Source organism: Pogona vitticeps, chromosome 5 (assembly GCF_051106095.1).
Source record: "Pogona vitticeps strain Pit_001003342236 chromosome 5, PviZW2.1, whole genome shotgun sequence".
NCBI classification, from domain to species: Eukaryota; Metazoa; Chordata; class Lepidosauria; order Squamata; family Agamidae; genus Pogona; species Pogona vitticeps.
This window is the reverse complement of record NC_135787.1, coordinates 70,422,667-70,566,845: the sequence shown is the minus strand read 5'-3', so window position 1 is coordinate 70,566,845 and position 144,179 is coordinate 70,422,667. Positions and strand designations below refer to the sequence as shown.

Sequence of the window (144,179 nt, the reverse complement as noted above, 5' to 3'; positions counted from 1 at the left end):
CAGAAAAAACATCTACCTGTACTTCTGCTTCATTGACTATGCAAAGGCCTTTGACTGTGTGGACCACAGCAAACTATGGCAAGTTCTTAAAGAAATGGGAGTGCTTGACCACCTTATCTATCTCCTGAGAAATCTGTACATGGGACAGGAAGCAACAGTTAGAACTGGATATGGAACAACTTCAAAACTGGGAAAGGAGTACGACAAGGCTGTATATTGTCCCCCGGCTTTTTTAACTTATATGCAGAATACATCATGCGAAAGGCTGGACTGGAGGAATCCCAAACTGAAATTAAGATTGCCGGAAGAAATATCAACAACCTCCGATATGCAGATGATACCACTCTGATGGCAGAAAGTGAAAACCTCTTAATGAAGGTGAAAGAGGAGAGCACCAAAAATGGTCTGAAGCTCAACATCAAAAAAAACTAAGATCATGGCCACTGGTCCCATCACCTCCTGGAAAATAGAAGGGGAAGAACTGGTTGTCTATCATTAATTTGGAGGCAGTGACAGATTTGACTTTCTTGGGCTGCATGATCAGTGCAGATGGTGACAGCAGCCACAAAATTAAAAGACACCTGCTTCTGGGGAGGAAAGCGATGACAAACCTAGACAGCATCTTAAAAAGCAGAGACATCATCTTGCCAACAAAAGTCCGAATAGTCAAAGCTATGGTTTTTCCTGTAGTGATGTATGGAAGTGAGAGCTGGACCACAAAGAAGGCTGCCCGCCGAAGAATTGATGCTTTTGAATTGTTGTGCTGGAGGAGACTCTTGAGAGTCCCCTGGACTGCAAGGAGAACAAACCTATCAATTCTAAAGGAATCAACCCTGAGTGCTCACTGGAAGGACAGATCCTGAACCTGAAGCTTCACTACTTTGGCCATCTCATGAGAAGAGAAGACTCCTTGGAAAAGACCTTGATGTTAGGAAAGTATGAAGGCAAGAGGAGAAGGGGACGACAGAGGATGAGATGGTTGGACAGTGTCATTGAAGCAACCAACATGAATTTGACCCAACTCCAGGAGTCAGTGGAAGACAGGAGGGCCTGGCGTGCTCTGGTCCATGGGGTTATGAAGAGCCGGACACGACTTAATGACTAAACAACAAGAGAGGAAAAACCAGGAAAACTAGGACCCAGAGCACCAAAGTGATAAAATACCACACAGCTTACAGACTAAAAGTTGTTCCACGAGGACACATACATTAACACAAAAACCAAGTAACATTAAAAATCTGAACCAGCTTCTGATTTAATTCAATATCATAGTTGTGCTTTTAGTCAGGAATGAGAGAGTGCAGAGAAAGAAAGCTGTTGCCAGGGGTCTGGATCATCAATGAACTAAATAATACCCCACCACATCCTGATCCCTGTTGGAATGTTGGCAATCTGTGAAGTTTCTCAAGGTTTTTCAAATATGGTTGTCTCAGGAAAAGAACCTACCTCCCATATGATAAGAATCCATATTGCTGAAACCAGACATTTCTTTGTAGCTATAAAGATAGTGTACTTAGAAATTGTAGAAAATACCTGAGATCCATGTGATGTAAAGATAAAAAATAAAAATAAAAACCAAAAAATAAAGAGCAAACTAAAATTGAAAAAAAATTCCACACAAATTTCTCCTCCACTTTTTGTCTCAAATACGAATTCATCCTCACATCCTAAGCTGCTAAAATTCAATTCTACAAATATAAGAATGTTTTTAGTTTTACCAAAGAAGAAGTAAACATTCATTTACATGTGTTTTATACAAAAATACAAAGGTATGTTTGGTTTGGACATTTTAAATTATGTTATTTATTTTTATTTTTTGAAAAAGGTTGCTAAAATGGGTTTTTGTTACATCAAAAACTGGTTTAATTAGAAAAATTAAGGTTTTAAAGAAAGAAGTACACATACACCCTTTGTGCCCCTTACTAGCCAATTTAAACACACACACGAACACACACACACACACACACACACACACACACACACACACACACACACACACACACACACACACACTTATTGAGGTGAGGGATTTCCTGGGAGAGGAAGGTTGCCAGATATGCTGCTTTGAGATAAGAGGAGCAAGGTTGGATATAAATATAAATAATATCATAATACTAGTAAATAAAAGGCATTTTAAAAGCCAAATTTCCGTTAATAAACAAACGTGTTAAGTAACAAAGGTGCATATTTTGAATTCTTGGTTTAATACAGGATAGATTTATGAAAGCAAACATGGAAAGTACGCATTCCTAGGCCAGGGTGGCGGAGACTTGGAAGGTCCAGGTTCAATTCTTCACGGAACTGCCTGCATGACCATGGACCCTGTTCCTCAGCCTGACTTTCCTCTCAGGAAAACAAACAAGAAAAGAAAAGAAAAGAAAGATAGGCTTAAATAGGATTTTAAATGCAACTTTTCTTTTTTGGAAAAAAAATTCTGGCTGGGATTTCCAGAGCTTGGGTGGTTAGTTAAAAATCATCCTGGCTAGACATTTCAGTTCCAGGATCTGATCCATTTATCTCCAGCTTTTCTGTATGTTTCTGCTTCTGGCCAACACTGAGGGCAAAAGATAAACAAGAATTTTCATTGCTTTGTCAGTAAATGGTAGTCTTCTGTGTGTAGAGATGGAAAGAGTAAAATAACAGTACAATAATATGGCTTTTAGTGTAGTAATACATTTAAATGGCAATGTAAAATTAATGTAAACATTTAAAAGTCCTATTTCAAAGTAAACATAAATTCATTTATTTGCATGGTTTTTGTTTGTTTGTTTGTTAACAATTAATGTTTGTTTATTTTTCATTGATATGGCCATCTCCCCAAACCTGTTGTCTTGGGGTGGGTGTCTCATCTTGTCTAATGATAGGGCCATCACCAGATGAACGAGGGATATTGATCAGAGTCTGCGGTTTGCCACCATATTCCTGTCATGTAGACGACAGAGTGCTGAGTCTGTAGGAGGAGATGGTTCACAGGTGTCAATATACATATTTTAATGGCGTCAGCATGAGTGTACTGTAATATATGACTGCTGTTTTTCCAGTTGTATATGCACATGATGATTACTTGCTGGCTGTTGCTTTATTTTTGACATTTATGCAAAACTTCACGGGTCTCTAGACCAGAAAATATGTCCTTATGGGAGTCACATGATTCAGCATCCCTTGGCAGTCAGTGTCTCTTCACTTCATGAAGAATTTAGTATATAAGATCACTTTTTGTTCACTGATGTCCATTCATGATTCATAGACAAGTGCTGGAGGGGAGGAGGGGAATTTGAGATGTGTGTCTTTATAGAAGCAAGGCTCTTAATTTATTGCAAAACTATTTGTGTTGCGCTAGTGGGACTTCATGGTGAATTCTTTTTGCCTTTGAAGTCTTTGAAGTGCTCAAAGCAGCCACTCTCAGAGATGAGAAACTGGTAAGTTGAAGCAATTTCTTTTAGCTCCAGGATCAGCCAGGCAGATGATTGTTTTGCGCCTGTGTTCTGGAGACAAGCCTTAGCCTTCCCATGTTCGGAAGAAGGACAGTAACAGGTGAAATAAAATGGAGGTGGAGCTGGTGAACGAAGCTTGACTGCGTACGTTGGTGGACCATAGCTAGCAGCTAGTACCAATAGGCACTTCTACCTTGGCTGCCCCTATCTGGATCATCTGCGCCATTTGCCCCATATGCTGTTGGATTCAGACTACCTTCAGTCCTAGCCTGCATGGACAAGGATGATAGGAATTGGTATCAGATAATACTGGAAAGGCCGTAGTTTCTCCACCTCTAATCTAAAGGTTGACAGGTATATGCATATGATAAATCCTCTCTCTCTCTGTGTGTGTGTGTGTGTGTGTGTGTGTGTGTGTGTGTGTGTGTGTGTGTGTATCGCACACACACATATATATCATGTGTATATCATTAACCAATCATTAACCAATACCATGGGATCAAGGATAATTTTTTAAACACGGGTCCTACAACTGCCCTTTTAGGCATGCTGGGACCCTGACGTGCTGCAAGGAGGCATTCACCACTCCCTTAACCCATTCAGCCAGTCCCTCTTTGGATTCTTTTATAATGCCAGGAAGGGCAAGGGTCCAACACACTTGTGGTGGCTTTCACCTCTCCAAAGGGCCTGTCTGTACCCTCAGGCAGACTGATTACTGTTGGAGTTTTATTTATCCATTTGATACAAATGAAATTTAAAGAAGACAAATATATATATATATATACTCCACCTTTCTCCTTAAAAAGAACCCAGGGTGGCTTACATCATTAAAAACTGTATTTAACGCTAACAGTGGTGAATATAGATATATGAAAGGAACAAACAAATACTGTATGGAAAAAATATTAGTACACCAAAACACATTCAAAACAGTAAGTTACAACAATTCATTTAAAAACATAAGCAATACCAAAAGCTCATTTGAAGCAGCAAGGTGCAACAATCCACTGAAAACCCGACCGTTTATTTCAATTCCCTTCCTAAGGAGAAAAAAAAAACAAGTCAGAGGCAAATAAATAGGCACTTTGGAATTCATTATGTGAACATAAAACTCAGCACAGCGTTTAAGATAGGTCAAATCCCAGGTTTTTTGGCTGTGTGACCAGGCTTTCAGACAGCCAGTCATTCAGGGAAAGCTTGCCTGAAGAGATGGTCTTTTCCTGCTTGTGGAAGGACAGCAAAATGGGGCCAGCCTACTATCCTGTGGGAGGAAGTTCCAAAGTCTGAAAACAGCAGCAACAGAGAAGGCCCTCTCTCGTGTCCTCGTCAAATACACCTGTGAAAGTGGCAGGGTTGAAATAAAGGCCTCTCCTAGTCTGTGACTCTATCCACTATATCACACTGGGTGGTGTGGACAACAAATAACCATGTATTTATTTATTTATTTATTGGACTTATATACCGCCCCATAGCGCTACAAGCACTCTCCGGGTGGTTTACAATTTTTAATTATACAGGCTACACATTGCCCCCCCCCCCCCAGCAAGCTGGGTACTCATTTTACCGACCTCGGAAGGATGGAAGGCTGAGTCAACCTTGAGCTGGCTACCTGGGATTTGAACCCCAGGTCGTGAGCACAGTTTTAGCTGCAGTACAGCGTTTTAACCACTGCGCCACGAGGCTCTATGTAGCTAAAGCTTGCATTATTAACAGCACATGATGGCTCTAACAACACAAACATGATGATGAAATAGTAACCTTTCATTGACCCAGCCACTAAGTGAAAATCAGTTGAAGAGCTCTCATCAGAGACATAGATGGAAAGATTGTGGAAAATAACTTTAATGGGAGAAAAACAAGCCACATTACAGGCACAGTGGTGGCAACTAAACACTGACCCCTTTTATGATATGTGGTACAAAAGTGTTAATTGTGCAAACAGAACTGAATTGAACATATGTCCTCTCCAAGATACAGAACTTCATACAAAGATTTTTTAGAACAACTTGTTAGCGAAATTGGCAAAAATATAACTTCTAAATATGCATGATTGAAATGTACCTAATTGCATATTCAGTGGTGCCCCTTTTAACATGGCACCACTGCCATGTTAATTCGTTCCATAGAAATCGTTGTTTAGCAAAAACATTGTCAAGCGTTCCCCATTGGAATGCATTGAAACCCATTTAATGCGTTCCAATGAGGAAAAGACCTCGTCATCCTGCGAAGATTGCCCATAGGGAAGCCGCTTTGCGAACTGCCAGTCAGCTGTTCTAAATTGCTGTCTTGCAAAAAACGGGCCTCAAAACACCCGTTTTGCGAAGATTTCCCCTAGGGAAGCCATTTTGCGAACCACCGATCAGCTGTTCTAAATTGTCATCTTGCAAAAAAAGGTCCGCGAAGCACGGACCAAATAGCCGTCCAGCAAAATTCCCCCATAGGTATAACTGATTTGCGAAGCAAAATGGTGGTTGCAGAATGTTGTTGTCATGCGGATTCGACATTCTGAGGGGTAATCATTTTGCTAGGTACCACTGTACCTGTTACATCCTTATTGAGTATGTGTCTACACACAGAGAGAGAGGGAGAGAGGGAGACAGAGATGCACACACATATGTATGATAAGGGGCCATGTTAAAAGTTTGTATTACCCTCTCAACAATGTGTGAGCTTCTGTCTTGTCTGAGATAATGCCTCTACATATTCACTCTAGCATTTCTTCAATCAGTGTCGTGAGAAATTTATAATTTCTTTAGTTTCACAACCACATATTTGTGGTAGTATTCTAAGAGAGGTAAAGTAGGTCCTAGTTGGCTGGATAGCTGCGTGGATTAGCTATGTGACTGCAGAGCCAGAAGCTGAGAGTTTGATTCCCCACCATGCTTCCTAAAAAAAAAAAAAAAGCCAGGATGTTCTAAAAAGAAGGGAATGATAAACCACTTCTGAGTGCTGTCTACCTAGAACATCCTAGGAATGGTTGCCATCAATCAGAACTGACTTGACAGCATATTATTATTATTAAAGGAGGTCCTCTGCCTTTGAGAGGGATTAATAACCACAGCAGAATGAAATGAAATGAAACAAAATGAACTGGCAGACCTCTACCCAAAAGTACCTGCAAACACAAATGAAATAGATATGGGAATAAGCATGGAACACAAGAGTGATGTGATATACTCAAAGAGAAATAATAAGCTGGAGAGCTACTTTTGTTTCTTCAAAGAGATCTTAATGTGTGAATGTTTGTTAGCATGTTATGTGATATGTTTAATGCTTTTCCAAACAAACTGACATGCAGCATGATAGTGCCTAGTGTGTATGTAGTTTAAGAAACAAAATGTCAAGACACTTCATTCAATGAATGGATCCCTTTATACCAAGCAACATGACATTTCATCTAGAAGACTTTTAATCTAAGTAATTTAAGAAGACTTTTGGTCTATATGTATTATGAATATCTATTCCATCAAAGACAGCATTCATATGCAAGATGCTTCAGGCACTGTTATCATGGGCTTATACAAATCTTTGAGGGAAAGGATACAGAGCAGTAGAGTGCCACAGAATTAGACATCCCATACTTTTGTCTGACTACCAGTTTGTCAAGAGACTGGAAAAATGGGAGATCATAGTTTCAGTTGCTCTTCTGGAAAACAAGTTTTGTAGTTCATGCCTAGGGAGAAGGAGGAGAAAATGGCCATTGTTAATTGGAAGGCAGTAACTGTTACTAAGGGACGTGGTGGCGCTGAAGGGACAATGGTCGTGCTGCAGGTTAAACTGCAGAAGCCTCTGTGCCACAAGGTCAGAAGACGAGCAGTTATAAGATCGAATCCCCGCCACGGAGTGAGCTCCCATCGCTCGTCCCAGCTCCTGCCAACCTAGCAGTTTGAAAGCATGTAAATGCAAGTAGATAAATAGGTACGACCTCAGTGGGAAGGTAACGGCGTTCCATGTCTAGTCACGCTGGCCACGTGACCACGGAAACTGTCTACGGATAAACGAAGCTATCCAGCCAACTAGGACCTACTTTACCTCTTTTATATTTTTGTTTCACTAAAACCTATACTAAAATGAGGTTTTGAAAACAAGTATAATGTTTTTTGTGTCTAGCTTGTACAATTTCTTGTATTTTCCCCCAGATTGAAGTACTGGGATTTTTCACTTCTTCCACCACAATAACAATATTTTTAGTTACAATATTTTAATCTTAAAATATGAAAATATCATGCTTGGAAACGGGGATGAGCACCGTGCCCTAGAGTTGGACACGACTGGACTAAATGTCATGGAGAACCTTTACCTTTACCTAACTATTCACACCTTACCTTTGTGAGAAAGGAAACTTCAAGGCCAGACTGACTCACTTCTTGGTATAGAGTTAATTAGGTGGAGTGGTTTGAACTGAGTAAAGGGAGGGGAGAAGAAGGTTCGAGGCAACTTGATAACTGATTGGCAAATATCCAGGAAGGATCTGAAAAACTGGAATTTTGGGTATAAAAATGGTAAGAAAAGTCACTTAGTTTAGCCTAGTTATTTCTTAGGAGAACAAATGCTCATCTGCTGCCTGTTCTAAGACTTGCACTTTGAAATGTACCTATACACTTTGTGTATACTCTGAGGCTATACTGAAACTACACCACGATGTAAGTATTCGTAGAGGTTAACTAGCTTTTTTATTTTATTGTGGGTTTTGTTCTGAAATTATTCTTGACTCACCATTCGGATTTTGTGTATTTGCTTCACAATTTTTTGACTTTCTATAACTGTTGGGACTTTGCTGAAGTTTCTGCTCTTTTGATTTTTTTCACAACATTTACTAAAATATATTTTTTCCAGCTGTTTCATTCTTTTGAAGTGTGCAAAGCTCTCCCCCAGCACCACATTTCAAATGAATTAGTTTTCTTCCTGTCACTCTGCTTTACTGACCAGCTTTCACATCCATACATAATGATTGGGAATACAAAAGTGTGGATGAACTTGGCCTTGCTCTCCAATGACATATCCTTACACTTGATATTTTCTAACTGCTTCCTTGCTGCCCTTCCAAGTCTCAGTCTTCTTCTGTTTTCTTGGCTGCAGTCTCCATTTGGATTGATGATTGCACCAAGATTTCTCCATTGTCATTGTTAAAGCTGTGCCATTCTTCTGTAGTCATGATGTTTGCCTTATTAATGTTCTACTGCAATCCTGCTTTGGCACTTTCTTCGTTCACTTCCATCAAAAGTCATTTCAAGTCATTGCTGCTTTCTGTCAATAAGGTGTTGTTGTCTACATATCTTAAATTATTGGTGTTTATTCCACCAATTTTAACTTCTTCATCTGACTCTAGTCTGGCTGTCTGTATGCATATAGACTGAATAAAACGCACCCTTGTCTGACATGTGGGCCTATAGGAATCTATTCTGTCACTCCATATTCTGTCCTAACAGTAGTTTCATGTCCACAATACAGGTTATACATCAGAACAATGAAGTGCTGAGGCAAACCCATTTCTTTCAGAGAGAATACAGCTTCTCCATCTCCTGATTCCAATTATGTAGTCAATTTGATATCTGTATTGGTCATCTGGTGATCTCCACACATATAATTATCTGTTTGGTTGTTTGAAGTATATATTTTCAGTAGATTTAATTGTTGTAAATTGTGGTAAAATTGTTTTATATGTCAATTGTTTTTACTTTTATTGTTGTGAGCCGCCCAGAGTAGACCAAGTCTAGATGGGAGGCATATAAGTCTAATAAATAGATTGTTGGCTTCACAGAATTCTATTAGTCATTCTCCTGATTTGTTTCTGAACTCTTGACCAAGTTTTCCAAAGACACTTGTTTCTGCTTAATTTCCTCCTTTTGCATTCATGTCTTGTTTTAGAGTGTGATCTATTTCCTTCTGGATACTTGCTTAAAGGCTTTCAAATTCATCTTCAGTATCTGTAGCTGGAGCATAGACTTGAATGATCGTTATGTTGATTAGTTTTCCCAGGAGCCTGTTTGATATTATTTGACCAGACCCTGGATTATAGCTCCTGTGTGCCTGTGCTACATCTTGCCTCAATATTAGAGCCACTCCATTTCTTCTGAATTTGTAGTTCCCAAAGAAAATCATTTCACAGCTGTTTAACTGAAAATGTCCCATTCCAGTCCACTTTGGTTCACTGACATCAAGCATTCAAGTATTTGCATGTTCCATTTCTCGCTTTACCATTTCCAATTTATCTTTATTCATACTTGTTATGTTCTGTGTTCCAGTTCTATGTGTTGTGCAACACTGGACTTTCTCTTCTACTGTGTCCCTGCTAGGAATACAGGCTTGCAGCTGGCCCCCTGACAGCATTGCTCTCAGTTTCTTGAACACTGTCACAACATTAAGGTGAGCATCCAAGAAGAGAGTATCATGTATGCCAGAAATGATGCTTTTACAGAAACATGCCTCCCTCCCCCTAGGATACATATTAATAATGTATAAGTATAATTTGAAGATAATGCAATAATTGCTTGCTTGATTATGTAGCCAAAAGAATCCTTTCTGAGATATTTGATTTCTACACGGTGACTGCATTTTGTATAATTTGGTGTGTGTGAAGGGCTGGTGGGGGAGGGGAAGGAGAGGAGCAGATTCTCATCTATTTGTAATGGTCCAGAAAGCAACACTAAATTGAACTGGAATTACTTTAAACCTTTCCAAGCACCTTATTTTACTTTAAAAAATAATCACAGTGTAAATGGTTTTGCTTTGCTTTGTGAAAAAACTATGTAAGATTCATGGATGAAGAGAACAATTCCCTCTACTTAATAATCAAGGACTTTTGCTGGGAGGGGGAAAGGAGGAAGCATCTCATTTCTTTTATTTCCTAATTTTTCCCTCTTTCAATGTTGCTACTATTTTTATGTTTGCAATTACAATGGTGCAGCCCTCCGGTCCAACAAAAAGTACTTAAGATCTATGCATATTTAATTAGAAGGAAACCTCATAATTAAACTCATTGGAATTTGTTCCTGAGCAAACGTGCAAAGGCTTGGGCTGCAAGGCTTACTGATTTCAACAGAGGAGAGCGCATAAATGCCAATTTGGACATTCATTCATCATCGTGGAATTGCAGAGCTGAGAGACCCAATGTATCATTTAGATTATTTAGAATTGTGCTCCCAACCTCTGGCTCTGCAGCCAGATACCTAAACCAATGAGCTATTAAAAATAGTTTTTGTATTCCAGTCTTCTGTGACATGGTGGCACTGTGGGCTAAACCGCAGAATCCTGTGCTGCAGGGTCAGAAGACTAGCAGTCGTAAAATCGAATCCACGCGACAGAGTGAGCTCCCGTCACTTTGTCCCAGCTTCTCACCAACCTAGCAGTTTGAAAGCATGCAAATGCGAGTAGATAAATAGGTGGGAAGGTAAAATGGCGTTCCCTAGTTACACTGGCCACGTGGCAACGGAAACTGTCTTCGGACAAGTGCTGGCTCTATGGCTCTATGGCTTGAAAAACGGGATGAGCACCGCCCCCTAGAGTCGGACACGACTGGACTGAAAATGTCAAGGGAAACCTTTACCTTTACCTTCACCTTCTGTGTGTTTATTCTGAAGTATGACACAGTCAGGACAATGCAAGTTACTCTTGAAAAGAATGTGCATAAGCCTGAAGTCATATTCTTTTATCTGGTGAGGGAGTTATGGATAAAAGTTACAAAATGAATGAATGACAATCATACCTTTCTACCTTGTTTTCCATTTTCTCCCTTCCCTAGGGAGAATGGCAAAAGTGGAAAGCACAATTTCATACTATCTTTTAGATTCTTCTCTGGATTAGACATCTGGTTGCCTCTCTTCACCATTATGGATTTTGCAAGTGATTATCCATAGAGCACTCTTGTTTAGATGTTTAATATTTGCTATGAAGTATGGAGGCCTAGTTGTTGATGGTGTATTGAAAAGACTCCCCTCGTTTCCTGATTAAGATGGCTTATATAAACAAAGAATATTTCTCAAAATTTTATACTGTATTTGACCTGCATCATATGGAGGTGGCCAAGTTGCAAGATGACCAGTCTCACTTTTGAATATGGACTCCCCCTGCCCCCAGGTTTGAATGCCCCTATCTCTTGAATTCTCTTTGGGTTACTTATTTCTAACTTCCTGCAAAGAGAAAGCTAGCAAAGATCAGAACTAGAGCCTTTCTTCTTGACTTAAATTAGCAGTTCTTAATTAGCGGTTCTTAATGTGGTAACAATTGCTTTTTCTAACTTCTTGATTTATAATATAAAATTTAAAGTTGATTCTACATAAATTTGACTTGACTGTGTTGAGCCCGGGCTAGCCCCTAGACTTTCCAAGTCAAAATTAATTGCCAATAAATCTTGACTCGAGATAGAGTTCAAATGTTTTTTTTTTTTAATTTAGCTAGATAAAAAGTGTGACTGAAGTCATGCCTCCAAGTGTAGGCAGGAACAACCGTGTGTTGTACAGGAAGACTAGAACTTTTATAACATTGGTTACACAAGGGAATGGGAAGAGGAATGGGTGGTTCATGGTGCAAAGAAGTGGGAGGAGAAATAGAGAAATAGGTGGTTCGTGACCTATTGGCAGAAGGTACGGGGTTACAAAGGAATCCAAAACTTTATCTGAGCGGGAATCACAGGAAGGATGGAATTTTACAATAGGGTTGGTCAACAACCTATAGACAGCAATTATGGAAATACAATGCAATACAACAATGGTTACATTGTTGTATTGCATTGACAGGAAAATACTTCATTATCTTGCAAAGAGGTTACAAAGTTGGAGACTTCCAAGGTGATAGGAAATAATGCTTGTACAGGAAAAGGTGCAATAACTGTCCAGGTGCCTGGAGTTCAATTAACATGAGATCCTGGTATTTGCCTGAGGGAGGAGTGACAAACCCTGCTGTGTCTGTTGATGGAAGGAATGACCCCTGCTGTGTCTGTTTTGTTCCTCCAATCTAGATTGGAAGGTGAGATAACCTGCCCTGGCCAAGGAAAACCTGGCCAGTCCTATTCTTTTACAGAAACTCTTTGAGGGAACAAAAAACATGTACATATATGTATACATCTGGCTGTGTTTTATATTTCCAAACTGTATTCTGTGTGATCTGATTAGAGGTGTGTTCTTCTTGCATGTTTCATGTAGTGCCATGGTCCCTACACTGTACTATGTGCTCACAGCAGATGTGAGTACATAGGTACTGTGACAAATGCTATGACCAAATGCTTTACTACTCACTCTACCTTTGTCACTGCACATGCACTTGCCAGTTACTATGAGAAATCGCTTGAAATGTGCACTTCGTTGTGCACAGATGTTAATGAAGCAGGCCAATGCACAAATGCTAATTTTCTTGGTTTTCAGTAAGAATTATAGTTAAATTTTGTTTTCATGTTATTTTATAATTAACTTTAAATGTGTAGTTAAAATAATGTGTGACTGTTACTTCATTATTTGTAGTAACCCTTGCCATGTTGAAAAGACACCAGTGGAAAGATGATTTTGTTGCTTATGAATTCAATTGTACAACGAAAAAAAGAAGGTACCCAACGACCACAATGTTAGAACATTTCAACAATCAGCATGGTGGTGAAGCTGGAAGATATATACTTAATATCTTGTTGTCTAAGAAAGACTTTGTGACAGTTTTGAAGCCTTTATTAGAAGCTTCTTATCAGCTGGCATATTTGTGTGCTTGGAAAAATAAGTCATACAATAGCTGAGGAATTGGTAAAACCCTATGCATTGGAAATTGTGAAAATTGTATTAGATTCCGATGCACATAAGAAAATTCAGCAGATCCCACGATCAAATTATGTGATCTGATCGCTCGTTGAAGATATCAGTCAGTATATTTTACTGCAAGTAGTACAGATATTAAAGAGCCAGTCCTCTGAAAGTTGAGTGTTCAATTGGACAAGTCAACTGATGTTGATAATTGCAATCAGCTATTAATATTTGTGTGATATATAAAGGAAAGGGAGATTTTGGAAGAATTGTTATTTTGTGAGCATTTGGGGTTGATGGCAAAAAGAAGTGATGTTTTCAATCTCATTAAAGGTTTGTGTGTGTTTTTTTGAAACATCAAACACCAATAGATGTAATAGGCTCAATTTACACTGATGGTGTCCCTGCGATGTTAGACAAAAACTCTGGATTTTTTGCATATATGAAGAAACAAGTACCACAAGTTACAATAAAACATTGCATGCTGCACCGCCATGCACCTGCATCAAAAACTTTGCCGGAGAAGTTAAAACAACACATAGCTACTGCAGTTAATGTGGTACAAATTATATCCAAGGATGGGTGCTTATTATTATTGAAATGTGCGAGGAAAAAAAGTTTTTTACTAATCAAAATTGTAATTTAGTTAAAGACTTTGAAAGAAGAGATGCAATACTTTGACTGGCTTACTTAGCAGATATATTCATTCACCTGAATAAACTAAATATATCAATGCAAGGATATGGTAAGAACACAATAACAGCTACTGAAAAATTATCTGCTTTTATTGAAAAACTAAAGAATATGTTGAGTTGAAAACTGCAGTTTCACAAACTTTCCCTTACTTGATGAAATCGTTCTGGAAAATGAGAAAATCACAATTTTTCCTGAACTTATAATACATTTGCAACAATTGAGTGCATCTTTTCAGGGATATTTTTCCATGGAAGATATTGGCAAGGAGCAGAGATAGATACAGTACTGGATCCATTTCTTTTTGACCTTAATTTTATAGATGACAGAAATTTAATAAAGACTATCTTATTGAAACATGAGACAATTTGAAAAATTGGACTTAGAACAATTCTGGTGTGCTCATTTAGAACCATTCCCATAAGTGCTGAAGTCAGCATTGCAGACACTTCTATCATTTGGTATCACCTATCTGTGTGAAATGGGATTTTAATCACTTTTGCATATAAAAACAAAAAACAGGAATCACATAAATGCAAATGATGACATATGTGTTGTTCTTTCAAAAACCCCACTTTCAAAATAAACGACAACAAATTAGCCACTAAAAACTGAGACATTATTTTAATTTTATGTCAATACATTTGTGTATTTGTTTTTCAGTAAATAAATTATTTTGCAATTAATGTAATTTTCTAAAAAAAATAAATTGGAACACATTTTCAAGGGGGTGTGAGAATGTATTTTGAGATTCAATAGGGTGCCAACCACTAAAACGGTTAAGAACCTCTGAGTTAGATGGTCATTATTTCCTTGTTGGCAAAGTTGGTGCCTGGGTGTGTCATGGAGCAACATTTAAAAGTGGTATCCTCACATGAAGTTTTCAGTAGCACAGCCTACTTTACCTTCACAGGTTTCTACCTTTTCTTTCTATGCTTTCTATCCTTTCCTTTAAAGGTAACTGGCCTCTATCAGTAGGCCAGTTACCTTAAAGCACTTGTTTGCTGATAATTTACAGTCTGGTTGAAAATCAGAAAAACTTGTTATTTCATAGTTGGGCTTTTTAAGCATTCAGAACTGGTACTCATGAAGCAGTCAATAAATGAAAGAGAGGCGAAATACCTGATCCCATCCACATGACCTAAGCGCTTCCAGGCCTTTGACAAGGAAGGCTACATCACCCAAATAGGCGGACAAAAGAAGCCACTTGTTTGCAAATGTGCAATTAGAGATGATTTTATTATTTAAACAGGACTACAGTACAAAGGATTTCCTCTAAATAGGAAAGACTGTGAATAAGTGACACGTGCGTGCGTGACCTTGCTGAATCTGCTGCCCAAGTTCTAACTGTGATTAAAGGTCCCCTCCCCTTTTTACTTTTAAATCAATTTTGGTCTGGGCAGCCCTTCGAAAGGAGGATAGCTTTAAAATGGAGGGCTGTCTTCTAAAAGAAGAGTCTCTACAACTGCCCCATCTGTGCCTTCCAGCTTCTGGATTTTGACACACACCTCACCATCTCAGTGCCAGCAGAGCATCTGTTTCTCCTGAGCTTTGGGATGGAAGATAAGCAGATTGTATACGGTCTTCTAAGGCCTTTTGTGGAGCCACAGAAGGCCCTCATCATGAAGCCCAAAAAAAGCATTTCTGGCAAACAATAACAATTCACTTCCTGAAATTTCTAAGAATGCAGTTCTGTTAAATACTATTTTGGGTTTTTCTTCATCTTGTTTCACCTGAAATAGGGTGTTTTAAAGTAAACTACAAATGATCACGCAACCACTTCCATTTTTGTCTGAAGGGATGGGTACCGGGGCCCCATTTATGAGTGGAAAATGGGGAGGGTGCAGCCCACAGATTCCCCAGTTGCCTGCCCCATCTTAGGTAGATGGTATTGTGTAGCAGTTTCACTTAGTGGTAGGCATGACCCAAGATGTTTTGTTGTCTAGAGAGGAACAGCAAATATCCCTGCTAGTCAAGGTACATTTTACCCAATCTGGCATCAAAAGCAGAAGATCTGGAAGCACATTTCCTCCACTGTGGCAATAAGTACACAAGCATAATAAATAAAGGTTGTAGCTGTGCACAAATTTACATTGGAGTACAACCCATTGAATTAAGTGTGTCTTAGTTCTCAAGAGACCTGCATGGATGACACTATAAATAATTAACAATCTCTTGCCCTTCAATAAACGCAAAATTAATTCAATCAGTGTCAAAAAGAACAAGGAAGGTGTTGTTGATACTGATTTCTGTACACAGAGGTAGTGACATGCAAAAACCTCCCTCATTGTTCAAGTGTATAAATGCTGCTGGGGAGGAAGGTTTAAAAAGGTTAGGATTAGAGGAATAGTTAAGAATACATAAAGGATCTGTAGCAATTAAAGTCAGAAATGAGTTTTTGTGGTATAAAGGGAAAATATGCAAGATGCAGGAAGTGGCTAATTTGGTTTCATGAAAGATAGTTCCAAGTTTGTTGCTAAAAATGAACTTGCACTGGAAAGGAGAAGGTGGGTAGAAAAACAAGCAATAAATTATAGTCAGAGCTTGCAGGCTAAAGATAACAACCTTGAAAATGAACAAATGCCTCAGAATCAAAAGGAAACCAAGAAGCACTTCTAGAAGAAGCAGGTGGAAAAGGGAGGCTGCCTGTAGTGTTTCTGAGCTCGCCCAGTTCTTACAATTTTGTTTTTACTTAAATTTTCAAAAGAAGATGGGATATAAACTCATAGAAACAATATCCATCTGTACAAAAGTAATAGTGGACTTCAAGTTCTCTTTTCTCCCTACTAAGTGAGCAACTAGGCGGGTGTTTATCCCACTGTTTGTGCTGTGTTTTTCACTGGGTATTTATTCTGTTAACTCAGACCTGGTCAAAGTGCAAAAGCAATCACAAAACCCTCATCGTCAAGCAGATTTGTCATTTAACGAGGTAATCGTTAAGCGAGGCACCACTGTAAAGTTGGTTTGGACCCCAAACACAGTTCAGATTTTTCATGTGCCCCCCCTATAGAAATTAATTGCCCACCCCTGTTAACTGCATGATGTTAGTACTAATTTCAAATAGTTCTGATCTTTTGGGGCATGCAGTATATTTTGTTCAGCTGGTGGGGCTTGTGTTTTTTGTGGTGTTTCCAGTTGCATTATTTTTTTTTTCACTTGTGGCTTAGGTGATTACTTAAATCAGTCTTTTAGGGCCATTGTTAGGCATGGCCAGATGACATCACTGGTGATGTACAGAATAGCTCCTAGTGCAGAAGTGAATTCCACTCTTTTTGCCTTATTTCTGCTTGCACTAATAAAGACTGCAACTGCAATGCAATTAGAAAACTATAAAAAAAATTCTTGTAGTTTAGCACTAAATGAATACAGTGCAAGTTCAAATGCTTACCATGTCTTGTCAGTTCAGCGCTGCTTCACTTGCTAAACATTTTTTTAAAATGAAAAGATTTGAATGCTGGCCAAACAGGGGAGGTAAGGGGGAGGTAATAATGGCAGAGAAGAGTGCGGGAGAAGAAGGACTGAGTAATATGTGTATACTTGAAACACACTTTTCTGGACATAACTAAACATTTCATTCTGAACAGGAACAGAGATTCAATTCCCAGATATAGAGAAATCTGCATCAACCTGGGACAGACTTCTCTGTGGTCACAACTTTATCGTTGTTTTGTCATGTCCTAAGAACTGGTGTAATGTCATCAATAAAGCATGAGTTTCTGTTACAAATATTGCATTGTCCAATAAATCATTAGCAGCACAGTCCTACACCTGTTTACCGAGAAACAGGTCCCATTGACTCTAGCAGGACTTAATAGAAGTGTATTGTTGTTTGTCCTTTACAGCTAGTCTAATCACCGCTTTGTCATTCTGCTGACCCATTTAAGTGACAGCTCACATGAATGGAAAATTTGTTTAAGTACTGAAAACTTTGAAATGAAGGCTCAGAAGATCATATAGGCTTTTGTGTGATCAGCAAAATCAGGTGAATATTTTAAAACCACATAGCAGCTGTGATCTTCCATTAATCTCTCATCAGAGATGAATACAAAAAACACAAGAGGAAAATCTCTTTTAAACAGGCATCTTTCTCAGTGCTTAAACACATCACTACCTTTCTATCTTGTCCTTTTCACCTACAGTAGTAAGACTCACCTTATAGGCATGCTGTGAAACCTGCTAAGCTTGTAATATTTGTGATTTTGAAAACTGTTACATGCTATATAATGTCTGTATAAGGCCAATTTCATTGCCTTTTTAATTTTATTTCTTGCTCTATCTAATGATGGATCATTTGATACACCTTTTTGATACATGAGGTTACTCCCACAAAAGAGCACCATCCCTAAAGTGAGTAGGCAAAGATTATCATGCAATGGGCTGCATGCAGAGCTTAGAGATGTAGCTTTTTCAGGGATGGGAGGGGGGACTGCAACAGCTACTAGAACCTATGGTGCAGGATTTTGGGAATTGTAGTCTAAGGTGCATCTTTCCCAAATATCTTTCAACATAATGCCATATTGGAGGAGAACAGATACAAATAAAATATCACCAAGTACTGCATGTAGCCCATCTCTGCAGCAATGTTGGATTTGGTTAATCTAGCCACCAAAACTTCCTGATACATCAAACTCTGTTTTAGGTGGCAGAAGCATACGAAAAGTAGTTGTTGCTTTTTACTAGATGTGAGTATATGTGACATTTCATCCTTTCATTATTAGAGAATTAGTTTGTGTATTCTTGCTAGGCTATTTTTCATGTCTTCCTAGAATTTGTAATCTGAATCTGAATCTTTGTTACCTATCAGAGACCAAGTTATCTGTTTCTAGGAAATAAGATAATCATGAATCACCCAGTGCTAATTACTTCAGGGACATTGTAACATGAAAAGGTATGAAGGGTGTAGGGAGAAGGAGTCTAGTTCAGTGGGGGAACATGTATCAAAAGAAGACATGGGGAAGAATATAAAAATGAATCAGAATATTCGTTAAATATCCCAGATTCATCAGATATTCATTGCTTCATATTCTTGAGGTCTAGAGACCCCAACGAATATGAAGCAATGAATATAACCCTTTTATATTTGTCCCTCCATTCCCTATCTGCTTATGCCCCTGTGGATCAGCTGTTCCTCGGGGCAGAAGCAGAGAGGGGTTTTCCTTTTCGGTGGCTTGCTAAAACCTGCCTGAAGGGAATCCCACTCCCCAGGGCTGGGGGATGGCTTGGTTCCCCTTTCCTCCTCTTCCTATGCCCACACAGCATAAGAAGAGGAGGGAAGGGATCAGAGGGATCCCCCAGCTGCTGCAGGATCACTTTGATCCCTGATTTCCCTCATCTTGCTATGCCCCACAGGGCTTAGCGAGAGGGGAAAAGGGATCAAAGGGATCCACCAGCCGTGGCTGCACAATTGCTTTGATCCTTGCTTTCCCTCCTCTTGCTGTGCTGCGCAAAGCATAGCAAGAGGAGGGGAAGGGAAAAAAAGCATGACCTGATGAATGACGAATTGATTAGTGGGTCGTCAAGTTTGAGGACCCACAAAACAAGACAAAGCCGTGCTTTGTCCCTATCTCTAATCACAAGGCATGGTGTAGGTCTCAGACTCAGTTCCTAGCATCTCTGCTTAAAGAGTTGAGAAGGACCTCTACCCCAGAGCTGAGAAAATGGCTGCAATGGACAATACTGAGTCTGAGCTAGCTGAAATGAAAATCTGGCTACATACTGTATGAGGGATTTTCTTCTGCTAAAACAAAACAGCTTTTACAGTGCGCTGTTTGTAAACAAGCAATATGTTATTATGAAATTGTCAAAAATGTACTCAAATCAATTATGAGGTTTGAGCTGGAAACATCTGCAGAAGCACGGCCACTTAAGCACATATTGCAAACTTGACAACAGGAATAGGTCATCAGGTCCAAATCCATTGTAAAGGCTGACAACAACAATTAGGTTTACATGACTATTCCTATACAATTCACTACCAATTCCTCTCCTTTCTGTTCACTCCAAACTGAGTAATTCAGATTCTTTCCCTGATGCAGCCATGCATGATGGATCTGCTAATGGTGGTTGCTTCACTAATGGGACCTCTTGGATCCAGTTTCATAGGATCTTAAGAATTTGTTCAGCTGGATCACACCAGAAGTCTCTCTTAGTCCAGTACTTACTTTTCAACACTGGCTAGAAACACCAAGGCTTATGGCTTTAATGCAACACCACAACCCACAAAGCTGCCAAGATGCAGCACTTCTTATATTCTTTTCTAAGTAACTATTTGCTGGTGCAATGGCTCATAGAATTGGGCCGCCAGCTAATGGAGTTAATTGATTGAACAAGAATGGTGAGCAGTGCGCGAGAACTACATTATTACAAAGAAAAGCAATTAGAATGGCAGTTTTAGAAGAGACACAAAAAAAATAATCACCCAGATAATTATTTTCCATTCACCTGTTAAAATTGGCTTCAGTGCCTAATAAAATCACAGAACAAATATTAAAGGAAGAGAAAAAAGAAATATCAATAAGCACACAAAGGAGAACAAAATATTGACTCGAAGAGAAGTGTTGGACAGAAAATAAATGTGATGGGTCCAATGAAACGTGAACTTCGTGGAGATTTTATACAATTTGTCACCAAAGAATTATTAATGATTAACATAAACTGGACTTGTTGGATGATAAGGACCCTCTATCTATGGATAAATGTCACTGTTGTTACTGCCAGGTAGTGGTTAGTCATCTAAGGAAATCATGTGGGGCATATTATGGGTAAAAAATATTCAGAAACGTCATGTCACGAAGCTGGTGGATCTACTAATTGGAGACTCTTCTGTAGTAGGGGAGTAGCATTTGTATTGTGACACAAGAGCAGATGGTTTGGCGGTTTTTGCTTCTCAACATTATTATAGTCTGAAGAATATCAAAGAGATGCAAGTTTACAGACTTTAATAGTGATCTTAGAACTGCAGAGATGGAAGAGACCCTATGGATCATCAAGTGTAACCTCTATCAAGGAAGCACAGTGCAGAATTGATCTCCCAACCTCTGACTCCATAGCCAGATACCTAAACCACTGAATTAGGTGTGGGCAACCTTGGTGACTTTGTGACAGAGGACCTTTTCCCATTGGCATTGCTCAAATCAATTTCCACAGGGCACCATTTTGTCCATTGTCTCCAGCAATGAAAGGTCTTTGGCTAAGTCTGTTGTGCCCCAGAGGAACAGAATAGCTATTACAGAACATTCCCTTAGAAACTTCTGTAGGATGCAGGTGTTCTGTGGCTAGGTCTGCTCAGCAGGAAATGCAGTCTGAGGGAAAGTTCCATGAAGATGAGAAGTCAGAAACCTAGTGGCATGATAAGCAAAGCATGGAAAGTAATGCTAAAGTGATTCCCGATACTCCATCCCAAGGGGGTAGCAATGAAGACAAGCAAGGAAAAAGTCCTGTTAGGACCTGAGTGTTCATTGGTATGCAACAGCACGAGGTGGAGGAAGGGAGCTATGAGTATCTGCAATATGTGACCATGTGGTATGGCTGTAGAAACCTGGAGAGAACAGGGTCAAGTTAGGGTTTGAACAGCCCTTCCTTATTCGTAGTAAGAAAACAATAATGAATAAACATGCTGGTAGACTCAGTTTTAAGCTGATAAACAAAACTAGATTGTCCAGGAAATGTTCTTGATGGAAGGAGAGCTGAACAACAATGGCCGACCCAAATTCTCTAAGGAACCAAAATCACCCCCTTTCTGATATAAAGACACAGTTATTGGTTTTGAACAAGATGGCAGGAAATTACTCATGACAAGACAACACCTGAGTAAAATAAAGGCAGCAGTAATTGTTTTGTGAAATGAAGTTTCTTACTTAACCTGATTTGATCTCTTTGGTTCAGTAATACATATGTGTACACCTCCATACTCTAAACTGGCATATATTAATTGAAGAAAAAGAAGAAAGAAAAGGAGGAGAATGGGAAAGACAAGCTTCTGGCAGGACTTCGGAACATGTTCTAGAAAATGGTTCCCAACCTTGGATATCCCAGGTGTTCTTGGACTCCAACTCCCAGAAACCTAGGTCAGCACAGCTGGTGGTGAAGACTTTGGGGAATTGCAGTCCAAGAACACCTTGGGGGCCACTGCTCTAGAAGACTGATTTTGCTGATTCTCCTTCTGGTTGCCCTCCCAGCCAAGATTTTTGTTGGAGCATTACTCTTTCCCTCTTATAGTATCTGGCATAGAGATCTGAATGGCATGCCCCAGGGCTCTGCAGGTGGACTGCACAACAAGAAAAAGGGCAGTTTGTTGCCATGATAGTTTTACAACATGTGGCAGAAGACTATCCCAGTTGTATGATTTGCTCCTTTCAATGTCCCCTTTCCCCCCTCCTTCCAGATCTCAATTGCCCCCCCCCCGCCACACTTTGTAGTGTTGTGCTGAATGTCTTCAGGAGTGACCTTATCATGAGGTATAGTGAGACAACAGATATCAGAGAGTAGGAAAGCCCACTGGCTGTTCCCCTGGAGTGTCACAGCCACACACACTCCTCTCTTTGGGATGTGTTGTGTCATGTCCTGCCACTTCTCCCAAATAGCCTGTTGCCTAAGCAGATGTTATCTCACCACCAGTGATGAAGTAAAATTCAGCTGCCAATCTGTTCGGCTTCCCTATGAAGACCAGGGAGGGAAAGCTGTCTTGTCTTTTGCCTCAGACAGCAAAAAGTCTTGTGCCGGCCTTGCATACAGTAGTGTAACCGTACATTTGGAGGTACAGTACAGGTGTTCATTGTGACAGTTTTCAAAGCAGCGTCCCTACTCCCCACCTGGGAGAGTACAAAAATGGAGACAGCTGAAGCTCTTTCTGAGGTACTGATCTTTGGTAAAGCTGTCAACTGTTAATTTTCTTATTAAGGCCAAACCATTCTTAGACTGTGCATTAAAACGGGGATAAGGTATAGTAACATAATATGCTGTTCCAGGGAAAATCTATTTCTCTCCCAGCTACGGTGAAGACTGCGGTCAAGCTCATAACAGAGAAATTTGAGATATTTGGCAGGTGGTGTCATAATCCCTGTTATGCAGAGAGCTCCGGGCTTTGACCCTGCCAGCACTGGTTCCACTACAATGCTGCCTTCATAACCCGTCAGTAAAACAAACATGGTGGTTCCATGACAGCAAAATTATGTTCTGTTAAATCGGAAATGGGAGAAGAAAAAATTCTGTGCTAAGACAGTCAGAGTCCGTTTACTACTTAAGGCATTCCTGCTGCTGAGGATGTACTATTTGGATTGTTTAGTGTCTTCAGATTGCATTGGGAGTCTTTTTCATGGTGATGGAGAGATTTCTGAGATTAAGGAAAATAAACTGGATTAGTATCCTGGAGCCAAAATGAAGGAGCAGAATAAAGAACAAGTAGTGAGGGAGGGTCTACAGATGACAAATGGGGAAAAACACAGAGATAAGGATTCTGTGGTCAGAACGCATACATTACACATCGAAGGAGCAGGATATTATCAGGAAAACCTCTATAACATTTTGCTGAGCTGCATTTGGAACAATTATTTCTTTTACATCACTTTCTGAGCAACTACGACAAGAATAGAGCCTTCGGACGCATATGACAGTCATGTGTGTCGATAAGAACTGTAGCACTTTTATCTCCCGAAACAGTAGTTGCTGTACCTCCTGAAGACATTCCCTGTCATTTGCTGGCGTCAATGACTTTCCCTCCAAGCAAGAGATGCAAGGACCTGGTTGGATGAGGGTGGTTTGGTCCTCTTTCTGACAAGACTCTCAAAGCAGCCACTGTTTGCACAGCTTGAAAGAATTGTATGGGAAGAGGTAGAATGGGAAACCAGGCTATTAAAATGATTTATAGGAAAATATTACACCCCAGTTCTGTTCTCCAGTTACATACACTACCTTTTCTTGTATGTTTTAGAAGAGGTAGCCATGTTAGTCTGTGCTAGCATGTCAGGCAAAAACAAACCAACAAATAATAATAATAAAAGACGACAAAAACATTGTGCCACCTTAAAGGCTAAAACTGCTATATTTTAATGTGAACTTCCATGGCCAGTCTGAAGAAGTGGACTCTTCCATGAAAGCTCTCATTAACATATAGCAGCTAGTCTTTAAGGTGCCACAATGTTTTCGTCTTCTTTATTTTTTTAAGTTTTGTTTTGTTTTTGCCTATCTTTGGCTGGTTCTTGTCATAAGGACACATCACACTGTTTGGATCAGTACACATACAGAAACACCTTTGCACCAAGCCAGTAACCCCGGCATCTACAAGGAATAGATGGAGATGGGTAGCCAAGTTTTAAAGCCATCTCAGTCAAGAGGTTCAAGGTAATTTTGCCTCCAGTCCTGTTTGCCAGAGATATTTCTTCCCATGTGGAGAACTAAAGCAATTCCCTGAGATTTCAGCTTGTATCCTGAGACTTGGCAACAGTACGCCCACTCAGTGGTGATTGACATCCTGCTGCTGCTGCTTACTACTGCTGCTAACTAAGTCCACCAGGTACCAGCATTGGAGGAAGGAGCCTACTAGAGCCAGTTGCCCAAAGTTCATTTCCAACCAGATCCTGGCCCTATTTCTGCCTATTTAGTGATTTCTATTTCCCAAGCTATTCATGGAAGACCTACTGATACTATGTGCACAGATTTCTCTAACAATGAGTTCTTCGTGTGTGTGAAGTCAAACTATACAATATAAAATGCAAAACCGTGTATTGCAACTATACATTACAAACAGTGCATCATTAGAAGAGGGAATTCCTCAAACACTGAAAGCCTCTGCTTGCTGCAGCAGGCATCTCCCGTAGTTTGTACAGGAGCTGAGTGCCTTCTTCATCTGCAAATATGATTCTTCAGTAAGATGATCTGCAGAAATCACTTAAAGAGTTCCACTTGACACGATGCTATCTGCAATTTATAGTTTGAACCTAGGATTATATGACCCTAGGATTTTGCTGAGGCTGATTTGTTTCTCAGGTTGTAGGCAGCGTTAACTGCTGCCGTGCTAACCATGCTCCCATTATACCAAACAGATGCATAGACTTTAATACTCGAACTAGGGAGGTTCTGAGCAAAGTGGTCTGACCATTCCTGATTGAAATGACAATTGCTTGTATCCAAGTTGAAGGCAGTTCATGTATACAAATCAGGATGCAAGGCCCACAGCCAAGCATTATCATCATAGGGAGGTTCCATAATACCACAGAATTTTTTATTCCTGGAGTTGAATGTTTTAATGAAGATGTCCCTTGTTGGAAGGGAAAAACAACAGCAATGCTCTTGATTTAGCAATGGTTGACATTTTTGTAGAATCCACACAGAAAATTGAAGACATTATGATCAATATCTTTACCTGCGGTTATCATCAAATGGGAACATCTTCTGGGTCTGGAAGAAGTCAAAATCATAAGCCAGATATCCTACTGATATTTTCTGCACACAGAGGGCTATTTTCAAAAGCACTTATTGCATGACCTGGGTTGCCCACAGCAACCATTTACACAACTGGGGTAATTGCATGATGGACCAGACACCTGAGTGAAGCAGCTACCATCACTTGTACGACACTGACTAATCTTTTGCAGTTGAATAGGGAGAAAAGGATTTTGGCTATATTTGCCTTCAACATAAACAGAATACTGGGGCCAACTAAACTTGGAGGTGACCATCTGCTTGTTCACTGGACCTCTAAATCCTGTAATACCCCAAGTTTAGATTAAGTAAAAAATCTGTGTTCAGTAATAGGGGAGGGGGGAGATGAGAAGAAATCGAAGTAAAGTGATTAAGATGTGGGAATAATCACATGTATTGTATGGTATGGTTCTCTTCCCCATCTCATTGTTTTGCCTTAACTACTAATACTCTGATTTAATGCCTTCTGTCTCTTCCACCAACACTGTATGTTTAAAACCTGGATGTCTTAGTGTTTCCTCCTTTTGCCCGAAAGATGACAAATAGCTGACATATTCTGTAAGTGGCTTAACCTAGTTCTAGCAGATTACTGTTCAATAAATGCTAAATAATTGATTGCTTTAATAGTCAGATATAACATTAAGATAATCAGCATCTGAATTAGAAGAATTGTAGATTTTTGTCCCTGGCTTTACAATATGTCTGTATGCAAGAAGTTTTTAAAAGTTAGGGTGAGATCCCAGTAAAGCCCCATCATAACCACTAGTAATCTGTAATCCAGTATTTTGTTTCATTAAAGCAGATATGAAATCATTCTCCTTTTAGTGCTGTACAAGTACTGTGGGAGTTGCTTTAGTTGTTTAATGAGAATTGCACTTAGTTTTCTTCTAAAGTGGAACAGAATAGTATGCAAACTGAAATGTCAAATATGATGGCAACCAGGAAACGGGCAACAACCCACAACACAACTCCTATTTTTCAGATTTTCAGGGACTCAACAATTGAGGGTAAGGTGCTCAAGAGGATGATAGTGATTCAGTTTTAGTCATTTGTGGGGGATGTTGCTCATATTCCAGACTGGTTATGGTCCAGTTAAAGGATGGAATTGGCCTTAGTCACCATGGATGATGAGATGTGGGAGAAGAACAGAGTAGTGCTGTGAAAATGCTTGTCTGTTCACTTGTTCTCAATGAGGCAAACTGTCTCATTATGTTGAAACAATCTGTCAGGACTTTATTAACCCCCACGTGTTTATCTCTCACCTCCAGCTTTGAGACAATAAGTGGATGGGGGGGGGTTCCCAGTTTCTGCCAATTTGTTTGCACAGATGGAGTGTTTTTTCCCTTCCCAGCAAGCAAAGAAGGACTGGCTGACTGATCAGAAATATACCAAGAGATCAGCCAGTGCTTTGCATTTTAAAAGCCCATGCAACAAGGCAGCATTTATCTTACTTTAGCTACACACTTATGAAACTGGCTGGATCAGACTGAGGTGCACAAACACACACAATTAGAGCAACAGCTTTGTCCCTGTTCTACTCCACGGCAGAATATGGTAGTGCCGTATAGTATAAATCCACACATGCTGAACAAGTGGAGGTAACTCTTAATCAAGCAGGATTGTGACTGGCTGCCTGAAACCTACCCCCCCCCTTTGAAAAAGTCCATTTCTTTGGCTTTCATTGGCCCCCAGAAGTATATATGTTGTTGAATGTATGAATGCTGAAGAGTATCTCTCACCAGGAAAAGACTCTAGCTGGACCATCTGGAAGTAGGAAGATCAAAGGATAATCAAGTATTTGGATACATGACAAATTTTCTGTGACTGTGGAGAAATTCAATCAGTGCAGCACTTATATGCATGCACTTTGTGCACTACCATGCCTACAAAAGAACATCTAACAGGTGGCCAAGATAACACTATTGAAGTAGCCTGCTTCCAGTAAAAAAATAGTCTGATTATCATAGCATTTTAATTTGTTTTTAATTTTACCTATATTTGTAAATATATCCATAATTTTAAATTGTGCAACATTCTGATATGAATAAAGGAAGAAAGCTACACATTTTGTGCTGAATGTGGTAACTTTTTTTTCAGACAAGGAATAAAACTTGGTCACTTGACAAGCAAGAATTCTACATCCTTAGAATGGAGTGTGCATTGCTTTTACTCAAATCCGAGAGTCGCTTTTAGATGCCATTGCCTAAGAACTAGTTTTAGATGTCTGTAATACTGCTATATGACGTTCTGTACAGAACAGAACCAGGATACTTCCTGGAATGTCTCCTGAATACCAAACTACCATGCTATTATGATCTTTAGGGGGCTCCTGTTGTCCAGACTAGAGATGGGGATGACTCACCATGTTGGTGAGTCATCCCACTTCGTGAGTCGTCAAAAGTTGACGACTCATGAAGCATGAAGTTGCCCCAATGAAGCGAAAAATAATGAAATTATTTGTTTATTCATGGAGGTTTATTTTTTAAAAACCCACCCCTGCCCATGTCCCCTGCTGCCACCTCCACCCCCTTGCTGCCACCGCTGCCTCTCCACACCTCCATCCCTGTCGAGACCCCCTTACCGTAATCACCACCACCAAGGTCTCCATCTGGCCTCCACAGCCACGACATGTAAAAAGGGAAACTGACTGCCCTTTGCAAAGATGGCGGCCAGATGGAGATCTCGGCGGCGATTACAGTAAGGGGATATTGGTGGGGGTGGGGTGGGGGCTAAGGTAAGGAGAGGAAGGGGGTGGGGTAGACTATGGGGGTGGGTGGCTGTCTATTGGCCTGCCGATCAGCTGATCGGCAGCAGGTAGGCAGAATGGTTTTGTTTTTGTTTTTTAATTACAAAGGATGAATAAAAACGGGAAAATATTCATCGATCCATATTCGTTGGGACTTAAAATTTGACAAATACAGATTGACGAATATTTAACAAATCAGCTATTTTCGTCGAAGAAAACTATCCATTTCTATATTCATCCCCATCTCTAGTCCAGACTAAATCTGATGACTTCATGTTTGGCAGCAGCATAGAGATAAGGTTTCTATGTTGTGGTGTTGATCCTGTGGGATCACTTTCCTTCTGTAGTATGTTGGGCTTCAAGAGTGATGTGTTTTAGAGGCTTAATGAAACATTTTTAAAAGGGGGATTTCTTGCAGTTCCAAGCTATAATAGGTTCTATGTTGCATTGTTTTATTGTTTCATGGTGGTGTATAAATCACTACAGGATTTACACAAATGAGAAGATATATAAATCAATCAATCTTAAAGGAAGAAAGCAGACCTTTTAGTCTGGGCATTGCTGACATAGTGTAGCATCTGAGGTGAAAGAGAAAATCCCCACCCCACTAAATCAAGATACCTTAGTGCCCAAAGTTAGACAACGTAGCCTGACAAAAACTCTGGAAAGTACTTCTCTTTTCTCTAGTCAGCAGAAACCCAATGATAATAAATTAAACATGCCTTCTCATGACACTCCAAATCAGCTGCCTAAGGGGGGCACCTCACTCTCCCTAATGTTAGTGGTAACTTTGAGTATAAGCTCTCCTGTTGTTGAACAACAAAGAAAAGAGAACATGCACCTCCAAACCTCTGACAAGACCCTTGACTTTCAGCAAATGACACCTGACATTAGTCAAAGAGCAGGAGTGGCTCTGCTGAGTTAGGGCACAGTCAACCTTGAAACATCTTCTGCGACAGGAAGGGAAGAAGGTACAACTGAAATCTGATAGAGACATCAATGGGTAAAGATAGCAACTCCTTACACACCTTTGGAAAAGATTGCAAGGGCAAAAGGCCTCTTAGACAATATCCAACTTTCATGACAAGTATTACTTTCGGATCCCTGGGCTGTGTGCATGTGTGGGGAAACTTTAATTGCTCCAAATCACTGCTAGATCTCTGGAGGTGGTCCTGATTCTGGTGGCGGGAATCTGCTGGTAGTATTTGGTAACTAAAGGCTTTCCCCCCACATTCCAAGGCTCTCAAAGATTTCCACTGGGTAATTGGGAGCCCCATGGAGCCTCAGAACCAAAGCAGGAAGCCCTAAGGAGCCTTGGTAGGTATAAATTTTACAGGCACCAGTTAATGATGTCATCAGCTTCCACCATTATAAATGTAGTCAGTAGGGTTTTGCCCAGTCATTGTTTAGAACTGCCACATCCAAGGCTACAGTATAATGTCCATACTCCAGGAGGACAGGAACACTGAGGAAAAAAGTACTAAAATACTAAATACTAAAAAAGTGCTGTACTAAAAATAGTACAATCACTTAATATGTCCTAATTGTTCAGTGGGGGCCTTCTTTAGTTGGAACAAACAATTAGATTTACCCCTAGATGTTAGCTGAATAATGGAGGAAAAATATGCATAACGTTCTCCAACCAAACCATCTGAATACTGTTGTCTTCAGGGAACATATGATTTGTGACTTTAATTTCATCAAGTATGTGAAAGCAAAGTATATTACATCAAGGCTTGTAAATTAATGTATATTATTTACACTTTTATTCAAACTCTCCAACGATACATCTTTCAAACATCCACAGATTTTATACATACCATTGCTGTGCATATATATATATTTATATAAAAATATTTTTTACGACTCAAGAACCTAAAGGAGTTGAGAAGACATTATTGCTACAGGTCAGCATTTACATGAAACAGAACAATTAAACAAATCTGAAGCTATGAAGCTGTTGCATAACTAAACTTTAAACAAAAACAAAATTATAAAAATATAACTTCTGAGAATATTAAAGAAAAAAAATCTTCATCCAAGTGCCAAAGAAGTACCGCAGGATCTACAATTATTATATGTTTTTCTACAACAGCTATGGAAGCCAAAAAAATTTTGTTTAAAGATGGGGGTATTCGTATTTGTAGACGAATACAAATATCTCCCAGCAGGTGGAAATGAGGGTCTGGCCCCATGAAGCCAGACCGTCCACTCACTGTTCGGCCGCTGCCGTGGGCGCAGCAGTGTCTTCCTATTGCGCTGTGCTCCACAATGGATTAGCCACTATGCGATCTGGCAGAGAGGCTTGTCATCCCGCCTCCAACCAGGAGTGGCTAATCCACTGCGGAGCACAGCGCAATAGGAAGACACTGCTGTGCCCGCGGCAGCTGCCAAATGGTGAGTGGACAGTCTGGCTTCATGGGGCCGGACCCTCGTCATTTCCACCTGCAGGGAGATATTTGTATTTGTCTACAAATACGAATACCCCCATCTCTAGTTTTGTTTTTTAAATTATCATAGCCTCAGAAGTAGGATGGCGGGCGGAGGGAGGAGTGCACGGTAGAAACCCTCTTCTCACTTTCAGTACACACATATACTGAATATATTGGAAGGAAGAATGGCTTGAAGGATTGGAAGGAAGAATTTCCTTGTTTCGGAAGGAAGAATTTCCTCCCTTCATATATGATTCCTTATTGTAGATGTATGAAAATGTGAAGTGGTTCAATATCTGTACAGCTGTAACTCATGTGGGCTCTTCTGTGAAACGAGGACATTTAACTATGCAATGTTTCCAACTACATATACACAGTGTACATACACAGGGTTTAACAGAAAAAGGGACCCTATCACAATTTCTGCTTCTTCCATGCGGTCAGTGCTAGATGGCCCAGTCTTCCCTCATGCTGTGTGTGCTTGTAATATGAGGGACTGGAGGTGAAAATAGGGCTACACAACGGCCATACTCCATTGGTTCCTGTACACATGCAAGGGTTTTGAGATCCACATAGTACTCCAGGCATGCCGAGGTGACTTCATTGTCAGAACACGAAGATCATTTCCAAGGGCATTGGGAAAACTTGGTGCACAGATGGAACCTTTTATTTCACAGAAGAGAATGGGAAGCCCCCATGTATGTGGAGCTTGGATCAAGCTATTCCTCACCAACCTCAGCAGACTTCTGAAAGGTGCAACAGTATATGTAACTCCAGTGCAAGTGCCAACTTCTTAGGACTACCTAACAGATTTCTATAAATATAACCCCAAACAGCATGGTATAGGACCTAACTCCAGATCAAATATTTAGCAAAAACCTAGTGGCATTCAGTGCAGCTTGAGGACACCAGCAGTGATTTCTAAAATTAACTCGCAGTTGGGAAACTAATTACTCAATAATATTGCATTTAAGCAAACAGCTAATTCTACCAAGAAAACAAAAACTCAACAAAAGTGGCTGTGACATTCCGTGTAAATAACAGGGTGCTAAAAGGGATGGTACCAGATGTTTGCTATTCTTTCTGTTGGGCTCTTTGCTAAAACAGGACCTCACAGAAAAACAAAATGAGTAAAATGTTGTGAGCTGGTCCAGTAAAGATGTTTTTAAAGCAAACAGCAAAATAGAGAGCTCACTGCTAGATCCACCTGCCTACTAGAGTATATGCTCCATTTAGTACTAACATGACCATTGACTAATCTCATTATTCTTATCAATGCTGCCAATTCTGCATTGCAGTGTTGCAGAACAAAATAAGCCCTTTTTCCAGGATATGAGTGTTTTGATACATCCACTTTCAGTAATTTGGTGCTACTTGAATTGCCATGGGGCCCATTCTATGGTACCTGGGATTTATAATTCAGCAAGGGACTTGCAGATTGAGGAGGCTGCCAGAGTTCTCCCTCAGGGAATATTTAGTATCTCACTAAATTGGTCACCAGCTCTCACAGTTAATATTGTATGTGTTGCGGGCTGAGCACACAACACATACAATCAATGAGACTTAGTTTGATACCAGTTGAACTACTCCATCCTACGGAATCTTTGGATGTGTAGTTTGGTAAGGCACGGGAATCCTTTGTGAAAGAGTTATAGTTCGTTCCTCTAAGCTACAACAAGGGATTCTTAGTATTACACCAAACTACAAAATCTGAGACTTCTGGAGTTAAAGGTAGTATCAAATTGCTGTAACTGTGCAGTGTAGCTGTAATTCTTACTGGCCTTCTGTGTAACAAATGTACAATGGACCCAAAATAATTTTTGAGGAGAATAAGAAAGCCATTTGAAACTGTTCAACATACACACAGAGACACATATGTGTACACATACCTATGTCCTCAAAATAACTGTGAAAAATGAACCTCTGCTTTTGCAGGTCCCTAGGTCACATTATTAATGGCACATCTATTTTTATGACTAAACTACAAGAGCTATATAAAGAACACGCAATTGTGTCTCTTACAATACAAACAGACATATGCCTTCATCATAACCTGGCCAATAATTCAGTTGCATTTTCTTAAACAAGATCTACCATAATTGATGGAGATGCAACTATTTTCTTAACTTGGCTTTGGACATACAGCAGTGTATTATTTCCTCCCATATTATAGGAAATGTATGTACAGACTGACCTTCTAAAGTAGATAATGGAACAAAAAAAAGACTACTCTGGTCAGCAACTGTTGCATTAGAAAAGGTAAGCATGTGTGTATAAATGCGAACATTAAAAGCCAAAGCATGGAAACTGTCTTCCTCTGTCTCTCCCTTGCTCTCTTATGTATCATCTGCTTAGAATGAAGATGTAGAAATTTGAGCTAAGAGATTAATAAGAAAAGAACAATCTGTCATAGGCCAAATCCTTTACTATGTGCCAGCTCACATGTATGGAGCACAAGAAGGAGTACAAGCAGTACCTTTTTTTACTAGCAGCAGTATCCTGCTCCAATTCATAGCATTCATGCCAATCCAATCCAAGTCATAGCATTCATGCCAGTCTAACTAACCAACATGGTTCGAAATTCAGGGAAGCTGGTTTAAGTCTTTCTATTTCTATATTTTCAAACACAAGCATCAACTTCCTATCTTCAGCTCTCAAGACCTGTTGGCTTTTCAGTTTCAACTGTGAAGAATTTCAAAGAGCTGGGGTAGCTCAGGGGGCTGGAGCACATGGCTGCAGAGACTAGGGTTGGGCATTCAGTCCTTACTACATCTTCCAGAAGAGAGATATCAGTCAAGATCACTTGAAGTGTGTATGGCTAAGGGACTTTGCCACCTGCATGGTCCTGGGCAAAATGCACTGTCCCAGAGTACCACTGGAAGGAAGGACTAGTAGACCACTTCTGAATGCTTTAAGCCTTGCAAACATTGGGAGGGTTGTCATTAATTGGAATCAACTTGATGGCAGACAATTTTTAACTTGCAAAGAATCCCATAAGCAATTTCCTTCAAATGTTTTTTCCACACCCAAATTTTAAGATTCTTTCTCACTCCTACACTACAAATGCATATAACATGGCAACTATACACAGATTCTAGCAAACAGTGTAACAATGCTATAACTGTGATGGGCAATCTACTTTTGTTTCTAACAGTATGCATTTTTTTTTAAAAAAAGAGCAGAATAATCACTGCAGTATTCCTACCATTCTTGGTGTACTAGAGAATAACATGAGAACAAACAGAAGTCATTCCTTTAAAAAAACCCAAATTTCACATGATTGGCTGAGTCTCCTCTCAGGCATCTTCATGTGTGAGTAGGGGCTGCGTAGATGAAGCACTGCTGCCCACAGAGTTAATTCTCACAGAATGATCTGTAACGCTTCCTTGATTGCATATGCCATTTGTAACATTTGAGTAAATCTGGAAAAGATATTAAGAACAGTTAATCCTCAGGAACTGCACATAACATCAAATGCCTTTGTATGTAATTCCAGAAAGGGCTGACAGAATTGTTCAGCCAGGCTTTTGATTAAAAGAGCTCATGCTGCAAACCTGGATACCTGAAGGACCGCCTCCTTCCATATGAGCCTACCCGGCAGTTAAGATCTAGCCAGGGGGCCCTTTTGAAAGAGCCATCCCTCAAGGAGGTAAGAGGGATGGCTTGTAGACAAAGGGCCTTCTCGGCAGCTGCCCCCAGACTATGGAATGCCCTCCCGACTGAGATTCGTCTGGCGCCGACACTGATGACATTTCGGCGCCAGGTCAAAACCTTCCTGTTCCAGAAGGCTTTTAACTGAAATAATATTAACTGTGGGTCTGATGGCAATTTTATATATATTTTAATTGTATTTTAATTGTACATATCTTTATTGTATTTTAAATGCTGTAAGCCGCCCAGAGACCTTTGGGTAGTGTGGGCGGCATATAAATTAAAAAAAAAAAATTTAATAATTTCCAGGGAAGTGGCCCTATTAGTTTATTACTACAAAAACAACAATGGAATATATCCATTGAGATTTAGGCAACCATTATAATGTTAATTGCAAACACTAGAAAATTCTGTTTCTTTTCTCTGTCAGTTAACAATAGAAAGACCCAGAATGCATAATGAATAGAAGATGGAACTGCAAAAAGTCAGTGCAGCAGAGAAGCTAAAGTCCCCCTTTCGAATTTTGCTTTTGCCATGATCTTACTATGTGTTTTCAGGAAAACTGTTAGTTCTTAGCATCATCCTTCCATTAGCAATATGACCTTGCTGTGGCATCTAAAAGATGGGCACATTTACTATGGCATACATGTCCCTGAGCTAGAGTCCATTGAGCTGGCTCCATACCTCAGTGGTTTAGGTATCTACTGTGGAGCCAGAGGCTGGGAGTTCATTTCCCCACTGAGTCTCCTGCAAAGAGAGTCAGCCTCTGTGACCTTGGTAAGCTGCGCAGTCTATCCCCTAGGAAATGGTAAACCACTTCTGAGCATTCTCTACCTGGAAAACCCTGGAAAGAATTAACTTGGTGGCAGATCATTATTATTAAGGTCAATTCATCAGTTGCATGGAATGTTATGCTGTACTATAGGTATACTGTATATGCACATTTGGTGAATGGAGGAAAGGAACTACAAACAGCAAGGTCAGTTCTGCATTTCATTCATATTTCCCTTCTTTCAACCATGTGTATAGATTTGTAACCCAGCATACTGTTTCACATGTCTGAAGAAATTGACTCTTGTCCATGGAAGCAATAGACTTGTTAGCCTTTGAGTTGTTAGATGAAAAAAACTTTTAGCCATTCTTTTCTTATGGTTATTATTTTTCTTCACTTTGTTATTTATTTCTCTTATGTATACCACAGGTTGGCTTAACAGGCCACATGCATCCACCTCCAGGAACACTTTTGTGGCTTCAAATGCCACCTAAGAGCTCCCTATTAAAATTATACATAGTATTTTTGACTCAAAATGCCCTATTTCTGCTTTTGGATGCTTTTAAGGTTGCCATTTTTGCAGTGGGGATGGAGACGGGGCCCACTAACTCTTCCAAAATGAAATCAGACATGTGATTCAAGCTCTTATTTTTCCATTTTTTGTAAATGTAAGAAAATAGCCATTGCTGGGACTACTTGTGGGTCTGACCCACAAACCCAGTGAGGTTGCTCTTCCTGATATACACCTTTTTTCAACTGCAAGAATTTTATTCACATTCCAGAGGGATTTTGGTTTTCATTAGATTGATTCTATCACAGGACAGAAGACATTTCTCCATAACAGGTAATTTCAACATTTGCAAGGTAGTACTCATAAGTGGAGGTTATCAGTCTTCATGTGACAGACTTACTCTATATGAAACAACCCACAGTTCTACAACCATCGACAAAGGATGCACCCATTTTAAATTTATACAAGTCAGGTATATGTGTCTGACAAAGTTACTTTGTGGTGGCCAACCCCCAAACCATAATTTTCACAAAGTCACGGTGGTTGTTCTTGTTGTCACTCATCCCATTTCTCTTCTCTGACTTGCTGGCAATTGGATTGTCAATGGCTGGGCTGGGTGCTCTGGACTGCATAGTGTGATGACCCTTTGGTTTTACAAAGGCCAAAGAATGAGTGCAAGAGCTCACTAGTATCTGCAAGAAGCCAGGAGGAGCACTCAGTTTTCAGAAAAGCTACCACCTGGAAGCCACAATCTACCTGTGATGGGAAAATTTACAGGCCTTGGTCCAGCTATGAACTCCATGGCAAGTATACTCATTGGATCAGTTGCTGAATTGATCCACTCATGTACACCCCACTGATTCAAGGGCTACACTTGGGTATTCAATGAGCATACCCTAGTTGGCCCCGGTAGTTCAATTTAAACCTCTTTTTTTGTGCTACCACTTTCAGAATCCCCCAGTAAATACAGCCAGTGGCCATTCTGGCTGGGATTTTCTGGGAGTTGTAGTCCATAAATCTAACTTCTCCCATCTTGCAATCCCATTATCGGCCATCCCAGCAGCTAGATCTACCAAAAATGGTTAGAATATATGCAGGTATGGCTTTTAACGATGACTTTATCTCATTCAAAACATTCAGGTGGCCAAGAAAGCTGTATGTTACAGTCCGCAGTCACTTCAGAAAAGACACCAGCCACTTCTTGCTAACAGAACTTACATGGTTTGTGGTATCTGAAATCTGTTGTTCAATTAGTTGCACAATTTGTTTAAAGGTTGGCCTCTTTACAGGATCTGCATCCCAGCAGCTCTTCATTATCTGATACCTTGAGATATGAAAGGAATTTATCAATTGAGATGTAGGCAGTACTTACATGGTGAATCGCAAACACTAGAAAATTCTGTTTTCAAAAACTGTAATCTCCACTAGTTAACAATAGAAAACCCAAAATGTATTGCTATTTGGTGGAACTGTACAAAGTCAGTGCAGAAGAGGGGCTAAAGTCTCCCTTTCAAATCTTGCCTTTGCTATGACCTCACTATGTCTGAAGCCAGTAGCAAGTCACTGCTAAAGCAGCCCCACTGAATCAATGGAACTTATGGAGGAATTGAGTCACCAAATACCCACTGATGCAGTGAGCCTACTCTAGTTGCAGCTACTGGATTTCAACCACTATGTTCTTTGGGCAACTGCTGGTTCTCAGCCTGTCCTCACAATAATTCTGACTCTGCTGAGATCATGTATTATAAAGTTACGTTTTGAAGCCCCAAAGTGTTCAGGATTGTATTTATTATAAAGCCCCCGATAGTCACAAAGAAGTGCTGTGAATATAGTCAGAGGTATATTTCAGGTTTCCACTGTAGTTACTTGCATGTCTGAATTGACAAGTGATTCAAAAGTGGAAAAACAAGTTTCTATATTCAGTTGTTTGAGCACTTACACAAAATATCAGATACTTTCATTTTCACCCTTAATCATGAATGGCTGTACTGGAAGATAAGAGTGTGGCAGCTGTCTTGGACAGCAGATTTGAGGCATCATGAGAAGGCAAGAAATTGTTAGTTTTATTTATTATTATTGTGCTTTTATCATACGTGAAATGCCAGTGTAATGGAATCTGTCTAGAATTAGCTGCCTCAGGTAGCAAAAATTACTTGGCTGCCTTGAGGTATGCCCCATAACTTTGAAAAGAGGGGAGCCTCACAAAGCAAAATGCCTCAGGTTGGTCCTGCCTACAGCTCTTAATAAGGCATACACAAAGTACTGTTTGGTTGAAGCCCTGGTAACAAATTCTCATAGTCAATAATACAGGTGCTGTGAGCTGGGCTTTCTTGGTCATCTATGGAAGTTCGATTTATAGAATGATTTGTTTCTTTCTTTAAATCCCATCTTACCACTTGAATGTCACTACTTGATTCTACCTCAGGTTTTCTGCTTTCACCCTGTCTGCTCCTAGGTTTAGGTCCTTATTTTTATTCCTGTCTTCACTCTTTTAGAGATGTACATTTCAGCTGCAGTTCTGTACCTAGTGTGTGTTAGCACGATACTGTTGGAAATTCTTTTAAAAAATAAACAAAATGATGTCTGAGAACATCAGGTAGTAAAGATCTAATTATCAAGAGCAGCTAACTGTTGGGGTTTATTAAATACAATAGTGGCAGGAAACTTTGGACTAGTGTTCCCAAAAATCCTTACTGCTGCCATACAGGATGGAGCTGGTGGGAGTTGTAGGCTAAAATGTCTGGAACGCTAATGATTCTCTACTCTTGGCTATAACAAACAAAATTCAAACTGGAAGAGGCTGACACCAGAACATCAAATTCCATTTAGCTAGTTTGTTTGAGAGGCTTTGACCATTATCATTATTTGTGTAACAATTGGTATCATTAGTTGTGTAAGGCAGTATGGAACAGCTGTGCACACTCCATAAGATCACACTGCACATGCTGATTACTCTAACACAAGGTCCAAGTGGGCAATGCCAGATGATAGCCCAAAATTTGGGTGTGTTTATGAACAAGATTTCTAGAGGTGGTGTGAATTGAAAGCTTAATTGTGAAGCCTACATAAAGTCATTTCTCCCATATTAGCCAAAACAGAATGGAACAAAACAAAGACACATATACAATTGTTCAAATGGACCATATCTCAGTACTAAAACAATTGCTTTGCATGTACAACGTCTGATATGCGTATACCTGAGAGAAGCTCAGCAGGGAGTGAAAAAAAAAGACCTTATAAGGTTGTCTGTCAAAGCAGACAATACTGGAACAACATGAATAGGTAATATGCTTAATTTACGAAATTTGCCTATGATGCTGCATCCACAATTTCTTGGTAAGGGATATTATCCACCTTGCTATTCAATGTTATTATTCAGGTGCTCTTTTCTTTTAACAGAAAAACATTATTGGGGGTGGGGGGACTAAGCAAACTAAAAAACGAATTCCTCAACCTTGCATGCATGTACTTGGGACATCAATCTCACTGATTTCACTGGGGCATACATCCAACTAAATAAATTAGGAACAGCTGTAAGGAAGTGATAGTGGAATCTATGAATATTCAGTATACAATTAAGATTTCTTCCACTATTGCAGCTTTAGAAAGGCAACCCAAAAAAACTCCCATTGACAAAAAGACAAAAATGTTATTTAAATCAAAATCTGGACGCTGTCATTTTCCATTTCAAAACTCACATTTCAGCAGGTGCAAATTCTGGGCTAAACATTCTGTATCCTTCCTTAATCCTTTTATAGAACTTGGAATCCACAGGCATTCCAGGATAAGGACTGCTTCCTGTTAACACAGAACGTATCTGTTAATATACCCTATCGTGTTTTTAAAATGAGAGGAATAAACTGTCCAAGGAACTGGCGTATGGATTTGCACAAAGTACAGACTTGATACTCAAGTGTGACTTACCAAGAGAAAAGAGCTCCCAAAGCAGGATGCCATATGACCAGACATCGCTCTCAAATGTGTACACACATTCAAAAATACTTTCAGGTGCCATCCATTTCACAGGGAGTCGTGCCTTTGCAGACAAAAGAAAGATGAGGAAAATGTATCCCTTAATAAAACAGGCTATTGTGTATTTGTATGGCTGTCAACAGGTTTTAAAATTTTTCAGCTAATTAAACCATTCACCTCTGGACAGACTAATCATTATGATTTTATTTATATATTTTAAAGCATTTATAGTCTGCCCTATAGCATGAACTCTGGGGGCAGCGTAAAATAAGAAAAATGCAAAAAAATTGAAGAGTTTAAAATTATTGTTTTTAAAATTAATACAGCGTTTAAAACTATTTAAACATGTGTACAATATAAAACATGCAAAACAATTCAACTATTTAAAACTATTTGAAATAGTATTTGAAAACTATTTGACTACATTTGTATATTACCACAATGTGGGAAATAGAAGTCGTTTACAATTTAAGAAAGAAAAGCTACCGCCCATTGTTACAAGTATTGGCTGTAACAAGCATTTGCTTGTTTATTCTGTATTACAGTAATACAAAAATGAATGAATGAATGAATGAATGAATGAATGAATGAATGAATGAATGAATGAATGAATGAATGAATGAATGAATGAATGGCATCCAACAGGCCAAGGGGCCATTGGGAAGTTCTACTCCTTGGCTGCCAGGCTGAACATTACAGAGAGGGTGAAATCAGTCTGATTTCATCCTTAGAAGAAGCCAGAAGCTGTGCTTCATCTGCTCTGCCAAAAAGAACACCCGCTGGCTCAGCGACTGTAACGCAAAAGGCAAGCACTGTCTTTTGGTACTTGTTCACATGCATGAACGAGTACCAAAACTGCCTTGACCTTACAGGCCAATCATTCAAATCTGGTTGTCATTGTCAAGTATAACTTTTGCTCATGAATCCATCTATCAACTCAATTAAAGCTTGCAGAGCCAAACAAGAAAGTGATTTCCATCATAGCGCAAGGAGCTACAGAGATGTGACCACATCAGTACCACACAATACCATCAAGGCAACAAAAGGAGTGTTCTTTCAGAACATTTTTGAACATCACCTGGCTATTTCAGGTGGAAAGGATGTCACAGAATCTCCAGTAATATTGACTGGCCTGCTTTTACATTCAGAATTTTGAGATCGCATTTAATATACTGGGATGGAATTCCTTTCTGGCTTGTACTAGCAAAAATAGTTCATCTGATATCTTATAAAAATGCTGAAATTACTACTTGTGGTTACTTTTTTTTTAACATTTAACCTCATATCATCTGAAATCCATTCACAGGTCTGGCAATCCTTGCAACCCAAAGGATTTAGCAGTCTCTACACGAAGCTCATACTGTGCTAAACCACATTGTTATATAAGATGATGACAATGATCCTGTTTATTCAACATTGATTCATAGTATCCCTTGTTTTTTATATCATCCCATGTTGTTTTTATAGCATTCCTTCTAATTTGTACCTCCCCAACTATTTGTTTTACAAACACAATGCAAAATCTTGCAACATCAAAATAATCTTAAACCAGTATCCAAAGAAGCATGGCCTACTCGTTTTAGTACAAACACTTAGTACTACTAGTGTTAAAATACAATTCTCATTTGCTGTGTCTCATTCATTCTGTCTCAATCTCATAATCAGAACCTGTGTAGCTATAAATCCATGGCCTGAATATTGTATTCCATGTATCTATAGAAAAGGACTATGTCCATGAAAACTCAAGAGAAATAAAACTTGTCAATTTTAAAGTGCCAGAGAGGACTTTTTGTTGTTTTTACTAACTTTGCATGTTCAAACGCTGTTTTAAGGCTTGTGTTTCTTGAACATCGGTGCCTGTGCCAGATGGCAAACCTCTTTTTTTAACAACTGAAGAGTCTTCCTAAAACAGTTTGCAATGTAGCATGGAGAAGTTCCAATGCAATGAAAATAAATTTAAAAATCTAAATGTCGTTCAGGCTCTTCTAACGTAACTCTTCTGAGGCTATGACTGCACAAGCAGAAGAGTGTGAATAGATCCATGGTGAAATCACACCTGGCAAGTTGGGATTCTCTGGTTATTCTGCTTCAGTTGACCACTCAGGAATCAGCAGAGAGAGGGGATGAATTTGCCAATCAACACTTGTTAGCACCTTATTAAGGCAGTTCTGTTGCACTTGTACAGGTTTGCATAAGGCACAGTTACAGTAGAGTTATATTAACAAGCTGCAAACAAGGAGTGGCTGCCAATTTCTTCCACTCTGCTGATTTCCTCCTCCACTCCTCCCCTTTTTTTAACCTCCTAAGTACTCTACTCTACTGTAGTAGTGCTGATGACAAGCCTTTTTAAAAATGGTTTGGAAACCAAGAGTACTTGGTTGAGGGGAATGGACATCAGTGTAGTTTCTACAGAGGTGCCTCGCTTGACGAGGATAATCCGTGCCGTTGAAATAGCTATTAAGCAAAATCCTCGTCAAGCAAAATTAAAAAGCCCATTAGACTGCATTAGAAACCGGCTAAGGCATTCTAATGGGTGAAATACCTCACCATAAAACGAAGATCCTCCATAGGGTGGCCACTTTCCGGTGCCTGTCTTGCAAAAAATGCCTCCTAAAAACAGCGGGGGGCCATTTTGAGAGCCAGCGGCCATTTTGAAAACCACTGATCAGCTGTTGAAAAAACATTGTTTCGCGAAAAATTGGTTCCGAAGCAGGGAACTGATCATCGCTAAGTGAAAAAAACCCATTCAAACATTGTTTTGCGATCGCTTTTGTGATCACAAAAACATTATCGTGAAGCTGATTCATTGTTAAACAGGGTAATCGTCAAGCAGGGCACGACTGTACTTCCTTGCTACCTCTCCTTGAATTAGGCAGCTGACAGAGCCAGCTTCTAGTTGCCCATTGCATCAGTTCAAGTAATCAAACCACTTGAACAAATGCAAATGCATTTTTATTTAGAAAGTGGAAGCCCCAGCAGAGGAAAAAAAGTACAGATTGATGTGTGTGTGCATGCATGCATACATGCATGTGTAAATGCTGGTTTGCATTGACTTGCATGTTGTTTAGTCAATGGAAAATAACACAAATCTGACTGTCCCAAACCCAGAGCATTTTTCACAATTTTTGTTGCTGTCATTGATCCCGATTCTATTTTCCAAGTTCCAAATGTCATTATGGTCTGTACAATTACTAAATGACCAGCTGAAACTTCTGCTTTTCATCAAAAATGGGAAAAATTGCTCATTTGGATAACTCCTGGAACATCTTGGCCAACATAGCCTGTGTTGCCCTTGTTTTCCAAGAAAGCAACATTTCCCGGCTCTGGTTTTCATATCATCACTGTACAGTTAATTCATTTTCTGTAACTTTGTGGTGGCTTAGCTTTTAAATCATGGCACTTTAAATGACCCATTGTAAATGTTAGACAGTTAGCTCCGGACATTATAACAAGGACATACTGTTTGCATCCAGGAAAACATGTATTTCTGCTGCATATAGCTACTTGAAAGGAGCAAAATGTTTGTGTTACAGAAGGAGGGAGGTGCTGTCTGCTGTCACTTTACAGCGCGATCAGGCTTCCCTTAGCATCTGCTAATGGCAGACCCGATTACTGGACATCTTCTGTTCCCAATTCCTAGCAGCTGCAGTGAAGCTCTCTGCCGACTCTTTCATACCATGAAACATCAGGTAACTGAGGACACATAAACCCTTTAATTTAGACAAATGGAAGGCAATTACTTACTGCCCACCTGCAAGCTGTCCTGCACTTAAAGAAAGAAGCCAAGATACAGTTAATTAGATTTTAAATTAATTGGTATTTCTCACTTTAGTTTCTCTGTATACAGAGACACTATTAAGAGGGATTTCAATCTAGAATTTGCTTGTCCATGTTGCTCCTGTTCTTTATATTCTCTCAGCTGCCTGTCTGTTCTATCCACACTGAAATTTTCACCAGGAAAGCAGTGGAGGTAAAAAAAAAAAAACAGAAGTAAGATAAAAGGATGCAGCCTAAGATGAGCCAGATCCTCATTATCTCACCAAATTGCTTCAGCTGCACACACACACCCAACATACAGGAAGAGATTACAGGTTTAATGAAGAGATTTAGTTCGGAGGAAGTTTATTTGAGGGGAGGCCATTTGCAGTGAGGTAAGACATGACAGAAGGCAACTCCTTCATACCTGCTGTTTGGAATTCCAACCCAACATGCTTCCAATGGCCACCTCTCCTTCTTTCTCGGTTATGCATCTGAGAAAGAAATTATTCTGACAGAAGGCTACAGAGATGACCTCAAGCCATTGAGAACTGAGTGGAGTTCTACAATACACATCCCAGTGCTATAGGTTCTATCTAAACATACTTACATTTCCTTTGACCACATAATTGGAGTCATTCCTAATGTCTCTTGCAAGGCCAAAGTCACAGATTTTTGTGATCCGACCATGAGTAAGCAGTATGTTCCTTGCTGCCAGGTCTCTATGAATACACTGAATGGGTATTCAACAACAACAACAAACACATACACGTTACATAAGCAAACACAAACAATATTCGGCATTACAGATAGTCTATTACATCTTCTCATATGTCTTTTTAAAAATTATTTAATGCATTTATATCCTTCTCTTCATCAGAAAAGCTTACAATTCAGTAAAAAGCCTGCCAAAAGTTTTATTCCCTCTCCAAAACAAACCACCCTCAAAACAAAACAAAAACAGTTTGAAAGGAAAATAGAACATGGGTCGCTGGGAACTACAAAAACCAACTCAACATTTCTTACCTACATGGTTTGTATAAGAAGCAGCTGCGATCCTGATGCAGTGCTGATCCACAGATTGATAATTTTTAACATGAATACATGGAATGGCAACTTGGTCTTAAATATTTTGACCAGTATTTATACCAAAATGATACTTGAAGGATGAGAGAACCAGGAGACAGGATGGAGAAAGGCCAGATTGTGCCATGACCCCCTCAAGGTTAAAAACAGGAGGATTTTAGGTTGTTTTATCTTATGAGTTTCAGTTCTAATGCAGTTCAACTAAAATAGTAGTATGAGATTGTTTCTCTTTTCCGTTCCTTAGAAAAAGGCTCCACAGAAATCAATGCGAGTGACTGATTTTAAAACATTATCTATGGGAGTTGAAAGCATCAACTCAATTTTGAACGCTTCGGCAAAATACCAATGACCCAGTTTTGGTCAGACCTGTTTCCCTTAGACCATCCTAAGACATGGCATTATCATATCCCCTCTCACCTAGCATTTTGTATGAGGAAAGTATGGCTCTGGGAAGATACACCCGCCATGCAAGAACTGGTGCCATTTAAGAATCGGTGCATATATTCCCAACTTTGTAGAGCACAGGGGTAGAAGACAAGATGTAACCCACATAAAGACAATCACTCAGCACTGAAGATATAAATAATTTAAACATTGCTTTTGATGAAAAAAATAATTCTCTTCCAAGTCCCCAACTTACATTTTTAGAGGAAAGGAAGTTCATCCCCTTTGCCACTTGATATGAAAAACTTAATAGATCTTCAATGTCCAGAGCCAGTTCATCATCTTCTAAGATGGCAATGGTAACATCCTGATTAGCAAATGATCCTAAAAGCAATCGATGTGGGAATAATACATACATGGATTAATTATGGCCATTTGGGAAGACAGCAGAATTTCTATTAACAGAGCATGACACCGAATTAACACAGAGATGCTACTCAAACATATCATCTGCTATCAAAACATGAAGTAATCGTGAACCTCCTATCTAAATGCACTCACTCAATGGAAAACTGTAATATCATTTGCACCTTCAGTGTAGATTGTTAAAGTTCTGTTAAAGCTGAAATTGTTTTTTTAATTAACCATCTCTTGACCGGAGTGTACAATTTCAAAACAAAAGCTTCTCTCCCTTCCTTACTGCCTGCTTACCTGTCCTTCCTGGACCTTTTTTGGCAGGTTTGGTGTGGACAATCTGAGAAACTCCTGGTTTCATGTCCATATATTCATTGGTGGCATCACTACAGGCAAAAAGAAGGAATCATGTGGTTATTTATTGTATAGGACACATTTGTTAACCCAAACAAGCCAACTTTTACAAAGAAGTCACTTGGAAAACATACAATGCTCCAAATACTAAATAATGTAATGTTAAAACAACAAGTGTCTAAATCCTACTGGTAGGCCCAAACAGAGTACCCACTTAATTAATAGTTGAACAGCTATTCCCAAACTTGTGAATCAACACATCAACATTTAACATAGATCCCACTGATTCAATGGGTTTCCTCTATTTGGGGCCATGAATTGGATCCATAGGATTTAGGGTAAGATTTCTGCAGATTGTGATGTAATTTAATTAGTGAACTGAGCGGAGGACACACAACTCAGTGGCTGAGAATCCTTCAGACTGAATCCTATCATTTGTAATGGTGGCATCTGCTAGAATTACTCATGGGCTCATACTGTTCTCCTTCATTCTCCAGCATATCTAAGGGGAAACTGGAAGGTTTCATTTCTCTTTTTGATTAACCCGTCTATCATGATCTCCAAGTGTTAAACTTAACTATGGTTTGTTGAAACAAGCCATTATTATAACTGTAGCTAAAATTAGCTTGAATTTCTTAGGTTCAGATGACACCATAGGCTGTAGTGCCCAACTCTCCCTAAGGAGCAATTAGCACTCGGTCAGAGAGTTCGACAGGCCACTTACCTACCACCTTTGTGCTGAGGCAAGTTCCAAGACCTCAGCAGTGTGTACCGTAAGCCCCTTGAACAAGTCTGACCTTAAAAGAACACTTTACTTTTAGTACTTTGCAAGTACAAACACATGGGCTTTGTGATTCCTTAGAACTCACAACAGCTCAGTTAGGTGAGACTCTTAAAGATAGCTAGTTTATGGCCCTCTCCACCTCCTGGATTTAGCCAGACCCTGCTGTTCAAGAGACCAGTCCTTTTGTAAGAATTTTTATAATTAATTTTTATTAGAAAAATAGAGTTTCATAGAATCAGTTTATATTGCTCAAGCTTTAGCATAAGGAACATATTCAAAGATCATTACATTTAAATAAAATAATTAATTCCCAATAAAATAATAAACACTACTAAGCTGGGGTAAGGTGGGCTAACCCCACCTCCTCCTTTCTCTTAACTTACATTCTCTCTCCTTCAAGCCACATGCTCAAACCATCAAGTTCTTTCTCTCTCCCATCATCATGGAATAGAACTTCTGAACCCCTTTCACATAACCCATTGTCCATTTTCTACATTCTCTAACTCTTCCCTCCTTTTTGATACTTCATGGCTGTTAACCAATTAGCCTCAAGGGGCTGTAACACCTTCCTCCTCCCTCAATTCCCATGAAAATCCAGGTGTTTTATCTCTTCTCCAATTAGCTCAGAATGTTGAGTCTTTCACGGGCTCCTTGGTTCGGCCTTCAGTTTTATCTTGAACCACGCTGTACTGATCTTCAGAAAAACACATTCAAATATCTCTCAAATCATCTTCACACAGAACCTGTCTGACTCCATCTTACATTTCTCTGACTACATATCTCATACTGCTTCAACTCCATGACAGTGGTCAATCACATCAAAGTGAACATTTCCCAACCCTTCATGTAAGCAAGTGTTCGAGCATGTTTAGGGAGACTAGGTTTTCCTAACATGGTAAATAACAGTTTATCATGTTTGAATGAAGCCAGTCTGTCAGGGCTGCAATCTTCAGAATGCCCAGTGTGGGTTCTCAAATGACTACATGGTCCTCTGTATACAAAGCTAGATGTTGACACAGAAGAGATTATGTCAAGGAGAAGGGTTCCAACTTAATCTTCTCCATGACATATGAGTTCCATACATAAAGATAATTTTTGTATATGAAGAAATATTCTATCATGTCTGCCATCACCAGTAATCTGATACATTACAGGGTAGACAGAGTTTACCAACCTTCACAAGGCCTTACTTTTGGTGGCTTGAATGAATGTTCTACTTCGTTTTGTAGCACTCTAAGACAAAACTAGTAAACCTAGGAAGTTCTAACCCTTGGGCCCCAACTGTTCTCTACATCTCCCAGAAATTGGCTAGGGCAAGAAAATTTAGATCACAAGTCTGAGAATAACTATTCTAACCATTGTTGTTGGCTCCAAGCATTTAACTCCTGCTGAATATGAGGAGCAGGAGCTGAAGTCGTTAGCTTGTAGGTAAAAGGACCTGCACTACCTTTTTATATGTTCTGTAGGAGGGAAGTATTCAGTTCATATCTTCGGCTGTGCTGCAACTTAACAGCAGTGATAGGATGGGCCCTCACATGCCCTAAAGTATCCTGCATCAACAGCTAGCAAAAAGGGAAATACATGTCTGCAAGCTCCACCTCATTAATCTAAATTTTTGAGTATCGCAAAGTGTGCCAAGTGGCAAGCTGGAAGGAGTGTCAAGTTGCAAGACGATGTCTTGGCTGTGTGATTCCTAAATAAAGTTATAATCATTTAAAAACTGCAATTACCATATCTATGTTTTCATCTTTTCCCCCCAGGGGACAACTGCTGACAGTCTGGGTTGACAAATACACAGACCACTGTCTGGTGCTTTGTATAAAGCAGTGTTTAAAGATCAAATCAATGGGAGATTTAAAGACTCAGCCAAAAGCCTTTGTGGAATGATTAGAGCTCTTGTATAAAAGAAAGCCAGAATGGTGTGACAGATAAGAGAGTGAGAGATATAGCATCTAGAATTCATATGAAAGCTTGCTGGAGAGCCTTTCCTTCAGTCCAAACTACTTTATAAGGTGAAGGAAGAAACAGGACAGCCATCCATGCACCACCTTGAAGTCCTCAGAGGAAAAAGAGAAATAGAAATAAGATGAACGTTTTGCCCCCACAGGATCGGTACAGGACTATTGAAAGGAGCACCACAAAAATAATGCACTGCGATTCTTTGAACATGACTGCAAATATTGGTACCGCATCCTTACTACATGTGTTCTTTCTGATGGAGGAGGTTCTTGTAAACAGCAGTTTCTTCATGCTTTGGGCAAATGAAGGAATCACGTTTTCTTCTCAGAAAATTCAAAAGGTCACCATAGCAGCAGTACTCTGTGATGACCAAAGTGGGACCTGCAGGGGTAAAAGAAGTTGAAAAACTATGTTTTGTATTCTGGCTCAGACATTTTTTAAAAAATGTTTCTCTGGCTACATGCACAAAAAGCAGACGGTTTAAAATCACACTACAGAGCAGTGTTTCAGCTGGAAAAGCGAGGGTGAAATTACGTCAGCAAAATCTCTATTCAGATATTGGGCCTTAGTTCCAATTAAAACAATGTCATTTCTAATTAATTACTTCCACACGTCAATAGTACTGCAGTGCTAAACACTCCCATACAAATTAAACAAGTCTTGTAAAAATGGTGCAAACCAGACTCATTTGTTTTATTCTGGAGCCTTCCGGAAGGAAGTTATCTGTTCCAAATACAAGCTTCTAACATAAATCCATTTGATTCACTTCTGTTTACAGTAGGACGTCACGTTCTTATAGTGACATTTTGGAAATAATATAAAATATTATGCTTTTCAGCATAATGGGAAAGGAAAAGAACCATTCAGACAGAACCAGCCAACAGAAAACTAGATGATCCAGACTTTAAAAAACAAAAAGGGAGATGGCAGATAGGCTCAAGTTTAGAGATGGGCATGAATCTGGATCGCTGTTGTAGGTTTTTCAGGCTGTTTGGCTGTGTTCTGTGGCCGTGTCCTCTGAAGATGCTGGCCACAAAGAGTGAAGAAATGTTAGGAAGAAAAACCTGCAGAACATGGCCAAACAGCCTGAAAAACCCACAATAACCATCAGATCTCAGCCGTGAAAGCCTTCGAGAACACAATGAATCTGGATTGTTGGATTGTGCTGGATTGTCATAGTGGCACCACAGGTGCTGCACAGTCCCATCCCTCAACCCACCGAGCTGGATTCCTCCACTCACCCGATGGCACACACTACACTCCTCCTCTTCTTCAGTCATTTCACCAGTCACAGCAAGACCACAGACTTCCCTCTTCTGCCTCCTCCAGCAGCAGCCCACTCAAATGCAGCACTGTAGTAATCCCTGCCCTGCCTTCTTGTCTGAGTGGGCAGCTGCTGGAGGAGGCAGAGAAGGAAAGTCTGTGCTCCTGCTGCAACTAGTGAAATGACTGAAGAGGAGGAGAAGCAGAGTTCACATCAGGTGGTGAGTGGGGGAATCCAGCCAGGGGGATGTGGGATAGGACTATGCTGCACCTGTGATGCTGGTATAACAGTCCAGATGATCCAATGATCTGAATTAATGCTCATCTCTACTCAAGTTGCCTGTGATAATAATGTTTTTATATTTAAAAATGTGCTTTCTAAATGACTGCTGCCTGTGAGCAATTTGAATATTTAATAGTACTGTCTTGGGTCTCAGTTATAAGATCTGGGGCCAGTGCTACTCTGCTAACTTATCTGACTAGTTCCCCATTATGAACACACACAGATGCACTCACTCTTTAATTACTTGACTTCCTCTGACAGCAAAAAAAGACACTGGTTTATATTGGTGCAGGGATAGGGGAGAGGTATATTTGTCAAATGCTCAGATGATCTGACTAGGCAAAGAGATATGGATTGTTCAATCAGAATTACAACTGGTATCTGTAAAAAAACTTTTGCAGCACAGAGCCCTCCTGCTGAAATTGTGGCCAGCCAGATGACTGTTCCTTTCTTCATGCTCCAGCACACAGTCCAGGTTTCCTATCTTCTCCCAGCACAAAAACCACAAACACTTCAAATAACTTTCTGTGCCGCTGAACAGTCCCAGTCTTCTTTGGGTTCCCCACAAACCCCAGGAAACCTTTTTTGGGAACTGACAATGCCCAGAATCTCTCAGCTAGCATGGCCAGCCACTTGAGGGATTCCAGGAGCAGTGTTTTGGCTTGAAACGTGAGGGTGAAATTACATCAACAGCACTTCTGTTCAAAAGTTGGACCTTGCTTCCAGTTAAAATGATGTTATTCCAAAATGGTAAAATTCCCAACCTCAGGTTTCCCTATCCTTAGCAAGGGTTTTCTCCTAAAGTTTTTTCATTTAACAAAACTTCTGTAAAGCATGGTATTTCCATAAGCCTGCTTACAATACAGTGCCCCCCCTTGTATGTGGATGATGGTGCTGATTTGCTTACAGAAGGATCAACAGACTGCTCAGTAGTTAACTATCAATACATAGGATTGTTCAAGTTCAATATGGTACTCATTTGCATCAGGGCCAGCAAATCTTTCCAATGTGTTGAGTTGGTGTTGAAGCAGCTAATGGGAAACAGAGCCCGCCTTTCCGTTACATAGTTAAAAGCAGACATGTTGTCATGGCCTCCTTTCTAAGACACTCTGTGAGGAAAAAATCACCAGCTTTTCTTTGAAGTGGCAAAAAACCAAGGAATTTGCAAAAAAAAAAAAAAAACCACCACAAAAAAACCCTTCATACCTCCAACAGTACAGGCTCCAAGCAGGTTCACAATGTTGATATGATTGCCAAGGTAACTGAGCACTTTCAGTTCTGACATCAAGGCTTCCTTTTCAGTAAAATGGGCACTGGCTAGAGAGAAAGGTGTGTTTCAGCAAATCAGCAAGCAGAAAGCAAATGGCAAACTAGCATACTTCTCATAGGAATTCCTTCCTCCAACCTACCCTTGTCAAAGTTCTTTCTTCAAGGAGCCCCTGCTCAGGCTATATTTGTGGTTTCTTCTGTATGCCAAAGAACAGTTCCTTACTTGTGAACCTTATTTATTTATTGAGTCTCCAAAGCAGTTACAAAAAGTGCAGCTTCAGTATGATACATTATGAGGAGGATGGCATATTCTGATGAAGTATTGTTAGGGTTCTGACACATACATTTATTTCTCTGGCAGTGCTCCCTGATTTTAGAATGCATTGAGACCTGTGATTTTTCCCACTCTATTGCTTTTAAGATGTACACACGTATCTTTCATTATGACCTTGTTAAAACTGTTTTGATACTATAATGATTTTAAGAGTTTGGTGGTCTAAATTATATTTAGTGATAACCATTACACCACTTGAACTCAATTTTTCAGTGAAAAGGGTAGGATGAAATGTAATCCCAGATAAAATAATAAAATCTTACAGTCTCATGCTGTACTTTCTTACTTTGGAACACTTTATATGGCAAACCTGCTCAAACCCTCCTCAGAAATGAGGTGGATGGCTAAGGGGGAAAATAGGCCTTGTGACTGTTCTTGACTTCACTAACTCACCAAGCAGACTTTCCAGGTTCATTCTCTGTTGGTCAGCATTAAGCCAGTTATGTTATGAAAGAATTTGCTGTTGAAGATGTAGAGGAGTGATGCCTTTTTATGTGAGTTTTAGATAGTTGCAAACTATTGCTGCTTCATTGTATGGTTTTCTATTTTGGTCCACATGTTGTGTTTGAAGCCCTCTGAGCAAGAGGACAGACAGTAAAGAAAATAAATGGAATAAACTGAAAGCACTGGAACTTACGTTTGAGCATTTTTACAGCTACTCGTATTGCCCCATCAGGTTTGAAGAGACCATAGGCAGTTGCTTCAACAACTTTCCCAAAAGCTCCAGCTCCTAGAGTCTTACCTACAAGATTTCCAGAGAGCATTAAAAAAAGTTCAACACAATGCATTAGCAATCCACAGAACGAATCATAATATACAGAACAATCTTATCTATTTTGACATCTTGGATTAAACACAAGGAAAGGTGATGGCAAGATCCAGAAACAGTGTCCTGGAAATCTAAGGGATTATCTCTAAATTATCCCATGAAATCGAAAAGGAGTCAGAAAAGCTATGCCACTTTCTGATAAGCACAATCTCCAGCACAACCAGAACTGTTATTTTAGTCCCCAAACTACTGCCTGTGGCAGACAGAAAGATACAAGCAAGGCTTGGAAAATGACTTTTTTCGACTACAACTTGCAGAACTGAATTTTAAAAGCTCAGGAAATGGACCACATGGAGGACCAGCCCATACAGTACTCAGTATGCTGGACTCAGCAATTACCGTCCTTGCTTAAGCTTGCTCTGCTGACCTTTGTTTTAAAGGGTAATGAGTTTCTTAAACTACCTGCACAAAAATTAGCATTCTTACACTGTTCTACCCAATGGCCAAAACAATTCTGATGGCATATCACTGTAGGAACCTGCTTACTTTTAATTGCTAGCAAAATCAAATGAGTACAAACTAACCAAAACATAGCTGGTTTCTTGGAAACTCCCATTTGTCATCATAAGGAAGCTGTGTTGGGTCTATGTAAACATAGTTGTTCCCATTTATTTCATCCACTACCTTCCACTGGACCTCATATTTGGGCTTCTGGAAAATAGTTGTGAACATTGTAAGAGCTTGGACTATGAATATTAGGCACATAAACAGCTGATGGACAGTCTAGCTATATACAGTCCTTACCTGGAGATATTTGTACATAAGCACAATGACGGTAATGCACATCAATCCTGCTGCGACTCCAAAGCCAATTAATAAAGGAGTGAAAAGGGTATGGGTACTGACTTGTTCTAGAAAGAGAGACACAAAAATATAACCTGGCTCAAGATCTGAACAAAGAAAATGGAACATGAATCTGACCCTTGGCTCTTTCCAATGCTGGACTGTAGTGCACAGTAACTCAAAGGGATTACCCAAGTGTTGATTTACCATTCGGTAGTTGATTCAGACTGTGTGGGGGACTAACAAGAGTGTACTCACCAATACCTGGCAGTAGAAAGACCGCATCATTCTAAAATGCATCTTAATGTGCTTTTGTTGACATATCGGAACACAATTTTCAGGTTAAGATGTGAAAAATTTGTGCAAAATCCTGTGTTAAACTATTGTAAACTATTGCCTATTATCAACATTCTCACCTAGCCATGGGGATGCATATAAATATTGGACATGTATTTGCACTTCTGTGTCCGAAGAAGTAAATTTTGATAAGCTCACACCAAAATTAATAAGGTCACACCAAAATAAAACTCTTAGTCTTTAAAGTGTTACAATGGCCAAAACCCTTTTGCTTAGCATAGTAAATCACACTAGACTAGGCTGACTGAATCAGTGGGAATTTGGTTAGTCAATTCTTCCAGTAGTTCCACTGATTCAAACGGGACAATTCTAAGTGCAATTAATTACTCTGCCATTCAGATCTGTCTACTCCAATTGTCACTTAACTCAGCATAGTAAGTTGCTCATCAAATCCCTATTGATTCAATGGGCCTACTCTAGTGGGATTTACTATGCAAAGTAATTTTGGAATGTGGATGAATTATTTTATCCTTTTGTCAATTTAACAAGAAGGAAACAGATCTTTGTGTAGTCAATAGGATCTACTTGATAAAAAAAATAATGATGAAAGTAACATAAGAGGGACAGTTGCACTGTAACTGTGAAATAAAGTTAGCCCTTCTTTTGTTACACTACAACAAATATTCTGTCATTAATCAGAAAAAAGAATGAATTTGTTATCTCAAAATAGTTAACCCCAACCTTTGGAATAGAGAAGATAAAGTTATTATGAAGAAGAAAAATAAATTTCTTTATTCATTGATAGCCCCAGAATGGGACATGGTGCGTTGTGGTAAAAGGCAAAAGCTATTCATTGCAGCAAAGAGTTTACAGTATTATAAGCAGAATATACATTATACATTCTGTTTGTTACCTTTAACTTCAATGTTGAAAAAAGCTGTCCGCTTGTCAATGGCATTGGAAGCCTCACATATGATTGTGCCATTGTTTTTAAACATGCTGGCATCAATGGTGCTTTCAACAACTATCTTTCCAAAGGAAGGAAAGGGTGACCCATTATGGCTGGTTCTCACATCCACTGGAGAAATGTTTTGTGAATCTGAACATCTGGAAGAAACAATTCACTTGGATGAAATAACCTGGGAAACTGACTATATGCATAGTGTGTATACATTTTCTATAACAATATATATATTGTGCCAACACATTGGCTGTGTTTGCACAGAACAAGGATTCTGAAGAATCCTCAATTATCATTCATTCAGACATACTGCTGCACACTGCCCAATAGCTTTTGTCTGGCTCTGTCCATCAGCAGAAGGGCTTAAAGTAAGTAGGACCTTACCAGCATGAAAAAGGCTCAGTGTTACACATAAACTTAGCTCCTGCCTACTCCCAACTTTGGCAGGAATCATAATCCAGTTTCAAATCCTGTTTTCAAACTTCAGATTGTAGAGGAGTAACAAACCAGACTGTATATCAGTGGTCTGGGAACAGGGGTAAATTACCCCAAATGGGGTAAAAGTGAAAATTCTGGGGGTAATGAGCAGAGCGCTACCCCGTCCCTCCCACCCCCACCCCCTGCAGCCAAACCTCAAATTGTAAGCCACCTCTCCCTGTTACTTCCTTGGTTGTAGGAGGGCACTTGTAAATCCATTCTTTCAGAGATCGGAGATAAACCTGCTTGATTGGTTACAGCTGTGGAATAGTCCTGGGCAGCCAACCAATCCGGGGCTTGTGAATGAATGCTTCCACCAGAGATGACTGCAAGCAAGCAGGAGGAGGGAAAGGATCCAGTTAATGAGGGAAGGAAGGGAAGGAAGATGTGAGAGACCGGGGGGGGGGGCTTCATCAAGCTTATTTAAATGTACAGTATGTAGAAAATGTATGTAGAAAATGTATGGATGGAGAGAGAGAGGGTGGGTGGATGTGTGTATGTGTGTGTGTGAGAGAGAGAGACTGACTCAAAACTATGAAAAAAGGAACAGGCAAGGCCTGAATTAAGGTGGGGAAAAAGGGTGGCTTCATCAAGCTTGTTTAAATATATGGAGAAAAATCAAGGGGGTAATGTCAGCTTATATAAGTTTTTTGGGGGGTAAAAGGTAAAAAAGTTCCCTGACCCCTGCTGTATATTGTCTCTCTGCTTATTTTATATGCCAAATACATCATGCTGGACTGGATGAATCCCAAACCGGAATTAAGATTGCCGGAAGAAATATCAACAACCTCAGATATGCAGGTGATGCCACTCTGATGGCAGAAAATGAGGAGGAATTAAAGAACCTCTTAATGAGGGTGAAAGAGGAGAGCACAAAAAATGGTCTGAAGCTCAATATATATATATAAAAAACTAAGACCATGGCAACTCCAGGAGGCAGTGGAAGACAGTAGGGCCTGGCATGCTCTTGTCCATGGGGTCACAAAGAGTCGGACATGACTTTACAACTAAACAACAACAACAACAAACCAGAAATCCTGATGACGATGTACTTGCTGAAACCATTCCTGCTGGCCAGAAGAACGAAATAGCAATGATCAGACCGCCTATACCAGCACATGTGGTAAGGAACAATAAACCAGGGAGGTCTGAAAACCAGTGGCCAGGATCCTGTTTGTATACACAGTGTAAGCCAGAAATCACACAAACAGTATGTGTACTCTGGCTGCCTGCCTACCCATTGCACAAAGAGCAACACACTTAATCAACTCATATAATTAGGAACAGAATGGAAATTTCCCAGACTTGGACAAAATATTTTTGGACTATAAATCCCAGCACCAATCCCCTTGCTTTTGTTGTTGTTTAGTCATTAGTTGTGTCCGACTCTTTGTGACCCCATGGACCAGAGGATTTTTTTTTCCAATTTTAGTTTGTTTGTTGTTTTTTTTGTTTTTGTTTTTTATATTTTTATCTTTACATCACATGGATTTCAGGTATTTTCTACAATTTCTAAGTCCAGTATTTTTATAGATTCAAAGAAATGTCTGGTTTCAGCAATATGGATTCTTATCATATGGGAGGTAGGTTCTTTTCCTGGGACAACCACATTTGAAAAACCTTGAGAAACTTCACAGATTGCCAACATTCCAACAGGGATCAGGATGTGGTGGGGTATTATTTAGTTCATTGATGATCCAGACCCCTGGCAACAGCTTTCTTTCTCTGCACTCTCTCATTCCTGACTAAAAGCACAACTATGATATTGAATTAAATCAGAAGCTGGTTCTGATTTTTAATGTTACTTGGTTTTTCTGTTAATGTATGTGTCCTCATGGAACAACTTTTAGTCTGTAAGCTGTGTGGTATTTTATCACTTTGGTGCTCTGGGTCCTAGTTTTCCTGGTTTTTCCTCTATTGTTGTTGTTTAGTCATTAAGTCGTGTCCGACTCTTAATGACCCCATGGACCAGAGCATGCCAGGCCCTCCTGTCTTCCACTGACTCCTGGAATTGGGACAAATTCATGTTGGTAGCTTCAGTGACACTGTCCAACCATCTCATCCTCTGTCATCCCTTTCTCCTCTTGCCTCCACACTTTCCCAACATCAGGGTCTTTTCCAGGGGGTCTTCTCTTCTCATGAGATGGCCAGAGTATTGGAGCCTCAGCTTCAGGATCTGTCCTTCCAGTGATTCCCTTGCTAGCATTGGTCTAAAAGGTAACATTTCCAAAAGGTGGCTGTTCCTGATGTTGGCCACCCTAGAAAACATTGGTAAAAGCTCTTTCTTCTCTTTCTCATTATATATTGTGATGCTGCAATTTAAAATCCCTTTAGGATGAAGCATACATACTGATTTGAGAAATGTTGCCATTGTTGATGACAAATGTGTATTTCAGGAGAAAACCAAGAGAAAAATAAGTATTGAAAAATGATTCACAAAGAATTGTATTATCTGCTAGCAATAATGCTAAGAACGCTGTCAAAATAAGCAAGTATTTTATAATCCTGTTTGCAAATCCTTTACCTGCACTGGAAGTACATACAATCTTCTTAGAAACTTGGTAATTACCTTTGTAGTTAATTCTTTTCTTTGCTCCAAGCTTACAAGACACATTTACCATATAATCTACTGTGTGTAAATGGAAATCTAATTACACTGTGTCTTGGAAAATTGTGTTATTACATGATAAATCCCAAAGATAGTAGCCATACACAGAACCTATTTTGTAATTGTCATTCTACAGGGTTAAATAATTAGAGCCAAGAATAGCCCAGTTGTAAGTGGGTGCAAGTCCTCCAAAGACTGATTTGGCCCTTAATGTGAGTCAGAAATTACAGTGACTCCTTCAAGTACAAGAAGCAAAGAACAGAATGTTCTGTAAAAAAATAAAGTGAGTTGTGAGTGCTAGGAAGGGAAGACCTCCTGGATTGACCACCAAGGGGGAAATGGAAATTAACGTTGTTTAATTTAACCCCTCCTAGCCATATGAGTGGGAATGGCAGCATTCCTGCTGCCCCATACCTGATGTTGTTTCTGGCTTCCTCTTCCAGTGGTGCTGTTTGCAGAGCTAGTTTGATGCACTATTCAAGCACAGCTGTACATATCTTTGCAACTGTGCATGGCTGGCACATAACTCCTGTGACAACAGAACGAGGCAACAGGCTACTTGAAGGGATTGGAGAAGAGGGCAATGCCCCCTCATCTTTCGTGCTACTCATCTCTCCAGTGACCATTAGAGGAAACCAATTACATTCCTTGATCTATTTTGCAGAGCCCAATGGGTATGTTATGTTTAAACCATAGCATTCCAAAACATTCTTTTAGAATACCTGGAGTCCCTCAACTGGCAAGACCCCCAGTGACTCTCACTTATGAGCAAGGCTGATGCTGGCTGAGAAATTCTGTAGCTACAATAACATGAAAACAAAAGTACATCCCCTTTGAATTCTGTGGTTTTACGTATAAGAACATAATAAAAATCATCTGGTCTTTAGCAGGTCTGAAAATTAGGCAAATACAACCTCAGATGAACAACAACACATGACATTTTACACCGGGTCATGACTTATTTTACAAAAATAAGTTCAAATAATGATAAACACCCCCCCCCTTTTTTTGCTTCCATAGGAATTAAGAGGCTAAGGACCAGTCAGGTGCTGCTAACCAAATGCCCTTAAGTAATTGATCTTCAGCAAGTGTGTCCACCTCTATAAACGCCAAAGTTTTATCAGTTTGCTGGTCTGGAGCATTCAGGTGTATGTTAACAGATTGCTAAGGAGGAAACACATCAGCAATGATAATAAAAAAGCAATTGTTGCTGCCTATTAATCTGGGAAGGGTTAGAAGGCCATTTCCAAACAATGTAAAGTCAATCATTCTACAGTGAGGAAGATAATTCACAAGTGGAAAACAAGTGTTGCCATTCTTCCCATCTTCCCAGGAGTGGATGTCCAAATTAAATCCACCCCAAGGTCGGACTGTGCAATGCTCAGAGAAATTGAAAAAACAACAACTTCAAAACAAAGCAAAACCCAAGAGTTACATCTCAGATACCACAGGCCTCAGTTATGTGAAATGTTAAAAGTCATGACAGTACAATTAGAAAAAGACAAGAAGAAATATGGTTTGTTTGAAAGAGATGCCAGGAAAAAAAGCCTCTTCTCTCCACAAAGAACATGACAGCATGGCTTCAATTTGCAAGGTTGCATCTGGACAAACCACAAGAGTTCTGAAACAATGTCCTTTGGACAGACAAAACCAAAGTGGAGATGTCTGGCCACAGTGCACAGTGCCAGGTTTGGTGAAAACCAAACACAGCACATCTGCACAAATACCTCACACCAGCCTTCAAGCACAATGGTGGAGGGGTGATGATTTGGGCTTGTTTTGCAGACACAGGACCTGGGGACCATGCAGTCATTGAGCTGGCTATGAACTCCTCTGTATACTAAAGTATTCTACAGTGAGGCCATCTGTCTGACAGCTTGGCTGAAACTGGGTCAAGCAACAGGACAATGATCCCAAGCACACCAGCAAATCTACAACAGAATGGCTGAAAAAGAAAAGAATCAAGGTGTTGCAATGGCCCAGTCAAAGTCCAGACCTCAACCTGATTGAAATGCTGCGGCAGGACCTTAAGACAGCTGTACATAAACAAATGCCCACAAACCTCAATGAACTGAAGCAATGTTCTAAAGAAGAGAGGGCCAAAATTCCTCCACAATGATGTGAGAAACTGATAAAAGTCATACAGAAAATGATTACTTCAAATTATTGCTGCTAAAGGTGGTTTTACAAGGTACTGAATCATGTACTTAGCATTTCTCCATTTTGGCTTTATTTTTGTAAAATAAATCATGACACAGTGTAATACAGTATGTCATGTGGTGTTGTTCATCGGAGGTTGCATTTACCTAATTTTCAGACCTGCAAAGGACCAAATGATCTTTATTATGTCCTGATATATAAAACCACATAATTCAAAGAGGGCGTACTTTCTTTTTCACCTGACTATATCATCCCATAAAAAGTTATTTTTCCAAGCTCTGATTTGAATAACTGGTGCTGATTATATGAACTGCAAGTATTTATGATCAACACTCAGACATCACAGAAATGTTACTTAGTATAAAAATGTACTCAGTCTACTCAAAACTTGAAACTCAAATGAAACAATGATTCATCTACTCACCTTTGCTCAGGTCCTGGGCAAATATACCAGTTCACTGTAGGGGCAGGGTAGCCTGCAGCCACACAACGAAGCATGCCATTGCCAAGTCTCTCCGAAGTGACGATTTCTGGTTTGGCTGAAAATAAATAGGCATGATAGCTACATTCTGTGGATCTGTGTTTAATGGTATCTTTCTACTTCAATGTGTGGGGAATGCACACTGCAAGTAAGGTGTCAGCCAAAGGGTGTAATCCTGTGTCCACTTGCTTGCAAGTAAGGCCTACTGAGCACTGTGGAACCTCCATCTGTGCAAACACTGCACAACAGGCATGAGGACGACACTGCACACAGGAGCAGAAACCCTGATTTTCATCTTTACAATGCTTATGGTGTTGGTGCTCACAGCATTTTATACACTTGACCCACGGATACCCCGATAACAGCACTTGAAAGTCAGGCTTCCCTCGTTTATGGTCACTTTGTATAATGGAACTCCATACTAAGAGAGGTGAAGTTTGCCCTCTCCCTCCTGTCCTAGCAGCAGGCAGGGGCTTTTTGTTGTTGCTGCTGTTGTCGTTCATGGAGACCTTCAGCAATTATAAGCCTGAATCATAACATCTTAGCCGATGTGCCGGTCATTTCATTTCTTCCCCCCCCCTAAAGTAAACTACTATTGGTGGCTTTAATCAAGTGATTTTAAGTCTTTTAATTTTAATACCATTTTAATAAAATGATGAATTTTTTTAATTGCGTTTTAATTTCCTATGGTTTGAACATCAGTTTGTAAGCTGCCTTGTGCTCCTATTCTGGGAAAAAGGCAACAAGCCATCCATCCATCCATCCATCCATCCATCCATCCATCCATCCATCCATCCATCCATCCATCCATCCATCCATCCATCCATCCATCCATCCATCCATGGCTCTCTTATTCTCCAAAAAGTTGTTGGCAAGAATCAAAAACAAGCAAAAAGAAGGGGGATTCAATCCATCTCCCACCCACTGCATCCACACACTCCCCTTAGCATTGAGTAGAGTGAAGAGGATGTAAAAGGAAATTCAAAGAAATTGTTTAACCCCTCTTTTTAAAAAGTGGTTTTCCATTAAGTCATAATAGGTGGGCATCTTGTAGCTCTTCGCATGTCTAAAATCATCATACCTGAACATCTCTTGCTAATGATCTCTCTCTCTCACTCTCTCTCTCTCTGAATGTGAAAACATTTCCTGCAAAGATAACTGTATGCACTGATTGGGCTTTCCCCAAGCATTTCGAATTGCCTGTTCAAGAGTTTTGTATTTTGGGGGTATGTCCTAGTTGATCAATGAGAGCCAACGTGGCATCATCAATAGAGTGCTGGACTATTTCAAATCCCTATGCAGCCATGGAAACTCACCAAGGGGTGACAGTAGTAAATCACTCCCTGAACCTCTAATATACCTCAAAAATCTATTAGAGTCAACATAAATCAGAACCATCTTGACAGCACAGAACAATAGCATAGATGATAACTCTACTTCTTGAGTGGGATGAGGGAAGATAACCATTCTCTTGATGTGACTGGATAAAAATTCCCATCATCCTTCACCATTTAAATATGCTGGCTACAAATGATGGGCAGTTGTGGTTGAACAGCATCTAGAGGGCCACATATGAAATTAAAATTAATTTCTTGTTATGCTGCTGCTGCTCCCAAGGCAATACACTTTATTGCACTTAAGAAATAACAGAACTGTTGTTTTTAAAGGATTATTATCTGTGCCCAAGAAGAGACAGCAGCTATAAATAAGATTTACAGACATTTATGTTAGCTGTCTTTGAAAATTTTTCAGAAGAACCAGTACACCAAGGAAAAACTTTTGACAGACTTATCCCTAACATCCTGTAAGGATTTGTTTAATGGAGGAATTGGACAGCTCTAACAGGAACCAAGGCAAATATACCTTGGAAACATCCATGTGTAAGTCTTGACACTCACTGTCAGTATAAATCCTCATCTACAAAGGGAAAACTGTAAGTGGAAAAACTTAATGTTGAGAAAAATCAGGTATTTGACTGTAACATGAATAGAACTGTAAGAACATGGACCATTTATATCTCTGGAGGCTGTGGATGAAGACCACTAAATTCTGTATGCATTCGTATTTCCTCACCATCCAAATGTGAAATCTGCTATAGCAGTGATGTTGAAGATGTGCCTGTCCAGATATTGTTGTGGACTGCCACTCCCACCATTCTTCATCACTTGTTATATCAGCTACGGCTAGTGGGAGCTGTATTCCAATGGAATCTGGAGGCTCATGGATTGCCTACTGTGGTGCTACAAGAACTGAAAATGTTCTCTTCCTTATCTCTCTATTTGCATATAATATTTCTGTCAAAAAAAATCAAGCCAACCAACCATTTTGCAAAATTGCCTGGGCTGATTTGCCTCATGAGTCAGGTGAGCACCAGAGGCAATCACCAGTAACATCCTGGTCAGGGAAAATAGTTTCAGGCAAGTTGAAAGCTGTTTTATTTATTTAACTGGCAAACAGTCCTTGTCATTAACTAGTATTCTCCATTTATTGCCATAATTTGTCTGTCAAGTCACTCTGCTACCTGAGAAACAGAAGCTAAGAGAAGATATGATTACACTACACCAAAAGTCCAGAGAGGTCCTGCTATTATGTATGAACTGTGTACTCGTGCAAAAAGCCCATTCATGCTGGCTTTATTATTATTATTAGTTTTATTTATATGCCGCATTTCTCCCAACAAGGGACCCAAAGTGGCTTTGTTACTCCTGTCAGTGGCAGCAATAAACAAACCAGGACTCTAGATTTCTAAGTATCCCATGAAAATGTGGGAAGCTAGCTTGTTGCTCTCTCCACAATATAAAATCGCAAGCCAAAGTTTGTTCTGGTTTCCCTTAACAATAGCTCAGAAACTTCTGTACGTTCAGAAGATGAAGCCATTTAAATCCATTCTGTCAAAACGTTTTTGTGCCACAATCATCCTAGGCAAGTCACAAGTGTTGCTTCATGAAAAACAAATGTCCAGTCAGCAAATCAATTTTCCTTGGCCCAAATTTTAATCAAGACGCAGGTAAAAATCCTCCACAAAGTCCTACACTGCTGTGGTCATGGCATACTTGCTCTGACTGATTCTACCAAGATGTCAAGTATGGTCCTGGTGGTGGACTGTGTATCTGCTCTTGAGGGACCAGGCCACCTAAATGTAGCCAGTCTTCAGCACTGGGGACACAATAACAGTGTAAAATGAACGTAGTCCGCTCACACCAACACAATCACAAATCTTCAAGGAATTCCAGGCAGATCACAGAATGCTGACCACAGTTTCAGTTGTCAGAGAAAGAAATCTCAAAAGGCACAAAAGCTAGCTCCCCCCCACCTCAGTATTACATCTGTCTTTTGTTTTCTGTATAATGCCCTGAACTGTGCCAGAACACACAGTGCTTTTCACATTTGCAAAATTTTTGTGGCAACTTTAACACAGAGCCTGAGTGGTTAGAAGGGAAAGGACTACACAAAGAAAAAAAAAATAATAGTCCATGCCTTCAGACTGCTATCTGTAGAACAGAGTGGTCTTAACCGACCAGATAGGCGGGATATAAATAAATAAATAAATAAATAAATAAATAAATAAATAAATAAATAAATAAATAAATAAATAGAACAGAGTGACACTGAGATTATAGAGATGAGCCCCTCCTGACAGTCTATTCAGCATACACATTCTGGGAATGCTGATTTGACATAAACGTTTTGAACATGTATGAATCCCTACAGTTCTGTATTTGTATTATATTCTTGCTGAATCTCCTTACATCCTGGAGGTGAACTGTGAGAAGGATTTTTCAAACAATGCCACAAGATGAGGAAAAAAAAACATAAAATGGCATTTCTCTGATGTATATTTCAGGCTGAAGTTGCAAGGGGTTCATTGGTACTTAGGATAGGTGGTGGGCTGGACAGAGCCCTCCATCTCCCAGATATTTGGGAGAGAACGTGTGCCCCAACCATCAAATCCATCTGCATTCCTGCTGTATTATGCACTTGACTGCAGGTCCTCTAAATAGGCTGAGAGAGCCTCCCCATGGGACCTGAAGTTGCATGAAATTTGTGTAATGTTTCTCCTTATGAACTGTGTTACGCAACTGTGGCATACAGATGAGTAGGGATCAACATGGAGGACTGCAGATTTCTGAAAACATAAAGATAAAATGTAACCAGCCACTAGACTGAATCCCAGGCTGGTAGCTGCATGTTACAGTTTGTTAACAATTAAGATTAGCTGTTTTTCATACCTCTGTCACCCCAGAACATATTCATGGGCTATCCCTTAATGAGAACTCCAGCATCGGCTGTTTTCTGTAATACATACAATGTTAACCAAGCTACCCAAAAGCAACAACATTCATTTTGCTGAGGTGAACCATAATGCTTCTCAGCCAACTATTGCTAGTCCTCCTTGTGGAACTGTCGCTCAGTTTAAATGGAGCTCTGAACCTTATTGCCAAGATACAGATTCAACTATTTATTCATCTTGGCTTTGGAAGCAGGTTTTCAAAGATGGATTTTAAACATTACAGACTGGCATGTCTTCTCAGTTGTCCTAAGTTTAGAATACATTTCAAGTGTCTCATTAAGATCTGTTTTCAAGAGGGATCGCTGTGTTAGTCTGTTGCTGGAAAAGCAACCAAGAAGCTTGTGGCATTTGATGAAGCGGGGCTAGGTCCATAAAAAACCTGTGCAGAATAAATATTGTACCACATGGTGCTACAAGACTTTTTGCTGCTTTCCTTCAACTCATTTCGCAAACAATCATCCATTCAGAAGTGGTGATCCAGTTTGGCTCATAGAACTCGTTTCCCTTTGAGGTGATCTTTATGATCTCCTGCTTCATCTCATGTCTTCTTCTCCTTGGGTTCCCTTCTGATCCTTTCTGGACCCCATCATAATTTTGGAAATTCTTTAACCGATTCATACCTGCACCCAGCAGGAAGAGATGAGACCATTACTTTATTTGTGCTTAATATTATGGAGATATACAGTCATTCTTCAAACTAAGTATGAGACTCTAAGGAGGTAGGTGTTGCTTTACAACCATTTGGGACCCATTCTTGCCTTATATGTTAGGGCAAGCCAGACTATTCCCTGCCTGCCTCTTTCACATCTGAACCCATTTCTTTCAGATGTGAGGGTGTCGTACATGACTCAGAGTGAGGGTGTCAAGATTTCCAATCAGTGATTCTACAGAGCCCATTGATCACCTTGGTTCCTCTTGTCTGCATCTGTTTCACTTCTGCACAAGCCTGCATTAGCTCATCAAAGCTCCTACCACAATCTGCTCCAACTACTAACCTAGCCAAGCAAACGAACAGAACAAAAACAGCAAACAAACTCACAAACAACACTCTCTCTCTCTCTCTCTCTCTCTCTCTCTCTCTCTCTCTCTCTACATCCCTTGGTGACAATATGATTAGCCAAATATCATAGCCAAAACTTCCTATCCAACCAGATACTCTTATAATGGAAACAATATGATGCAAGATCCCAAATAGAGGCAAAAGGAAGCTGGCAAAGGTGGTACAGACAGGACCCAACTAAAGGTCCAACTTTAATGAGAGCTACTTCTCGTCCTGTCAAGAGAAAATGTGGGTATCTGTTTAAGGTAGGAACAGGGATGGGTGGATTAAAGCCCATATGCTTCCTTTGATAAGGCTCTGCTCCACATCAAGAGATCTATACTTGTTGTGTATGAGACAAAAATCCTGCACTCAAGGGAAAACTCTGTTGGTTGTTGTGGGTTTTTCGGGCTCTTTGGCCGTGTCCTGAAGGTTCTTCTTCCTAATGTTTCACCAGTCTCTGTGGCCGGCATCTTCAGAGGACAGCAACCTGTGCTTATTCCATGTGCAGTTTGGCCCGTATGTGCTTTACCTTTGGCACAGCGATCCAAAAGGCTGGGCCCTGGGCTGCAGATTCTTCCCCAGCACATTATAGCAAAAACACATATCGGCACCATATCTATTAGCTTCTGCTAATTAGGAGGGAAAAGATATGGGCAATAAAAGCAATGTAAACAAACTCAATGGTGCAGAAGGGATGACTATTGAGATGCAACAGTAGGAGAGTAACTTCATTAAGCTATCTTGAAATCTATATTGACAGTAGCTCAATAGCACTTAATAAACTAATGAAATTAGAGATTTAAAGCATTTAATAGCTGATTATTGACAAGAAGATGAAGGTATGCAAAACAGCGCAATGAAATGTTCAATAATTAATTTGTTGTAGCTAGAGCAGTGAGCAATATATACCCATTAGCACCTTCATCTTCTAATTTTGGGGACAGCTAAAAACAGTGGAGTGCATCCAGCCAGCTTCTCCTCAGGCATTGAGAGACACCAGGAGGGAAACATATCCACACTTGGTAGTATGAAGAATATACAGTATATGTTCACTTATCTCATTCTTCGAGATGAAAATGAATTTTTAAAAAGATTTTCTCCCTGCTGAGAAAGATTATAATAATTTTTGCTCTTTAAAAACATGCATTTTGGAACTTCTGTGGTGAAAATAGTTTTCTTTGCACAAAATGCAGCAACAGTGTAAGAAGGGGGGAAGAGTTATATTTTGCACAAACTGCACAGATTTGTGAAAACTTGCATTCTGTGCAAAAATATAACTCTCCCCCCCTGATGCTGTTGCTGATGAGGAAGAGGGCTAGTCTTTCCTCTCTTGTGTAAGGATGAAAAATTTCACAGCAGTTGGCCATTTTTCTGGCACATGGAGACATCCTCTTTTATAGTGGTTAAGAAAATATATGGCTATTTGTGACATACTTAGCTAGCCTCACCTATGTTCTGATCAATTTTTGTGCCATTGTCTATGCTGGCTGTGGGATTCTGAAGAAGATTCTTGATTAAAAAGTTCTAAAAGAATGGGCAGCACTCTGGAAGGATGATATCTGAACAACAACCTTTGGCCTTGCTCTCAACTTGCAAACCATCTTCCAGGCATGGGACTGTAACATCTGGTATGTGCATTTTGTTTTAGACAAGTGGAACGATCTGTGATACAACAATATTGTAGGCTGCTCTTTTCTACTTACTGTTGACATAGACATTAAATGCTATAGAGGAGCTGGCATCTGAATTGGACACAAAAAATGTGTAAATGCCTCCTTCTGTTCCTTTCAGGCGAGTAAGATGAAGCTCACTAGAATATCTGCAGAAGGAGGAAGAAATGCAATTTTACTACTCATGTTACTCTTCACGGTACCAACAGAAAGGCCAATTGGTATCACAGGGTGTTAGTGAAATTATATTGATTATTCAGACAACGATCCTTATGTATTCGTGAAGGCTTCCATGGCCAGGATCTAATGGTTGTTGTGGGTTTTTCAGGCTCGCGCATGGACAGAACTCCTGTTCTCTGAAGATGCCCGGCCACAGAGACTGGCGAAATGTCAGGAAGAACAACCTTCAGAACATGGCCAAAGAGCCCGAAAAACCCAGAACAACCAATGATCCTTATACTTTGTTGCACTGAAGACCACGATTGGGGGCTATATCGTTCTTTCAAAAACAACAACTTTGCTACATTACAGCCACTACATGGAAAGCTGTTCAAGAGTGCCTGAATCAACATGCTATTCCTTTTATGTACTGATGCAGTTTTGTGACAGCAGAGAGCACAAGCAAGTGTTAGCATCAGTCAACACAAATGCAAGAGTCTGAGTCTCAGCAATTTAATGCAACAGTAAGAACACTGGGCATTAAGTAGGTTCATACTTTAAAATTTAAGGTCCACAAAGCACAGCAGTCACTGGCTGAAATTTTGTTCCATATGCTGGTTGATTATGTCGTTTTTGAGAAATAAATCATTTCTAATTTCTCTCCTAAAGGTCCCAGGACTCCCCTGAAACTCCCTTCATGGTAGGGAACACATGTAGGCTGCAGGATGGGAAGGGGGACTCTTTTAATTAGAGAGGAGCCTTGTGGCGCAGTGGTTAAATTGCAGCACAACAGTCAAAACTCTGCTCAGTCCTGAAGGGCTTGGGTTGGCTCAAGGTTGACTCAGCCTTCCATTCTTTCATGGTCACTAAAATGACTATCCAGCTTGCTGGAGGGGCAATGTGTAGTCTGTATAATTAAACTGTAAACCACCCGGAGTGCTTTAAGCAGTATACAGTATAAGCAGCACACTTTGCTTTAATTCCTGAAAATCACAATTTGGTGCAAGGATAGCTTTCCTAATGGTGGCAACGTTCAGAAATTAAAGAGTTACCCCTCCCATCTGCAGCCCCTGTGGGTTCTCTACAATGAAAGGGGTTACAGGGGGGTCTCAGGGCCTTTAGGGAAGAAATTGGAAATGACGTATTTGTGAAACATCACTGCGGCTGATGACATCATCGGCTTCAAAAGAGTAACTGATGCTTCAGACACTGTGTAGAATTCACCAGGTCCCTATCAACAAGTTGATACTCTGGAAGCTGATCCATCACAAGTATATTGTATGCTGGGAGGCTAAATGATGCTAAAGCAACAACTCTAAACCCACTTACTGGGAAGAGAATCTCAACAAACACAGTGAAACTTACTCCTAAATAAAAATATTTAAGACTGGGTTAAGTAAAAATTTCTAAGAATGTGTGGCAAGTCCTCTTCGAGTTCAGGGGAAAAATAAACAAACTGAAGGCTAATCCAGGTGGAATGTTTGTCTCCCTATATGACTCTGTGATGATATTGCTTTTTTCCCACCACCTAGACAACAAAAGCCTCAAATTGGTAGCTACAATGAGAAAGAGTGACCAAAAAAACCCCTGTTGGCTTTCTATTTTTTTTTTAAATCACCTCCAGGTGATAGCAGAGATTAGCTGGTTAGTTTATTTCCCTTCGTTTCCCAGAGTTCAGACAGCCAGAATTTCTTGGATCACAAGCTTACACATACAAACACAAAAATCCAGCACAGAAGATCATTTTTAGAAAGAATTTCAGGGATTCTCCCCCTCCCCACAGGCTAGTATAAAAAAAACAGCTGATTTCTAAAGGAGATTAGATGGGGAGTAGACAGGGGCACTTTGTATTCCTATCCAGAGGATACGAATGCAAAGTGCAGCACCACAGATGCCATAGCAGCCCATTCCCACCCCTCAGAAACAGCCCGGTCCACCTCACCAGGCTCCGCATGGCAAGCACGGCCATCTGTGCTTCCCCACCTCTCCCCACAGCCGACCACTCCAGTGAGGAGGCAGGAAGATAAGTCCCACAGCTGACTGCTCAGCTACTGAGCAGTCAGCTGAGGGAAAAGGTGGGAAAGTGCCAGAGGGAATACTTCCATGATTGGTGTGATGACCATGCTGATGGCTATGCGCACTGTGAGGAGCCCACTGAGTGGACCGGGCTGCTTCTGGGGGGTGGGAACAGACCACCATGGCACCTATGGTGCTGCACTTCATATTCCTATCCCTTCAATATGAATACGAAGTGCCCATGTCTAATGGGCAGTAAACCTCTGTTGAAAAGGGCTCCAATTAGAAGCTTTCAGTGTTAGTGCTAATGGACTAAAAAAATCAAACCAAACCAAAGTCCAGCACAGAGGATCAGTTTTAAATGGTTTCTTTGACATCTTCCAAAGAATTTATAGAAAGATAGTTGATTTCCAAAGCAGATTAGGAATGGAGTAAAACGACACTGAAAAGGATTCAGGTCAGAAGCTTTTAGTGTTAAGGGTTAATCTAGTAAATATGTACACACAAACACCAAAGTCCAGCATAGAGAATAACTTTAATTTTTATCTGTTCTGGAAAAAGATGCTGATTTCTTAGAGAAGAAAAAAGATGAGAATAGAAGGGAAGAGAGGAGAGGTTTTATGAATGAGTGTGAGCACTACAACTGGCCCTATGTGGGGAGAAAAAAAATACTCTGTTTCAATCAGCCTTAACACCTACATGCTACTTAAGCAAAGTTAAGTAGAGCTGCACTGGACTAAACTGCCATAAGTAGAGCTTGTTGTTGTTGTTTACTTGTTAACTCTTGTCTGACTCTTTGTGACCCCATGGACCAGAGCACGCCTCCTGTCTTCCACTGCCTCCTGGAGTTTGGTCAAATTCATGTTGGTGGCTTCGATGACACTGTCCATCCATCTGGTCCTCTGTTGTCCCCTTCTCCTCTTGCCCTCACACTTTCCCAACCTTAGGGTCTTTTCCAGGGATTCTTCTCTTCCCATGAGATGGCCAAAGTATTTGGAGCGTCAACTTCAGGATCCGTCCTTCTAGTGAGCATTCAGGATTGATTTCCTTCAGAATGGATAGGTTTGTTCTCCTTGCAGTCCAGGGACTCTCAAGAGCCTCCTCCAGCACCACAATTCAAAAGCATCAATTCTTCGGCGGTCAGCCTTCTTTATGGTCCTGCTCTCACTTCCATACAACACTACTGGAAAAACCATAGCTTTGACTATGCGGACCTTTGTCGGCAAGGTGATGTCTCTGCTTTTTAAGATGCTGTCTAGGTTTGTCATCACTTTCCTTCCAAGCAGCAGGCGTCTTTTGATTTCATGGCTGCTGTCACCATCTGCAGTGATCATGGAGCCCAAGAAAGTAAAATCTGTCACCACCTCCATATCTTCCCCTTCTATTTGCCAGGAGGTGATGGGGGCCATCTGGGTTGTCCAGGACATTAAGTAGAGCTACTCTGGACTAATTTGCCAATTGTCTTATTTATTTTGGAAAAGGTCTCTGGGTTTGCTGTTACATCACGAAGGCATGCTTTCCCTGATGTAAATGTAAGCTTGAAGCCACTAACCTGGCTATAAGAACTCATCAATTTCGAATACGTCTTTTCACCTGTGGTGCCTTTATGGCTAATGGGACGGTGTTTTCCTTGCAATGTGTATTCTTAGGTTAGGTACTCCATTCCCACCAGAAAAAAAAGTATAGGCTTGTTGTCTTCAGATAAGGGTGGATGTATCACTGCTTAATTTAGTCCGTCCCAGTGTCAGACGCTAGAACTCTCGGACCTAAGTCCTCTGGGAAGCTGACCAGTGACCACAAAGGTTGGCTATACCACTGGTTCTTAACCTTGGGTTACTCAGGAGTTTTGGACTGCAACTCCCAGAAGCCTTCACCACCAACTGTGCTGGCTGGGGTTTCTGGGAGTTGCAGTTCAAAAACATCCGAGTAACAAAGGTTAAGAACCACTGGGCTATACCACCTACATACAAAAGTTATCTCGGCACTATGCAAAGGAAAACTAGCAGGCGCCAGTGCTCGAGTACATGGCTACAGCTAGAAGCCACCACTTCAACTCCCTCAGAATGCTTCTGGGACCCTGGCATTCCATTCCATTGGAGCTATACTATATTGGTGCCCCATGAACATTGTTGGGGAAATGAACACCACCCGTGCCAGTAGCTGTGCTTGTTGGCTGAGCCACTTCTGTTTCACCTGCTTCTGCCAAGAGAAGGGAAGAGAAACACATGCCTGCTAAACATGTCCTTACCTGTAGTTATTAGGTCTGGCAAATAACTGATAAAGAATTGGAAAAGTCATTTTTTCCTAATTTCTTTTGGACATACTTCTGTGCTCTTAGTTTCCATTCATCATCTCTAAAAGTTATTGGGAATTGTTATAAATATCCCATGGTACTTCCCCTCCCCCCCACTCTTGACAAGACATCCATCCCAGTTGCCCCGGAAAAATATGCTGGGCTGTGTGATGCATTACCTGTTTTTGTCTATATTAGTGACTCTCACGTAATGATCAGATGAATTTTGTAAGGTTTCATTCATATACATCCATACTTCTTCTTCTGGTTTTGGATATGCTTCATATGTTACTATTAAATCTAGGTTTTCTCCATCGTTGACATACAGAGTTGTGTTAGTTGAAGATGACAAACTGACATATCCTTCACCTGGTGGTTGTAATACGGAGAGAACAAAAAAGAAAAAAGAAAGAAGCATTTTCTGAAATCTTTCTGATGCCTAAAGCAAGTACAATTAAATGCAAGGTCAATGGAATAAGGAAACTATAGAGACAAAGCATGTTATAAATTGAAACCTGTAGACAAGTAAGCCTTATCAGCTACAGGAACAACTGAGTGCCAATGACATTTGACTGAATATGGTGAGCAGTAACTCTTTATGTTTCATGAAGGGCTCCTGCCTTTTTGTGCAATTTCTAGGACAAGGTGAGATCTAGCCAGTGATTTCTGCATACACGAAATCATCAGGACCTGTGGCCGGATTTGCTTCTATGCTCATTTTATTTGACTTATATCCAGCTTTTTTGAAGCTGGATATAAAATAGCCATATAAATGCCACAAAGTTCAACATAAAATAATAAACTATCTAATAATAAAAACCCATATTACAATAATGTCAGAAAGCCAGCAGTAAAATAAGCCATACCCAACTCTTGACATTGAAATTGCCTAAATCCACAGCTGGAATCCTACTGGTGTTTGCATAAGGTTTATGCAACTTGCCCCAGCTAATTGTTCACATGTTCTCAGAGCACATGCTTGAGGCCCGGGGAACTCCTTTATTCAACTTTGTTCAACTAAGATAAGCAGAGCCATTATCAGCTTTGTTGGATCCTGCTATTTAATAGACATGCAAAACAATCAGGCCTAGTCAGTCTCCCTAAGGATAGTATCCCATATTCTATTCCATAAATAGAATGGAGGCCACTAATTTAAAAGGTCTTGCTTAGAGCCTCGTGGCGCAGTGGTTAAAACGCTGTGCTGCAAGCTAAAACTGTGCTCACGACCTGGGGTTCAAATCCCAGGTAGCCGGCTCAAGGTTGACTCAGCCTTCCATCCTTCCGAGGTCGGTAAAATGAGTACCCAGCTTGCTGGGGGGGCAATGTGTAGCCTGTATAATTAAAAATTGTAAACCGCCCGGAGAGTGCTTGTAGCGCTATGGGGCGGTATATAAGTCCAATAAATAAATAAATAAATAAATAAATTAGTCTTCAAAGGCTGTAGTACAAGTACAGGAATCCCAGAGACTAAATTAAATCCAGCAGGGGATTAGTATGGCAGAAGATCCTGATTCAAGCATCTTGGGGTGCCCCTGGATGAGAATTTGTCTTGCAGTTTGGTCCAATTTGGGGAAGGGCTGGGTAGTTCCTTTTCCCAGCAGTCACATGATGACGATGGCCATCACAAACCACCTCATCCCTGATCCATGCCTACCTGTACCTTTTTTGGGGGTCCGTCAGGGACTACTGGGTTTATTTTGGTGTGAATTGGACTGCTCTATTTTTGGTTCAGCTCTAGCATGTGTGATCACTGGCATCAAACCCAAGTGGGTGGCTTAAGCTGCCACTCTGCATAACCTGCTTCATGATCTTGGGAAATTGGAAGCTTTCTCCCTCTACAGCATAGGGTGGGGGAGAGAGAGGAAGCAAAGTCGTTGTTTTAAAAGTCCTTTTAGACCACACTGACTTGTTATGCCACTTAAATTTTTTGTTTAAATTGAAAACTTCCTCCTGCTCCCCCACAGAGGAGGAGACAGGAGGGGACAAGAAGGATGGTCAAATAATCAAATAAATAATAATAATAATAATAAATAATAATGGTCATTTTTGGTTATTATTTTCTGTCTTTTTCTTTGCCTTTAAAGGGAGAAGGAGCCAAATATAATCACTTGCAGTGTGGTGCATTTTCCTGCCCCAAAACTAGCCCATCCTTGCACATGGATGTCAGAAGAGTCCCAAATGATACACCACAACCGAAAGTGACCCTGTTTAGCACAGCGTAGGTTGATCTAGACCAGGATAATTTGGCTGTCCAGTCACACCCCTGATCTCAGGCAATCAAATCCAAACAACCAGCTAAATAAACCATTTATGCACCAGTGTAATGAACAAGCATTATATTTTTGGGCCTATGTTGGTAGATTTTAAAGCTGATAATGAATTTACTTATGGAATAAGCAAATAATGAAGAAATGTTGCAGTGTAAAAGCTACGATGCGTGTATTTCCTTTGTGAAATTATACGATCTAAGAAGCAGAGGAAGCTGGGGGAAGGGGGAAGGTGGAGGTGGGAAAAACCTTTTTGCCAATTATGGATAAAGACATGTTCAGAATGCTGCCGCTAATTACAGCACATGAATATGTTCCTAATCAGTTTAGCACTTATGGTAATTTTAATATTTAAAAAGGACTACGAGTCACAGGAATCCAGCACTCAGGGGTGGCTTTTCAGGAAAGCATGTTAATAAACAGCACAATGTAAGCACCTCTGATAGCTCTTGATGGAACTAATCTAGAGTGTGTGAGAGAGACAATGGATCAAGCTTTTAAGTGAGCCCTGGAAATCAAAGCTTTCATCCGAAAATGTGCTCTTTGGGCACAATCCAACATACCTTAGGGAGTAGGTTCTCCCATATGTTCCTCCCCTCCCCATTACCAGATGAGGCTTTATCTCGTGTGCTTTCTATTCAGAAAGTGGACACATATTAAAGCACAGAGAAGGGTCTTCCTGGTTGCAGAGACAATATTCCCAGGAAAGCCCTTCCAGTGAGGTCCCCCAGCTCCTTAGGTTGTATACTATGGCTCCTTTCTTATCCTTGATGGCTTTCCAGGCTTACAGGGCAATCTTATGCTTGTCTACTCAGAAATAGGTTCCATTGATTTAGTCCTTGCTGTGATCCTGTGGTGACATGGCTGTGCTGGAATCATACAACTTAATGGGTAGGGCCAACTGCATGGGGCTTTCCCATGAACAAGAATGCCCAGCATGCAGGACTTGATTCTGTTGGAAGCCATGTGCATATAAACAGCATCTCAAAATGGGGACATGACTAGTATAGTATTGTGCTGCGCTTGCACTGATAGTAATGTCTTTACTACTTCTGTTACCAGTAGCAGTAGAAGCAATGATGATGATAATGGTATCACTTCATCTTCACATTTTTAGGACTTAACTCCTAATTTTTAAGTTTGATCCTCCATGCACAGCAATGCTCAGAAGAAGCATTATGTAACTACCACCACCACAAACAACAACAACAACAACAACAACAATAATAATAATAATAATAATACATCCTTCTTATATGTTAGTGGTTGTAGCTCTTGATATTTGGGCTGGTAAAGTTCTTTTTTAAAAAAGAGATATTCCGTCCAGTTGGCTTTGCAATTTATTTTTTATTAAGTTGGCTCTGGATTTTTATCATCTTGGCTTCACTGCAGTGTTTTGTTTTTGTTTATCCTTCTATATTTGTAATTGTACAGTGTCCAAAAACTTATTTGATCAGTGTCTTACAAATGAAAATAAGCAAACAGAAAACACGTAGCTAGCAACTCAAGGGTTAATTCTTCAATGCAGGATCTTGTTTTCACATATCAGTGTTTCTGTGTTGTAAAACTGCTTTGTTTGTAATCATAACATTAAATATAAGCTGTATGTATTTCTAGTGATCATCGCATCTCCTTGTGGGGTAGGGGAGTGGGATGTGACAACTAAGCACACATATCTACTAATCGCTCTCCCTATGGCACAAAAATCTTATATGTTTGCAGTATTACTATTTACCTAGTACTTTCAAGGTTATAGTGACATTGGATGTTCCAAAAGGGTTGCTTCCTTGGCACGTGTAAGCTCCAGAATCATTAACTCCCACTGAACGGATGCTCAACGTTAATTTTTGTTCATATCCATAATCACCCACATTCTTGCTTCTGCGTGTAAGATTCTGCCGGTGAGAAGGGGGAAAAATTAACATCTAAGATACAGTGTACACAGCATCTTTCCTAGATAAATTAAAAATAGATGTAATTATAACTCCAGCATATTAATATTCATAACTTAAAACCAGAATAATAAGCCATCGTGACAAACCTGTCACTGGAACCTCTCCATACAAAACAACGACATTCTCAAAGGTCTCTTTGGAAGAGAAAAAAAATGTCCTTCCTAGGCTGTACTCAGCCCCCCCCCCTTTCCCCCTTACTTCCTTTCTTCCAACCCACTCCCACATTCTTGGTATTCTGCCTCCTTTCCTAGTAACAGCTACATAGGAGATTTGTCCTTATTAAGGTGTGTGCAGTCTTAGAGCAGCCTCACTGCTCGTTCCAGTATTGCCTCTGCAGCATGGACAGTAGTTGTCCTTTTGCTCTGTCCCCTCAGCATACTGCAAGACATAGATTATACTGGAGGGATGCCGATGGGGCCCCTCTTCCTTCCACACTTAAGGGCAGCTTGGAGGTTGTACGGTAGGTTGCATTGCACACACAGCTATGTCCTCCTACACCTTCCTGCTCTCCCCTGCCCTCTCTCAGCATCTGCTGCTGGTGACTGTGACCTCAGTCTTAACGAAAGTGCCAACCCTGGTTTTACTGGTCGTGCTCATAAAAACTCAGAGAACGAGAGAGAGAGAGTGCAGTAGTTCTTCCATCACTGAAGTAATAGTCTTTGTTCGTGTCTGAAGCACTGCCATGCAATTAATAAATATGCCAGTTTATTCGTATATAGGCTTTCACGGCCGGGATCTAATGGTTGTTGTGGGTTTTTCGGGCTCTTGGGGCGTGTTCTGAAGGTTGTTCTTCCTAGCGTTTCGCCACTCTCTGTGGCTGGCATCTTCAGAGGACAGCACTCCCAGCTCTCAAAAGGTCAACAAACTCTACCCAGCCACAAGGACCGGGGATCACTACACACAAAAGACCAGCTAATGACACCCATCAATCACAGTGACAGATAATCTCTGCTCCTTATCACAACAATACACCCACAAGACACACTAATCGCCCATCTCCAGAAAAGGACAAAAGCCTATCTCACATCCATAAATACTCCACTCCCAAGCATATTACACCAGAGCACAGAGTGCTGTCCTCTGAAGATGCCGGCCACAGAGACTGGCGAAACGTTAGGAAGAACAACCTTAAGAACATGACCAAAGAGCCTGAAAAACTCACAACAACCAAATAGACCAGTTTATTTTCATCCTGTGATAGGCAACATGAAGAGCATCTGGGCTAGCTAACATCAAATATTTCATAATATATGTTGAGGGGCATAGAGTATACATAGAATACGGGTGTGAAGTTGCCTGTTCTTCTCTGCTCTCACAAGGGCTTGTGTTCGTTTGAAAACCCTATTTTTCTAGGTTCACTTTGGTTCTGCCAGTTCATCCCACAAACTGGACTGATAACATACTGTATGAAGTGCCAACAGGAGGTAGCATTGAAGGGATTTCAATCTCGTGCTCACAAGAATCCCTATCAAGAAAACACATAGCAATCATAACAATTGTGAGCGGCTCCATCATATTTCAATCTACTGGCCCCTTGTTAACCTTAACTGTTGTTTAAATTATGCCTCCTAAAAAACATCAAGTAGAGTGAAGGAGGAATTCCTATTCCAGGAAAGCAGGGCTGTGGAGAGGGGGCACCTATCGCTGGGGCTAGATCCTGAGTTCTACAATTTGGAGAAGTTCCTTTCGGGATCGCAGTCTCCAGAATCCTCCAGGCAGCACAGCCATCCACTGACCCTCCTGGCTAGAGAGGTTCTGGATTGCCACCTCTTAACACTGCTCTAAAGAAAAAGGGAATTGCCCTGTGCACCCAAATATTTTTCAGTGGGGTTTTTATTCATACTCATGGGGAAAAGTAGACTACACAAACAAAAAGAAACGAAGAAGGGAAGAAATATGAGCAGAAGAAGCCCATGAGTGAAAACCAGTTTTTGACAAAAAATATTAACTGATCTTGGAGCCGTCCCCAAAGTCCCATCTGTAGATCTCATCCGGTATTTGACTGCATGCTACTGAGGCTTTGCTTCACCCTTGGAGTGGGTGAGTTGCGATTTGCCACAGATAAAGCACTTAGGAGAGCAAAGGTCTGCCAGCACCAGTGGATTAATGGAAAACTACATGAAGGACCCGAGGGCCAGATTATCCAGGACTCATTTTCCCAAAGCTGTGCGCTATTTTATCTAGCACCACAATCTGGCCACACAAGTCCTTCTGCCATCTGCCCAGGAGCTGCTGATTATATATTCCGATCGCCATCATTAATAATTGTCTATTAGCAGCCAAGCATAATTGTACTGAGCAAGGTTAGGAGCACTTTTCTCAGGAGTTTTTGCATATATGCTTAAATTACAGTGATAGGCCACAGGCAATCTGCAAATATTTAAATGATAAGCAATTTAGAGTCAGCTCAACAATCATCCCAGTGGAACAGCTAAAACTAAAACATTCCAACAGCCCCGTACAATCTAAAGAGTCCCTTTGTAAAGTCAGTCGAACCCTACTTTCCCATTAGGCTCAATATTAAAATAGGAATTTGTTTCCTGGACAATTTTCATAACTTATAAATGAAACCTGTGCTACTGGGAAGCTGTCCTCTCCCTCCCAGCTGATTTCTCTAACTTGCCTGATGGTTGTTTCTATCTGACTTTTGAGTCTTCTCAGATATCCAATAGCCTTTAATTTGACTATATGCTAAGTGCTACTACTTGGCCTCTGCTGTCTTCTCTCTTCTCCTTTCCACCTAAGTTTTCTTGCTGTTCTGCCTGGCGATGCAACTGTAAATGCTCCAGTTTATAGTGCTAGTTATGGTGGTCATACAAGAGAGTTTTGGACACTGGGAGGATTCTTTAGCTAATATTGGGAGGATCGTGAATGCTGGGCATTGTACTGTGAGACATTATTAAATTGAGTTGCTGTTTAGTCATTTAGTCGTGTCCGACTCTTCATGACCCCATGGACCAGAGCACGCCAGGCCCTCCTGTCTTCCACTGCCTCCCAGAGTTGGGTCAAATTCATGTTGGTATCTTCGGTGACACTGTCCAACCATCTCATCTTCTGTCGTCCCCTTCTCCTCTTGCCTTCACACTTTCCCAACATCAGGGTCTTTTCCAGGGAATCTTCTCTTCTCATGAGAAGGCCAAAGTATTGGAGCCTCGGCTTCAGGATCTGTCCTTCCAGTGAGCACTCAAGTTTGATTTCTTTTAGAATGGATAGGTTTGTTCTCCTTGCAGTCCAGGAGACCCTCAAGAGCATCCTCCAGCACCACCATTCCAAAGCATCAATTCTTCGGCAGTCAGCTTTCTTTATGTTCCAGCTCTCACTTCCATACATCACTACAGGAAAAACCATAGCTTTGACTATGCGGACTCTTGTTGGCAAGGTTATGTCTCTGCTTTTTAAGATGCTGTCTAGGTTTGTCATTACTTTCCTCCCAAGAAGCAGGAGTCTTTTAATTTCGTGGCTGCTGTCACCATCTGCAGTGATCATGGAGCCCAAGTCACTGCCTCCCTATCCTCCCCTTCTGTTTGCCAGGAGGTGATGGGACCAGTGGCCATGATCTTAGTTTTTTGAATGTTGAGCATCAGACCATTTTTTGCACTCTCCCCTTTCACCCTCATTACAAGGTTCTTTAATTCCTCCTCACTTTCTGCCATCAGAGTGGTATCATCTGCATATCTGAGGTTGTTGATATTTCTTCAATCTTAGTTCTGGCTTGAGATTCCTCCAGTCCGGCCTTTCACATGATGCATTCTGCATATAAGTTAAATAAGCCGGGGGACAATATACAGCCTTGTCGTAATCTTTTCCCAATTTTGAAACAATCAGTTGCTCCATATCCAGTTCTAACTGTTGCTTCCTGTCCCACATATAGATTTCTCAGGAGATAGATAAGGTGGTCAGGCACTCCCATTTCTTTAAGGACTTGTCATAATTTGCTGTGGTCCAAACAGTCAAAGGCTTTTGCATAGTCAATGAAGCAGAAGTAGATGTTCTTCTGGAACTCTCTGGCTTTCTCCATAATCCAGCGCATATTAGCAATTTGGTTCCTAGTTCCTCTGCCCCTTCGAAATCCAGCTTGTACTTCTGGGAGTTCTCGGTCCACATACTGCTGAATCCTACCTTGGAGTCTCCTATGTTTCCATACCAATGGGGCTCTGAAGTTGCATTTCTGAAACTGTCTCTATGATAACTCTTTCTGCACTGTTGCAGCCCCACTGACTCACTGGTTGCTAGCTGACTGTTAAAATTATGAACTCTAGAATGCAGTGCTGCTTGGACAGCACAGTGGTATAGGTATCTGTCTGTAGAGCTAAAGGTTGGGAGTTCAATTCCTCACTGTGCCTCCTTGACAGGGGCTGTTCTTGAGGATCCATAGGATCTTCCAGCTCTGTGGTTATTAAACCATTTTACTTAAAAATTGGGTGGTAGTAGTTTTTAAAAAGCTCAATGGTTTCTGAGCCTATCTGCAAGCTTTTTCTTTACATATCTCATGTTCCTAATAACTGCATTCAGAGCAATGGCATGGCCTGATCCCCTTCTATCAGTTTCTCATTAGTTCTACTTTTTTATTCTTCCCAGTGTTGAAGGAACATACTAAAAACTCCTGGAATTTGTACTTCAAAGCCAAAGAATGACAACCCTGGATGACATCAAGATTTGGTTGTTGGGGCTACTGAGTAAGGAAAAACTAGCTAATTAGAGTTCTAAAGTGTTTAGATAGAAAACCTCCTCCTTTTGAGCTTTTGTTTTTCTTCTCCCACAGCCTGAAGAAGGTGATTTTTGGACTCAAGTTCCCAGAATCCTTTAGCATGCAAAAACTTGTGAAAAATAGGAAGTACACATGTATGTATGATAACGAATATATATATAAAATTACACTGGTGCGCAGAAAGTGGGCTGGAGCTTGTTTCTCTCTTTATCTCATAATACAAATTCTTTCCACCTCCCTCTCCTTGTAATTAATGTTAGAACTGTAGTATGACTAATGTCACAATTCTGTCCTTCAATCAACATTAGAACTGTTGAATCCACTCCAGCAAGATTCAGTGGTATCATCCAGCAATCTGAATAGCTTTTAACGGGGGTTAAGCAAATTCATTGGAAATGAAGCTAACAAATACTAGTAATCATGATGGCTACATATCATCTCCAGTATGCCTCAGTTGTTGGGGAACTTCACATGCTTGTGGGCTTCCCATGGACATCTTGTCTCTGTAGGAACAGAATGATGGACTAGACAGACCTTTTGTTTGATCCACTGTGACTCCTCCTATGACTCAGATTCTTATGACTTTAGATTCCTTTTGCCACATAGCCTTTGAGGAGCTTACCCTCTACAGAGAAGTGCAAGAGTACCCTATTGTCCCCCTGGCTCAAACCACAATCATTGCGCAAGTACCTCCTGCAGTGCTGGCTCCATGTGAAATGCTGATATATTTAAGAAATCCTCTTGTAGGAGATTACTCACGAATTAGCTTCTAGGGAGACACATTTTATGCAGAGGAGCAGAGTGAACATAATCTCTACTCTATTCACCATTGTCCTGCTTTGAATTGTTCCAGTTATTTTTGCTGCTAAAGGTCAATGTGCATTATGACCCGTCCAAACCCGTGTTTGGATTTTGCCTTGTGTAGTCAAATACCAGGAGACAAATGCCGAGGAAAGGGAGGGATATCAAGGTGATGAAAGGCTTATGCAGCTCCTCCTCCCTCCTCATCCATATCTGTTTTGCCCTTAAAGTATGTTTTAAAGGGACCCAATCCCACTCTAGATGTTTGAGATTACAATTCCCAACAGCCTAGCATGGCAAATATTCAGTGATAATGGTAGCTGAAGTCTAAGTCATTTGGAGAACGTCAGGTCTGGGACAATAAGGCTGGAAAGTTCTTTAGCAGTTCTTATTCAAGATTCCACATGCAGTTAGAGACACGGGCTTCTGTGTAAATAAAGCATCTTTGTCAAAACACAAAACAAAGAGTGAAGCACAGCAGGGATATAAACAAGGACAAACATGGTTAGAAGCATCTAGATGAAACAAAGAATCAAAGCATTGAGGAACAAAGAGAGGTCTGGGAAAACATGGCATCTAAAGCTGCAAGATAACAAGGATCTGCTTAGTTCAAATGTTCCCACACATTCAAATATTCTTGATTGCAACTTCCAGAAGCCCTGACTACTGGTTGTGCTAGCTAGCACTTTTGAGAGTTCAAGTCAGAGAATATCTGGGCCCTGAAATTTGGGAACCAGTGGATTAATTGCTCTGTACCAGGATGTTGACTTCTAGACTGCTCAACATGAACCAGAGGAAGTAGATAGGAAAGGGGGAGAAGAATCCTATAACTGCTGTCAGTCAGAGGGAATGATGTATGCTGCTGCCAAGCAGGGCTGGCAGAAGACATTTTGTGACCTGGGATGAAGAAAAAGAATTATCTCTCCACTTGTAACTATATAAGCAGCTGAATCTTTCTTCAGCACTGGCAGTGGGGTTATGCCATATCTGAAGGACCCAAACTGGCTTAAAGGCCATCTGGCACACAAATATTCCTACTCCTGCCTCCCAGCATCTACCACGTGATGCATCTGTCTCACTTTGTCTAATAGTAGGGTTGGCCCTGTTGTCAAGGTGTGAATGGTAGAAAGGCTATGTATTCGCCAAAAGACTTGACATTCATTCAAGATTTGTCAAGGTTACTCTTCTGGGTAGCAACACTTCATGGGAACAGTGTTTTGTCACAACTAATGACATATCTATGTTTCATTCAGCATATCATTCTCTGGCTTTTAAAAAAGATTCTTCTTTCAAGTACATTAGTTAAAGCTGATGGGGTATAATGAACTTACCGCACTGCCCTGAAAAATCCATTTAGCTTGTAGAGTGCTGTCTACATCCCTGATTGTGCACATAACTTCAAATTCTTCACCCTCTTTGAGAAGCTGGTCCGTTTTGGATAAGGTGATGTCTGGAAGGGATTTGTGAACTGGAAAACAATTTAGCTGTGTGTTACTTTTCATTTTATGCAGAGCCTCCAAGAAATAGGTGGGAAGAAAATGAAATCAAAAGTTATTAACCTCCCAATAAAATATCAGACCTCCGGAGGCATCTTAAAATGCTATATCACCATGTATGTCTCCTGGTTAAAATACGAAAAAGTCTACAGGTACTACCCAACATGCACAAACAAGCACACACACTATTTAATCTGCAAAAATTGAAGCCCAATCAGGAAACTAATTCCATAACAGTCTTTATAAGGTTGTGACTCACACCTCTGGCATCCACTGATGGAAACACATGCATCAATAGTATGAAATAATAATCTAATTCAAGGGCAGCCAACCTTTTCTCTGTAAAGGACCATGTCCTCTTGGGGATAACTGTCCATAGTGACAGTTTAGTAGTGAGTGGGACTTAAAGTAACTGTGGACAGAGCCAGAGACAAAACTGAGTTTACTTCTTTGTCTTCTCTATTCCTGCCACTGCTTTATCTCCCTTTTTCCTCCTCTGTACCTAGCAAGATATACAGGAATGGACACAACACTCTTCCAGAAGCCTGAACTGACCATTTGCACAGGGCTTTTGAAATGAGGTTGAGGGCCTGACTGCCTTTAATACCACCCTTGTTCAGACACATTGGCTCAATCTTGTTGGCTTAACCATGCTTGCGGAAGGTTGATTATGTCATCAGCAGAGGGCGATTGTACTTTATTGCTTACTGTTTTTCAGAGTGATATGTGTTTGATCCTTTCAGTATTGTATATTCACTGTTTTTAGTTTTGTAAATATCGATTTTTAACGATGTAAGGCAACTTGGGTCCTTTTAAAAGGAGAAAGGTGGTAAAAATGTTTTAAATAAAAACCTAAAATAAATAATTTTTGTTAAACTCTTCCTCCTTCCACTCCACTGCTCTCATACTTCTACACAGTGAAAAGGAGTACATGGGAACTGCAGGGCAAAAGCATTTTATCTCAAAAATCACTCCCCACTGATCACATCATTAGGCCTCTCTAGGAATAGTTATACCAACAGGATTTCTGCCAATCTTATATAAAACCGCTTTAGTGGCTGCCTAAATTCCAGGAAGCAGCTAGTATACAACAGATGATTAAAATGAGTTTACTAATTGTTTCAGTCTGGATAAAGGTATATTTTACCTGGCCGCACAATAAGATTGATAATTTCTGACTCTTTCTCCACTCCATTCTGCTGTGCTGCACACCGGTAACACCCTAGAAATGATCTCTGCACATTTTTGATGGTAATTCCTTTCTGAGGATTGGGAATTAACATTATATTCTCAGGTAGAGATTTAGAACTTTTACATCTTTTCAATGTGAAATTTGAAATGTCTGGATCTGTTACCGGGCACTGAATGAGGGCATCGTGGTCTTCAGTTGCAAATATCATTGGCTCATGAAAGAACAGAACCTTTGGATCTGGAATGAAAAAGAAAATTCTTAAAGATTATATATTTAATCACAATTCTTTAGATAAGAATGTAATAAAACACGTATCTTTGTCTTGCTCGGTACTCTTCCCTACAATATCAACATGCCTACATATTAAGCAATACATATTTAATTGTGTATATATTCCATTTTACTATCATATGAAAATTCAGAGAAACTATAAAAGATGCCCCAGCACTCTCAGCTAGGTTTTATTCTAATTTCCTGATACCCTTTTTTGACACTGAATGACAGTTAACTAGAAAATGCTACTATATTGAGTTAGTTCCAAGGAAGACATCAGTAAACTCCTCTTCAGTGTACAAATCATAGAATCAGAGAAAAGTGAAGTTGGAAGGGGCCTACAAGGCCATCAAGTCCAACCCCCTGCTCAATGCAGGAATACAATCAAAGCATATCTGCCAGGTGATTATCTAAGTTGTTCTTGAATGCCTCCAGTGTTGGAGCATTCACCAACTCCTGAAGTAATTGGTTCCACTGTCACATTGCTCTAACAGAATGTTTTTCCTGATATTCAGCCGAAATCTGGCTTCCTTTAACTTGAACCCATTGTTGTGTATCCTGCACTCTGGGATGACTGAGAACATATCTTGCCCCTCCTCGGTGTCTTCTTTTCTCAAGGCTAAATATGCCCAGTTCTTTCAGCCTTTCCTCATAAGGCTTGGTTTTCAGCCCCCTGATCATGCTTGTCACCCTCCTCTGAACTTGTTTCAATTTGCTAGCATCCTTCTTGAAGTGTGGTGTCCAGAATTGGACACAATACTCAAGGTGAGGCCTAACCAGTGCTGAATAGAGGGGGACTAGCACCTTGCAGGATTTGGAAACTATATAGTACTTCTATTAATGCAGCCTAAAATAGCATTTGCCTTTTTTGTAGCCACATCACACTGTTAGTTCATATTTAGCTTGTGATCTAGGACAATTTCAAGATCCTTCTTGCTCATAGTTTTGCTGAGCTAGGTATCTCCCATATTGTAACTGTGCAATTGGTTTCTTTTTCCGAGGTGCAGTACTTTGCACTTATCCCTGTTGGATTTCATTCTGTTGCTTTCAGCCCAGTGCTCCAGCCTATCAGGGTCATTTTGAATTTTTTTTCTTCTAGGGTATTAACTATTCTGCCCAATTTTGTATCATCTGCAAATCTGACAAGCATTCCCTTCACTCCCTCATCGAAGTCATTAATAAAAATATTGAAGAGCACTGGGCCCAGGACTGACCCTTGGGGTAACCCACTTGTTACCTCCTCCCAGTTACAAAAAGACCAATTAATCATCACCCTGAGTATGATTCTGCAGCTACCTGACACTTGATCTATCCAGCCCATTCCTAGTTAGCTTGCTAATCAAGATATCATGGGGTACTTTGTCAAAAGCTTTGCTGAAGTCAAGATATACTATGTCTACAGCATACCCTTTGTCTATTAGGGAGGTGACTTGATCAAAAAATGAGATCACATTAGTTTGCCAGGATTTGTTCTTGACAAATCTGTGTTGGCTTCTAGATATTACTGCATTGTTTTCTAGGTGCTTGTACAATGACCGCTTCACGATTTGTTCCAGAATTTTACCTGGGATTGATATCAGGCTGACTGGCCTATAGTTCCCAGGTTCCTCTCTCTTTTTGTCCTTTTTGAAGATAGGGAGAACATTAGCCGTCATCCAATCCTCTGGCACCTCCCTGGTTCCCCATGATTTCAAGAAAATAATGGATAGCAATTCTTAGAGTTCTTCAGCCAGTTCCTTCAGTACTCCTGGATGCAGTTCATCCGGCCCTAGAGATTTGAACTTGTTCAAGGTGGTAAGGTATTCCTTGACTATTTGTTTATCTATCTCCAGCTGCAATCCTGTCTCTTCCCCCCCCCCCCCCACTTGCACTTCCAATTTGTTTGGAAGCTCATAGTCTGTCTTATGGGAAAAGACTGAACTAAAATAGGAATTGAGCACCTCTGCCTTTTATTTGTCTACTAAAGTAGGAATTTGGCAAATATGGTTATTACCAACAGAATAGTTTCTTATGGATTAATAGCTCAGGAAGAAAAAAATGCTACTGAGGAACTCTGCCCATTTACAATTGGTGAAGAGAAGGGCATAGAAGAAATCCATCAATCAGCGTTTTAAATAACGCCTTTAAAAAACTACAGTTTCCAGAATTCCACAGCCAGCATGGACACTCTCACAAATGAGTCCTGGTGCAATCCTATTAGATACAAATGGTTGTGTTTATTTGGATGTTCCCAAAGAGTTCTGAACTCTAGGAGGTGGTCGCTGGTTGCTTTGGGGAAGTTGCTGAATCCTCACAATCATGTTTCTATGGATGATAAATCAGGAGTCTTAATATGGGCTTTTGAATGTTCGTAATGATAGATGGAGTCTTCCGTTAGATATAGAACAGTAGTTATTATTCACAGTAACCAAAGCCAAGAACCCTTATCTTTTCTATCCTGTAACTAGTACGGTATTTTTAGGTCACCAGGAGAATGTAGCAGATTGAAGGAAATTGACTAATGAGTTTGCTTACCCTTTCCAGATCATCCTACTGTTTGCTAACAAACTGTGTGGGAGGGAGGAATAATATCACATAATGTCAGAATTCCTACCATAGTTCCATTTCCTTTTGTTTGCTCAGATCTTAGCATGAAATATAGCCTGCCCAGTAACATTCACACTTTAGTTCATTACCATGAATTGCTTTTTCCACCTCATTCACAAAGGGAGATTCCTTTGAAAACTGTTATGAGATGAATTGTTTAACAGAAAAGAGCCTTAACAGAAATTCTTAACTTGTAGGAAAGTTGTATACGATCTTCTGCAATCTTTAGAACACCCACAAACAAAATCCACAGTCAGCTGTGAATTAATGTATTTTTTTAAAAAGTCCTTTGCCAAAAGCCTTCCAATATATCCACTTCCAAGCACTGGACTGTCTTCTCTGTACATTGGGAAATCATCTCATACAGAGTGTTTTGTGCACCTCTCCAAACCCCAAGGAATCCATGGGCCAGGAGATACCTGTAGAATATTCTTCCTGGGGTGAAATAGACTGAGAAAAGCCAGTTGTAACATATACTACAAATTCAATATGGCTACCATTTTCTTTCACAGGGATGGTTTGTGCACTGCCCTGATCAAGCCTGGATAACAGAATCACATGGGACCGGAACATCATTTGAGATATCTTCACAGGAATGTCCTGTATGATATATCCTAGGGAATATGAAACCATCCTGCAGTAGGAACAGATGAAGAAGTCCTCAGTGGTCCGCCTGATTTAACTGGGTCTGTTCTAGACAACTCATCTATATATCTCAGGTTCATCAGATGGAATAACAAGCCCACTTCACCCTGTAGGGCTTCCCAAGTCAGACACTCCAAAAATATAAACCACTGCAGAAACGGCAAATGAAACAATCCATTAAAGCATGAAACCCCAAGGGACAGATGGAGAGTGCTGCTAGGTTTCTTGTACAGGAGGCTTCATGGAGTAAGAGAAATCAGTCAATAAATAATGGATGGCAAATATGGGCAGTTTTAGGTGTCCCTGAACAGCAGTTCTCAACAGCCCTGCCACTACAGCCAAGGTTAAGGAATTACAGATGTTACAGTCCATTAATTAAATATGAAGAGCCACATATTCCCCACATCTGCAATAGATATGAGCATTGCAAAGGAAGAAATGCTTAGCTCCTTAAGGTTCAAATAAGTGCACACCACCAAGTACAGTGGTGCCTTGCTTGACGAGGATAATCCGTTCCAGCGAAATTGCTGTAGAGCGAAATCCTCGTCAAGCGAAATAAAAAAGCCCATTGAAATGCATTGAAAACCGGTTCAATGTGTTCCAATGGGCGAACTACCTCAGCGTCCAGCGAAGATCCTCCATAGGGCGGCCATTTTCCAATGTCTGTGCAGCGAAAAATCCGTCCTGAACACAGCGGGGAGCCATTTTGAACAGCCGGCGGCCATTTTGAAAACCCGACAATCAGCTGTTTTGATTGTCGTAATGCGAAGAATCGGTTCCCCAAGCAGGGAACCGATCATCGCAAAGCAGATTTTGCCCATTAAAACATCGTTTTGCAATCACAAAAACATCGTCAAGTGGATTTGTCATCAAGCGGGGTAATCGTTAAGTGGGGCACCACCATATCATATAAAGGCATCTATGGGCAGGGGTAGAGGTAGAGAAGAGTCCAGTGCCCAGAAACCCTAGAGCCAAACCACAATCTCACCTTGTTCATGCTCATCAGTTGATAATTTAACACAGCTTGGAATGTTAGCTTTAAAATAATTTGTTTTGTTGTTAGTTAGCTCCAATTTTTTCCCATTATTTTTATGTTGGTAGTGAAAGATCTTTCATTAATTGTGTTAATTGTTACTTGGGGGAGGGAGGCCAAGCTATCTGCAAAGCAGAATTCCTTTTCAATGCAAAACCTTCTAGGACTTCCAACCAGAGTTCATTTAATTCCAAAATGTTTTTAGGATTTTAACTGGTCCTTATCTCCAAACTTTGATGATTGATCAGAAATAAGAGGAAGAGCATAACAAAACAACAAATCAAAAATCATTATTCATTATATTCAAATATTAATATGCATGAGCCTAATTAAATTAAAAGCAGAATATGGAAGGAACCATATTTTAAAAAACTACCAAAATTAACATAATATGCTATTTCCTAACTCTGTAATTTAAATCTGTGACTGAAGCATCAGAGGTCTAAAACCAGCAGAGGTTATCTCTTATAATATGACAAGCCAATTCACATATCTCACTGCCAATCACAATCTATTGAGGAATTATTGATAGACAATCTATATGTACTATATGTGCAAATCAGGTCTTAAGTGTTACCAGCAATAGATTATTGGATGTTCTGGCAAAGCATGCATTTTGCTTTTGGCACGGATTCCAAAAATCCCTTTAGTGTTATAAAGGCTCACAGAAGAACAGGCTTTGCTATCAGAAGACTCATTAGAAACCTTTACTGCATACTATCGGTTCACTTTATTTCCAGTCTCAAGAGGTTTGCACTTCACATCGGCATCTTTCCAGCGTATTCAGAAAGATAGCCAAAGGCTGAACAGCTCTAACAAGAACAATCTTGCCTCAAAGGGATATTTTGGGAGCCACATTGTCCAACAAATCCTACGGCATATATTTCCAGAGTTGTAAGAGCTCAAGTCTGACTGAAAGCTAAATTCTGCTTCCAGTTTCAAATGCACAGTGAAAGGCTGAGGCTACCTAGTGGGCGAGCAAGAGGAATCCATTCTACTCAGATTTACACCTGTCTGTTATTTCTTCATAGCCCAATCATTCAGTCCAACCATTTAAAACATGTTTCAAGGTTGATTTCTGGCTCGGATTAAATCGAATATGGATGTCAGAGACTTTGGATTATGCCTATTGATTCTTCATTTTTCAGACGAATCTCGATGCTTGTTCCTTCATTATTTCATCACTGTGACCCTGCTTGATTACTTACATGTGCTATCAGGCAACATGGTGCTAACTCTTTGGTACAAACTCAGTATCATTTAGTGTCAAAGACAATTATTTCCAGGGACCCAAATTCCCTGACATTTGGCTGACAGATAATTTAGTTCTTCAGTGTTTATTTCATGTTTGAGTATGCAACAGACAACTAGAGTGATCATGCACTCCAGTCATATCATTTTGAATTCATGCTGTACAAATCCAATAGAATTTTGGGCAACGTTTTATCGCATTCTTATATTTTATGGTTTAAGCTTTATTGTGGGACCCATCCATAAAGCTTCAGCTACTGGCTACCACAGAAATGTAATAAATAAACAAGGAAATGCATGTACAAAATCAGGAAATAAAGGAATATTTCCTTTGTTAATTAATCAAGGAGAGATTCCTAAAACGATTCATGATTTCTACAGTCCAAAGAGACTGCTTCAAGCCAAGGAAGCATATATTATTCTCCTGTTTTACATATATTTTTATTTAAAATGTATGTATCTATGCATTTTATATAGCTACTACATTTGCTTTATGGTAAGCAACATGGAGTGTAGGTGGTAACTGAAGTGGCATTCTGGCCTGACACATTGGCTTCTTATGATGTGCAAAAATCACATTACATAACATAAATACAGTGATGCCTCGCTTAGCGAGGTTAATCTGTTCCGGATTAACCCTCGCTCAGCGAATCCATCGTTAAGTGAAACAAAAAAGCCCATAGGAACGTATTAAAACTGATTTAATATGTTCCTATAGACTTAAAACTCACCGTTCTGCAAGTTTTCTCCATTGCGGTGGCCATTTTGGATGCCTCGTTAGCGAGGCAAAACAGCAGTCGCCATTTTGTTTTAGCGGCGGCCATTTTGGAACCGCCGATCAGCTGTTCGCTATGCTTTGATCGCGTCAGCGCGATCATCGCATAGCGAAAAAAGCCCATAGGGGCCATCGCTGAGCGAACGCTCCAGCGATGGCCCGGGACCCATCGTTGTGCGGTTTCATCGCATAGCGAAGCGTTCGCTATGCGAGGCACCACTGTATATAATATTTTATGAGTATGAACCAAGACTCTATTCTCAGCACATTTTGTGTTGTTTAAAATATGTAACTCTCCAGATGCTGGTGGCCTGCAACTCCTATTTGCTCTAGTCCACAGACTGAATGGTGAAGGATAACAATATCTGGAGCACCACAGCTCCAGTGTAAGAAAGGGACAGAAAATGATAGCAGTAGTTTACCTTTAACAAAAACGTAAGTGGAGATGTTCAAGCTTTCTCTGTTTTTGCATGTGTACGTTCCTGTGTCTCCAGGTTCTGCGCTGCTTATGTGAAACTCATTTTGTTTTAAATACTTTGGCTTTGCCGAAGGGTCCGCATTCTGGAAATGCCAAGTCACAGGGCCATTGTCACTGCAGAACAGCCTTAATTCTTGCCCGCTATTCACGACCAAAGAAGATCCTGCTGGAGTAATTGAAGGTCTTGCACCACCTACTAAAAAAAAACAACCAACAAAATTTAGTAATTAGCATTTCGTTCATCTCCTTTCATTTATTATTTTAAAATCATCCTTCACTGGAAGTAAGTGGGCCATGTAAGTTTAATTTGTAAGTTTCTCTCTTTAAAATAGCGACTGACTTACCATAATGTTAGTAATGCAATGTGTATGTGGGATATTTAATTAACAACCACAGAGACCACAGTATGCAAATAAACTGAAGAATTAAGATAGCTAGAGCAACTTTTATGAATTTGAAGAAAATGCTATGTAACAAACAGCTTGATATAATTTTGAGGCTGACAATGTTGTTGTTAATTGTTATGTGCCCATCAAGTCACCTCCATTAGCGACCCAATGAATGAATGACCTCCAAAATGTCCTGTCCTCAACAGCCCTGCTCAGCTCTTGTAATAACTGAGGATGTTCCGGTGTTACAAATCGTCAATCCCCTAAATGGATGTGAGGTTTTGGACTGTTAAGAAGGAGATCTTCAAGACTTTTGAAATGTGGATGTACATAAAAATCATTTGTTTCCCATAGGCTGATAGAATAAAGATTAAAGAGGTACTTCACTGGAGAGGAAAACAAAAATAGAGTTGATTATTAAGAAATGCAAATATGAAAACAGAATACCATATTCTCCATCAGATCATTATACTAGTAAGATTAGTACTGTATCTACACTAACAGATTATGGTTCTCTAAAGAGGTTTTTCTAACAGGAAATTTTTCTAATCCTATCTGGACATGTTGAAAATTGAATCTGCGGTCTTTTGCTCACACGACACACAGGCTGTCACTAAGTTTCTGTCTTTCCTCATGGAATTCAGTGGAATCTAAATTAGGTCTGACTAACTTGTTAAATTGTAAATCCAGGTACCTTGAGCTGGTTGGCAGATTTTTGTTGTTACATGCCATCAGGTCACCTCCCACTTGCGACAATCCTATGAATGAACGATCGCCAAAATACCCTGTTCCCAATAGCCCTGCTCAGCTATTGCCTCTGTCTTCCTTTAGGGAGTCAAACCGTTTCATGTTTTGTCTTGCTCTTTTCTTGCTCCCTCCAACCTTGTCCTGCATCATTGTCTTTTGCAGAGTCCTGTCTTTTAATGATATGTCCTAAGAAGGACAGTCTCAGTTTCGACATTTTTGCCTGCAGAGATAATCCAAGCTTGATTTGCTCTAGTACCCACTTGCTTGACTTTCTGATAAACCAGGGCATCCACAAAGCTCTCCTCTAGCACCACATTTCAAACAAATCATTTCCCCCTGTGAGCTTTCTTTACTGCCCAGCTTTCACAGCTGCACATGGTGACTGGAATACAAGAGTGTGGAGGATCTTGGTTTTGGTCTCCGGTGACACATCCTTACACATGATTATCTTTTCTTGTTCTTTCGTTGCTGCACTTCCAAGTCTCAAATCTTCTGATTTCTTGGTTGCAGTCTCCATTTAGATAATGATTGAACCAAGGTGTACAAAAATCTGTAACAATTTCAATGTCATCATTGTCCACATTAAATTTGTGTAGTTCTTCTGTAGTCATGATTTTTGTATTCTTAATGTTCAACTGCAGTCCTGCTTTGGCACTTTCATCTTTCACTTTCACTAAAACCCATTTCAAGTCACTGCTGCTTTCTCCCATTAAGATGGTGTCATCTGTATATCTTAAATATACAGCCGCCTAGAGTGATCATAACCAGATTTTGGGGGGGGGGGGGGGACAAACAAACAAACAAATAAATAAATAAATAAATAAATAAATAAATAAATAAACAAACAAACAAACAAACAAATAAATAAATAAATAAATAAATAAATAAAATTTTTGAAGTTTCATCCATCAATTTTCACTCCTCTATCTCAATCTAGTCTGGCCTTCTGTATGATATGTTCTGCATACAGACTGAACAGATAACAGGATAAAATGTACCCTTAGCTGACACTTTTACCTATAGGAAACCATCAGGTCTCTCCATATTCTGTCCCAGTAGTTTCTTGTCCACAATACAAGTTTTTGCTGACTGTATAGAGCTTCTCCATCTTTGGCTGCAAAGAATATAATCAATCTGATTTCGGTATTACCCATCTGATGAGGTCCATGAGTAGAGTTGCCTCTTGTATTGTTGCAAAAGAGTGTTTGCGATGACCAACTTGTTCTCTTCACAAAACTCTATTAGCCTTTGCCCTGCTTCGTTTTGAACTCCAAGGCCAAACTTACCTGTTGTTCCTTTTATCTCTTGACTCCCTACTTTAGCATTCCAGTCCCCTATCATGAGAAGAACATCTTTCTTTGGTGTCAGTTCTAGAAGGTGTTGTAAATTTTCATAGAAGTGGTCAATTTCAGCCTCTTCGGCATCGGTGGTTGGAGCATAAACATAGATTACTGTGATGTTGAAAGGTCTGTCTTGGGAGTCGTACTGAAATCATTGTATCATTTTTGAGATGGTATCCCAGTACAACTTTTCCCACTCTTTTGTTGAGTATGAGGGCTACTCCATTTCTTCTACGGGATTCTTGCCCATAATAGTAGATATGATAATCGTCTGAATTGAAATCGCCCATTCCCATCCATTTTAGTTCACTGATGCCCAGGATGTCAATGTTTATTCTTGCCATCTCCTGTTTGACCACATCCAGCTTACCAAGGTTCATAGATCTTACGTTCCAGGTTCCTGTGCAGTATTTTTCTTTGCAGCATCAGACTTTCCTTTCACTTCCAGGCATATCCACAGCTGAGCATCCTTTCGGCTTTGGCCCTACCACTTCATTAGCTCTGGAGCTACTTGTCCTTGTCCTCTGCTCTTCCTCAGTAGCTTGTTGGACAACTTTCAACCTGAGAGGCTCATTTTCCAGCATCATATCTTTTAGCTTTTTATTTCTGCCAATGGAGTTTTCTTGGCAAAGATACTGGAGTGGCTTGCCAGTTCCTGCTTCAGGTGGATTGGGTTTAGTCAGAACTCTCCACTATGACCTGTCCATCTTGGGTGTCTGTGCATGGCATAGCCCATAGATTCTCTGAATTACTCAAGCCCCTTCGCCACGACAAGGCAGCAATCCGTGAAGGGGCAATCCTTTATCATTTACAGCCTCAGTAATATGAATCACGTTCTAGTTATTTGGTGCTCTCTTTGTTTTTATCAATTTCCTCTCTGACAAACACAGAGAAACCTAGTATGTATATCCCTACTCAGCTTACAAAGTGATGGCTTGATGCAGATGGGAAGAACACTTCAGTTCATTTTTCAGAAGTTAATTTTTCCCCGGTATTAAAAAACAATGTCACCAAGCAAAGTCTACAAATGAAGATTGAATAGATTATCAGGAAATCCCAAACATATTTATCTTGCCACCTTATCAGATCTTCCAAAGTACAATGGATTAAGAGGATGTCAGGTAAACACTCCAGCTAGTGAGAAATACAAAGAAAGTGAAACACAATAAAACAAGGAGGCTAGATTATATTCTCCTGAGAATCTAATCAACCTAATCAAGAGAGCCTTTCAAATCAAGAAAGACAGAGCAGGATACTTTGGATAGTATGCTGATAGGACTGGGGTGGTTTGAGTTTAAATCCTATCTAAACCAAAATCATGAAACCAGATAATCCACAGGGAAGTGACTTCCACTCCACAGCTACTTGGGGAAAGAAAGCACCTGGATAATGCCAAACCACAGGGAAGGCCAGGTTTTGTAGCTTCTCCTTCCTATTCTGAGACACATCGAGCCTTTTCTGTACAGTGTTTCTTCACCTAACTCCAGTATCAGAGTCATTTTGCATGGACACATTTTGAACCGGTGAGCCAGTATTGGTTGACCTGGTTTCATTCATTCATTCATTCATTCATTCATTCATTCATTCATTCATTCATTCATTCATTCATTCATTCATTCATTCATTCATTCATTCATTCATTTTATATCCCGCCTATCTAGTTGATTAAGATCACTCTAGGCGGCTAGAATTGTATGCCTACTTATATTCAACAGCAAGTGTGGTGTAGTGGACAAAGTGGTGGATGAGGACTGGGGAGACCTGGGTTCAAATCCCACTTGGCCATGGAAACAGACTGTGTGTGTGCGCAAATGACCAAACCACTCCCCAGTATCTCAAATATCTTGAAAAACCTATTAGGCTTGCTGTACGTTGGATGTGACTTAATGGCACATAACAAACACCGTTTATATCTAATTTCTAGGATCAAAGCATTTATTTGCCCCATGATTTCATTTAACAGCACATTGAAGTATCTTTAAAAACCACAATATGTGATTTATGCTGCTTTACATTTCCTGCTTTAGCCATCCATGTGGAAGAATCGCTTTATTTTACCCTCTAATTTATAAGCCATGCATTCAAAGGCTGATGTTCCGTTTTCAGAGTGTATGCACTTCTAACAAGGTACACAGTATAGAAGAATGTCTCCTGATGACCATGAATATGAAGTCAGAAGATTAGGCTCCACACCCTGCAAGCAGTCACACGTGCATTTATGCCTTCTGGGAAAGGAAAGCCAGCAATAGCACTCAGTAAATGCAACATGTAACACACATTTGAAAGGCACATTCACATATGTGTTCATAAGAACAGACTTCCAAAATTAACAAAACACCGCCCGTAGCCATGTATGTAAATTCTTTTTGTTGTCTAAGGAAGTATGGAAATCAGGAAAATTACTGAGTTCTCAGTGAGCAGCCTAGACAAGATTGTGGAGCTGAGGGCCCTTACATTACATTAGGCATCCTTCAGTCTCGAAATACTATGGTAACGTGCTCTGTATGGAGGACTTGGAACAGCATCTAGTGTGGCTGTGGAGGCCAATTCGAGAGTGGCAATCCCTTCCACACTGAAGACAAATACAATCTGTCCCCTGTCCAGCTCCCTGGTTTTGCTGCTTCTGGGACTGCCTCTTTGCCTGAGCCTGCTGAATAAGTGCCTCTTCAAATTGGGAGAGGCCGTGATGCAATGCCTGCCTACAGGCTGAACGCTCAGATGTCAGGGTTTCCCATCTTAAAAAGGCCATCCCTGCTAACCAAATCAAAGGCCTTTGTAAGGTCTATGAAGGCCACTAAGAGTGGCTGTTGTTGTTCCCTGCATTTCTCCTGCAGGGAGAATACCAAGTCAGTGGTGGATCTATTAGCTCGAAATCCACACTGTGATTCTGGATAGACTCTGCCTGCAAGCACCTGGAGCCTCTTCAGCACAACACAGGCAAACAGCTTCCCTACAATGCTAAGAAGAGAGATGTCATGATAGTTATTGCAGTCACCCGTCTCCTTTGTTCCTGTACAATGTGACGATGTTTGCATCCTTCCTGTCCTGTGGTACTCCACCTTCCCTCCAGCAAAGACAAAAGACTTCATACAGTTCAGTGCAGGGATGAACACATATTGCTCTGACGTAGCATTAGCAGTCTGTATGAAAAGTGGAAAATTCTTTTCCAAGCATACCAGTGTGGTTGACATCCAGGTTTTTCCTCAAGTTAGCAGCAGTGAGAAAATGGCACCAGCCTTGCTAGAGTATCATTGGGTGCTGTTTTCCCTGAAAGCCCTAAGAGGGGTTGAACCCCAAATATCTCAAAGAACATTTGCCCCCATATGAGCCTTCCCAAATGATGGCAGCCCTTGCTGTCAGGACTGTCTGAATCAGTTGTTTAGGTCAATGGCTACATGGAGCAAGTCTTCTCTTTCGGTTACCTTATCAATGTCCACCTCCTACCTAGGAGAAACCCACTCTCTCTGCAGAATTCTGGAAAGGTGGGAAATATTATTTGATTCCACAATGGATCTAAACTATGCCAGGTTATTCCATTGATACTTTGCATCGGGGTTACAGCAACTGTGACTCTCCAGCTGTTTTTAGACTGCAGCTCCCCAGATGCTTTTTGATATTGACTCCCATCAGTCCTTCATCAAGCTGGCTAGGGCAGCTGGAAGTTACAGGCCAAAGTGATAGTGCCTGACTACTGTTTTAGCCTGGTTATTTTATAATCTGCTCTTTCATTTTTTTGTGTGAAAACTTCCTAGAATGTTCTGAAAACCTTGAAACTGTATGGGGAAAAGGGACTCTCCCCCCCACTTTGGGGATTGATTCTGGAAAAATGGAATGGGGGGAGGGACTCAACTATATGCAATTCTAATTTTATATAAAATCTAAACTCATATTAGTTCTTTTGTAACATAAAAGAATTCATTCATAATATAGTTCTCACTGCAAAAAAATGTATACAGTGAAAAATAGTGATGCGAAATAATGAATATACCCTCTAGTACACAATTCACAAAACTGCGAATATGCTTTCTGGAAGCTGAGTCATGGCAGCTGGACTTCTTCCATATTAGGTTGAATATGCTTTGTAAGAAACTGAACATTATAAACTGAAATAGATATGCAAACCACCACATCCTATGCCAACTCAAACCTCACAATGTGAGAAGTAAGGGGGAGACGGAGGAACTAATCATTTTCTTCAAAATATAAACAGGCATTATTTGTATGCAAACAGTCTTGTATCTGCAGTGACCAAACTAGAACAAAGGGAACCGGAAGTAGACAAGCAACAATCCCCATACAATGAAGTCTCTCTATACAGTCAGAGGAGAACAGAAGTATCCACTATATGCAGTAAGACATATAGGATTTGAGCATCGTAAATATTTAAATTATGCACAAGAATTATCACTTTCTGATTCTGTAGGTTATCTTGCATATAAATCTTCACACTTAGTAGTTCTTGGCATTGTGAATACAGAAACTGCGACCTTAAAAGACTAACATTGACTCCAGAATAGAAAACACTGTGTCAGAGTTTCTCTCTACATCCCCTAAAGTTTCTAGTTTTTCCATCCAAGGAGGATACTGTAGGGAAGAGAGAGTGTTAGGTAAGAAAGGAGCAGTACCGCAGGATGTATCTAAAGTAATCTAGTACGGCACAAGAATAACATGGGAAAATAGGGAATTAGCAATATGACTTCATTTTTTTAAAAAAGAGATGACATTCCGGAGTACGTATACTGGAGATCAGGGAACTGGATACAACGAGTGGCAGTCTGTTTGCCAAGATGAGAAAGGGCTGATCATGTATAGCAGGGATTTTGCGAAATTCTCTGTAATTCTCTGTTGTGCCACATCTAAAGTAATTCTCTGTTGTGCCACATCTAACGCATACAAATAAAAAAAAATGAAAAGGGAAGAAATTGGGGTTATGGAGACATGTTAATTTGCTTATTTATTACATTACTACCTCACCTTTTCACTAAAAGACAGCACTCAAGGTGACTTACAAACTTCTTATAAAAACTGGTACAACCATATTTAGCTAAAAATCATAAAACTGCACAACCAATCCCACTGAAAAACCATTCAAACAAGTAAATACATTAAGTAACAATTAAAAGACACGAAGGATACGTTTAAAACAATGTCTTGGGTGGGTTAGACATTATAAGCCAGTCTAAAAGGATGTCTTTTTATTCTCTACTTAAAATCAATCAGGGGGAAACAGATCACAGCTCAGAAGGGAATGCATTCTGTAATCTGGGGTCAGGAGAAGGCCTACGTGGTTGTTAAGTGAATCTCTGAAACCATGGGCATTTTTATGACAGCTTCTCCTAAAGATCTTTAAAAGCTCATAACGAGATAGGCTACTCCTCAGATAGCTTGGCCATGTTGTGTGGCAAAGTGTGCAGCTCAACATCTTATCCTATTACCACCTCTTCTCCCTATCTAATCTGCAATTCAGAAAGGAATGAAGGTGTGTGTCAGGAAAGGTAGGTATGAAAGTGCTAACCTGGGAAATGGGCTAGGCAAGAAATCCAGTAGGAAAGAGGGCAAGGAAAAGGCAATGGGTCTATGCAAATAAATAAGAAGAAAGCTAACAGGTATGGCTCAGAGATCACATGACATTATGAGAAGAGTTGACTGACAAACAGCAGAGCCTGAAGAGCTGAATACAAGAATAAGGGAGATTCTTTGACAAATAAAGGCATACAAAAAACAGCAAAAAAATGCAGTTAAGCCACGAGTGGGAAAGACCCTTTAGTGAGTATACCCTTGAAGCTGTACAGATGCAGCCTGCCAAGGACTCAAGATGAGGGTTTTCCTAGACTAGCCATCTGAGATCATTGAAGACAGAGACAGAACCTAAGGCTTCATATGTGTGAATTATTTCTCCCAGTGAGCCATGGCCTCTCATGAATTTCACACCTGACTAGGAAATAGTACCATCAGCTAAAATTTAGAAATGTAATGAAGTGATCCTAGCCTCAAGTCACAGGAATGCTTCATTTATTTTGTGAAGTGGCAGAGGAACAAACCATTCGACTAATTTTGGTGGAGCATTTATGTTTAACAGAGAACCAAACCTACCTTTCTTATTTCCTTCCACTTGTCAAAGCTGCTGCCTCTGAAGGTAGAGGCTCTTCTGTTCTCTCACGTTTGTAAATTAAAGATTTGGTGGTCAGAGCAGCTGCCACATTTTCCCACTTCCACCAAATGCCAAAGGCATGCTGGGAGTTCAGGAGCATGAAAGTAGCCAGAATTCTTTTTTTCTGGCTGCCATGGCTTGAATTTTAATGGGGCAGATGGAGAAAGGAAAGGAAACTTGCCTCAGCTTCCTCCCTCACAGCCACTGGGGTTTACATATATATCTTAAAGAAAGAAAAGAAGACACTCTGCAATATTCCAATAAACTATTTATGGCCCAGCCCTCTGAACAGCTGGCTCCACTTTGGCATACATGGGAATCATGTCCAGTTTCAGGGATGGACAAAAGTACAAAGTCAAAGAAGTCCAGTGCTAGCTCAAACATAAGCATGGTGTTTGATATGTTCAAAAGGCACACTTGGGAATGCAGTCAATGATACAGGGACAGCACAGAAAGATGTCAACAGAACAAATAGCGAGTAAACAGAGACACAAACAAGCAAGCCCCATTATGAAGTCTAGAAAAATACAATATAGACAAGAACACTGACTGGTTTGTATATTCTGCACCTTTCACAGTATCAAATACAAAGCTGCCCTTGATATAGCTCTACTTGATTTTTTAAGAATGTAATTGCATAATAGAAGTTCAAGGTAATGAAAGAGACCATTCAAAATGTTTTGTTGGATGAGATCTTTCGGGAAACTATGGCCTACCAGCATGACAAATAAATAGGTGCTAGACCAAATAGAGTGGGAAATAAAACAGAAATAAAAATGACTAAACTGAGGCTACCGAATGTTTGGCTTGCTGGAAACGATGATAATGCTGGGGAAAATGGGAAGCAGCAGGTAAAGTGGAAAACCAAACAGGAGATGCATTGGCTCAATAAAGGCAGCCATGCCTTGAGTTTGGACAGAGCTGTTGATACTAAAACCTTTTGGAAGTCCCTAATTCTTAGAGGTGCCATAACTTGGAAGCAAAATGATAGCACATAACAATGATAAAGAGAAATAATGGGGCTGCAATTTTGCTTGGAGATTTAAACCAAAGTCCACTGAACTGAAGTGCACATACTGTAAATACATGACGTTTTGCAGCTTTAATGACTACTGAAAGTACATTAAGAAATCTTCCACTTATGGAACCCCAACGTCAAAGAAAGTGCTATGTCACTGTGTAAGAAAAGTAATTGTCATCAGGCATCCATTACTTGGCTGGAGTAGAGGTTTGTTGGCGGTTTTTATCACATCCTTCTGTGATCTCAGGAGGCATTTATGGGCAGAAATGTAACTAATGATATATATTTCTTGGTCTCCCTTATCTCTGCATTTTTTGCTTAACAACAACTTGGCTATACGGATGGGTGATATCAACTCCTAAGATAGGAGTTTAGCTGAGACCACTGAATGGTAAAGGTGCTAACTATGATCATTGCATGCCTCTGGTGTTGTTCAACTGTACTGATCTATCTTTTCCTTGTGTTTTCAGTCCCAACAATTTGGCACTGCCATTGTTTGCTTTGCAATAGCAGTCCACCTGCTCTGCATTTTGCACATGACTACCCAAAAACAATGTTATCAGAAAGGTGATTATCAGCTGTATATCATTTTGAGCCAAAGAAGAGGTTTTCAGAGATCAGGTCCCCAGATATTCCTTCTCACATTCTCAGTATCAGGGAGAAGAAACAACAACAACAAAGGCAACAATACCTGTTCACTGTTTACAAAGTCCTGCACACCTGCATGGCTTCCCTTTAGAACAAAGCACTCTGTTGCCACAGTCTGACACACAGGCTAGCAAGGCTTAAAAAACAGGTCATTTATCCTTCACAATTACTCTTCCTAGCATTGACAGATCAATAGTGGTTTCTTTGGAAACTCTTAAGTAGGAGGAAGATAGAGAGACAGGATTAACAAGAGTTCTGTTGTTTACCAAATGGGTTGTTTGCACCATCTGTGGAGTTAATGTGATAATGATAATCTCTCTCTCTCTCTCTTTTAACATTAATCCCTTTATCTTTCAAATTCTGAAGAACAACAGGCTGTCATATTGAAAACAGAGGGGGGGGAAGGAGGGTAATTTACAGAGTACCCAAGTTGAAAAATTAAGTATATAAAATGAGGACATCTTTAGTTAACAACATCTTTTAGAGAGAAGGGTTGTTCAGATCAGCCATGAGAAGCATTTCATGTGGCCATTAATGCCAAGGGATAGAAGAGAAAGAAAGATAGGCAGGAAGAGGCTGAGCAGAGAGGTGGATAGCTAGGTGGCAAAACATGACAGAGAAACATCTGCAAAAAGGGCAAAAGAATTAGTGGGCATGAGTGAAGAACATGGGACCGTCAGCTGGCAACTATATAAGGGCAAAAGAATTAGTGGGCATGAGTGAGGAACATGAGACTGTCAGCTGGCAACTATATAAGAGAACTGACTCCGGTGAACTGCAGCTGGGATGGCATGAGATGTCTGTGGTGTACAGGGCAGTTGATCATTGTGTACCTCTACAATTGAGAGGTACACAAATAGCCGCAAAGCATACAAAGTTCTCAAATGTACTTTATATGTACTTTATATTTGGAAAACACACAGGCCTCACATGAAAGTTGATTTAAAGACTAAATAATTAAAGAACTGCTTCAAGCCATGGCAGGTCACTACAAAAATGACATATGAAGTTTCGTTTCAACATGTTTTACTCCATGACGTAAATACAGAATTGGGAGAATGGCTCTCTGGGTATTGTTGATCTCCAATTCCCATCCCACCCACCATGGCTGATGTGGATGGGTCATAGGAGATCATTCATTCACATTTGGAGGGTCGCAGCTTCCTTAGCCCTGACATAACAGATGATTGTAATTGAACCACTAAAACTTCTACCTGTCCAACTAAGAAGAGATTATGGGGGCTGGCAATGGACACTTTTTCTTGCACTCCCTTTAAAGTAAACATGCATATTGTGGACAGCTATTTCTATTGACCATGTATTACATTTTCATGTTGTGTGTCTCAAATGTGGCGGCTCACTTTGTTTAGAGACCATATTAAGAGCATGGGAGAAACTGACATAGTTTTAGCTGTTTTTATCTGCTGAGTGTCTGCTGGAAAGGGGAAGGTTATGTATCAGGTCTGAAAAAGGAATTTAATAATGCCTATCCTGTTGTTTTTAATGATGTCTAACTTTAAAGTATTTTAATGATGATTTGTTTGAAAGTCACTTTGAGGACATCCATGTTATAAGTAGGATGGATACAAATAAGAGAATATAGAGGTAAGTGCAAAAGGTTCTCTGTGTTTGGCTTAGGTTCATGAGTAAGTATACCTCCCCATCTGAAAGACAGACTTAGCATTGGCCACTAGCTATGGTGGTGGTATATGAGAGATGTGTGCCCTCCCATCACCATCCAAGTTGGTTGCCAATTCAGGACAGTCTTAATCAGGTTGATTGTGTCTGGGATTTGGGATTTGTCCAAATCAGGTGTACATATCAATGATAGTATGCCTTTCACTACTAATTGCAGGAGAGGACAAGTATCTTTCACTACCATGTGTTTCTCAGAAGCTTCTGGATAGTTGCCACAGGAACAAAATGTTGGAGAAAAAAGGACTTTGGATTGATTCAGCTGGTCTCATTTTATGCTCTTATGTGATATGAGTGAACTGGTTACTAAAAGTTAGACTTGCAACAGGTATCCTTGCGTCAGGAGTGCTCATGTTCAAAGTTTTTGCTGATTAATTAGCTTTTGGGACACTAAAGGTTCCCCTTGACAATTTTTGTCCAGTCGTGTCCGACTCTAGGGGGCGGTGCTCATCCCCATTTCCAAGCCATAGAGCCAGCGTTTGTCCAAAGACAATCTCCCATGGTCACATGGCTAGTGCGACTTAGACACGGAACGCCGTTACCTTCTCACCGAGGTGATCCCTATTTATCTACTCGCATTTGCATGCTTTCGAACCGCTAGGTTGGCGGGAGCTGGGACAAAGCAATGAGAGCTCACTCCGTCGCGTGGATTCGATCTTACGACTGCTGGTCTTCTGACCCTGCAGCACAGGCTTCTGCGGTTTAGCCTGCAGCGCCACCACGTTCCTCTCTATAACGAGGACTTCCCACCAATTCCCTCTGAAGTCTGGCTTTTATTTTTTATTTTTTTTATTTTGTGACTGCTGAGCATGCTCAATCCTCACTTGGATTTGGGGAAGGACATTGTCTCTTTTGGGTTGCTTTTTAAAATGATTCTTTTTTTTTTTTTACTTTTACAAACTCAATGCTTTTTCAAACATTTAGGAATCTTTCTCTTATTTTTCAGTGGCCAAATCTTGGCACTAACTTCCTAAATTCTTTTAAAGTTAATGATACACCAAGACTACTGTAATGAGTTCCTGCACCATTATACCTCATGAATTTTGTTCCAGCAAAATATTACTGGGTTAGAATACATACCAGTTTCAAGCTACAATATTAATGTTGCCTTCTAAAATGTACTCGCCTTTCTTCCAGATTAAGAAGCTTCTAATCACCTAAATGGCTTTACTGTTTCTGTATTTTCCACTATTATATACAGAATAATATGAAGTATTTAAATTGGAAGCAACAATATGGATGAAAACAACCACTAATGGAAAACCTCCAGTGAACATTTTGTTTAACACGTTAGCATACCCACCCCAACTCATCTTTGGAACATTATTCTTCAACTCTGAAATATTTATAGTTTATGGCATCCAAGCACAAAGCAGTGTTTTCTCGATTTATGTAAGAAAAGCAAGCAAGGAAGTTAGAATGCACAATGTGTTGTACTTTAATACTATAGGTTGAGTCCCCACCCATTTAGAAAACACAGACTTGAATCGAAGTGCAGCCTTCTTGGTAATATGAATGCTAATTATTTCAAGGGCTGGCAGCAATTTAATCAAGATATTGAAGTTTCATTAAAGATATTCTGATAGTCTTCTAGATAAAGCCTTTAGAAGAAAAAATTGCAATAACCACATAATTATTCCACTGTTGCTGTTTTGTTATCTTTTGATGCTCCCTTGCAGTATTTCATTTCAAGAAAAAATGCAACAATGAATAAAACACGCAGATTAAAATAATCTACGCAACTAAACTGAGGACAAAAGAATACTAATAGTATATCTTGACTAAAGGTGACAACCGCTGCACCTCTATCTTTAACACCTGCATGGCGGTAGGAAGCGGAGAAGTGGACAGCCATTCTGGCATATAAGGTGACTACACAGCACAGGAACCTGCTGATCTTCAGCCCAAAGTGGCTGAGCAAAATGGAAGAGTAGCATAGACTGGGAAGTTTGTGGTCTGAGCGACAATTGCCCCTGACAGGCACATTACAGAGCAGTTCCAGGAATATTTACTGAGACTGAACCTCCAATGAGTTCAATGGGGTTTGTTCTCAGGTGGGTTTCACAGAGTATAGAGTAATTCCAGTTACCCCACTCATGTTCAGCTTCACTTTGGAATACAGGTTTGTCTAGCTTATAATGTTAGGCTGTATTCTCAAACAGATACCATGTCCCCACATTTCATTTCCAGTTTATACTGAGTTAAATCCAAGTTATCAGTCCCAACCAGAATAAACCCATTGAATCAGTGAGATTTGCACAGGAATTGCTTTGACAGCTCAGCAGTTGATTCAGTGAGTCTACTCTAGTTCTAGCTAACAATAAAATTTAATAATCATAATTGTTTGCTATCAAGTCAATTCAGGGATTTCTAGTTGTTGTTGTTGTTGTTTAGTCCTTAAATGACTCTTCGTGACCTCATGGACCAGAGCACGCCAGACCCTCCTGTCTTCCACTGCCTTCCTGAGTTTGGTCGAATTCATGTTGGTAGATTCAATGACACTGTCCAGCCATCTCATCTTCTGTCATCCCCTCCTGCTCTTGCCTTCACACTTTCCCAACATCAGGGTCTTTTCCAGGGAGTCTTCTCTTATCAGATGGCCAAAGTATTGGAGCCTCAGCTTCAGGATCTGTCCACTCAGGGTTGATTTCCTTCAAAATGGATATGTTTGTTCTCTTCGCAGTCCAGGGGACTTTCAAGAGTCTCCTCCAGCACCACAGTTCAAAAGCATGAATTCTCTGGTGGTCAGCCTTCTTTATGGTCCAGCTCTCACTTCCATACATCATTATTGGAAAAACCATAGCTTTGACGATATGGACCTTTGTTGGCAAGGTGATGTCTCTGCTTTTTAAGATGCTATCTAGGTTTGTAATTGCTTTCCTCCAAAGAACAGGCATCTTTTAATTTCCTGGCTGCTGTCACCATCTGCAGTGATCATGGAGCCCAAGAAGGTAAAATCTGTCACTGTCTCCGTATCTTCCCTTTCTATTTGTCAGGATGTGATGGGACCATTGGCCATGCTCTTAGTTTTTTGGATGTTGAGCATCAGACCATTTTTTGCACTCTCCTTTTTCACCGTCATTAAGAGGTTCTTTAATTCCTCCTCACTTTCTGCCATCAGAGTGGTATCATCTGCAAATCTGAGGTTGTTGATATTTCTTCCGGCAATCTTGATTCCAGCTTGGGATTCATCCAGTCCAGCCTTACGCATGATGTATTCTGCATATAAGTAAAATAAGCTGGGGGACAAGATACAGCCTTGTCGTACTCCTTTCCCAATTTTGAACCAATCAGTGTTTCCATATCCAGTTCTAACTGTTGCTTCCTATCCCATGTATAGGTTTCTTACTGCGCTCAATGAGGGCCCCAACAGTCTCCTGAAAATGGCCCAGATTTCTTTTTTTTGGGGGGGGAGAGTTTCCCCCCTCTCCAGGAAGAAGGGCAGTGAATAGTTCAGTTTGCCCAACACCAAGGCAAACTGAACCAAGGAAGTTCACCCATCACGGTTTTTTCTCTGACAGGCTTGATTCAACCCTTTTTGTTGGCTGAGACATAACATCAAATGACATTACACCACCAAATCTAAGCGCTTACTTTCCAAGACCAGCTATGTTGTTTTAGCGCTGGAGGCACAGAATCTGACAAATGGTTCCCCTCCCTGACAGCAAAAAGCAAAAACAAACAAACAAAAATGACAAAATTAACTTCCCTTTATTGGCACTCCAATTCTGTTATCTGAAATGGATATTTCCCTTTAATAAAAGTAAAGTTTGGTTCAGGGATGGAGGAAGCTTAGTACTGTATAGTTTTGGTCTCAACCAACACCAACGCCACAAAAAACTGGAAAAGGTCCTGCTGTACTCATTTGTTTCCTCTCTTTTTCTGAAAGGCTTTCCAGCTTTAACACATATGGCAAGCATGGTTCTCTCTGTGCTGGAAGCAGCTACACCCACTGCATTTGGGTGGAGCAGATGAGTGACATTCTTGTATCAGTTTGGAAAGACAAAATCAATCAATCAATCAAATCAGTCAATCAATCAATCACTTATTCAGGATGGAAAAGCTTAAAGTTTAAAAAAATGTAATGTGGGGGCAGAAGCAAAAAAAAAATAGCACAATTCACCCTATTTACTCTCCAATCACAGAGGTATAGATGATATAAGATTGGTTCTGTCACTACAAATATTGCAGAAACATAACCTTTCATTGTCTCTGAGTAGCCCTGCTGGATTGAAACCATCATAATCTTAGTCTGAAATGTTAGCAGTGATAATGAAAATTAAACAGGAAAGAGTGGTAAAATAAATGTATCAATCTCTTCATGTTTATAGCAAAGCAAGTCAACCTGTGGCCAACCAAAATGAATAGGATCTCCTAACAAAGCTTTACCCCTTGCTACCTAAGGGGAGCACCTTTGGCAAGTCAGAATACCCCACTGGCTGGAGGCTGCATCAGACTTAGTTAATCAGAAGCTGTGAAAGCCTGCTCATAATCTTTTGGGATGAGCAAAATAATGACATATTTGTTTATTTCAATATGCAAACAATTTAAATGTCTAAAATGACTGTAAAAGATGTTCAGTGTTTAAGAGGGACAGAATGGCCTGACCAAGTCTGCCAAAATAAAACTCAAAACTCAAATGTTCAGCATACTTACCATATTGTTCACGTCATGTTACTTGGGGAAAAGGAATAACCTCTCTGTACATGTCCCTCCCTCCCTCCCCCCCTCTCTCACACACACAGACACACACACACACACACACACACACACAGAGAGAGAGAGAGAGAGAGAGAGAGAGAGCTAAGGAAGTTGTGGGATTAATGCCAATCTACATCCTATGAACACAATACACAGGAACCATTTCCGTTTCAATGCTGTTGCAGTAAATTTTCATTGGAATAGTGATGATCAGACTCCACCTTTGTCTGTGAACCCCCCCAACAGATAAAAGTGTAATAAATTCAGACTCTCTTTCAGCCAACCACTGGGCATGTCTCATTGTGCGAGGTTTCTCCATTGGCTTTGCTTGCCTCACGTAGTCAAAGGCTCCACTCTTTTAGTCTGGGAAACTAACAAGTCATTATTTTCTGAACCGGACAAGGCAGTTCATGGCTCATGCCCAATCTCACCACACATCTGCAAGTTGTGAGTCAATACTTCAAACAATATATACATTGTGGGCTGTTTTTTAAGCACCAGCCAAAGGAAATCTGGAACATCCCAATGAGTGCCTCTACAGATGACTTATCTGCTTGCAGCACCAATAATAACTGCACTTTTTGATAGACGAGTGGACACAAAATCCACTTTCCGGGTTTGTACTTTTCATAGAAGCCTCAGATTGCCCTTTCTGTCTTCTGGCACAGAGCACCCAAACTGGAACAGAGATCTCAGTTTTAGGGGTAAGTGGCACTCTTCCGCTCCTCTTTTGTTGGAAAGTGGAATGCGTGAATGTATGCCATCCTGCCTGAAGTGTGAAATCAGTTGTGGAATCCTCAATAGGACAACTATCTCAAACTGCTGTTAATCATGCTGGACAGCCCTGACACACCTGCCCAGAGCTACATAATATGGCAATGGGGGCATTTGTTACCCCCTACCACTTTACCTCATAGCAGTTAACCCCATTTCTGTGCCTATTTTGCTCCCCAAGAGGGTCCACAGATGTTCTCAGGACAGACTACAGGGCCCACATAAATCTCAACCTCACAAACAATCAAAAATCAAAACTCCCAGCTCCAAATTAAGTGTTCTCAAATAGCTAACAGAACACACATATGGAAAGAGCAAGAGATTAGAAGTGGTATGGGAAAATAATCTTCATCAATAAGATTACTTCGTTAATACTGGATTTTGACTAAGGAAAAGTAAATCAAATCAATCATTGCCCTTTCAAATAGCCGTTTTGTGGAGACACTGTACACTGAAGTTAATACACTGATGGCATGTAATTCCTGCCAGGTAATACAATAGTTTGCAATCAACACTATACTATGCTAGAGGAGTTGTGGACAGTACTGTGGATTTTTTAGCTTTTGCTCAATAGTCCTCTCATAGTCAACTTTCGGAAGGGTGAGATAATGAGCCAGAGAATAACATTACCGTGGCCAGTTTTTACTTCTACATATTTTTGCCCACTGAAATAGCTCCTTATTGCATAAATATTTAATCATAATTTTACTAGCAGCAGTTACAATGCAAATTACCAAAACGGGGGAGGATTTGAATGTTTTTTTTCCCTTGAAGACCTGAGTGGGTCAAGTGCGAGCAATTGCTCTCAGTATGAAATTGACGTGCCAAATGAGAGTAGCAGGGTGAACACAAACATGAGATAAATGATGAAACTGGATCTTTTTTTTTTTTTTTTTTTTTGGTAAATATTAATAACAATTCTGCCTTCACTGGATCAACCCAGTTTCTGGGAAGATGTTCTCTGATGCACTGGGGAATTACTTTTTGTTCATGTAACTGCAGATTTTTTCATACTTAGGCATATTTGGAGTGACAATGCTCTGCTGCCCTATTTCCCCCCATTTAGCTTCACTTATAATAAACAAAAATAGATTTATCATCATCACCACCACCACCACTATCTTAAAACTGCAAAGCTGGGAGGGTCCCTATGAATCTCTGAGTCCAGCCTCTGTCAAGTGGGGAATCGAACTCCCAGTAGTTATGGCAATAGCTATTAATATTTTTATTGCCAATATTTGGGGTTTTTTTTAACCTTGTGTGTATCTTTCCTGTAGTTTTTGATAAATAAGCATTGGTGACAATCCTATTTTATTTACTTATATTATTTATATGCCACCTTCCTCTCCATAGAGGATCCAAGGCAGCTAACAACTAAAATTATAAAACAAATTAGTTTTAAAAATACTATGTAAATATAATATTAAAAAACAATTAAATATATACAGTATTAAGATTAAGAACCAAGATTAAAAACAATTCTGCAACATATAAAAATCTGAAAGTCAATAAACAAGCATTTCTGAGTCACTTACTCCTTAAAAGCCTGTCTGAAGAGAAAAGTTTTTACCTGACACAGAAGGACAACCGGGGGGGGGGGAGGGGGGGAGAGACCTGGCTTCTCAGGGCAGTGCATTCCAAAGCATGGGAGCAACCACCAAGAGAAGGGTCTCCTCAGAAGATATTTAAAGCTGTGAAAGCTCACATGGGGTGATGCGATCCTTCAAATCCTACCAGGAAATTATTCAGGCATTAAGTGTAATTGCGTAAACTGTGGCAACAAACTGCTGCCCATTAACATGTTGCCCCTCACATACCTACTGTAGTTGTGCACCAACTCGTGCAACTGGTATACAACGAAGAACATGACTGGCAATTTATTAATTACCTGCCATTTGCTGTCATGATTTCTGCAATTACATGTAACACAAGTATAAACTCCCAACAGGATTCTGCCCATGTTAAAAAAAATTAAAATGGACATAGACCTTTGCTCACTTACAGTTTCATTCCCCCATTTTTTTTTTAAAAAAAAACCATTTCTAGTTCCTGTTGCAGTCCTCAAAGAGAACAAGTATGTTACTCTTGGCCCCACCAAATCTCTCTATCCTACTTCACAACATGCAATGTAGATACTTCTGTTTTTGTTTTGTTGGTGTGGGGGGATTGAAGGTTGGTGTTGTTTTGTTTTTGGTAATATTTTTTTCAGTCCCAGTATGATACTGTACTTGTATTTTTTTTTTAAATTTATTTTTATTTTTTGGTATTTTTCCCTTCGGCCGGAACAGATTATTCGGTTTTCAATGCGTTCCTATGGGAAATGGTACTTTGACCTATGAACGTTTTGACTTACGGCCACCGTTCCAATACGAATTAAGTTCATAAGTCAAGGCACCACTGTACCCCTCTTTCAGCAGTGTCACACAGCAGTATTATCTGGTGATGCTTCCTCTTTCACTAGAGTGATTAAACTGTTGTACTGCAGCCAAAACTGCGCTCACGACCCGGGGTTCAATCCCAGGGAGCTGGCTCAAGGTTGACTCAGCCTTCTATCCTTCCAAGGTCAGTAAAATGAGTACCCAGCTTGCTGGGGGGAGGCAATGTGTAGCCTGCATAATTAGCTTGTAAACTACCCAGAGAGTGCTTGAAGTGCTATGGGGTGGTATATAAGCAACACACTTTGCTTTGCTTTAGAGTGTTTTTGTTTTTTGAACAAAGGTTGGATGGTCATGTGCTAGAAATGGATTTCTTGTTTCACTGGGGGACAGATGGATAGTCCTTGTAGCCCTGGTTCCTCTACAATTCTATGATTATCTATAGTTATATGATTATCTACCAAAATTATACACTCTCATTAGTTTCCGGGGTAAATAGTGTGAGCAGTTCCATTGTATGAACATTATTCTTCATCTCAAATGTGAACAACATGCCTTATTTTTGCACTTTCAAACTATTTCTGAGAAAATACACAATTCAGTTAATCACAATCCTTTTAAATGGAAATCATATTCCCCTAAAATCTTCTCCTATACAGGTAATGACATCACACCACCTGTAGCCTGAAAAAAAATGCCAGTGAAAACTGCCATGAGAGATCCATAGAATCTAAATCACCATTTAAAAATGATTACCTCATTTAATTATCCTTTATTTTAGAATAAAAGTTAAATTCTTCATTGACTGCCATCTTTCAAGATGGGTACACGAGATCCACATACAGCTCATGAACATTATTGTATTTTTTTTTAATTAATAAAACTTATATCTACTCTAAAATGATTCCTCAAAATGATACATTAGCTGGGTGGGTAAGTTCTTCTTTTTAATTTTGTCTTCCAGAATCCCATGGCCACCATATTCACAGAAACCAATAGTGCAAAAATATAACACTTCCAAGCTCTATCTGAACCTTGAAGGCTGAAGAAATACTTCACCTGATTTACAAATGCTAGAGCCCTTATGATATGTGAAGTGAAAAAGAAGGTAGCATTTCCCCTCCCCCTTTCCCTTATAATATGTGGAAGTACTGAAGAACAGGAAACCCTAAGACATTAGTCTATATAAAGGCATTATACAGAGGAAATGTTCATATGGTGGAGGAATGTGACTTGTTAATAGCACCTCATATGAACTTTCACCTGTCCCTCTGAGTGTACTACCATTTTACCACACTCAAAAACCAGAGATGTCAACTCTAAAAGTTTTATTTCTGAACAAATTCCTCAGGAGCAATGGTGGAGAACCTGTGGCTCTTCAGATTCTGCCAAACCACAGTCCCCATCATTCTTTGCCATCAGCTTTTCTTCATCTGAATTTTCACTTCTTGCAAGAGCTACATAAATGCTATTCAGATACAGTGGTGCCTCGCTAGACGATGATAATCCGTTCCACTGAAATAGTTGTTTAGCGAAATCATTGTCTAGCAAAAATCATTTCCCTATTAGAATGCATTGAAACCTGTTTAATGCATTCCAATGGGGAAGAATCGTCGTTGTCTAGCGAAGATTGGCCATAGGAAAGCCGCTTTGCACACTGCCAATCAGCTGTTTAAATAGCTGTCTTGCGAAGCTCAGGTCCCAAAAACATCCATTTTGCGAGTGCGGAGGGAGCTGTCAAAATCGTTGTTTAGCGAAAATCGGTTTGCGAAGCAGGGACCAAACATTGTCCAGCGAAATTCCCCCATAGGAATCACTGTTTTGCAAATCACTATAGCGATCGCAAAAAGTCAATGTCTAGCGAAAAAACTGTCATGCAGGGTAACTGTCTAGCGAGGCGCCACAGTATTGCCAAAACACTCTTGTTCCTTCAGCTCTGAATGCCCATCAGGCTTCTGTTTAGAATAGCTCGCTTGATGGAATGAGGGACATCCGTTTTCAGTCGCAGTATTAGGGCTGCCAAGAGAAGGCTGCTACTCACAGGAAAGAAAAGACACCACACTTCCGAATACCTTTGCTATCTCTCCTTCCAAAGAGTGTAACTCATCTGTCATGCTTCCAAAGAGAAACACCCCGCTTGAAAAGTTAATGACAAAAAGAACAGATTTTGAGTTGTCATGATTCAGAACTAAATTCTTCCATTTGCGTCACAGAAAATTGTCACTGTCCAACAAATTCCTTTAAAAAAATAAACAAAGGAACATACTATTGTATCTCTTCATCATCCTTCCATTCTTCAAAACTGAACTGGAGGGATGGCCTAATGAGGTTTTCTAGTTTTCAGGTAGTTTTCTAGCAACTGCTGAAATAAAAGAAGAACACAGAAAAAAATAGTTGTCCAGCCACCCTTTAAAGAACTCTGGCCAGCAATGCTTAGCAGTAACGAGCACTAATTAAGTAAAATTTAGAACTGAAATGGTGGGGTCTGATTATGTTATTTGACTGGATATAATCAGTTGTGTTCATCACCAGTTTATGTTGCTAAAATAATTGGAGTAAAATTACCATGAAATTAAGCATAGAGTTACATGGCTCCTGCTACCTGTATCCCAACAAAAACAAAATTAAACATTTTTCTTTTCTTTCTCTTTTTGCACAACATGCTCATTTATGAACATTTAGCATAACTGGAAAAAAGAAAAAGAAAAAGGAGGGGGAAGGAATATTTGAGACATCCTGTATAACCTGCTTTGAAATGCCTCTGAAGCCCTTTTGTACACCCTACACTTGCATTCTGACCTACTGACCAGCAGTCCCAGTAATTGCAATGAATTTTTCTTCGAAATTAATTAGGCCTAAAATCAGGATGCCATGCTCATTTTAAACATAACTGCCCTTTCTTCCATTGTTGTCTGTGCGTGTTCTGTGCTGTCAAGTCACCTTGGGTCCTTTTGAGGAGAAAGGTGGGGTAAAATACTGTATTTTAAATAAATAAATAAAATAAAATCAGCACTGACTTACAGCAACCCTAATATTTCAAGGTAAGTGAGATATTTAAGGAGTGTTTTTACCAATTCTACCCCCTTCCCACTCAGTTTCCATGGCTGAGCAAGGGATTCAACCCCTGCTCTCCAGAGTCCTAGTCTGTTACTTTATCCACTACACTGGGAGTCCCCTCTTACATTGCTAGCTTCTGATAATCTTCCCAAATGAAGTTGAGAAGAATCATGGGAGTAAACTAAAACAGAATTATTCCACGTCATCAGAGGTCATCCTCACATAGAGAACTAGTCCACTACAGTGGATCCTCTACTTACGGAATTAATCCGTATTGGAATAGTGGCTGTAGGTCGAAAAGTCTGTAGGTCAAGTCTCCATTGACCTAAAATGCATAGAAAACCAATTAATCCGTAACCAGCCGTTTTTGTTCCATTTTGGTTTTTTTCCGGTCTATAGGTCGATTCTCCAGCTGCAAGCCAAACTTAAATTTTGCAGCCAGAGAAGTCTGTAACTTGAAAAGTCTGTAAATCGAGCTGTCTGTAAGTCAAGGGTCCACTGTACATACTTACAGCAGGTTGATACTGCTTTAACCATTGTTGTTCCATCCTATGGAATCCTGCAATTCGTAGTTTAAATTATCTGCTACAGAGAGCTAGTGCAGTTTCCCAAATACAGTCGCTGCTTAACCTCATTTGGCCTAACAGGAAGACTTGAAGGGCCTAAGTTACAGTCAGTGCAGACTGTTACTGGCAGGGAGATAGTCTCACTTAGTATAAGACAGCTTCTTATGAAGGTTGAGAGGTAAATGTCCAAGAGCCGTAGGAGGCAAGGAGAATGAAACCAAGGGAATTTACAGTACAGTGGTGCCTCACTTAACGGGCGCCCCGTTTAACAAGGAAACCGCACAGCGATGAAGAATTTGCGATTGCAAAAGCGATCGCATTGTGATGTTCCCTGTGGGAAAAATCGCTTTGCGATGATCGGTTCGCTGTTTCGCTTACCGATCATCACATAGCAATGATTTTCCAACAGCTGATTGGCAGTTCCAAAATGGCTGCCGGGTAAAAAAATGGCCGCCCGCTGTGTTTTGGGACGGATTCCTCGCTTACCGGGCAGTGAAAATGGCCACCGTATGGAGGATCTTCGCTTAAAGGTGAGTTTTAAGCCCATAGGAACGCATTGAAGGGGTTTCAATGCATTCCTATGGGCTTTTTAATATCGTATAGTGACAAAATCGCTTTGCAGCAATTTTTGCTGCACAGATTAACGTCGCTATGCGAGGCATCACTGTACAGGAAATCCTGAGCAGTTCATCCCCAGAATGGCTCTAATGGCAGGCATTGCCAGTCACTTGAGGGAAGCAAAGGGATGGACATTAGTATTGTATGGTTTGATCTCAATACAATATCTGGGAATTGCTGGCAAAGCCCACAACACTTTTCTTTAGCATGGAGGTAAGAATTGTATCTTTTTTATTTCTTCTAATGATAATGGTCTCAGTACTGTGCTTTAAAAACAATTCAGTATTATTCTCTAGGAGCCTCCCCTCACACACACATACACAAACATACAGCATGCAAATAGAAATATAAATGGTCCACAGTTCGGTTGTAATTCAGCAGTCTTGTTCAATACTCCATCAGACTTAAAACGTTTATACTGTATAGCTGTTCGTGACTGAACCTCCAGGTTTATCATCTTCAACAATAAGTACCTTCAAGGCTAATCCAGAAGTCAATTATGAACAGCTTTATAAGACTAAATTGGAGATGTGCATTCTGAATAATGTCTTGTTCAGCAAAAATAAAAAATCTGGGAAAGCAAATACTTGTAAACTATCTCTTAGCTGGAAAAGAGAGAGAAAAGAACTAGAGGTGGTTATATGGATGAGCTGTAAATGAACTTTGTTTCATTAATGTGTTTCGTCGCTTTGTTTTTAAAGTCCCTTTCAGGATATTAAAGCTAATTTCCTCTTGTCCTTTTGAAACAGCTAAAAGAGACTTGAGGAAGTGAGTCAAAATCCTGGAAGATGTTTGCATAATACCACGAAGAAAAATAACATCTGTAAAATAATGTAAAGGGTAAGTGTGTGGGATGGCATTTCTGTTAGAAGAGTGAAAATGATAGAAGGGAAGAGCCTGCCTAAGCAACCCTGGAAACTTTTGTTGCAATGAAAGAGACATGTTTAGGATGGCATTCTAACTCTCAAACTGTTAATACCTCAACTTGAAAATGCTTCTAATATATCAACAGTCAAAGACTTGATTTCTTTTAATTTAGTCATATTGGGCTGCAATTTTTTCACACACTTACTAGGGAGTAAGGTAAAGGTAAAGGTTCCCCTTGACAATTTTTTGTCCAGTCGTGTTCGACTCTAGGGGGCGGTGCTCATCCCCATTTCCAAGCCATAGAGCCAGCATTTGTCCAAAGACAATCTTCCATGGTCACATGGCCAGTGCGACTTAGACACGGAACGCTGTTACCTTCCCACCGAGGTGGTACCTATTTATCTACTCGCATTTGCATGCTTTCGAACCGCTAGGTTGGCGGGAGCTGGGACAAGCGACGGGAGCTCACTCCATCGCATGGATTCGATCTTACGACTGGTTGGTCTTCTGACCCTGCAGCACAGGCCTCTGCGGTTTAGCCCACAGCGCCACCACATCCCACGGGGGCTTTACACCACTAGGGAGTAAGTCTCATTAAACAGCATAGAACTGATTGGGGCTGATTTTGTTGCAAAATCTACAATTGAGAGTTCACATATTGTGTGCATGTGTAGTGCTTCTATAGTTTCTTTTAGTGTCTATCCTGATTTCTCATATTAAGGCAATTCAGCTCCAAAAATTATGTTGTTTGTACTGTATTGTGCTCTTAATTAGGCAAGATTTCAGCCTATGTATGTATTTTATAATTTGATTATTAGCTTATAGTTCTGGATGCACTTACAGTACTTCACATCAGTATCACAGAACTCAACAGGGGCTTACTTCAGAGGAGTCATATAGTGGGTTATGCTGTTGCAGTTGTTATTCCCACACCCATAGTCCTTGAAGGGCTTGCTGGGGGAAAAAACTGTACTCTATAAACCAGAGATGGCAAATTTAAAAAATCAAGAGCAGGGGTCTCCAAACTTTTGACCCTGAGGGTCACGCAGGATACTTTCAGGATTTTAGAGGGCCGAAGGAACAGGAACATGCACTTGCATACATGTGTACACATGCATGCACCCCCTGTCCCCTGCATGCACATGCGCGCGCACACACCCCACCCCCACATGCACACATGCACACACCCCTCAGGAGATGCTACACTCAGCTGTTGTTCTTGGTGGTTTACATATTAAGCATACAGAGTTAAAAACAATAAACATAATGGTGAAAAATCAAAATAAGGATAATCAACCAACATTTTAAATAACAGTAATTAAAATAATATAAAATAATATAAAGCAGGACAGCAGGACTGAAAATAAATGTTAGAACCAATCAATGTATTAAGGTTTTTAAGGTCCAGGAAGGCCTGTCAAAAAAAACCCCCATGTTTTTAATGGTCGCTTAAAAATTACCAATGAAGGGGCCAGACAGATTTTGGGTGGGAAGTTATTCAAAAGCTGAGGAGCAACCACCGAGAAGGCCCAGTTTCTGATTCTCTCTTTCTCAATCACTCTCGGGGTCAATACTCTCAACTGCCTAGCCTGTGAATGTCATATTTGGTGGTGGTGATGGGAAGAGATCCCATTGACAGGAGGCATTCTGCCAGGTATCGAGGTCCCAAGCCATTGAGGGCTTTTGGAAGGATGCACTCTGTGTGTGCTTCAGAACCATGCAGACTGTATGCTAATATGTGAGCATTAGATTCATTTCTACTTTCTAGTGCGTTCTCTCAAATTGGTTCAGCTTTTGTCTCAAATTGTCTTTTTTGCTCCAAGTTCTTTTTGGAACTTTTTTGAAATTTCTGGAACTTTTGTCTTTTTGCTTTTTCGTTAACTTTAATAAAACATGAAAATTTATCCAACCAGCCGTCTTGGGTTTTGACTCAGTGGGTTTGTGGTACCAAAACCAATAGGAATAGCCTCCCTTCTGAGATTCGTATGGCCCCTTCGCTGGGCATTTATTTTCAAAGGCCAACTGAAAACCTGGCTATTTAGGCAAGCCTTCCCTCCAGCCACCTCTTGATTTATTTTGTTTTCTCATTTTGAGTCTTGGTCTATTGTTGTATTGCTTGATCTCTATTTTAAATGGTTTATTTTATGTTGTTAGCCGCCCAGAGCAGTCAGTTGACTAAATGGGCGGGGTACAAATTCAATTAATTAATTAATTAATTAAAAACCAGCTCTTGCCTTGACCAGCTACTGGGAGTTTTCTTGTGGGTATGGTGGCAGTTCTACCTTGCATGGAGAGCATAGCAATTCTGAATGGCCAACAGAGGAAGTACTTAGTGCAGTTAGCACGATGCATGAGGCCTTGTGGCTTTTTGTACTTCCTGGAAGCGCTGCTCAGTTTGGGCAGACTGGAGATTTGGAAGGTACTTGGGCGAAACAGGTTCCAAAGCCATCAACACATTTGACTCTGGTGGGTTCACCCACTCCAGGATAAATGGGGTAGCATTACCTAGTGGCTAGAGAGGGATTCCTTGAACCCAGTAACCATCACAGCGCGCATTCAGGGAAGTATACTACCATTATGTCCAAAATATGTCATGAGGCCATTTTAGCATAAGCTGCCATAACGAAAGTTCATCAGTTCAATCTGTTAACCCCATCTAAGTACTGTATATATAACTGGAAACAATCACATTTCTTCCCCCCACCCTTTAACCCATGAATGAACGCCTTCCCTCTTTATGTCCCCACTCCCTCTATCCCCTTTAAAATTTCAGTTGGAAGTTCCTTTATGGAAGGGTTTGTTTGCACTCTGGAAAGTACCATACACAACACTGGTTAAATTGTATAAATTACTATTACAATGGGGAGGGGGGATGATTAAAACACATATAAACACACAGTGCCTTTAAAAAAATTTTTAAAATCTCTGCTTGTACTACTTTGCTAATGTCATTGGTAGAGGAAACCTCAAGTATTATATGATCTACATTGTATTTTGCTCTTGATATCAGAGGCATCTGGGCCTTATGTAAAATATATCTGTTATTTAATGATGCAGGGAAGAGAGGAAGTCATAAACAAAGCCACTCAGAACAAAGAAAGAGATGGTGAAGGCAGGAAGTAGCAAGGCTGGCCTTATTATATAGGGAAGCAAATCTGAACTTGCTTTCTATGTGGACTGGCAGGTGCTGGACACACTGGGGAGATAGCTTTCTTCCCCTTAAGTAGAAGGAATACATGTTTTGTATATAGATAACTAAAGGATATCAGTTGGGTAAATTCTGAACAGTGCTGCGTTCATTCAACTTTGGGCTCCAAATGAAATGAAATGAGGAGCATTTTAAGGCATAGAGGAGGAGATGGAATCATTCACTATAAGACTTTGCAACTAAAAAGCGTTTCTGTTTTGTTTTTTAATTTTTTAAAAAATTAATAAATTCTTATTATTAAACTAATAAAAGACAAATACAAAGAAAATACAAGCTCTAACATTTAAACAGCTAATAAAAAACAAAACAAAATAGAAACAAATCTACATACACAGTGCTTCCCACTACCATGACCATTTGGGAGTGCCCATTATACCATTTAGCCTTGAGGAGTCTCGTTTCCCTTCCAGCATTGTATGGATTTTTGTATTAGGCTTTGTCCCTTCCCCTTTATTAATACAGAATCAATAAATGCTCCCCATATGTGTATAAACACATATCTACCAGTTGCCCCTCTTAACTTTAATATTACATCTGAGTTTATCATTGATTGCTATATCCCACTCTCTATACTTAACAAAATATTATAAGCTGTTTTCCCATTGCTTTTCGGCTTTGAAGTGTTCAAAGCAATTTGCCTTCCTTTTTTTTTCTCACTCTGCCTTTACTCTCCCATTCTCTCATATTAAATTCTTTACCTTCATGCATCATGCTAGATAAACTAGGCACTCCCTCTGTTGGCATGTAAATACAAGCTGATGTGAATGTGCACACCTCCTTCTTGACCAAAGCTGTGGAATACATCATGGAAGAAATTCAAAGGTCAAGTCACCAACTCACCTGAGGCAACTGCCTTTTGTAAGAAGGATGTACTGTTCTTAGTCTGTCACTTGTTATAGGATTCAAGTGACGTTTCCCAATCTGTCTCCCCTTTTTTCTCTCTCTGTCTCCCAGTAAAAAACAAAGAAATCTCTGCTTTAAGCCAGGTATACCAGAGATTATCAGTAGTAGTGCACAAAGCCAAAGGCAGAGGCTGGCTAATAAACGAAGTCAATAGTTGTGGACAAAATATTTGTCCTGGAAAAATCTCATATGGGTGGCTCTCTGGATGCCAAGAAATTTGACTCTGATACATACAGCCTTGAACCATTTATTCTGCTTTCTTCTTTAGCATCTAAAAAACTCCAAGCTGATTTCTAGAGATCTGAAATGCTTTCATTCACAGGTAAGAGGCAAGAACATAAGGGTGCTAAAGCTTCCACCACCACTATCAGTGTGACATATGGCTAGTTCCGGAGATGATTACTGCAAAATTGTTGCCTCCATGTGCTCTAATTGGAAACAGAATTTGGAAAAGTCACTTTTTGTACTTCAGCTTTCATAATTCCACCAGGCCGTACTGGAGTCAGGGTTGGAAGCTGTAGCTTTTTTAAAACCAATTTTTCAAAGTATAAGTATATTCTACAACACTCAGTAAAGGGTTTTCTATGTCCTTATAGGGGCCCTCCTATGTTTCGTGTAGAGCACACAGTATCAAACATTAAAAGCAAAACAAAAGCAAGCATCTCCCCTTCCAAAGGCGTGTGCTCCATGTTATGTTGCTATTCATTACACTGCTGCAGGGTGGATTTGATTTAAATCATGATTTAAATTTAAAAGATTAGATTTTTTGATGATTCAAATTTTAAAACTGATTTTTAAAAAATCATTGATTTATACCACCCTGCTGTGTAAATTTAATTTACACAGCCTCTCTGCCACTAGACTGCTTTGTGACAATGGATAGGGAGTAAGAAAAGCCCCGTGCAGCCATTAATTCAGAAGCTAAAGTGCTTTACAAGAAAAACAATGAAGAATACTACAACTGGCAAATCTATTGTGGCATACTGTTTTCCACAGTTAGAGCCCAGGCTCCCGTGAAATTATCTAGGATGTTTGATAGGCTGCAATCCTATGAATACGTACCTGAAAATAAAGCCCCCTGAATACAAAGGGAATACCTCGTGAATAAACACATGAGAGATCCCCCCAGCAATTAATTAATTAAATGCCCACATGACTCCATGAGTCAGTATCTTAGTTGAGAAAAAAATATGTAAAATGCCACAAACAAAAATAAAAACAAACACTGCTTTAAAAAGATTACAGTTTTTTTAAAAAATCAGTTAAAATGCTAATTTTACTTGCTCTCTCTTGCTACCTGAGTGCCAACAGGGGATTACTAAGCAACCCATGCCCAGTCATGAAGTTCCCCAGGTGGGCACTATTACAGAGATAGCTTAAGGTTGTGTAGCTACCTGATGTCCTTCAGGGGGCATGCACAGCTCTATATAAACACAGTACATGAGCCCACTGAGAAATCCCTAAGACATCATTTATAGGATCCGAATGATAGATTTATATATAGCTAGCCTTGGAGAATGATATACATAGTGTTACCATGCATCCAGATCCATGTTTAAAGATGATTGTCAAGTAGGAAGATGAGGATCTTGCAGTTGCCATCAGCGTTTAGCACCACCTGCACAACAGCTTTAGCGGACACACAGGAAACCTGGACAGTTTTTCACATGGGTGGGGGGTAGGATACTGTACCTCTAATTATAGTAATTACAATAATAATTACCTTGATTTCCAAATTTGTGACTATGTGTATGAATTAGCATGTAAAAAATATGTAAATCTGTGTCTTCTTTGGTCTTTTTTTTCAATAATTCATTTCCACAAAGTAGGAAGTATCAAAGTGGCCACTCTAAGCTGGATGGATAATTCAGTTAGTTGGAATACAAGGGGTCAGGGGTTCGATTCCTCACTGTCCTTCCAAGGAGAGGAACCAGCCTTTGTAGCTTAGAGCAAACTGCACAGTCCCATGGTGCTGCTAGAAGAAGGGAGTGATAAACTACTTCTGGGTCTTTTCTACCTGGGAAACCATGACAAGCATCCAGATTCATCAGAATCAACATGATGGCACATGATAATTAATTAAGTGGTCATTCTAGATTGATTAACATTTATTTATATGTTGCTTCACGGCTTTCTTGGACACATTGCACAATGTTAGGCATGACTTCTTTTAAAGCTGAGGCTGCCTTGAAGTTAGTCTTTAAGGTGAAAGAACTCAGTCATATTTTTGCAACCCTCAGCAATGTCTCATGCGACAAAACAGGAAGGATAAAACAAAATAATCATCTTGATAAGGTGGCAGCTGTGTTCAAGAGGCTTGAATTATAGAGTGACATATAGAGACCTCCAACTTCAACAGCACAACAGCCCTACTAGAATGAAGAGATAGTGTCTTCCAAATCTCCCTGAGAGATTTATGGTCAAGTGGAAATGTTCAGGTTCTGAATCCAATAAAACTGCTAGATAGCTCAGTGGTTTAGTCAGATGTTGGAAGTTTGATTCCCCACTTTACCTCCTTGACAGGGGCTGGACTTGATGATCCATGGGACCCTTTCAAGCTCTGCAATTCTAAGATGAAGATTACTGTTATTATTTTTCTAAAATAAAGCATGGACACAATATGAGTTGCTAGGCTGGGGGAAACTGTACAAGGCTGAGGGAAAGACATGAAAGGAAAGAATAGTACATATAAACAGATTACGCACCCGCTAAATCGAGATTACAAAAAGACACACAATTTTAAGGTAAATAGTAAGAGAATGGAAGGTTGTAAAGCAGGCCAAATTCACCTTGTAGGTCACATGCAACCTTTATATGTGCCCCTTACAACACTCAACTACATTACAATGATGTACTGAGATAATTCAGATAAACCATGGAGAACTGCATTGCTAAAGCTGCAGTTCCCCCCTTTCCTTCATTTCATAACAGAAGTAGAGAAGTCATAAAGCCCAGAATCCTCACAGGCTTTAAAATTCAGATAAATACTCAGCAGCAGTTGGGACGGCACGGGAAAAGGGTGAACATACCCCTCTCCACGCCTAAGCTGCCATTCCCACTTTCACAGTTCTACTCACAGGGAGGTTGCATTCAAAAGTTAGTTCTGGTGCCAGTTCCCCTCTATTGAAAAGAGCGAAGCAGAACAGCAAACAAAGAAACTAAACCCAATGTAAATGTCTCTCTCATGTTTGCCCAGGTAGCGATCCATTAGGACAGTGTGTCTCCTTCTGCATTTCATGCTTCTCCTCAATATTAATAAATTAATCTAATGTGTCACTCAGAGCAAAAAACAAATAAAGGTTCCTTTCCGTGAGGCTCCAAAGATTGTCCTGTGTCTGAATATAGTTAAACAAAGAAACAGGAGACAGAAATAATCACTTCAGCAACCTCTACTCCTTTGGTACATCAATGCCTGAGGAAGTGTGATGACCTTCCAAAGAAGCCCACAAGGCACAGCTTACCCTTGTTTTTCAGTTTTTCCTGAGGAAAAAGACATCCTGTTGGGATCCAAAAAGGAATTATGAAGTACCTACCACGTTAGTATTGAAAGTAAACCAGAAAAAAATATTTTTCAGTACCTTTGACCTTTTGAGTATGATTTAATCTTTCCAATAAAAAAGCCATTATCACCGGCATTAATGGAGACTATTTCCTAGGGGACAATGTTCATAAATACATTAAAAAATAGATCTCACATTCGCCTCCATGGCTTTCACCATGAATATTAAGGTCAACAGGTAGACTAAGCTGGAAAAACAAACTGTATCTAATTCCTTACTTGAAATAATGTTTACCACAGGTTTACAAATATTTGTTTAAGAGGGTGATCTACTGCATTCAGATCCATTTGCCTACCCTGCCTCTATCCTCTTCGTCATCACCATAACACTAAGGCAACACCATTTCTCCTCTTTCCAGTATTTAAATGGCAGTAGACCTTGTTCTAGGTTTGTAGACCCATTTGGAAGTGTGACAAGCCATTTTCAAGTACTTAAAGAAAAGCATGTGGCACGCACTAGCCCTGGCCCCATTAGCAACGAACATGACTCCCTTAAGAGAGGGAGGCTTCTGTATCTGAATAGAATCTCCACATGAATGAATCACCCCTCCTTCAAATCAGGGATCTTGCTTATGTGGAGAAGATAAAGCAACCTCCCCACTTCAGACTGTCAAATTTTTATGCTGAATGTGATGACAGAGAGGGCCATAGTGTACTTTTCTCAATATTTATGGGCCTCACACACATCCTTAGTGACTGAATAGTGTGAATGAATAGCCTTATTCTGGCATTTTTTAAACCAGTGCTGTGAAAAAGCTTCCAATGGAGCGCTGAACATGGGAACATGAGAGAGGACAAATGTTTGGTTGCATGTAGAGCCTACAGATGAGCACAACTATACTTTTTCAAACATGGCGCTATAGTAATGAAGAATGGAATGGTGGAGGTGGTGGGGCCTGGCACTCTTCTGTACTGTAAGTGTATTCACAATATCAGGCAGAATAATGCCTGGACAGAGCTAGTGCCACATGTACTCTCACAAAGACAAAAACGACAAGCCTGCTGGTAACCCGCAGTAAGCTTTTTATTGCAGGTTATAGACAAATAGCACATTTGCCTATAACCCTGCAATAAAACACATCCTCTTTTAATATGATTCCTGAGACAGGGGCAGGGCAACAGCTCCTTCACTGGACAGGTGGCAAAAATGAAGCCACTGGAGCTGCCCCACCTCAGGAAAGAAGAATGTCACTCAGTAGCCGGCACCAAGGGAGCTGGGAAGCCTTGCAGCATTGGTTGGCTGGTGAGGCTGGTCTTGTTCCCTCCAACAACTCCATTTTCACCACATGTTAAGTGAGTGAGCTGCTGCCCTGACCTGGCACTGACGGTAGCCAGGAAGCCTCCCAGCAATGAAAGCCCTGCTGCAGTTTTATTAAAGTGTGGTTTGGTGCTATTTTAAAATCACAGTAGGACCTGAGTCATGTGCAGACAGTCCTTACTCTGAATTCCATCTGCTTTTTCCTGACTGTGTAGTTACGGCCCAAGAGGCTGCCATCTACTGCCTAGAAATGAAACAGATGAATGTAAATTAAAAGTACAATGGACCCTCGACTTAACAAAATTAGTCCGTACTTTATTGGAATGGTGGCTACAGGTCGAAAAGTCTGTAGGTTGAGGCTCCATTGACCTACAATGCATTGAAAACCGATTAATCTGTAACCGGCCGTTTTTGTTCCATTTTTTTTCCCGTTCTGTAGGTCGATTCTCCGGCTACAAGTTGAACCTAAATTTTGGAGCCAGAGTAGTCTGTAACTCGAAAAGTCTGTAACTAGAGCCGTTTATAAGTCGAGGGTCCACTGTAACTTGCTGAAAAACCCGAAGGTAGTTCTAGGAAATACACATCAAATCATTATTTTGAATCCACCATTTTCTACACCAATAAGCATTTTTTATTATTTTATTTATTTATTTATTTATTTATTTATTTATTTATTTATTTATTTAGTTAGTTAGTTAGTTAGTTAGTTAGTTAGTTAGTTAGTTAGTTAGTTAGTTAGTTATATGCTGCCCACACTACCCAAAGGTCTCTGGGTGGCTTACAACAATTGTAATGTTGCACAAAGGAAGTTTTAAAAAATCAGAAAAAAATAAGAGTGGAAGGCAGAAATTGCATCTGAGCTCCAAAGGCCAAAGCAACCATATCTCTCAATAAATCACAAAAACTGGCCCTTTTTTAAACAGAAGCCAAACTGGTGATGCCCAGAAACTCATACCTAATGCCTACCAAGAGTACTTACTAAACATCTCAAAATCAAAAGTAGACAAAATACATACCATGTCATGAGCAGAAAGCCTCAAGTAAGATAGTTATTATTCCAAAAACAAACAAACATATAAACATACACACAAACCAGACAGCAAACTTTACCCCATGCTCCACACCATCCCTGTTGTGTCTGATTTCCTAGGAGAATCTCCTCTCTTTTTCATCTTGGCAACTGGGGGCACTTTAAAATGAAGCATTTAACTAAAAAAACTAAACATCCAATAAATAAATAAATAAATAAAACCACATGCTATGTGTATTACCCAAGAATCCCTCTGGACCCCCATGACGATGCAGGAATTAGAGATGTCAGACCCTCCAGTATAAATTTTAAATTACATTTCAAAGAACTAAAGAAAATTAAGAGGGACAGAAATTCCATTAGGCACCCAGGCAAGTGTCTACTGTCACGGTGGTGCCCATGGGCACCACCTCTAAGATTCCTGCCCTGCTGGTTAGAAAGGGGAGGGAAAAAGAAAAGGGAGGAAGGGAGGGCAAAGTCTAATCCAAGGCTTCTGCGTCTTACCTGTAAGGCTTTCTTGAACTGAGGGCAGAGGCAAATTGGCTTCTCCTCTATTTCAACTTCAAACCCTGCAGTCTTGTGGCCCTCATATACAAACACACGTACATGTACAAAAATGCAGCATTTCGCTTGGTCAAGGCACAAATGCACACCTGCCCTCTCTGTTGCATTGTGTAACACTGTACAGTGGGGTCTCTACTTAAGAACTTAATCCGTATTGGAAGGTGATTCTCAAGTGGAAAAGTTCTTATGTAGAATCTGCATTTCCCATAGGAATGCACTGAAAACCATTTAATCCGTATCTGCTCTTTTCCGTCCATAGAAACTAATGGGAAGCTGCTATTCCGCCTTCTGCCACTAGAGGGGGATATTTTTTCTTTTTTTCTTAGGTCAGGGAACAGTGTTAAAAGCACTTCTGACGAAGCTAATTTTGAAGCAATGGACTGAAAACCAATTAATCCGTTCTGGCTGTTTTTTTTGTTATGTAGAGGTGCGTTCGTACATTGAAGCATTAGTTCCCATAGGAACTAATGCAAAGCTGGTTAATACGTACTCTACCACTAGGGGGAGAATTTTTTTTAACCTAAGATGACCTAAGGTTAAAAAAAGAGCAGGAAAGGTTTTTTTTCCTGTTCTTATCTAGGATTTCTGTTCTCAAGTAGAAGCAAAATTTAGCAAACGGAGCTGTTCTTAAGTAGAATTGTTCTTAAGTAGGGACGTTCTTAAGTAGAGACCCCACTGTACTTCACCTGGAGGTCTGAGTACAACTCATGCAATTCCCCCTCTCCCACATAAACGCAGTTAAGTGATGTGTGTGATGGATGAGTAGGATGTCCACTCCATCAGGAAATGGCAGGGCAGCTGCAGAGGTGAAACTACAGCATTGCACAACACATTGCTACACTTAAAAACTTTATCTACATGGACAGAAAAAGAGAAGCCAGGCAGGTCCAGGTATGGGAGAGACATTGCCCTATGTTCTTCAGGAGCAGAACTTGGGAAAGTTGCCTTTTTTGAGTATAACTCACGAGAGTCCTTGACCACTGGCCGTGCTGGTCCAGGAGATAATGGAAGTGGTAGTCTAAGAAGACACTTCTTGAAGTTCTGCTCCTTTCGCAAGCTCTGTATAGGAGTAGTTTGCCATTTCCATTCCTATTAAGGGCTCACTGCCACTTGCCTTAAGCAAACAAAATACTATGATTTGGGTCTTTTAATGCATTGTTGTGCCTTACGGCTTTGAATGTTTTTGTGGGGGTGCGTGGGGGTGATTTTTTTGGTGCTGCTTTTCTTTATCATTTCTTACGAGTGGTATTAGCTTGATACTTTTTAGTGTTTGTTTACTTACTGTTTTTAGCTTTAAATATTGTCTTTTAGTGATACAATATAAGCCTCACTTCTCAGCCTTTGGGCCAAGATCAAGGGTAATATAAGCCTCCTTGTTTTCTTTTGGGGGAGAAAAGTAGGATCAAAATATTTTAAATAAAATAAATACAGGCTTAGAAATACAGGCTCTCTAATATATTTTAAGCCACATCTGGATGATAAAAGATGTTTCAAACTAGGAATCAGACCCAGTGGAATGATGATGCCAGCAGTGAGTTTTCTGTACACACATAGTATAATTCTACAGATCATGCTTTCAGACTAACTCCTTCATCCTCACTCTCAACCAAGTAACATTTCTTGTATTAATTGCCCTTTTAAAAACAGCAAAATTAATTTTAGATCAAAGAAAAACAGAGTAAGGAAAGTACAAACATATCCTGGTGATTCCAGCTGTAGAAACACAATTGTTAGTGTACAAAGTTATTAAGGCTCTTTCTGTCTTCACACAGTTCTGTGGCACTCATGCAGAAGCGATGTATTTGCCTCCATGTTTTTAAAAGGATGCTTCTAAGTCTTTTGCTTGATGGGAGTTTTCTAAAAGCTCTAGATACAACCCAGAGGACATTAATTATGTGACATCCAATCAAAATCAGTGGGACTATGCAATTATAGGCCACTGATTTCAATTGGATCTAGACATGTTTCAATTTACTGTATGCTTAGTTTTGTTTTGATTCTACTTACACAGCTAGTGCTACAAAAGCATCTACTAAGAAATAAATGAGGGGTTATAAATTTTCCTCCCATACTATCTGACCATTGCAATCTGATTGTAACAGCTTGTTATATTACAATATATACTCAGGGCTATTTACTGAAACCACTTAACATGTCCTAACAGTCTTACTGTCCAAAGATCCACATATATAGAAGACCTTCTGCACCTTTGGACACCATGACTATTTCTACCATTTTCTATCTCTGTTCCTCTTTGTTCCATACAGAAATGCTATGTGTTCTTATAGTAGTTTTCAAGATTAACACCCAAGAACCTGTGCAGAACTAGATTAAGGTTTGCACAATCCACAATCTTGTTTTCAACTGATTGGATGCCTCTGGAAGCTTATAAGTACAGTGGTGCCTCGCATAGCGACAATAATTGGTGCAGCAAAATAAATAAAAATCGCTGCAAAGCGATTTTGTCACTATGCGACATTAAAAAGTCCATAGGAATACATTGAAACCCCTTCAATGCATTCCTGTGGGTTTCAGACTCACCTTTAAGCGAAAATCCTCCATACGGCAGCCATTTCCGCTGCCCGGTAAGCGAGGAATCCGTCCCAGAAAACAGCAGGCAGCCATTTTTTTGTACACGGTGGCCATTTTGGAACCGCTGATCAGCTGTTGGAAAATCATCGCTATGCGATGATCGGTAAGCGAAACAGGGTACCGATCATCACAAAGCGATTTTCCCCATTTAAAACATCGCAAAGCGATCGCAAAAAGTTAATCACTATGCGATTTCGTCGCTAAACAGGGCGCCTGTTAAGCGAGGCACCACTATATAGCAAATCTTTGTAGCATTTAGAGGCTGAAGGTATTTTGGAGCTTGGGGTGGTTATTTTTCAATTACTGTACAGTTCCCAGAATTAGCCAGTGATCTTGGTTAGGAGATTCTGGAATCTGCAGTTTAAAAAATAACTTCCCTAAGCTCTAAGAGACATTGCTTCAACATACCAACCTAAGTCAATCCTTCTGTTTCTTTAGTTTAGATGCTGAATAGATGAAGGAACTTCCAGAAATACACTTGCTAGTTCATCTTCCAGACACTGACTGGCAAATTGCATCAATTGAAAGGGGAATCCATATGCATAACAATTAATGAGTTGTGAAGAAACTGAGAAATTGGGGGAACATGGAATGTGGAATCCATCTGGACAATTCTGGCTTCTCTGTCAATGCCTGGAAACATCTGGCTAGGAATGATGATGGCCGTGTCTGCCCAGTAATGAGAAAGGAGTAACACCTGCAGTTTACTCTTGTGAGAAAGGCCTTTGAGGCCAAGTCCATTTGTTTGCTCATACTTCAGAAATTGGAAAATGACTTCAATTATGTAAAGGAAGGGGGCAGAAAATGTTCTTGTCTTCATGAACATTTGCAGGAACTTGAAGCCTGATTGGCCGACTAGAAGAGTCTAGAATGTGATATTTAATGTATTTAAAAAGCTTCAGAAGTTACTATAGTGGGCTTAGTTTAGCTCTCAGGAGATTCTATGCTCAGTTGGTGTCCTATTATACCATGCTCAGAAGGATGTACTCTGTGTATGCTTCAGACCATGCTACTCTACACTGATATGTGAGGATTAGATAGATTAGCTTTGTTATTTTCTGGTGTGTTCTCTTGATTGCCTCAGATTTTGACTCAAATTGTCTTTTTTTTCCCTACACATGCTTTTTGGAACCTTTTCAGAACTTTTGCTTTTAGTTGTCTTTCCACTATCATTAATAAAATACCCAAAAAATCTCTCCGACCATCTGGGATTTTGGCTCAGAGGGTCTGTGGTACTAAAACCAGGTCTTTCTTGCCTCAACCAGCAACTGAGAATTTTGGTGTTGAATGAGTGTGTTGGCAATTTTACCTTGCAAGATAGGCATAGTGGTTCTGAGTGCCTAACCTTCTGGATTTGTAACCTCCTGAGTGGACTGGGGTTTTGGGAGGTAGAACCAGGCAGGTTCTCTAGCCATCACCACATTTGACTTTCCTGAGCTCACCCACACCAGGATAAATGGGGGTAGTGTGGCTGAGCAGCTAGAGATGGACTCCCTGAACCCAGTAACCATTAAACACATGTAGGGCTCTCTCTAGGGGGAAAAAGAAAATTGAATGACCAGGGTTCTTGTTCCTGTGGTGGCAACAACAAGCATGGGCATCTGTATGTACGTGGGGCCCCCTTCATACTAACATAATTCACATAGAACCTAGTTGCATTTATTTCCATCAAGGAGGTTCAGCACACACTTTCCCTCAAACTTTCATGTATATTCATGAATAAACTCATGAAGAAGAGTGTGTAGTTTTGCTATCCTGGTTAATAACCCTCGACAGACCCAAGCTTAAAGGATTTTGGGGGATGATGGTGCCAGCTGCCACCAGTACGGCATGACCAACACTTTTGCTCTGCTGATGCTGCTCACTTTTGCTTGTAACTGTGGTGCTCTGCTTGTGTGGCTAGCTGGGTACTGTAAATATGTGCATATTTGCTCTCAGGATCAAGCTAGCAGACAGCGATTAAAGCAGAGAAACTGCTTTATCCACCTCATTCTGTGCTCAACAGATTCCAAAAGAGGCAACGGCCAATTCCAAAATAACAGAACTGGATTTGATGAGCAATGGAGTAAATGAGGGACACACATTTATTGGATTCACTTAGCAAAACACAGATAATAGATGACCCAGTAAAGATGGTATAGGCTTATTTTTTTTCTGCTCAGAAGTTAGAACTTATTGTACACCACTTAATAAATGGCCCTGTCTGAGTATTCTTAAAACCCAGATATGGATTCATGGGCATGAACTGAGTCATAGACCTCCGAGCAGGGCATAGAAAGTCCTACTGAAGATGAATGAATATAATGATATGCGCTGAAGTTATCTGATAACTGAGCAATGATAAAATGATGTTCCGGGATCTTTACCACTGCTCAGCTACAGGAGCATGTCTTTATATTCAGTCTTCTTCAAAGTAACATTTTGAAGCTCTGCACATGATTGCAGCACTAGGATATATGTTCCAAGATGTCTTCATGCAGGTGCATCACGGAGCTGCCAGCAGTGGTAGGAAAAGAGTCTGTGAGAAAAAAGGATCCGTGACAAGATCAGTGTGGTGCCTAAAGCCAAGATGAAAAATTAACAGGTGGCCAAAATTATTTTCCTGGCTGTCTTAGTAAGACATCAAGGAAACACTGAATTAGAAGCATTGTGTGAGACCACGTAACCATTAACATCATGCTAGCACAGGCAAGTGTAGAATGAAGAAACCCCATCTGCATTAAAGTAGACCTAATGCACAGTTCTGGTTTCAGCTTCACTAGGAAGTGCTAGTTAGCCTTAGTTCTGTGTGTATTTTTATTCCTGCTCTAGTAGTTAACGATTGCTTGAGCCACAAAGACTCGTTGAACTGATAAGGAGATAAGTCTGCCTCAAAAACAGCCCTGCACAGGAAGATTGATGCTACCTCCTTATGACTGGCAGATATTCTAAACCAGCTTTCTCTCCCAAAGATTTTTAAAGTCATGTTAGCACTGGCAGTTTGCAAGAGTTCAAGAGCGATAAGCATGTTTGGTTAGGAAAGTCTCCTCTCAGTGGCAAACTCGGATATTGCAGTTATACACCAAGCAGCCTGGACTCCAGAGCCGCCGCCGCCACGTGCTACTGTAATGGGTTTTAAAACCGACATTACAGACCCTGAGCAAAATGTTGCAAGTCTGATATTCCAGCTGAAGAAGGGGCACACGAGAATGTTTGACATGCTGTTCCTATGCACCAGGCATGGCGTACCTACAGTCTCTTTTTTGATTAACACTAATTACTGCAGAGATGGAGCTATTCTCCAGATAGTTCCTATCCAGACCTTTGTCAATACCAGCCATACTTCCTATCTGCAGAGTACTGTGTACTCAAAGTCCTGCCTGCCCCATTACTGGAGTACCATTTTAACTGCTCATAAACATTGTGATCCTAAGCCCATGTTTTGGAAGCAGCAGCAACTGGCAATTGGGTGTTCTGTGTTTTGGTGTGCACAATGTTCCCTATTTGCAGTCACATGCCGCCATAGACGTGCACAGCGGGGTCTGCATGGTAATTACTGTTTTGTGTGTGCTATCCAAAACAGGCCCATGGAATGCAAGTGTGTTTGTGCTGATACAATTATCCTTTCGCCAGCTGTTCTCGACTGAGGATTCTCCAGAGCTTTTGGTCTACAACTTCCATAATCCCCAATCCACACTGCCTTCAGCCATGCTGGCAAGGGTTATGGCCAATGTAAGACATTGGGAAGGCACTAGGTTAGGCAACATTGCCTCAAACTTTTCCTATGGTTGAGTGTGTGTCCAAAGCCATCTCAGTGTCTTAAAGATTTCAGACACCTTTCTCGGCTTCAGTGGAAGGCCATATATGGGAGTTCATGATAGGAGAGGTTCAACGACTCATTTCTACAGAAATTTTAGTGCAATGTAAAGAACCTTCTTTGGATTGCTTCAGGTGTGTACTGCCCAAGGAAAGAGTTCACAATCTGTACTTTTAAAATATGTGACATTGTTGCTTTTTGAAAATGTTTCATTTCAGCAACTAGGATGGATCTTTCCCATATCTCCTACGGATCTCATTGTCAAATGATTGGGGTGAAATCATCTCATGGCAATGAGGAAAAGGATGACCCAAAAGACAAGGTGGCAATAGGAACTATGTTGAAATTCTGCATACTCTTGGTGGGCAATTGTGTGCATCCACTGCCATGTGCAGGTCCTGCTTTCAGCATATGTTGGTGGACACCCAAAACTCATTGTTTGCATACAATGTGCCAAAAGCTGGACCTCACTTCTGACAGGGGATGCAATGACTGGCTGCATATGGGCTGGGAACTGGTACAAAGATTTGTCAGCAATGAATAGTCCCCCAGAGGTTGCATGAATAAAATAAACCATTACTAGAATTCAGTACCTACAGTATTGGGGAGAGGAGCTGCTCTACAAATTTAATGTGGTATTAATTTTATGAAATAAAATAGATAAAGAGACTAATATAAATTATATCTTGCCTCCGCCCTTCTCTTAGCCTTTTCAAAGCAAATATTTTCTACAGCATTTTCCTAATGCTTTTAAACACACCTGTAACACTGGAAGCTGGCTGGATAGCCAAATGGCTTAGGTATCTGTCTCTGGAGCCAGAGATTGTGAGTTCAATTCCCCACTGTGCCTAATGTGAGTACAGCCAGCCTATATAGTCTTGGGCAAGCTGCACAGTCCCAGGGCACCCCCAGAAGAAGAGAACAGTAAACCACTTCTGAGTATTCTGTATCCCGAAGATCCTGAAAAGAGTCACCACAAGTCAGAATTGACTTGAGGATCTGTGCTTATTATAACACTGGGAAGAACACACACTCTAAGTTTTTTCCAACTAGGAAAGCGTCATCTGCAGGTCCAACTCCTGATCATTATTTCAAAACCATTGAGGCATCACCCTATCTGTCCATGCAGAGCATGTCTATAGAAACAATCATACTGAGGGTGCATCTGGATGACATTTGCCCTGCTGTTTGTACAGCAGTTCTCCCTGTTCATTTCAATAATTTCTATATCAACTGCATGGCATAAGCCTAATCATGAGCAGAATTCAATGGACATTGTGAGCATACTCCCAGATAACTTGCACAGCCTATACAGAACGACACAGAGATTTAGTTCAGAACTGAATGAATCTAGTGTCTAAACAGAGGCAAGGAACTGCTCTATGAAACACTTCCTGGCTAAGTCTAGAATCTTATCCACAATAATTCAGCATGCATTTACAAAATGTAGCACATTCCAATAAATTCAATGGGACCTACTCCTGAGTAGACACATATAGTCTGGCACTGTTAGTTCTGCAATTAATAGATGTGGGGTTGGTCTCCCTGCCACTGATTTCAACAGAACCTTATTTTCTTTTCAAGATATTCAGAATGAACAAAAGCAAGAGTAGCAGTGTAAGCGCCAAACAAATTCCAAAACCCTACGCAGAAATGATAACCTTCATGGGATCAACCCAAACAAGCATTCAGTGTGGATTTTAGGACAGGAACGTTATTCTGCAGAAGAGCCGCTTGTTTTTGGAGCCCAACCCGTGCAGCGGGCGCGGATTTAACTCCTTCTAGGCCACGTTCATCGGGAATGCCCACTACCACCACCACCGCCACCAAATGGCACGTGAACCGGACGCGAACGCACTGTAAAATCGGGGCGCGAAGGGGCTTCCCCGACCCCAGCCTTCGTTTTCTGCCGCCTATCGGACCTTGTGGCATGGAGCGTGGAAAGGAGGCGCATCCCGTGAATGGGGCAGCGGTTCTGAAGACACCTTGACCTGGGAGAACTTCAGTCCCGGGCACAAGTTAACAGACCCCGAGTCCGACTCGCCTTGTCTGTGAAAAAAGGTGCCCTTCAGTTTCCACCGCTGGGCGCGCCGACTGCGGGGAAATCCTCCGCTGCCAGCCACCCCGGCGGGTGCCCGGGCAAACCCTTCTTTCGCACCACTCCCACAAGCTCGGGCCCCCCTTTCCTTTCCGTGTCTGCCTGCTCTCAAGTGCGGGAGCGCGTCCTCCTGAACTCACGGATCCGCCGATCGCCAATGCCTGCGCCCGATCTCGCAGGAGAGGCGCGAAATCCAAGGACGCGCCTCTCCTCGTCCGGTTTTTGGTATCCCTCTCTCTCCCCCCCCCCCGCCGCCGCCGCCCCATCCAGCCGTCCCTCGTGCGGCTTGGTCAGAAGACGGACGATCATCCCCCTGGGTCGCGCGGCGGGAGAACCGGGACCCTTCGCGACGCCCCACCGGAGCCTCTCGGTGCCCACCTGTTGGGTTGCCCAGAAGCGCCCCCAGCAAAGCCGCCGCCAAAGCCCAGGAGCCTTTCATGGTGTCGGGGGTGTCCCCGCCGCCGCCGCCGCCACCACCTGGCGTCCGATCCTTTGAGGCGAGAGTCCCTCCAGACTGACCTTTCAGGCGAGACGTCCCCGGCGCGCATAAAGAGAGAACGAGCGGGAGGGGAGGGAGAGAGACTGAGAGCGCGCGAGGGACGCACGCCCCTGCCCAGGCTCGGCGCGGGGAGTCGGACTCCCGCTGCCACCCCCCCTCCTCCTCCGGCCACGCCCCCCTCCGGCCACGCCCACCCCTGGCTGGCTCGGAGGGCTGCGAGCGAGCGGCGGCGGCGGCGGCGTGCCCAGCCGGCACCTCGGGAGCTTCGGCGGCGAGATCGGAGCGGGCAGGAGCGAGCGAGGGAAGACCCCTCTCTCCGTTCTATTTGGGAAACGTTTTAACGCACCGCTGGAAACATATTTTTTCTCCTTTTCTGTTAGAGGAAGAAGGGAAGAGCGTCACCAGACATCAAGCCGCTTTAAAGTCTCTGCCAACTCTCCAAGAAACTCCGAAGAGCTAGCTTTTAATTACGAACAGGGTCTCCTTCCCCACCCCACCCCACCCCACCCCATGTTATTCAAAAGCGCCTCTGTTTCATTGAAAGCCGGTCAAGGCGTTTCAGGTAACCTCCAAGACCCTCGGGGTCTAGCGGGCGAAAGGACGAATCTTCCTTCATAGGTTAAACTGGCCTCTCCTACTCCCATCAGAATTATCTAAGGTGAAGGTAAAGGTTTCCCCTTGACATTTAGTCCAGTGGTGTCCGACCGGAGAGGGTGGTGCTCATCCCCGTTTCCAAGCCGTAGAGCCAGCGTTTGTTCGTCGACAGTTTCCCTGGTCACGTGAAGGCTGTTACCTTCCCACCCTGGTGGTACCTATTTATCTACTTGCATTTTTACATGCTTTCAAACTGCTAGGTTGGCGAGGAGCTGAGACAAGCGAGGGGAGCTCACTCCGTCTTGTGGATTTAATCTTACTAGGGCTGGTTTTCTGACCTTGCAGCACAGAGGCTTCTGCAGTTTAACCTGCAGGGCCACCATGTCCGTTTTATCTAAAGAAAGCAATAAATGTAACACAGTCTGTGAAGGGTTTGGCAATACCTCAGCTGTAATTTTTCGAGTGTATATAAAATTGCGGAAAGAGAAAATAAACAAGATAGGTGGAACAGTATCTTGTATAATTATAGTTAAGCATACTGAGATCCCACAGACTGCAGGAGGAGAGCTAGCTGTGGGCTTACCTGTCTCCCATACTTAAGCCAGAGGGCCTAAGTGCGACTGTATGAGGCCGGTCTTACCCTAAGGCAGAGTGACAACACCAGCTGACATCAGATACTGGGGAAGAGGAAAACAATAGCAACATGAGAACTGTTTCCCTGAAACTCTGTGACTACATGGAGAACTGGGCTGTGTGCCACACAACCTGTCTTACACCCCCTACAATAGCATGTTCTACTCGGGTAAAGTGGCAGATAGATATTATCAGATAGGTAGTGTCAAAGTAGGTTCAGCTGCCAATCCTGTCGGACATACAGATGTTGCATTCTTGTCTTTGCCTTAGGCAGCAAAATCTATGGGACTGTCTCCAGGCTGGATTGGGCCCACTGTGGCCCCTATTTGTTACAGCATTTTTACTGAAGAGTGGGCAGTTCACAACACCATCTAAGGGGCATGCCAAAAGTTGAGTGAATGTGTGCAGTGTAACATGATCGGAGATCAATGTGTGAATCACTAGCCTAAGATACTTTGATGGCTGAAGCAAAGGACAATATATTCTTTCCAGAAGGGAACACAGCTCAAACCACTTTTCACCCTGTCCTCTGCCACACTTGAAGGTAGTAAGAGACAGTATGGGCCATGTGGCACACAAAACTGTTCCCTCCAATAATACCACAGTGCTTCCCATTCCACCTGCAGAACTTGTTGTCTGAGGGAGCCAGTGGACTCGGCCTGTTGGTAAGGCCATGTTGGAATCAAGATGTGAATCTGGCCCATTGTGAATCCTTACTGAGGCATTCTCTACCAAAGTAGACTAAAAATGCTCATGCTTTGCCCATTTTGCCACCGTTGCCTCTGAGGTGTGAAGGGTGATGGCAGGAAGTGAGGGGCCTTCACTAGCTGTGGAAAATGAAGGTGGCAAATCCCATGAAAATACCCCATGAAGATGCTCTCCTCTTCGAGCCATCCTGTGAAATGTAGCTGGCAAGAGATATGTTAATGGAGGAGAGTAGGACTATTTTGCTCCCGCTCCTTGCATGTTATTCTACTTGGGCAGATAGTGCCTAGTCCCATCCTCACAACTACTATACTGCAAGTGGAGACTTCTTCATAGATTGTGAACCAGTATGGTGGTATGGGTGGAGCACTGACTGGGACTTGGGAATCTTGAAGCTCATGTCCCCACTGAGCTGTGATACTCACCAGGATTGTTCTCTCAAAAGTTGATTGGAAGAAATGTAATAAATCAACATCATGCATGTGATGAAGTGGGCTACAATCCATGAAAGCCTAATTGTTAGTTTTTAAGGTACTGCAAGACTGTCTGTTGTTACTGCTACTACAGAGTAACCTGGCTACCCCTGGAAATGAATAATGTTGATTGCAGCATTGTATTTCTCTCAGTGCTTTTGATCATTTGTAAACGAGCAGCAAGCAAAAGGTGGGAGTGTTTCTCTCCTCTTTCTACTTTGGGTGTGGGATGCAGGAAGGAAAGAAGTGAAAATCCACTGGGAAATTGGATGGGGCTCGTATCACTTAGTAGTAAAAACAAGTGCTATTGCTTGAAGTTCCATGATCTAAACAATGTACACCTTATCTTGATGTATCTCCATGTAGTCTGTCTGTCAATGCAAGTTTTACTGAAAACTGGTGTGAAGTGTTCCGTTCCAGTTTCTGCCATATAATAATTTAAAAAGACTGTGAGCAGGATATGTGGCAGAAAAAAAACTTTTGCTGCCAAGTGTAGATAAATGGTTATGCAAGACAACTGAGGTAGCAACAAGGAAAATGAATACACACACACACATACACGCATTGTCACTTCTTTGAAACATTTGAAGCCGTTCACAGAGGAATGCCATTTTGTCAGGCAAAGATATTTTACCACATTGTTAAAATCAGTTATTATAGCAAAGTTCAAAGACACAGGACTAAATTCAGTTTTAATTCTACCTAGAGTAGACCTACTGAAATCAGTGGAATTTAAGTTATTGTAACTAACAAGTCCCATTCATTCTTATGAATCTTCGCTAAGTAAGGCCAATATTTAGATTAACCTTTGGTCATAGAGATGTTCAAAGTTAAACCTGCTCAAAAAACTGTACAGCCTACAATAGTGTATCTTCATGACATTTGTTGTGCTTTTGGAATGTGTATTTAGTTAGATACCCATTTCCACTCCATCTTTTGGAATGAGATCACATGTAATTCAATGAGGCTTTGTTTCAGCCTAGGTAAATTTGTAAAGTACTGACCTTAACTGATTATAATATGTTTTTTACACTATGTCCCTAGAACACAGCGCTTGGGTTTCTCAGAAACTTATAATCATTTCATAAATGAGAAAGAAGTAATGGTAAATTAGAGCCTACCACTATTACCCGACTTCTTTTGTAACAAGATGATGAGGGAAATGTGAACATGTTCTGGCACACATTCACAGTTCAGGGAAACAAGTAGAACTAATACCACCGTATCAAATGGACATGGTAAACTGAGACTTGCAAGCCACTGGCAACTCTTCACTGCATTTCTAAAGTCACCCACAAGTGATCAACTCAGATTTCTGTCGGGAACATTCTTTCCCTCCCTCAGCATCCTTCTGGAGCAAATTGAGAGGGAAATGGAGAGGGGAGAGAGAAAGAAAACAAGGAGAGAGAAGGGATATAGTGACATACATTCTGTATGAGGATAACATATAGATACCTGAAAGACCGCCTCCTTCCTTATGAACCTACCTGGAAGTTAAGATCTAGCCAGGGGGCCCTTTTGAAAGAGCTATCCCTCAAGGAGGTAAGAGGGATGGCTTGTAGACAAAGGGCCTTTTCAGCAGCTGTCCCCAGACTATGGAATGCCCTCCCAACGGAGATTTGTCTGGCACCGACACTGATGACATTTTGGCGCCAGGTCAAAACCTTCCTGTTCCAGAAGGCTTTTAATTGAAATAATATTAGCTGTGGGTCCGATGACAATTTTATATATATATTAATTGTATTTCAATTGTTACAAATTTTTATTGCATTTTAAATGTTGTAAGCCGCTCAGAGACCTTTGAGTAGTCTGGGCAGCGTATAAATAAATAAATAAAATAACAACAACAACAACATGATGTGTTGGAAAAATTAACTATCTTGCATGCAGCTGAACAGCGGGATTTCACAGCCTAGCATGATTGTGCTTTGCCACTACAGTAATTAACAAAATACTTTTTCTCCTGCCCTGCTCCACCCCTCTTCCTGTGTGTTTGCTTCTATTGTTTTTTGCTTCTTCTGCTCCTGACCTCTGACCATGCAGCTGCACTGGTAGACCGAGCCTCCAACATCATTGAGCCTCCGACATCATGCCAATTTCTTTCTTTTTCTTCCTTTTGGTCTTCTGATTGTAACTGATCAACTGCAAGTAAATATGTTTTTCTTTTCTGCCTAAGCTACTTATAGAGTGATTTTTATATACAGAAGGGCTAATCATTGTGAGAAGGGGCTAGGTGAAAGGTGGGATTTTTAGCTATTTTCCTTCACATTTCCCCTGTGCTGCAGTTGGTCTTTTCTGCTTTATAAACTAAAAGGAATTAACATCGGCAATAAATTCCAATAGTTTGGTGAGGGCATGGCAGAGTTTTGAATAGCTCTGTCTTTCTATGGAGGAACTTGCCAGTCTCCTTTTTTGTTCAGGATCAGAACTTGTGATTTCCAGGGATGACATGCCAGTGGGCCAGCCCAGAGAATTTGATGAGCTTTTTCTGTGGCAGTTACAATATTAGTAGAAGTCCACTTGGAGCAGCGAGTAGAGACCTGAACAATCAGTTTTAGAAGTGTGGGTCTTTTCTTGCCTCTTTAATTAGCCCCTAGGCAGCAGACTGAATAAGCATACAGATCACTTACTGATATGCCTTGGGTTTTTTTGTTTTTGTTTTAATATCACATGAATCATTTCTAAATTTGCACTTATATATTCAAACTAGCATATGCACATTTCATGCAAATGGATGCCTTTTGATCTGCTTTTCGGGAGATACGTTTCCTTTTTTGGTGATACATAAGTAACCACTCTGGTAGAATATGAACAAACAAAAACAAAATTTAGCAAAAGGGAGAGAGTTTGGTCCTCAGGAGTGGGGAGCCTTTATCCTTCCAGATGTTTGCTCTTCAACTCTGAGGAGTCCAGGCAGGATGAATCCAGTGGCTAAAGTCCAGTGGATTTGGAATATGTTCTTCTGTAGCGTGGAACCGCATTAATTAAATGTGTTATTTTTAATGGAATAGTTAACAATTGTGAGTAGAAACAGTGATTATCATATGATGAGGCAGGAACATACAAGCATGCCATTTTCTCTAAATAACTCCAAAGAAAGACACCAAATCAATGTTCTGGATTGTTATAGGAAAATTAGTGAGACTGTATTAACTATCAGGGTAAAGATATACCAAGAAGGTGTGTCTCTTTTCATATATTGAATGTTCCAAAAATGGCACTCTTGAGATAATAACAATCTTGCATGCTTTGTAACACTGGGTATCAGCAAAAGTGAGGCTTTTAGGACCTAAAGTGATTTTCTCCTTTCCACTAACCTACTGCTAAAGTTTTTTTCCCTGCCTCTGGATTGTCCTTCCTGATTTCCAGCCATGCAGCCAGCATGAAGGGTCTGTTCTCCTACATGGCTGAGACTCGCCTCTCCTCGTTTTTCCTTTTTTACTCTTCTTGTTATAACTACAGATAGCAATTGTAAGTAAAGATGTTTTTCCCCTACTTTAGAAGCTTCTAGACAACTAATTGGGGTAATTTGTGGCTACCCCTGAGCCATGAGCCACTCCTGAACCCAGAAAAATGACCCAGTTTGTGGTTCATTTTTCTGGTTCATGCCTGAGGGGAGGTGAACCTAATGCCTCCACCCTTCTCTGCTGACTGCTGGCCCACTTCCCACTCTCCCCATCACCTTGCTGGTCCTGCCTCCTCCCTTGCAGCTTCCGCCTCTGCCGCCTCCTCAACCACCATCTTCAAAGACAGCAGGACAGCTTCCCGAAGGGAATCTGGGCTGCTGTCTCTGAAAATGGCAGTGGCAGAGGAGGAAGAGGAGGAGGCATCAAGACCAGGGAAGGAGGTGACTGGGGGGGGGAGCAGCTGGGATGTGACAGGAGCAAAGGGAAGGGGGGCAGTTGAGCATCCATTTTGCCAAAGCAAAATGAAACACCAAGAGGAAAAAAGTTCAGCATTTTGTTCCATTTTGGGAAACAGCTTGCATAAACTGGACCACAAACTAGTTCGGTTTGTCCCCGTTTCTGATTTTATCACATAAAGCACTAGTCACTGTGAGAGGGTGGTGGTGGTAAACCTGGGCTGATCTCTCCATGTTCCTTAATCTGCTAATTAAAAGGGAACTAGCCAAATTCTGTTGCTGCTGCTGCTGCTGCTGCTGTTGTTACTGATGATGTTATCTGTTTAGGGATTCAAGACATTCTAGAATGTGCCGCTACCAGAAGGAATGATAATGCCTCTCTCCTCACCCCACTTGTCTAACGGTGGCAGCTACTAAAAAGAAATTGCCAGTGTGAGATGTTAGTTCTATTCCTGCCACAAACTGTCATTTTTTTCCCAGAGGTTAACAACCGTATCCCACATGGCATGGTGGCCTGTGATTTGCCTTGTCTGTTGAAGATGGCTGTCTACCCACTACTCTGATAGCTTTCATCTTTGACAGGGAATCTCGTTTCCCTAATGATTCCTTCCTTTTCCAGAACACATTTTATTGGTGCTCACAGACACACTTTATATCAAATAACTTAATTAGTTGTCCATTTCACACTTGGGTCAGTCTCAATATTTTTTTTTATAGAAGGAAGAACTAATTATTAGTTTTTAAGAAAAAAATGGTATAATTTAACCTCATTTTAAGGATACTTGTCCTTGATTATGCATAAGGAAATAATCTGTAATATGTCACAGTGGCAGAGATATCTCCTTCTTACAGACATCTTCATCAGTTTTGCAAAAGAGTAAAGTTCCAAACAATTCTGTTTTATAGAGTTAAGCTATATGTCCTATTAAAGAACATAAATATGTAAAGCATTGTGAGGGGGAAACGACCAATCCTTCACTGCTCTGAATGCTTGTTCTTTAGACCAGGTTGATGAAACCTGTGTTGGACTGCAAATCCTTTCAGCCCCAGTTGAAAAAGCCAGTGATGAGGGAACAGTGGGATTCGCAATCCAATAACATCTGGAGACAGCCATATGTTCTCCATCCTGGTACAGCTTGTGACCAACCAGACCAAATGCAACCCAATCATGCATGGTGGCTCATGGGAGAGTCAATAAACCTCCCAGGTTTTTTGATGCCTAGTGGGAACAGCAGAGGTAGATAGGGTCATCATCAAGTTGTAATGCTTGTTTGGTGGGATGTATTCACTTTTGTAGGTCAAGCTCTAAATTATGGAGATTTGGATGCTATTTAGCTTATTGATATGGACCAGAGCACAACCTAAAACAGTCTTTGTATCAGGCTTTAAGATCTCTTTCTGTGTTTTTTTCCATTCCTAAACACAGTGTGTACAAGGAAAACAACAAAGTAACATAAACATAACCAGAAGAGGAAAAACCCAACACAAAATCACCTTTCCTTAAGTACCACTCTCAGACCTGTAAAACCTGGAGCGCCACACTCAGTCTTTTCAACAGAAAACCACACAGAGGAGTTCAAGAGGTAACTTTTGATGAAGGCATACCTATTTGCTTACTTGTTCATTTATACTCACCTTTCTATCTCAACTCAGAGATAGCAAAGGCGGCTTACAAAAAAACAAATGAAAAAGAATACAGTGAGCAACTTAGCAAAGGGGAAAAAATTACAGATAAGAAAGGAGTAAACAACATGAAAAGCTAATTAGGCAATGGGTTTGGCAATACAAAATTTTCCTCTTGATGTCTAAGAATGATAAGAGGTGGAGCCAGCTAGATGGCTTCCAACACAGAGAGTTCTATAGCCAGGCGGCTACAACAGAGGTCTGCCCAAAACAACTCAAATGTGGAGTGGGGGAAAGATGGAAGCCCATTTAAGGTTTCAGAAAAGGATTCATCTGGAATGTGAGCAGGGAGTGAATTCTAACCCTGCCTCCCATCTGTCACTGTCTCCACTGGGAGGGGATCTATTTGATGACCAGTGGGGTTTCGCCACTCACTTAAAAACCTTGAAGAACCAGGGCTGCCAGTCATATGGCAAGTCTCCATGCGTAGCAGGCTGCTTTCTTTTCAGATTGTACTTATTCACGTGAAGACAGTGAGAGGCAAAGAGGTGGGATTACATCTCTGTACACACACTCAATTAACCACTTTTCGAATGCCACCAGAAGACTATCAATTAAGGCTTCATTGGATAACTGAGATGTAAGGACAATACCATACTACTAGAATCCTGGGTCAATAATAATAATAATAATAATAATAATAATAATAATAATAATAATAATAATAATAATAATAATAATAATAATAATAATGGGAACAATATCAAGAAATTTCACACAGTACTATTAACAGTTGCAAATCTCAGAAATCACATAATTAGAACTTTAAAAAAGACAATATTAGGAACAGAATACATATTGTGTCGATCTTTAACAGATACTTAGGTTTTTGGTTAAAACTTGTATCTGTTACATAATACCAGTCAATGTTTTTATAATTTTGACTGTGACTGGTGTTTTTGAACAACAGCAACAATAACACTGCTACTACTACTACTACTACTGCTGCTGCTGCTGCTGCTGCTACTACTGCTACTACTACTACTACTACTACTACTATTAATAATAA

The 144,179-nt window shown here is 40.5% G+C and overlaps 1 protein-coding gene across 1 annotated transcript; it reads right to left on the bottom strand.

The window, feature by feature from the left end:
- Positions 1–31,386: 31,386 nt before the first annotated feature.
- KIT (KIT proto-oncogene, receptor tyrosine kinase) lies at positions 31,387–135,284 on the bottom strand. The gene is made up of 21 exons (XM_073001249.2): positions 135,100–135,284; positions 90,709–90,960; positions 83,679–83,960; positions 82,367–82,503; positions 75,307–75,466; positions 71,484–71,673; positions 66,870–66,985; positions 59,777–59,891; positions 54,060–54,253; positions 52,811–52,917; positions 52,591–52,717; positions 51,875–51,979; positions 50,841–50,951; positions 48,328–48,469; positions 45,289–45,377; positions 44,834–44,961; positions 43,718–43,840; positions 39,304–39,415; positions 39,078–39,177; positions 36,598–36,703; positions 31,387–33,867 (listed from the first exon to the last, which is right to left on the bottom strand). The coding sequence occupies exons 1-21, from the start codon at positions 135,158–135,160 to the stop codon at positions 33,742–33,744; spliced, it is 2,883 nt and encodes a 960-aa protein (XP_072857350.2). The 5' UTR covers positions 135,161–135,284; the 3' UTR covers positions 31,387–33,741.
- Between the last annotated feature and the right edge of the window lie 8,895 nt (positions 135,285–144,179).

Bases quoted from the DNA above. Each gene is read 5' to 3' on its own strand.
- KIT (XM_073001249.2), bottom strand. From the start codon at position 135,160: ATGAAAGGCTCCTGGGCTTTGGCGGCGGCTTTGCTGGGGGCGCTTCTG. The intron at 82,504-83,678 runs GTAAAATATACC...ATTGTTTTCCAG, and splicing joins CAATCTTATTGTGCGGCCAG to TTCACAAATCCCTTCCAGAC. The intron at 52,718-52,810 runs GTAAGGACTGTA...ACTATTTTCCAG, and splicing joins TTATGTACAAATATCTCCAG to AAGCCCAAATATGAGGTCCA.